This window comes from Taudactylus pleione, unplaced genomic scaffold, assembly GCF_031769625.1.
Source record: "Taudactylus pleione unplaced genomic scaffold, aTauple2 ptg000115l, whole genome shotgun sequence".
Classification (NCBI taxonomy): Eukaryota; Metazoa; Chordata; class Amphibia; order Anura; family Myobatrachidae; genus Taudactylus; species Taudactylus pleione.
Window position 1 is genome coordinate 785,274 of NW_028284517.1, and position 144,179 is coordinate 929,452.

Sequence of the window (144,179 nt, forward strand, 5' to 3'; positions counted from 1 at the left end):
CAGTACCAGGCTGCACCAACCTTTCTGGACAAACGTATATATTAGCTTTTCTAATACCGGTATAAAAGACAGTCTAGGACGCACATGTAACATAACATATAAAATTAGTTTATATAAAGCTGTTTAATTGTTTTCTGGCTTAAGATCATAGTGATCTGTGCAGTGATTCTCCCAAACTCACCTGCCTCAAGCAGGTCTATTGTCTGGTCGATATTTGGATGCTTCTCGGTCAAATTCAGAACCGACCGTTAGTAAATCTCCATCATCTATGTAAATTTGATGGTCATTCCGATGTTCTAAACTGCTCTATAGTTAAATTTTTGGCCGATTTGGCATCGATTTTGACTTCAATAAATCTCTGATTTTCAAACTAGCCACCAAATTGCACAAAAATGCTAAATTGCCCTTTAGAAAATTTACCCCACACAGTAATTTGCTGACAAAAGCCATAAACAGTAACCACAAGCCACCCTCAAACTTTAATCTCAGTTATCTGAAAGACAACAATATAAACACCTCTGATAGACTTTGATAGTATGTACCACCTTGAATCATTACACACTAAAAAAACAAAGAAGAACTCCCAATCTCACCAAAACAAAGGTACAGTAGAAGCACTTAAAGAATTTCAGAACAATAGAGAAATAACCGTCAAACAAATGGAGCAGGGAGTTGTGATTGTGGATACACAGAGACAGTGGTGGGCTGGGCCGGGGGGCAGGGTGCCAGCTGCCCCCCGGGCCGGTACATATTGTGTGGCACTAGGGCCGCTGGCCGTAAGCTCCTTCCCGGAGTCAGCTGCTTCACTCACTCACCCTCCCCGTCACCGCACCACCTGATGAGGAAGCAGCTGAGACAGGAGCCAGCAGCAACCAATACATGCCCTGTGAGCCGAGAAGGTCTCACCCAGACGCGATCCATCTCCGCACTGCACCGACACTGTGAGAGCCGCAAACCCCGGCCAATTAGCAGAGAAGATGGAGGCCAGGCTGTTTTTCTACAAACAACAGCCCAGGTGGAGATCCTGGAGACCTGGACTCCCGCTGCATCTCCTCCTGGACCGCAAGGTACAGTTAATAACTGGCTGCATGCAGTGACCCCTGGCTCCTCAGCTCTCATACTCCAAAGAGACCTGCTGCATAAGATATTGCAATAAAGCTGTCAATCATTCACCTTGAACATGCAGCAGAGTGACTGTAATGCATACAGATGAGCAAGCATCTAGTGGTTATGCAAATTTTGGTACCATAAAGAGCCCCAGAATCATGTATTTGGTGACTGGCAGGGCTTTCTGGGACTTGTAGTTCTCCCGCAGTATGGGAAATGTAGTTAGCTGAAGCTTTGTCTTATTTCTAATCCTTCTTGAAAATAGACTTCCTGCACTCTACCAGACTGCCCTGAAGTGTGTTCGGTGTATCTGATGTTACATGGCTGCACAGAGGGTGGTTGGTGTTGCATTAAGTGAATTGTTTCCTTGGTCTGTGAGGAAATGGTTTCGATGACATGTCTCGGTAGTGCCATCATTTGAAGAGTAGCATGTGTTTTATAGTTGTCTGGCACCCATACACAAACCACCTCTGGCAGAATGCTGAATTTAGGGCCTAATTCAGCATGGATCGCAACTGCAACAGCATATGCAGATGGCTGATTGTTGCGTACTGCGCATACACGATAGCAGCATTGCACTCTCATTGCGATCACACAGACTACAGAAAGCCATCCTAGAGTGAGTGATGTCAGGTCAGCATTTGGGGGTGGTGACGGGGGAGGTGGTCGGAGAAACGCAGGCGTGCCTGCCCGTTTGAACACTTACATAGGCGTGCATAAATGAGCCATTGCGACAGCATACGCAGCTTGAATACTTACTGTATGTGACGAGACTTGCCATATCTGAGTAAGATCAGACCTACCATAATTGTGCGTGAGGGGCCGATGTTAGCAGTGACAGCCGGGAAGGTTCCTCGACCTGCCTCCTGGCTGTCAGTGTCAGGCTGTGGCACAGTGCAGCTAGCATGAGAAGGGGCCGGCATACTAACACAGTTTCCCCCCTCAAGCTCCCCCACCAGAACAGCTTCCCTTCCTTGGCTCTGCAATAGCCCCACCCCCAGTTCTCTTCACTTCCTCACTTCTCTTTCCTCCCTGCTTCTACTGGCACCACACAAAAGAAGGCTGACCCTACTGTAACTGCAGTGTACACCACAGAGGTCTCTCCCACTGTCACCTTCTCCCCTGCAGTCTCTCCCACTGTCCCCTTCTCCCCTGGAGTCTCTCCCAAGGACCCCTTTCTCTGCAATCCCTCTGGCTGTCCCCTTAACCCCTGTAGTATCTCTCACTGTCCATTGTGCCCTGCAGTCTCTCCCACTGTCCCCTTTCCCCTGCAGTCTCTCCCACTGTCCCCTTTCCCCTGCAGTCTCTCCCACAGTCCCCTTATCCCATACACTGTAGTCTCCCTCACTTTCCATCTCTCCCACTATTTCCTTTTCTCCTGCAGTCTCTCCCACTATTTCCTTTTCTCCTGCAGTCTCTCCCACTATTTCCTTTTCTCCTGCAGTCTCCTCCACTGTCACTTTTCCACGGCAGTCTTTTTTACTGTCTGAAAAGTTTGAGCTTCATCCCCCTCTCCATATAAGGTATGCCCGTACTCCCTCCCCATCTGCACCTCTTCCCCCTTTCCACCTGCACCTCTTCCCCCTCCCCATCTGTGCCTATGTCCCCTCCCAGCATGTTTGCCTCTGCCCTATTACCGCATGGCTGGTGGCTGCAATCAGGTGGCTGGACAGAGGACCAATTGCATTTGTGCCATAAAACTGAACCTAAGGATGACAGGTAATCACAACTGTCGGTTACTAACGGGCTTATTTATCACAATCTGCAATTTAAATGTGGATGTGATAAATATTTTACGCCCAAATTTGCAATGTGTAAATTAATAATTTGATGCAAATTTACTAAAATCCTCTTGCCAGGAGACGGGCTCCGATAAGAGCCTGCCCTGGGGAAGAGCTACGCTATCACACTGCTTTCTGGTTCGGGTCCTCGGTGTACACTGCTCTCAGGGGATAACAGAGAAGAATTCGGAGCACCCCTCTCCGGAAGAATTTTCAAAATAGTAGCCCATAGGCTACTATTGGGTAACGCCATCTGGAGATGGCGTAACCCTATTGGGGCCAAGCTCCACAATGTGCTGGTAGAAAAGCCAGGGCCACTTACTTGTGTTTGCCCCCCAGGCTAAAAGTTGCCAGCCAGCCCCTGCACTAGAGGAGCCCTAACGTCAGATTCTCTCGCGAGAATCCGACATCAGGGAGCTGCGGCTCGGCCTCGATCGGGGATCCGAGTCAGGCGGGCAACACCCGAACAGCATTCGGGCGGACTCGGATCCCCAGTGTTCGGAGTGGTTCGGATTCCACAGAATCCAAACCGCTCATCTCTAAGCCAAAGTATGCAAATCCCGCGATCACACACCAAGGCATTAGCACGCCCACTATGTCTTGGTGTGCGATCACGGTGTGTATTTAGACGCCCACCAGCCTGACTTAAGACACCCACTTTCCCTTAGAGGTACACGTCATCTCCAGGAAGTGTATGCAACAATCGGTAACATAGAGTAACATCGGACCCATACGCAGCACTTGTGGCAGACCATACCCAACCGCCAACACTGCGAGTGCTTCCGTATATAATTCAGCCATGTGACGTGTACTATGACACTGCGTCTTAATTATGCACGCCTCTGAGATGGCGTTAAGACGCTCAGACACGCCTGCGTTAACACCACCACTCCCCCATTTCCATCGACCAACCCCTGTCACCACCCACAAACGGCTCATCCTGTCACTCAAGCTAGCGAGGCATCTGTATGCAAGGGGCGATTGCTTTGCGATCGCATGGACTGGTTCACACATTGCAATGCATACACATGCGCACATTGCAAACATCGGCAGGCTATGTGCGAACACAGCCTAGTGAACGGGTCTCAATCGGGCCCTCAGTATCATAGCAAGGCACTATTGCACCCTTTGACTCCCCCAATTATGATGTCACAGAGGAGGAGGATGAGACCAGGAAGCTGAGTGATGGTGCATATGAGGTGGCTCTCCAGGCTGCAGGTTACTATTCCAGCCAATCAGCTGCAGCTATTCCACATTACACACTCAAGGCACTGAAATTGCATTGGAATTCTTGAGAGAACCTCACACTGTAGAATAAGGCACAAGGCTCAGGAAGAGTTACCAGCAGTGTATGGTCTCATTCCCTCATCACACAAAATAATTTTCCTTATACACTCTAGGACAGTGATTCCTAACTTTGGTCATCAAGGCACACTAATACCCCTTTTACGCCGGAGCTAAAACACGGGTTTTTGAAGGGTTAACCCGGGCAGCTCCCTGGTGTAAAAGGGGAGAGAGTTGGATCGCCGGGTCGAGTGACCCGGCAATCCAACCCAGGTTACTAGCAGGGTTTAACACGGGCGTAGCCCGTGAAACCCTGCTATGAGAACAGCGCACTCCGGGCCACGTTGATCTGGAGTGCGCTGCTAGCCGGCCTATTGGTCCGACTTCAGTGGCGCTTGGGGATGACATCTGCAGTGTGAGCGGCGCTGACTCAGGAATATCCCGAGTCGGCGCCGGCAAAATTCCGGGTCTGATCCGGATAGGTACTTTGTTCCAACTCCGGGTCAGACCCGGAATTTAGGTGGAAAAGGGGTATTACAGTCATGGTTTTACTGATATCCATTCTTAAGCACAGATGGTTAAATCAAAATAACTAAGGTACTAATTAAGTTACCTGTGAACAACTATGGCTATCCTTAAAACCTGGACTGTTAGTGTGCCTTGAGGATCATGGTTGGGAACCCCTGCTCTAGGACAACAAGATTTGCTAAACCTATTTACTGAAAGGAACAGTATAAGAACCAAATGTACGGTATCAGTGTTATATCATTCCTTAATATCTATTTCCCATTCTAAATGACAAATGGGCATGTCAGCTTTTCCTATGTTTTAGGAAACCTGCGTAAAACCAGATGAGCAATATTCACACACTGGGTGGGATGCATGAAGCATCGCAGGCGGGATGCATCCTGCCGCCCTTCGCATGCATGCCGGCATTCATAACCCCGGTATGCATGATGACCACCACAAAGGACCGCTCTCTTGGTAAGAGTGGCTCTTTGTGATGGAGAGACTTTCGGGTCTATGATCCCTCACACCCCTGTGAAACATAACCACGCCCCTTTTGCGAGCGCTCACGTGCCTACAGCACAGGAGGAACTGCCGGGCTGATCTACAACCCCAGTTTGTCCCTGTAGAAGACTCTTACCCTCGCCGGTCACCACAAAGCAGGGATGGAGACTGGGCGGAGTTTAAAGATCCTGCAGGGACTTATGGGAAAATTTCCCTCTGTCCCTGCAGTTTTCGGGAAATGTAAGGATTTTCTGTGTATGACGCCATTCTGAGATGACGTTATATAAAGTAAATATTTTTCAAGCAATTTAACGCTTTTTGTTTTGCTGAATAGAAAAAAGCATTGAAGCACTGTAGAGATCAATGGCTGATCCGTACAGTGCGGTACTCTGGGAATTAATGGAGAAGATAATTGTGTTATCTTCTCCATTATCCCATTGCTGAATACTGGATTTAGATAAAAAATGCGGAAATGAAAGTTTCTGAATTTTTTCTGAAAAAAAATCATTGCTGAATAGACCCCTTAGTAAAAAAAGAGAGATTAACGCCCTATCGACAACTGACACTAGTACATTAACTTAATGCATATATTAAACTGGTCAGCCTTTTATTAATTATCAATCAATCAATAACTTAACTATGGTTATGGCCGAAAGAAACAGCAGCCATCAGAGGTCAGCAACTACCAAATCAGATGACTAGAAAAACTTGCAGGGCCAATTGCCCACTCAGAAAGTCCATAGGTCACACGAGACTGCCCCATACCTTCCAACGCACGGTTAGCCAACCAAGGCTGCTGACCCCAGCAGCGACAATCAGCCAAAAGGTATATCAAAGGGGAGTGACCTATTAATCAGCCCACTGACCTCCCGGCTGCAGTTCTTTCCCGCCCAACGCCAAAGAAAAAAAGCGACATCAAAAATAGGCAAAGAAAAATTAAAATAAAGAATAGGGAGAGAGGGGAAAAAGCTGAAAAGAGGCCGTCTCATATCTGCAGCTGCCCTAAGAAAACTGTAGCTCCTCCCACACCACGCCTTAATAACTATCATTGGCTACACACTGAAACAGATTAATCCTCTACTATCTATACAGCTATGATGTGCCACTGTCCTACATCTTAGGGGTTTAAAGCAGTGGCGTAAGTTCATCCCAGACGCCCGGGGGCAAGTTATAATTTGGCCACCCCTCCTAAAAAAGAGAAAATAAATATGGTATCTATCTATTTATCTATCATATAGTATATACAGCCACGCACCACAGTACGCTATGGCACGTCCGGGATCGCATCTCCATTAAGTTCTATGGAGACGCACTTGCAATTCCGCGGGAGTACGTCTCCATAGGATTGAATGGAGATGCTATTGCACGTCTCCGATTGCGTGAGGGCGTCTCACGCCATGCATGGCGTAAGACGCTGCAATACAACACCAAACCAGCTGGACAGATAAGATAGTGACCTGTATAGTGCAATTAGTATGAGGCTCAGAGTCCTCCTGGTGGAGGTGAAAGCCACCTGATACCACTGTTGGAGAGGAAAACCACGGACTGAGTTTGAGTCAAGATATTGTAAGACTGCCACTGTGGTGGGACTACAAATCACAAAATTCCCAGTCTACTGCCGCCTACTTCACATGCCGGGAAGATTGCTTTACCAAAGATCTGCCCCCATATTCAGTCGCTGGTGCCCCAGGCCCCCGCCTCCCATGCCCTCTTACTCGCAGCTCTATCTGGTGCATCCTTCTTGACATCCAGGTCAGGAAGATCTGCAGCCGTGTTTATGCTCAGGCCCTCCGCACAGGTCTGCGGCTAGAGCTGCCACCAGGGGGCAGTGGGACAAGGAGTTGTGGGTAGGGGCACAGGGACTGCTGCACAGGTCCGTGGCTAGGGCTGCTGCCAGGGGAAAGTGGGACAGGCAGTTGTGGGTGAGGGGGGGCACCGTATGTGTCACACTGGCATAAGAAGTTGCTGAGGGGCAGCGATACCAATGAGCGGAGACAGGCTATAGATAGACGGAAACGGCAGCTGATGGTCTGACACTGAGCTCTCCATTAGTACATGGTTATGGCAGCTTCTCAGGTGCCGGGAAGAGGTGCCATTTATTGGGCGGCCATGACAGTACACTCTATGGGCAACATCTCCACTTCTAAAAACCTGCACTTTAGTAAATATACCTCTTAGGGCGCATTCCGGTGCTTAGAACATTTGGGGAATGCAGTAAAACCCGCGAAAAATGCACTTTCAGGGGTTTTTCAGCATTTTCGCCTTTAGTACATCCCGGCCTATGGACCTCATTCAGAGTCGGTCGTAAGCGGCCACTCAGTCGTACGCATATGATGTTTCAAAACCACACATGCGTACGGTTAGTTGTGCGCATGTGCGTACGAGACCTTGCGATCCAAAATGCTGTCGATCGTACGGCTTACGAGCAGGAAGTGGCTTCCGAGAGTTGATTGACATGAAAGGCCGGTTGTGGGTGTTGACGGGGGTGGTGGTCTGAAAACGCAGGCGTTCCTCGCCGTTTTCAGGGCATTTTAGGGGCGTACATAAATTACCTGCTACGACCGACATAAAAGGCCGGAAGTAGTAAAACGTCACTCTGCGAGCAGGTTAGAGGCCTGGCTGATCGGACAGCTTAAGGTAGGGTAGGAGCTCCCGCAAGCCCCAGAGTACAATCGATACTATCGAATGTTATTGATGTTAGGATTGATGTTTCTATTTTGTGCCACACAATGCAAGCAACTAATAATTGTTTGTTGTAGCTAATAACACTGTTAATTAGCTTGTAATTGATTCAGCTGAGTTTGCATTAGCAAATAATAAGAATAAATAAATTTCATGAGGATGGTTTATTCTATATGGTTTTTTGTTAATTTTTGTGGGCATCAACACAACACAAGCGGCCGCAACCATCAGAAGAAAATTAACATACAGTGACTGACGACGACGACTGACTCAATCGCTAGCTACTATCAGAGGAGGTGTATTGTTCACGTATGGGCGTCACTTTGGTTGCGACCGACCGGCTGTGCGATTGCTTCCTTGTTCAGTTTCTCGGTTGTTAGGCGTACGACTGAGCGGCCGCTTATGACCGCCTCTGAATGAGGTCCTATGTCTCTTCTACCCATTACATATGTGATTTCAGTCACATTTGCATGCATGTACTGTATATTTTCTTAGAGATGTAAGCGATCAGGATTGCATGTAGAAACTCCTTGCATCTACTGTCCTTTTGTGTTTTTAACCATTACAGAAAATGTAAGGCACATCAACTTCTATAAAAAAAAAAAATTCTTTAAAAGTTACGTTTTGCTTTTCTTTTCTCTAAGAGTGCGGACTCGACTCCACCCCCAACCCCTTTTTTATATTATAGAACTATCACATTACATTTAAAGCCTTAAACCTTTTAACCACATAAGGATTTTTTTCTGGTTTAGGGGCCTATTCATCAACACTAAAATAACGTTTTTAAGGAAATTTTCCTTAAATAACGTTATTTTGGTATTCATGAACAGACTTAACACAGGAGATATCACAGATATCTCCTTGCTAAGTTCCCCTTTCTTAATAGAGCCGGAAGCTCACCACTGACATCACTCGTGATGTCACTCGTGATGTCAGTGGGGCCGCCTCCAAATGGCAGGCGTTCCTTGGGAACGCCTCCATTTGGCCAGCCACCCCCCCTGCCCGCCTCCAAAACGGGGCGAGCTGTCGATCAACATCGACAGCCGCATCCTTTTGGTGCGAGACCCGGAGCGACAGAGCAGGGCCGGATTTCCCATAAGGCAGTACAGGCGGCCGCCTAGGGCCCGGTGGTCCCAGGGGGCCCGCCTGTCAAACACCACCGGCAAGTGCAAATGAAAGAAAAAAAAACTATTCTAATATCCAGCAGCCGCGGGACTTGCAGTGACTGGGCGGGGAAAGACATACAAGTTATTGCCATAGAGAGAAGGCAATATGTGGCCACCGCACTTTCTGTGCCAGGGGGAAGTGTAACAGCTGCCCTCTGACCTCTCCTGCTGGCCGGGTGCACTGCTCACTTCCTGCCTGGACTAGAGGATGAAGGTACAGTGGCAATGAAAGTGCCTCCCAGGCATCAGCTGTCTGCTGATCACGCCCCTGGGAGTCCTGTGACATGCTGTGAGGATCCTGGCTGCTGTATGCCCTGCACTCACAGCACTTCCTGGACACTACTGCTCCCCCTCCTCCCTGTGCTGTCACAGTAACATTGTAAGTGTATGTATACCCCCTCTCCTAGTGTGTATGATCCTATCACCCCCTGACTCTGTCCACCCCTGTGTTCATAGGTATCTGTGTCTCTGTTGGTGTTCCTGTGCTGTGCCCTAAAATGCCCCTCTAATTCCCCATCTGTCTTTGTTACCCCCCCCCCCCTTTGTAATTGTATCCTGGGAGGTTAATGTGTGTGCTCTAGGACGTAATCTAATCTAGCTATCTATCATAGCATATGTATATATATGTATGTATGTATATATATATATAGTGTGTGTGTGTGTGTATGTATATATATATATATATATATATATATATAGTGTGTGAATGTATGTATATATATATAATGTGTGTGTCTATGTATATATATATAATGTGTGTGTATGTATGTGTGTATATATATATGTGTGTGTGTATGTGTATATATATATATATAATGTGTGTGTGTGTGTGTGTATATATATATATATGTATATATATATATATATATATATATATGCTAAATGATGGATGTCACTCGGATAAAAACCATGTTACCAAACAGGTGGATCCACCTCTGTTTGGTTACATGGTTTTTATCCGAGTGACATCCATCATTTAGCATATACGATACCTGGGTATTCTGGATGTGCACCGGGACTGTTGTCTCTCATGTCAGTGGAGTGCCGGACATTGTGCTTGTTTTGTTTTATTTATATATATATATATATATATATATATATATATACATATATATAATGTGTGTATATATATATATATATCGGTAGAAGAGTGGCACTCACGGCACAGCAAGGAGAAAAATGACACAAACACATGAGGTGTCTTCAACGTTTCATTCTATGAACAGAATTTCGTCAGGAAGCATATGATATATATATATATATATATATTATACTGTATGTGTGTGTGTGTGTGTATATATATATATATATATTAGGGATGTGCAGGCTCGGATAGGTTCGAGTTTGCACGTGGAGTTCGGATTTTTCCCTCCAAAAAAACGGAACTCAGAACGAGGCAAAACGTCATCTTACATGGACGAACATCATCATTCCTGGACAAAAGACCAGGAATGATGATGTTCGTCCATGTAAGATGACGTTTTGCCTCGTTGTGAGTTCCGTTTTTTTGGAGGGAAAAATCCGAACTCCACGTGCAAACTCGAACCTATCCGAGCCTGCACATCCCTAATTATATATATATATATTTTTTTTTTAAGATTAGGCACTAGGGGGGAGAATTTTTTTAGGCACCAGGAGGGGAGGGTTAGGGAGAGGGGGAGTATTCTAACCCTGTCAGGATGCCGGCGTCAGGCTTCTGACCGCCAGGTTTCCGAGCCCCGGCAACCTGTACCAAATCCGTGTGTGTGTGTATGTGTATATATATATATATATATATATATATATATATAAATCATCCACAGGCGGCACTCTGGACGACTTCCAAAATTATTCTCAGGACCATCTTGTTGATATCAACATTTCAGAACTAGTTTATTTGGTTCTTTCGTCAGGGTGCCGCCCGTGGATGATATGTTATTTTTTCCCTCGGAGGGTTAAAGTGGAGGGCACCAGGTTGCAATTATTGTTCAGAAGCAAAGGAGTGCCAGCTCATTGCAGATATATATATATATATTTATTTATTAAAATGTGTGTCTGTTTATATCTGTATATAATTTATATTTGCTAATTATATTATAATTTTTTACTACTTTTTTAACAATTTAGATTTTCATTTAATTATTTTTTGTAGAACCCGCTGGAAGCTGTAGTCAAGGCTTCCAGTGCATTCAGCAAGTGTGATCATCAGAGCCGGGCTTCACATGTGCAGAAGGTACTATATCTGGCGGCCAAGGCTATAGTGTAAGTGGCTTTTTACTGCTGCCAGTCTGTAGTGCCAGGGAGCTAAGCATCACTCAGCTGTCCTGGCTTTGTTTATATGTTAAATTGAGTTGATAGAAGATTTTCTATCTCTGCAATAAGCATTGGCAGAAAATCTTTAATACTGTCCCAAACAGTAGATATACCCCTAAGGTGGAGTGGGTGCGGTTGGAAAAGGGGGGAAGGGGCCCAAACTAGCACTGTGCCTAGGGCCCTTTGGGGCCTAAATCCGGCTCTGCGACGGAGCGCCCGTCGCTAGCCGGGTCTCGCGCATGCGCAGTGGCCAAACAACCCGCTCGCGAGCGCATAGCGCTTGCGAGCGGGTCTGAATCAGGCCCTCTGTGTATTATTTATGTATGTTTTGTGTGTATATATTAGGGGTGTGCACCGGCCACTTTTTGTGTTTTGGTTTTGGATCTGGATCTTTCTTCGTGTTTTGGATCTGGATTGGTTTTGCCAAAACCACCCTTCCGTGTTTTGGGTTCTGGGTTTTGTGTTTTGGATCTGGATTTTTTCTTAAAAAATTTTAAAAAACGCTAAAATCACATAAAATGGGCCTTTTTTTGTTCCTACGCTATTAATAACCCCAATAACATTAATTTCCACTCATTTCCACTCTATTCTGAACACATCACACCTCACAATATTGTTTTTAGGCCAAAAGGTTGCACCGAGGTAGCTGGATGACTATGCTAAGCGACACAAGTGGGCGGCACAAACACGTGGCCCATCTAGGAGTGGCACTGCAGTGGCAGACAGGAAGCCAATCAGCGTTATGGTGCCCATTTGCATGTAGCACGAACCCGGGAGATCCGTGCTACATGCATCTGTGTGATTGGCACAGAGCAATGACAGGTCCGTGAGACCCGTCTGTGCTGCTGTGGTAAAAAAAAAAAAAAAAAAACCTGTGTAAAAAAAGAAAAGAATGGCGTGCCCCCCCCCAAAAAAGAGCAACCAGCCCCGGGCATTAGTAACCCAGTGCTGGGTGTGCTTAAATACAGGGGACAAACAACGTAGGGGTCCCCTGTACTTAAGCACAACCAGCACCGGGCTAGTCAGAACCAGCACTGGTTGCCAAAATACGGGGGACAAACGACGTAGGGGTCCCCCGTATTCTGCGCAACCAGCTCTGGGCTCTGATCCGGTCCTGGTTCTGGAAATACAGGGGAAAAAAATTAGTAGGGTTCCCCTGTATGTTCCAGAACCAGCACTGGACTTTTTCTAGCGGGGGGCTGATGCCACAGCCAGGGGAGCCCTTTCACCGGGCCCCCCAGCCGCAGCATCAGCCCTGACCGCTATTCAGCCCAGGCCGGGGATCCCTGGAGAGCTGGGGACCCCCCATAAAGGGGTCACCCTCTCCAGGGCACCCCAGGCCCAGGCTGATAGCCCGGGGCTATCCCCGCCACCCCTGGTGGCGGTGGGTGGCGGGTTGATTGTGTGGTGTGGTGTAAATAAAGAATATCAAACATTGTCTTTACAAGTAGAACTGCAAGTCCCAGCTAGCCTGCCCCGCATGCTGGTACTTGGAGAACCACAAGTACCAGCATGCAGGTATTAAGGGCCCACTAGTACCTGTAGTTCACCTGTAAAAAATTTTTTAAAAAAAACACAGGACACACACACCGTGACAGTATAAGTTTATTAAACATACATACACACACACACACATGTACACATACTCACCTATGTAACCTGTAGCATCGGTCCACTTGTCCGGTAAAGTATCCATAGGGGACCTGTGAAAAAAAACATACTCACCATCTCTTATGCGAGGTTCTGTCCTCTTCGTTCCAAAGCAGGCATCCCCGGACTTGGCAAAAAAAAAAAACCGAAAACGCGATCCACGAACTTAGTACCGTTCTATAGAACGGTACTTCCCGAATGAGAGCTTAGCGGCGGGGTATCACCATGGAAACCCCGCTGCTAAGCGTTCATTGGCTGAGAGAGGTCATCTCCCGTCTCTCAGCCAATAAACGGCTCCCTCCATTGTAGTCAATGGTGGGAGCCGCAGGGTAAACTTTAATAACCTTGCGGCTCCCACCATTGACTACAATGGAGGGAGCCGTTCATTGGCTGAGAGACGGGAGATGACCTCTCTCAGCCAATGAACGCTTAGCAGCGGGGTTTCCATGGTGATACCCCGCCGCTAAGCTCTCATTCGGGAAGTACCGTTCTATAGAACGGTACTAAGTTCGTGGATCGCGTTTTCGGTTTTTTTTTTGCCAAGTCCGGGGATGCCTACTTTGGAATAAAGAGGACAGAACCTCGCATAGGAGATGGTGAGTATGTTTTTTTTCACAGGTCCCCTATGTATACTTTACCGGACAAGTGGACCGATGCTACAGGTTACATAGGTGAGTATGTGTACATGTGTGTGTGTGTGTGTGTGTATGTATGTTTAATAAACTTATACTGTCACGGTGTGTGTGTCCTGTGTTTTTTTTAAACATTTTTTTACAGGTGAACTACAGGTACTAGTGGGCCCTTAATGCCCTGCATGCTGGTACTTGTGGTTCTCCAAGTACCAGCATGCAGGGCAGGCTTGCTGGGACTTGCAGTTCTACTTGTAAAGACAATGTTTGATATTCTTTATTTACACCACACCACACAATCAACCCGCCACCCACCGCCACCAGGGGTGGCGGGGATAGCCCCGGGCTATCAGCCTGGGCCTGGGGTGCCCTGGAGAGGGTGACCCCTTTATTGGGGGGGTCCCCAGTTCTCCAGGGATCCCCGGCCTGGGCTGACTAGCGGTCAGGGCTGATGCTGCGGCTGGGGGGCCCGGTGAAAGGGCTCCCCTGGCTGTGGCATCAGCCCCCCGCTAGAAAAAGTCCAGTGCTGGTTCTGGAACATACAGGGGAACCCTACTAATTTTTTTCCCCTGTATTTCCAGAACCAGGACCGGATCAGAGCCCAGAGCTGGTTGCGCAGAATACGGGGGACCCCTACGTCGTTTGTCCCCCGTATTTTGGCAACCAGCGCTGGTTCTGACTAGCCCGGTGCTGGTTGTGCTTAAGTACAGGGGACCCCTACGTCGTTTGTCCCCTGTATTTAAGCACACCCAGCACTGGGTCACTAATGCCCGGGGCTGGTTGCTCTTTTTTGGGGGGGGGGCACGCCATTCTTTTCTTTTTTTACACAGGTTTTTTTTTTTTTTTTTACCACAGCAGCACAGACGGGTCTCACGGACCCGTCAGTGCTCTGTGTCAATGACACAGATGCATGTAGCACGGATCTCCTGGTCCGTGCGTGCATCTGTGTCATTGAAATACACAGCAGCACAGAAGGGTCTCACTGACCCATCTGTGCTCTGTGTCACTGTCAGTCACACAGATGCATGTAGCACGGATCTCACGAGTCCGTGCTACATGCAAATGAGCACCATAATGCTGATTGGCTGAGAGCCGTGACAGACGGCTCTGTCAGCCAATCAGCACTTTGCCCATTAAAGGCAATGGCATTTTTTTTTAAATGGCCGCTCGAGGCAAAACCTCGAGATCCGACAGCAGATCTTGAGGATTTGCCTCGGGAGAGGGATCCGGGGCAGACAGGGAGATCCGAGCTTGGGCTCGGATCGCCCCGGATCCCCGAAGTTCGGGTGGGTTCGGTTCTCAGGGAACCGAACCCACTCATCCCTAGTATATATATATATATATATATATGTATATACATACATATATATGTGTGTGTTAAATTAGGTGGATACATTAGTATATATTATATATATATATATATACATGAGTATATATTATATATATATATATATATATATATATATATATATATATATAGAAAAACAGATTGGTACAGCGCCAATCTTAGCAAATTTATGAGGCAAGAAATGAACAATCTAGATGTATCTGTTAAATGGCACCACAGCCCATAAATATTGTGGGCGTCAGCTCTGGGCAAATAGGACAATACTGGTGCAAGTATTAAGAGACAGATATACAAAATTAGAATTAACCCTTAAGCGACAGGTATGCTCATTGAAATAGATATTTTCTTATAGATAATACGTGAAGCAGCAAGCAAATATAAAGTGTCTTGTGCAATCACTGTAACTTCATAACGTGCAATAAATAATTAGTCTAGTGAACCACACGATAAATATAAATGAATAAGAAGAATGAAAAGTGCCAGTGCGATGTCAATAAATATAAATAAATAAAAATTTTTTTTAGACAATTAGCATTCTGTGAATAATATAATCCTATCAACTGAGGTCACTTGGAAACAAAAGTGCAAATGCAATGAAATAAAAACAAGAAATATTTATTTACTAAAATAAAAGATGCCCATAGTTAGGCAAAATATATATACCATCATAAAAATAAAAGTAAGACAAAGGTGCAATATAAATAATTAAAAGAGAAATGAGTTCTGGATAATAGCAGCTTATCTGAGTATGTAGAAAAGTTAATTTTCTCCAAAGTTCATGAGGCAAGTAACAGACACTCTCAACGCGTTTCGTCCTATGACTTCATCAAGGGGATAGTGTGTAGGTGTAATGGTCAGGTATTTATACCCCATTATGAGTTCAACCAAGGTCAGGCATCCGCATCACTTCCTGTCTGCAGAAGCGCACCTATAAACATCCTTATGAACAGTACAGCTATAGCCTTATAGCAATCCTTCTGCTTATATTCCGTTTATTGTAGCGATCTTTCTCAGATATTATGCTTAACGTTGTTAAAAAACCTTTTCTTAGAGTAGTTAATAGGGCTACTTCCGCCCATCTTATCGTTCCTTCCGCCCTCACTAAGGTGCATCATATCCGGTACTACATCTCCTCGTGGGTCCAGGTCGCGCGGGGGCTACGTCCACGTGACCTCCGTGTTCCATAGCGGTGTTCGTCATCTCCGTGCAGGCCTCTCAACTGGCCGCATTATAGGGCGTCACTTCCGCCCTTCCTCCATGTCCTCCTATGGTGTAATTCCGCCCTTCTACTTGTCTGATGAGGCAAAACTTCCGCCCTTCTCCCGTACACTTTGTAAATCCTGTCTGCCCACACTTAAGATGGGCTTATGTTCGTTATTTCTTAAATTTGTTCTAGACTTGAAAAAAAGGGACAATATTACGATATGGTCCTAACATGAATGTTTGAATAAAAGCATCCCTTTGTTAATATTATTTGTTAAAAACTTGACATAAATCACGATATAAATAATAAATCTTGAACCAAGCATATATAAATAACCTATACTAGGTGTAACTAGTTCATACTATATTAATGCAAAATTTCTAATTAGATGGGACATGTATATATAGATTATATATGACTGAACTGGAATTAAATAATTAAATATCTATTATTAAGTATTGGATCTCTGAAAAGAATTCCCAATGTCAGTTTTATGTAGTTTCCTTCTTGCTTCTGTAATGTAGAGGATTCTTAAAGTTCTCAATTTTTCTACATTTTTCTAGAGGGGCATAGCTGGAGGAAAATAACTTATATTCCTTGATGATATTCGTGTACGGGCATCACTGGGTTTTCTTTATTCTTTCTTCTTTGTATTTTGAGGAATTTTCAGGAAATTTTTCATGTTTACAACACCTGGAATTCCCAGGATGTCTCCATTCCTAGTACTAATCAGGCCCCACCATATTGAATTTTCAGTCTTATAACTGACCTTTCAATAGGGAGGTATGGTTGTAAACCTTGTCTTGTCTTCTTAATCACCAAGGTCCGCTTGTAGGTGCAAGTTGTATGTGTGTTATGGTTCCCTTCTTAGGCCATGACTTCATTGCATTTCCCGACTGTCATATCCCGGCAAGGGTGAAATGCCGGGCGTCTAGATGTAGACGCCCGGCATTTCCCTGACGCCGGGAGACCGGCGCCCGGCATTCCGATCGTAGTTATGCCGGGCGCCGCGAGCGGACAGCCATGGGGGGGAGGGTTAGGTTTAGGGCTCCCGGGGGGGAACTTAGGGTTAGGCACCCCCCCGGGAGGGTTAGGCTGGGGGGAGGGAGGGTTAGTGTTAGGCACCCCCCCAGGGGGATTTAGGTGTAGGCAGCGGGGAAGGGGGTGGTTAGGGTTAGGCACTTAGAGGGGGGATTAGGGTTAGGCACGGCGGTATTTCATACCAATTCCCCCCTCCTCTGCCCCACCCCAAGTTCATAGTGCCGTGGGTGACAGGGAAAGGTAGAGGGTGACAGGCAGTGGCTGATAAGGAGAGGGTGACAGGGAGAGGGTGACATGGACTGTGTGACAGGGAGAGGGTGACAGGGACTGGGTGACAGGGAGAGGGAGTGGGTGACAGGGAGAGGGTGACAAGGAGAGGGTGACAGGCAGGGGCTGGCTGGCAACTTTTAGCCTGGGGGGCAAATGCATGCAGGCGGCCCTGGCAGAGGAGTAGCGTGTAGCCACGGTGCCCGAAGAACGTGCGTGCTACGGCGCCGCCCCCCCTCAAGTGTTTCAGGGAGGAGGCGGGTCCATATGGGATTAATGTAAAGTAAAAATAAAGATTAAGGGCAGCCCCCTGTCGTAGTGCCCATATGCAGTGCCCCCGTGTGCCACAGGAGATAACACCCTTATGCAGGCCTCCAGTAGTGCCCCCAGTAGTGATCCCCCCCTATGCAGTGCCCCTTGTGCCCCCAGTAGTGGTCCCCCCTGTTCAGTGCCCCTTGTGCCCCCAGTAGTAGGCCCCATATATAGTGCCCTCAATAGTGGTACCCCCTATGCAGTGCCCCCAGTAGCAGTCCACCCCCCCATGCAGTGCCCCCAATAGTGGTAACCCTTATGCAATGTCCCTTAAATAGTGTCCCCAGGTGTAGTCTACCCCCTATGCAGTACCCCCAGTATTGCCCTTTATATAGAGCCCCCAGCAGTGGTCCCTCGCAGTGCCCCCAGTGGTAGTCCCCTCCCCCTATGTAGTGCCCCTAGTAGTAGTCCCCTCCTCTTGTAGTGCCCCCAGTAGTAGTAGTAGTCCCCCCTTGTAGTTCCCCCAGTAGTAGTAGTCCCCCCCTTGTAGTGCCCCCAGTAGTAGTAGTCCCCCCCTTGTAGTGCCCCCATAGTAATCCACCCCCCTGGTAGTGCCCCCAGTAGTAATACCCCCCTGGTAGTGCCCCCATAGTAATCCCCCCCTGGTAGTGCCCCCATAGTAATCCCCCCCCTTGGTAGTGCCCCCATAGTAATCCCCCCCTTGGTAGTGCCCCCATAGTAATCCCCCCCCTTGGTAGTGCCCCCATAGTAATCCCCCCCCTTGGTAGTGCCCCCATAGTAACCCCCCCTTGGTAGTGCCCCCATAGTAATCCCCCCCCCCTAGTAGAGAGAGACTTAATAAAAAAAATAAAAAAAAAACCACTTACCTGAAACTCCCGCTCCTGGTCCCGACGCTTCCACCGGCTCCTCTGGCCGCTTTGCATTATGGGAGAGATGTCGTCCCACTGCGGGAGCCGGAAGATGGCTCCTGCAGTGGGAGCAGCGGCAGCCGCTGAGAGTCTGACAGACTCTCAGCGGCTGCTGATTACAGCAAACACACAGCTGCCGGTTCCGGCGGCTGTGTGTTTGTGCTGTGTAGCGCTGACGGGACTCCGTCCGGTCAGCGCTAGACACGCGGTGCAGTCTGTGTCACAGTGACACAGACTGCACCGGCCCGCGGCCCGCTTGCCGCTGCGGCCCGGGGGGCACATGGCATCCTGCCCCCCGGCCCAGCCCGCCACTGGTGACAGGCAGTGTGTGACAGGCAGTGGGTGACGGAGAAAATGACAGGCACTGGGTGACAGGGAGAGGGTGACAGGGAGAGGTGACAGGCAGTGGATGACAAATATATTACTTATATTACTATTTACTTACGTGATCCCAGATCTGCAGCTCGTGGATCCTCCTCTCCTCCTTGGATTTTAACATCGGGGACAGTCACGAAATTGTGACATCAGATCCCAGGCACCAGTGGCAAGGACTACCTCAGAGAGGAAGAGCCAGGCCAGTCGGGGAAAAGCAGGGTGGGACCGGGAGGAGCAAGTAGGAGAGAGGATATAAGGGGAGGAGAGGGGGCCCAGCCAACTCCGGCCGGATCACATCCACGACCACAGGTAGCTCATCATTCCATAATGTTACCACTGGGACGGGTTGGCGTCACGTGGTGGTGTATAATCAGTCAATCTAACTCATTATAATGCAGCCAGCTGCAGGACCCTTTAATGCAGTGGGCCCCAGTGGAATGCACCAGCTGCACCGCCGGTAGTTCCGCCACCTGCACACCCCTATGTAAATCACACCTACACCACACTGGTCATGACCCCACATCACCAGTCACACTGCTGCAGCGCTGGTCACACCCCCTGCAGCAGCACACAATAGGACCTTCAGAAATTTCAACTCCAGGCCCATGTGGACATTAATCTGGCACTGTACTGTCCATCCAGGGGTGTGCTGCGCTGTCCATTCAGAGGTGTGCTGTACAGTCCATCCAGGGGCTGTGCTGTACGTCCCAGGGGCTGTAAAACAAAGTCAAGAAAAGTAAAAAAAAAAATAAAAAGTAAAAACAAAAAGTGTTAAAAAGTATATTTTTTTGTGCTGTACATATAGGCACTATTATGCTGCAGCCCAAATCCCCCCCGGTGTATCTATATAAGCACTGTGATGCTGCAGGCCGCATCCCCCAGTGTATCCGTATAAGCACTGTGACGCTGCAGGCCGCATCCCCCAGTGTATCCGTATAAGCACTGTGACGCTGCAGACCGTACCCCGGTGTATCTATATCATACTTGCCGACTATCTGGCTGCTCCTTCCGGGAGGGAGCAGCCAGATCGGCAGAACAGGGGGCGTGGCCAGCAAAAGGGGGCGTGGCCGGGCTGAAGGCAGTTTCCGAGTGTGACAGGGGGCGGGGCCACGCGATCGCCTCATTTTGGCTCCGCCCCCGCTACACAATGCCGAAATACAGGCATTGTGAAGCAGGGGGCGGGGCCAAAATGACGCGAATCGCGTCAGCGGCCCCCCGCTGAAGGGGGTTTATCAGGTACTGCCGGGGGGGAGACAGGGGATCGGCGGCATGCGGGAGGCTTGCCTGCCTTTCTGGGGGGGCGGGAGCTGCACCTGTTTATCGGGAGGCTCCCGCCCGAATCGGGAGGGTAGGCAACCCTGATCTATATAAGCACAGTGATGCTGCAGGCCGTACCCCAGTGTATCCATATAAGCACTGTGATGCTGCAGGCCGTACCCCAGTGTATCCATATAAGCACTGTGATGCTGCAGGCCGTATTCCCCAATGTATCCATATAAGCACTGTGACGCTGCAGACCGTACCCCGGTGTATCTATATAAGCACTGTGACGCTGCAGGCCGTACCCCAATGAATGTTTCTGTACCCCAGTGTATCCATATAAGCACTGTGACGCTGCAGGCCGTACCCCTGTGAATGTTTCCGTACCCCAGTGGATCCATATAACATACCTCCCAACATTTGCTGGGAGAGAGTCGGGACCTGATGCGCCCCCCAAAAGGGGGTGTGGCCTAGTCGTAAAGGGGGCGTGGTCAGATGACACGCCCCCATTTGCATCACTAATGGGGCGTGCCCAGCATCTCTGAGATGCTGGGCAGCCCCCGGGCTTCCCCCCTGTACTCTCAATAGATGCGATGCGCACAGCGTCTATTCTGCCTCTGCATACACGCATAGCAGAGCAACGTGTATGCTTCCCCCCCACCGCGGCACACTGCGGCCCGCGGGCGGGACAGTGGGACAATCCCAGAAAAACGGGACTGTCACGCTAAATGAGGGACAGTTGGGAGGTATGATATAAGCACTGTGAGTTTGTACTGCTGCTCTGACTCTTACTTTCAAAATGTATTTATTTCAACTAAAATCACAAATAGGTATACTTGCAAAATACTCTTATGCCATTTTTCAGCCTAGATTTGTAGATACCAACCTGGTAGGCTTGGCTTTCCTTGATCCAGGGCCGGACTGGGACTAAAGAGAGGCCCTGGCATTTCAAGAGCACACAGACCCACCTCACGTCAGCATCTGGCTCCAGGCAAAGCCTCCTCCCCTAACTATTCATGACCCCTCCTTCTTCTTAGTCTATGCTCATACAAATATAATTAATATTAGAACAACATACAAGCAGTGGCGTAACAAGGGTATTTAGAGCCCAGGACAAATTTAAAAATGGAGACACCCCCCCTATGTGCGCGTAAAAAAAATGGACGTGGTCACTTAAAAATGAGGTGTGTCAACATGACACACACCCCTTTCTTGTCGCTCTGAACATTCCTTTCCATATGCACCTTAACTAGTGTTCACTCTAGCTCCAGTGGCAGGCAGGGCGCTGGAGCTAGAGAGGGCAAAGTTGCGCGCGCCTGAAAAGGGGGCATGGCCATTGAAAAGGGGGCATGTCTATAAGAAGCGTCCCCTTTTCATCATTCTTGGGGGCGTGCCCGGCACTTACGGACACACCAGGCAGCCCCCTTATATAGTGCCCCACATGCGCCAAGGGTCTATTTTCCGGCGGTGACTGGGTCACCGCACATTTCCCCACCCGCAAGACACTGAAACCCGCGGGTAAAGATGGGATCCGCAGGCTGTGAGGGCAGGGTGCTTTTTGCCCTCCTTCTGGAGGGCAGGGTGCTTTTTGCCCTCCAGAAGGAGGGCAAGGCATCACGCCCTGCTAAAACAGCCTAGCGGGAACACTACTTAACCCCAGTAGTGCCCCTTATACAGTACCCCCAGTATGCAATGTCCCCAGTTGTGGTCCTTCTTATGCAGGCCCCTAGTAGTGAACCTTATACAGTACCCCAGTAGTGGTCCCCCTTATGCAGCCCCCATTAGTTTCTCTTATACTGTACATCCAGTATGCAATGCCCCCAGGAGTGGTCCCACAAATGCAGCCCCCCATTAGTTTCCCTTATACAGTGCCCCCAGTAGTGGTCCCCCTTATGCAGTGCCCCTTATATAGTGCCCCCAGTAGTAGTCCCCCCCAATGCAGTGCCCCCAGTAGTGGTACCCCCTATGCAGTGCCCTTTATATAGTGCCCCCAGTAGTAGTCCCCCCCATGCAGTGCCCCCAATAGTGGTCCCCCTTATGTAGGCCCCCAGTAGTGATCCCCCCTATCCAGTGCCCCTTATACAGTGCCCCCAGGTGTGGTCTACCCTATGCAGGACCCCCAGTAGTGGTCCCCCTTATGCAGGCCCCCAGTGGTGATCCCCCTATTCAGTGCCCCCCAGTAGTAGTCCCCAGTAGAGGTCCCCCCCCCTGATACAGTGCCCCTAGCAGTACCCCCACCCCAGTAGTAGTACCCCCCCAGTAGAGGGCCCCCCCGATGCAGTAGCCCCTCCAATAGTAGTCCCCAGTAGAAGTCCCCAACCCCAATAGTGATGCACCCAGAAGTGCCCCCCCCCGATGCAGTGCAGATACACACGTAAAAAAAAAAAAATACACTTACCTGAATCCACGCTCCAGCCACAGCTTCCGCCGCCCAGGATTTTTAGGGGAGGAGGGGGGTTTATATATACATATCTATATATATATATATATACACACATACACACACACACACACTTTAAATATATAAGTATACACATATATATATACACACACACACTAATATATATATATATATATATAAACACTGTGTGTATGTGAGAGAGGAGTACTGTGTGAAAGAGCGCTGTGCAGCCGGGTGTACTGACCTTCCTTCCTTATGTCTGTTCAACCATCTTCTAAGCGCGGGGGGTGGCGTGGTGCAACTGCTGCCTGTGAGGTTCTGAATTTGTTGTGGACCCGGGGTGGTGATAGGAGCAGACACAGATGTAGACTTAAATGAAAAAGTGGAGTTTTTAATAAGTGACAGAAGACATGGGAATGGCAAATGAAAAAGTCCAGGTATAGCACTAAAGTGCACATGATAACTGTAGTGGGGGTTAATGAGAAAACGTCCAGATAGTGACAGGCAGGAATAGTCCAGTATACAAGTATGGTGAGATGAAAACAGAATGCAGGTATGATGAGCTGTAACTGATGCAGGCAGAGGTAGTGAAGTTCAGCTGGGAGTGAAATGAAGCAAGGTGCAGGGAAACAGCAGGTTCAGGTACTCAGGCAGGTAAGAAGGTATATGGAGGGTGCAGGGTAAGTCCAGCAGGTTGGAGCAGGCAAGGTTCAGGCTAGTCGCGTAACTGACAGGCAGGCAGGTAAGGCACAGGTGCTCTCTCTCAGCCGCAGCTGAGAAACACGTTGCACTGGCAAAGGAAGGAAGGCTCTGGACCTTCCTAAATACTCAGTGCCGCGCTGTGACTGGCTGGAATGAGCACATGACCTACCAGATTGGACAGCCGGAATCACATGGCCGCAGGCAAGATGGCAGCGCCCATACCCACGGAACGGAACCACCGCCTGACCTCACCAGGCCTAGTGACAATGTGCCCGCACAGAACCACGTGCAGCCAATGCCCCTCGCCAAACACCAGCACCGCTTCCAGAGACCCCCCGCCATAACGACCTCACAGGTAATACCCGGCGGGTATCATGCCAAGAAACCCTGGCCGTGACACTGCCATTGTATTGTGTGAGCCAGACTCCCTGTGATCACCTTGCTGTGCTCCACTTCCGGATCTCAAGTTGCGTGGCTGCGTGAGGATGTCACTCCGAGTCCAGTCTGGGAGCGGGGGAAGACTGTGTGCGTCCCTCGCTGCTGCTGCTGCTCCTGGCAGTGGGTGGGGCCTGGCAATCCCAGGAGGAGGGCGTGGGCCAGCCAGTGTCTGTGTGGCTGGACGGAGCTACCTGCTGGCTGAGGAGACAGTGCGGTGGGGACTGGTTGAGATGGCACCGGTGATTGGCTGTTGCGGCGCTCTGCATGTAGCACAGTCATACACTACATAACCCGCTCAAATTTTGCGATCGCTGGGTTCGTCAGGGGGGTTTCTGGGTACACAGAAACCCCCCCTGCGTGCGCTAATGCCGCCGCACTTCAGTCCTCCCGGGCTGGCGCGCTCTGCATTGTGGGAGAGACATCATCTCTCCCATTACCCACTGCAAGAGCCAGAAGGCGGAGCTCATGAGTGTGTGCAGCAGCCATCCTCAAACCCGGCCGCCGCGTCATGACATCATCACGCAATGATGTGGACGCAGCTGAATACAACCTGGACAGGTCACGGTTCAACCAAATCCCCAAGTATTTAAGCTTTGGGGGATGCCAGGAGAAGGGAAAAGAGGCCTTTAAACCTTCCGCCACTGTGGGGGGAGTGAAAGGTTAACTGCTATAGATTTAGAGTAGTTTATTTTGAAATTAGAGAGAGCACCAAAGTCCCGGAACTCATAAACTAAGGTACAGAAATAGAGGGGTTGGTAAGGACGGCCAGAAGGTTGTTGGCAAACAAGGCCAGCTTATATTCACGCCCATCTACAAACAACCCAGACATTAATCTAATAGCTCTAGCCGACGCCTCCATACACAAAACAAAAATAATGGGGGATAGGGGGCATACCTGTCTAGTGCCATTAAAAATCCACACTGGGTTAGAAAGGGCACCATTTATCTTAATACGTGCCATAGGTGTGGAATATAAAGCCAGGATCCTATGCAAGGAGGCAGGACCAAACCCCATGTGTGCCAACAAACCCCTCATAAAATGCCACTTTATTCTGTCAAAGGCCTTCTCTGCATCAGTGGATAACAGAAGAGCTGGGGACTTTTCCGTTACAGCAAGATGCATCAAGTCAGTTACCTTGGTAGTGTTGTCTCGTGCCTCCCGGCCCGGGACAAAACCAACCTGGTCTGAAAGAACTAAAGCAGGAAGAAGAATCTTCAGTCTGTTCGCAATAAGCTGGGCAAATAGTTTAATATCTGTATTCAGTAGGGAGATAGGCCTATAGCTGGAGCACAGGGCTGGGTCCTTACCGTACTTATGGATAACTGCAACATGGGCTTCAAAAGACTGGGATAAAAAAACTATCTTATCAGATACAGGGGCCTTTTCATCCACACTAAAATAAAGTTTTTAAAGACATTTTCCTTAAATAACGTTATTTTAGAATTCATGAAGATACTTAGCACAGGAGATAACACTGATATCTCCTTGCTAAGTCCCTCTGCGTTCATTTCCACACTCCCCATACATTAGTACATTAGTATGGGGATATGGAAATTATGGTATTGATCAAATTCCGAAAATTATGTATTTTCGGAATTTGATGGAGTTACTATTCGCCACTGTGAGGTGGCGAATAGCAGGTAACACTTACCTGTGTCAGCGTGTGCAGGTCCCCCGGAATCTCCCTCCGGCGCTCTGGTCTCTCCTCTGGCTCCGTCTGCTATGCTGTCATGTGTTCTCCCCAGCAGAGCACAATAAAGTTTAGAAATGAAAAAAACTTTTTTTTTTCTAAACAGTACTGTGTGCTGCTGGGAGACCACATGACAGCATAGCAGATGGAGCCGGAGGCTGCTGCGCGGGCAGGTAAGTGCTGAACGGGGGGGGAGGTGAGCGGAGGGCAGGGGGGGCAGGTGAGCGGAGGGGGACACACAAACTTACTGTATCTGTAGACAGTGCTGCGCATGCGCTGGTTTTACAGATGTAACAGCACATGTGCAGCACTGCTTCCAGCTGTGATATTTCCTGAAAAGCTGTCATCACAAAAATGACAGCTTTTCGGAATAGATAGTTATAGGGTGGAGGAATGATGAATTCCTCCGGTAATTAGGTAGAACTCCATGCGAGTTCTAAACCTAATTACCTCCTGGGAAACTTTAGTTATGATGAATAGGCCCCACAGAGTTAAAAGCTGACAACATCTTGGGTAAAAGAGTGGTCTTAAAAATGTTATAATACGAAACCGTATAGCCATCAAGGCCTGGGCTTTTACCAGTAGTGGTGTTTTTTAGAGCTTCTTCCAATTCCTCCAATGTGAATGGGCTGTCTAACCAGTCTCTATCCCCGTCGGAGACAGAGGGGAAACTAACCTTCCGGAGATAATTAGATACAGTCTCCTGAAAAGCGCCAACCGCTGCGGAAGAGCCCAAGGACGAAAGCTTATACAGCTGCGAATAGTAAGATTGAAATGCTGAGGCAATAGCGAGGGTCAATCTACAATCTCTACCAGTCCCATCCTTGACCACCTCTATAAAAGATACCGATCTCTGAGCCCGCAAGGCCCGTGCCAATAATTTACCTGGTTTATTGCCCCATTGAAAATAATGATTTTAGTTTATTGAGTTCAGATTATTACCAGGTATTTATATATTTATATATATTTATTCAGATCGGGCCAAGGATAAAGCTTTCTGATCTGCAGCTGTCAAAAAGGCTTTTAGGGGTATTCAATATGGAGCGAAAACTCAGTTTCTGCGATGTTTTCGCACCGATGACGTCATTTTTGCTGGTTTTGGTTTTACACCGTATTCAATTTCAAAGACTTTTCGCAGGTTCGAAAAGTCTTTGAAAAAAAACGGGGATAACTTTTCACCATTGAATAGGTGGCGAAAAAAAGTGCAGAATTGGGGTTTAGGGGTGCAGGCTTAAAAAAATTAGCCTGCACCCCTGGGATTGACATTTTAAAAATAACTGTCAAAAAAAGTTTTTAAAAAAAATAGGGATACCCCAAAAAATTAATTTAAAAATTGGGGTGAAAAAAAAAAAAGGAAAAAAGTGTTTAACAATAGGGAAATAGGTTCAGGGCTATTCTGCAAGTATGCAGCAGGTGTTTTCTACAATAGGCTATTAGCGGCAGGTGCATAATTGCAGAATTTTTTAAAACTTACTTTAGGGACATAAAAATATGCTAGTACCCATTTTCATGTACCCCAAATTTGATGGGACCACTTAAAAAAACAAAAAAAATAACCTAAGTGCTCTTCTGCAACACTTCTTCAATGTCGGGAAAAAAACACCTGCTGCGGCTATTTAAATCGCCGACTTTCATTTGCAGGCTAAAACGGGGGTACCCATAGTGATCCCCCATGTTTTTACAGCTTTAGGGGGGTCCTACAATTTATTCCAGGTAAATTTCATATTTTTTCGCAGATCCCACTTCGCAGGTTCCCGTTTTCGTAGGTTTTATATTGAATACGGGGATAAAGCGGGCGCGTGCCCGATACTTTATCCCAGGAAAATCTCCGATGTGGAGCGAAAAGTCCAGCACGGACTTTTCGCTCCCATATTGAATACCCCTTTTTGTGTTTCAATTCAAACAATCTAATTTGCTGGAGCAATTGTGGCTTACGACCAATCAATTTACCCTTCAATACACATTTGAGAGGGTATATGTTCAGGAAGCCAGCCTTTGCAATGCCGACAGCCGGCTTCCCAACTACTTAATCCCGGCGAGGATTAAATGACAGGTGTCCAAATCTAGATGCCTGTCATTTTACCGACGCTGGGAGACCGGCGCCCGGGATCCTGATCAAAGTGATGCCGGGCGCTGGGTGTGGACAGCCGCTCGGGGGGAGGGGGGGTAAGTTAGGGGCTCCCAGGGGGGACTTAGGGTTAGGCACCCCCTCCGGGAGGTTAGGGTTAGGCTAGGGGGAGGGTTAGGGTTAGGCACCCCCGGGGGGTGGTTAGGGTTAGGCACCCCCCCGAGGGACTTAGGTTTAGGTGGCGGGGAAGGGGGGGTTAGGCTTAGGCACTTAGGGGATTAGGGTTAGGCAGAGGAGGGGTTAGGGTTAGGCACCCTAAAGGAGGGTTAGGGGGTAGAATTAGATTAGTTTATACTTACCTTTATGACGATCGGGATTTCCTCCTCTGTCGGGCTGCCGTTGCGGCCAGCGGTATATCATACTGAATGCACTTGTGAGCCTCCCAAACAGTGAGGCTGGAAACCTCAGGAGTGTGATTTAGTTCAAAATAGTCAGTGAGAGTCTGGTCCAACTGAAGTCTACAATAAGCATCCGAAAGAAGACTTTCATTTAAGCGCCAAGTGCAAGGTTTAGGGGAAAGAAGACTGGTAGAGATTGTAAGAGTGACCGGGGCATGGTCAGACCAAGTCAATGGTTCAATAGAGGTATGTTGTAAGAGATGTAAGAACCTATGGGGCAAAAAAAAATTGTCCAAAAATGAAAAATGTATAGTCTCGGTCAGTAGGGTTATTGTGCGCTTTTTTAAAATGATGTGAGACACTATGTTCATCGAATTCTTGCAGTATATTTTTTTGTTGCTCATGTATCCTTTGTTTTAAAGATCTTGTTGTTTTACCTACAAATTGTTTCATACATGGGCATGTTAGCAGATACATTACTCCGCTGGTATCACAGGTGATTTGATCTTCAATTTTATACTTGTCCTTTGTTGTATTGGATTCGAATGAAGTCACAGGTTTGCTAGTTCTGTATTTGGAGGTTGTGCAAGTTTTTGCATCTTCCACAATAGAAAAATCCTTTGTAAAAGACAAAGATATCATAATAAAAACTGATGATACTCTAGGCAGGCCTGTGGCTCTCCAGCTATTGTGAAAATATAAGTCCCAGCATACCCTCCCACTGATCAGCTGATAAAGCATGCTAGGACATGTAGTTTCACAACAGCTGAAGAGCCACAGGTTGGCCAGAACTGCTTTAGGGCACCATGATTCAAAAAAGTTTGGGAACCACTGACATACTGTATATCGTTTGGGCTTGGATCTGCACCTGGGTCTACTGTGGGGTGTAGGTGGTGGATATGGACCGGACACCAAACAGCTAAGATTTCAACTGCCAGGAAGCAATGGTCCCTCCCCCGTAAACCCCGTCCCTGAGCCTGAGGCAAATCAGTTTGTTAACAAGCCGAAGGCAGGAGGAGGAGAGGAGAGAAGGAAGACTGGTACACAGAAGAATCACACTCTCACATCAAAGAGACTGGAAACCTGGTGACCAGGAAACCCAACCCAGAGAAGCCAGGGGCATCAGGGCAGGTGCCTTGTGGACCCTATGGACTTCAAAGAAAGAGAGTTAACAAAGGTAAGTTTTACCATAACTCTCATTTTCTTCTTCAGGGTCCATAAGGATCCACAGTGGATGTCCCATAGCAGTATTCAAGGGTGGGGATGCTCCTGAACTGAGAGGAGTATCCTGCGTCCAAATGAAGCATCCTGAGAGGCAAAGGTATCGAAGGCATAAAACATAAGAAAGGTGTGGACAGAAGACCACGTGGCCACCTTACAAAGCTATTCAGCTGAGGCACCACAGCGAGCTGCCCACGAGAGTCCCACGGAGCGAGTAGAATGAGCAGAGATGGTAGCCGGCACAGGAAGGCTCATCTGTGTGTAAACCTGTGAGATAGTCATGCGAAGCCATCTGGCCAGAGTCTGTTTGTTAGCTGGCCAGCCCTTCTTGTGGAATCCATAGAGGACAAATAGGGAATCTGTTTTCCGAAGAGAACTTGTACGGTCCACGTAGATCCTGAGAGCACGGACCACATTCAAGTAGGCCTCACCTGCCGAGAGGTCTGGTGATTGGAAGCCCAGGTCTACGATTTCCTCATTCATATGGAAATGAGAAACAACCTTGGAAAGGAAGTCAGGACAAGTTCGAAGAACAGCCTTGTCCTGATGAAAGATCAGAAATGGGGAGTGACAGGAAAGTGCGACTAAATCTGACACCCTATGGGAGGACGCAAGAGCCAGGAGAAAGAAAGTCTTCGCTGTGAGCCACTTGAGTTTCACAGATTCCAGGGGTTCAAATGGAGGGCTCTGAAGGGCCTGGAGAACCACTTACAAATCCCACATTGACACCGGAGGAACGAAGGGAGGTTGAATTCGGAGGACATCCTGAAGGAAGGTGTGAACATCCAGCAGTGGAGCAATTATGCGCTGGAACCAAATGGACAGAGCAGAAACATGCACTTTCAGCGAGGCCAGGCGGAGACCAAGGTCCAGTCCTGCTTGAAGGAGGGCCAGGACTCTAGAGACTCTAAAAACTTGAGGGTCAAAACTTCTGGTAGCACACCACTGGAAGTATGTTTGTCTACTGTGACCGTCTACAACCTTTCACACTTTAATTGCATTTATTTCCAGGTCATAAAATTTTCTGCACCTTTTAGCTTGATAAACCCATTTATGGCTGTATGCATGTTGCATAATCATTGCATAATGATACAGCTTGTGTGCTCTATGCTTCGCTGCTACTACGCTGCACTGGAAACACTCTGGGCCTGATTCTGATCCGGTCGCAAGTGCTGTGCACTCGTAACTGGGTCGATGGTGGGCCTGTGTGCATGTGCACGATGGAGCCGGCTCCATCGTGCACATGCGCGAGACCCGGATAGCGACGGGCAATCTGTCGCTCCGGGTTTTGTACCAAAGGGGGCGTGCTGTCGATGTTGAGTGACAGCACGCCCCCTTTGGTGGGCAGGCTGGGGGAGTGGCTGCCCAAACGGAGGCATTCCCATGTGAACGCCTCCGTTTGGGGCCGGCCCCACTGACATCAAGAGTGATGTCAGTGGGAGAGATTTCGGCTCTGTTACACAAGGGTCTCGTTGCAAGCCCGATGGTCGCGATGGTCATGACCATTGCGACCATCTTCCTGGCCGCTTGCTATAGCTGTCGGTGGTCACCCACAGCTATGTGAGCGGCCAGGCCGTTCTAAAAAAAAAATAGCCCTGCCCTGATTCAGAGCGAGCTCTCTGTCAGAGCGTCCGGCTCTGAATCAGGGACCCTGGGTCTAATTCAGGCCCACTCGCGAGCGCTCGCAAGCAGGTCGATGTTGGGCCAGTGCGCATGCGCACGACGGACCCGGCTCCGTCGTGCGCATGCGCGAGACCCGGATAGCGATGGGCAAGCCGTCGCTATGGGTCTCGCTACAAAGGGGGCATGCTGTCGATGGTGAGTGACAGCACGCCCCCGTTGGTGGGTATGCAGGGGCGTGGCTGGCCAGATGGAGGCGTTCCCATGGGAATGACTACCATCTGGGGCCGGCCCCACTGACATCACAAGTGATGTCAGTGGGAGTGCTTTCGGCTCTGATAGAGCCAAAAGCACTCCAGGGCTTGCGGCAGATGAGACCCTACCACAAGGGTCTCGTCGCAAGCCCGATGGTCTTGACCATCGCGACCATCTTTTTGGCCGCTTGCTATAGCTGTGGGTGGTCACCCACAGCTATGCGAGCAGCCAGGAGGCCACTCTAAAATCAGGAAGGGCGGCCCTGATTCAGAGCGAGCGCTCTGTCAGAGCGTCCGGCTCTGAATCAGGGCCTCTGTGCTGTCTTCACTATGTGTTCTATGGCAGTGTGCACTGTACATTTGTTGTGGCCAGTATAGTGGTTTATTGAAGAAGTGATGGGTACAGCAGTACTCAGATACACACTAGTTGGATGCAGTGGAGCTTGAGCGGGAGTCACACAGCGCACCAGCCAGTGAGTATATGCAGGATGTGGGTAGTGATGCAGGATCACTCTGAAAATGCTTCTGGAGTAGGTAAATCACAGATCTCACTGGAGCCGTGTACCACTGTGTCGCTCTTACATAGTGACAAGATGGCACAGTGCATGCACAGTGCTAGGTTCAGCAGCCATCTTGGATAGGGAATGAAGCCTCCCCATAGGAACTATCATGGAGTCTGAGCAGTAGCGTGTACTCCATTTTCAACAGTGCTGACCAGCAGGGCCCATTAAATAAGTGATGTACAGTAAGGCAATAATACTTTCTGGCCCTACATTTTATCCCTGCTGTTCTGCCCGGTTCTGAAGAAGCCAGAGGAGTTCCTGAAAGCAGTTGTGCACAGGAACAGAACGCTTAAGAATAATGCAGAAATCCAATCCAACACTGGCACTATTTGTGGTGTCTAGGTAATGTGGATCAGGACTGCGCTCTCCCTATGGAGTCAGTAATTGGTCAGGAAAGTGCAGAACTTGGCATCTGCAGGATGTTTTTTGGTGGCCAGGGCAAAATGTGCAGCAAAGGGACTGAGCTAATAGTTTGTATCTTGACATAGGCGTTACTTGGTATGAACTGGATTCCAGTAACATGATATCTTGCTTCTTTGTAAAGACCCTACTGTGGGTCTGATTCAGCTTGGATCGCAGTTGCTAATATGCACGCAATCGGCCAATTGTTGCGTTCTGTGCATACGAATGCATCACAGTGTGCGTGCGCGAACCGGCCACTCCAATCCGGACTGCCATCGCAGTGACTACGCAGACCCATTGCATAGTGATTGACAGAAAGTATCGTTCGTGGGTGGTTACGGGGGGGGGGGGGAGAAACCCAGGCGCGCCAGGGCGTTTGAACGCCATTGCAGGGGCATGCTTTAAGTATCCACTGAGATGCCCTACGCAGCCTGAGGCCTCATAGTGTGCGAAAAAGTTAGCAATTTCTGAGTAAGGTCAGACCATGTGCAAGTGTGCGTGAGGCTGCGATGGTACTTGATTATACCGATGGTTTCACACTCTTTCTAACATTTCAGATGTGTGTAAGGTAAAGTGGGCGTCCTTATGTAGTGCTGCAGCGGCATAGCGATCAGAATTAGCATACTATCGCAGTGGAACTGCGTGCGTATTAGCAATTTCATTAGCAGTTGCATTCCTTACTGAATCAGGCCCTGTGTTATTTAACTTGACATCCTGATAACCTGATTGTTACTCAGATGTCAAATGGTCATGCAGTTGATTCGATGCCGCGTCCTCAGACGCAGCAGCGGAATACAGAAGCCGGCAGTGGGAATCTTATAACTGAAAGCACCTTCCTGTGGCTTTTGCATACTTTAGCAGAGCCTCGGAGAAAGAAAGAGACAGAGGCGGAGATATTTACATCTATCTCTGTATTAGGCCCATTGCTGTCAGCTCTCATATCCCAAAGCAGGTTTAGGCTGTTTTTCTTTTTGCAGATAATAGGAAACTGTTTTTGTTCAGGGCAGCTGCTTTCAGCTTTAATATCTTTAACCTTCAGTGTGCACAAATATGTTCTCCAATTTATTCTAGGGCGGCCCACTTGTAGAACCTTACTGAGACATGGTGACGTCCGCAATAACAAACAAACACAAAAAGGTGTAATAACATGAAAACACAGGAAATGTGTCTTACTTTCCGAGGTGAAAGTTGTGTGTCCCTATGCCAGAAAGTAATGAATATCTGAGCCATGTAACCAAGTAGTAGCTCCCCAAGGTGCAATCAGGGTGCAAACACTCCAATTGGGAAAACAACAGAGACACAATAGCAATCATATGGCCTGATTCATTCGCAACTGCAAATACACACGCAATCGGCCGATTGTTCCGTTCTGCATATGCATAACAGTGTGTGAACCAGCCACTGCTATGGGGACTGCGCAGACCAATCGTAGAGGGATTGACAGGAAGTGCCGTTTGTGGGGAGGTGAGGGTGGGGGATCGGAGAAACACAGATGTGCTAGTGCGTTTGAACGCTGTTGCATGGGCGTGCATAACTTATTCACAACAAAGCCTTAGGCAGTTTGAGAACTCATAGCGTATGATGAGGTTATCAATTCCTGAGTAAGGTCAGAGCTTGTGCAAGTGTGCGTGAGGCTGCGATGATACTCGGTGTTACCGATGGCTTTGCAGTCTTGCTATGGATTACGGATGTGTGTAAGGTAAAGTGGGCATCCTTATGTAGCGCTGTGACGGCATAGTGATCGCAATGGATTAGCATACTATCGCAGTGAGACTGTGGGCCTGATTCAGAGCCGGACGCTCTGACCAGAGCGCTCGCTCTGAATCAGGACCCTCCTACCTAAAAATGGAGAGGCCTCCTGGCCGCTCGCATAGCTGTGGGTGACCACCCACAGCTTATGCGAGCGGCCAAAAAGATGGGGCCATCGGGCTTGCGACGAGACCCTGCGGTAGGGTCCAGGAGTGCTTTTGGCTCTATCCGTCTGGGCAGCAACGCCCCCCAAAGGGGGCGTGCTGTCAGTCACCATCGACAGCACGCCCCCTTTGGTGCGAGACCCATAGTGACAGCTTGGCTGTCGCTATGCGGGTCTCGCGCATGCGCACGATGGAACTCCCTCTGTCGTGTGCATGCGCATTAGGGCACCATTGACCCGCTTGCAAGCATCCTGCGCTCGCGAGCGGATCTGAATGAGACCCTGTGTGCGTAATCACTATTGCAATAACAATTGCGTTCCGTAATGAATCAGGACCATAAGTGTAGTATCTTTATACACCAAATCATTATAACCAAAGGGGGTAATTAACACACATATAATTAAGAGAGTTTAAAGCCATGTATTTGAATCATAAATGTTTCAAGCATTTATCTCAGTCCACTCCAGCTAGGGAAAGAAATTCCAAACACCAATTTCTGAGTACGATGTTTAAGTGGACCTCAGGGTTCATGGCTCTTTGGTTGATAGTGGGAGCCCAATGATGGTGGTGGGGCATGCCACCCTAGGGGTGTGGGGGTTGTGCATCTTTGTTGGTGGTGGGGGCACATGCCATTCAGGGTGGTGGTGGGAGCACATGTCTCTCTTCATGGCTCCTGAATGTCAGGGCTGTGGTCTTGTTTGGGGTTCTTGTTATTGTAATGATAGTGTGACACAATTGCAACACAAAATATCAGCGCCTGTACAAGAATAAGTATGCACAAGATCACCACCCAAAACTGCAGATAATTTGAAGGAGGTTGGTATTGTTCAGGGGGCATTGAGGCACTGGCCTCTCCGTTGGTCATGTGGGACCTGGCCACTCCAATGTCCCTGGCTTTTCCAGTTATTTTAGCGGCAATTGTGATCATTTTGAGGGTGCTAGCTTCTCTAATGTTTAAGGGGGCACTGGCCTCACCCATGGCTGCCTCAGGGACACTGGCCTCCACTGTGGCAATCTCAGGGGCACTGGCCTCTCCCATAGTGGCCTCAGGGGTGCTGACCTCTCCTGAGGTGATCTCAGAGGCACTGGCCTCTCCGGTGGCAGTCTTGGGGGCACTTGCCTCATCCATGGTGATGTCGGGGTCACTGGACTTGACAGATGTGATCTCAGGGGCACTGGGCTCTTCAATGGCTGACTCAGGTGCACTGGCCTCTCCTTTGTTCTTGCGGGTTCTGGCCACTCCAATGACCCTGGCTTTTTCAATTATTTTAGCAGCAATTGTGATCATTTTGAGGGTGCTAGCTTCTCTAATGTGTATGGGGGCACTGGCCTCACCCATGGCAGCCTCAGGGACACTGGCCTCTACTGTGGCAATTTCAGGGGCACTGGCCTCATCCATAGTAGCCTCAGAGGCGCTGGCCTCTCCTGAGGTGTTCTCAGAGGCACTGTCCTCTCCGGTGGTCTTGGGGGCACTGGCCTTACCAATGGTGATGTCAGAGTCTTTGGACTCTACAAAGGCAATCTCAGGGGCACTGGCCTCATTGGTGGTAGTCTCAGGGGCACTGGCCTCTTCTGTGGTGGTCTTGGAATTGCTGGCCTCTCCCATGGTGTCCTTGGGGGCACTAACCTCTCCTTCAGGGTGTGTAAGGGTAGACTATATAAATAAAAGATAAAAATATAAAACAGTGATACAACTATAAAGATAAATGTTTTGTCAAGTTAAAAACTGCTGCTGTATATATAACATACAATGGGACATTTATGAAAATTGGTCCACAGGTAACTTCTAAGAGTATGTGGCACTGTCATCAGTAGCCAGACTGTGAATATTTTAGCCTCACACCTACCCTACTCCAACATATACTACTCTCACTGGTACACCATCACATCCACTCCAACCTATACTACTTACACTGGTATACCCTCACACCTACCCTGCTCCCACCTATACTACTCACATTGGTATGCCCTCACACCTACCCTACTCCCAACTATACTACTCTCACTAGTACACCATCACATCTACTCCAACCTATACTACTCACATTGGTATGCCCTCACACCTACCCTACTCCCAGCTATACTACTCTCACTAGTACACCATCACATCTACTCCAACCTATACTACTCACATTGGTATGCCCTCACACCTACCCTACTCCCACTGGTACAGCCTCACACCTGCCCTACTCCCACATATACTACTCTCACTGGTACACCATCACATCTACTACAACCTATACTACTCACATTGGTATGCCCTCACACCTACCCAACTCTCACTGGTACAGCCTCACACCTACCCTACTCCCAACTATATAACTCACACAGGTACACCATCACATCTACTCCCACCTATACTACTCACACTGGTACAGCCTCACACCTACCCTACTCCCACATATATTACTCACACTGGTACACCCTCACACCTACCCTACTCGTCCTATACTACTCACCCTGGTATACTTTCACACCTACCCTACTCCCACCTATACTATTCACACTGGTATATGATCACACCGACCCTACTTCACCTATACTACTCACGTTGGTATACCCTCACACCTACCCTACTCCCACATATACTACTCACACTGGTACCCCCTCACTCCTACCCTACTCCTCCTATACTACTCACACTGGTATACCCTCACACCTACCCTACTCCTCCTATACTACTCACACTGGTATACCCTCACACCTACCCTACTCCACATACAGTATACTACTCACACTGGTACCCCCTCACACCTACCCTACTCTCAACTATACTACTCACACTGTTATACCCTCACACGTACCCTACTCCCAACTAAACTACTCACACTGGTACATCCTCACACCTACCCTACTCCCAATTATACTACTCACATTGGTACAGCCTCACACCTACCCTATTTCTACCTATAACAAAATCCACCAGTAATCCCATTTTTGGAACTGTCTTAATCCTCTTTCTGAGTCAGTCTCACTCTTTCCATCTAAAATGTGACATTTTCTCCTTAGACTGTAATCTAACCCATGAGCAGGGCCCTCCCAAACCATTTTATTTTTTTTGTCTACCATTTATGTCCCTGTTTTAATTATCATGTGTTTTCCTTTCTGTCTATTGCTGCCCAGTGTAATGTTTTACAAATCAGATACAACAATAATAATAGCAATATTAATAATAACATTTATTCATAGTATTTGAGCTCTAATGACTAAAGTAGTTTCTACGCAACTTGTTACATGATAACCATACTTGCCTACTTTTGAAAAAGCATTTCAGGGAGATTGTGAAAGTAACACCTATGAGCGCGGTGGTAAAGTGGGTGTGTACTGCTATATCTGAGAGGCGAGCTATAAAACTGACTTCCATCCACATGTAAACAAGCCCCAAAGAAATGAGTAAAATCTACTTGTTAATGAAATCACACTGATACTTTTCAGGGCTTGCTCTTGTATTGTGTTTTACAAGGGGTTCCATATAAGAGGCCGAAAGAAACCTTATATGAAAATTAGCGATGTTTGCTGACCCCCGTGTTTTGGTTTTGGAGCTGGATTCATCATTGTATTTTTTGGGGTTTTGGATTTGCAAAACCACCCTTAAGTGTGTTGGTTTTGATTTTGGATGTGAATTTAAAAAACAAAATAGATTAAAAAATAAATAAAAACAGCTAAAATCATGTAATTTATGCAATCCAAAACCCAAAATTCGGATTTAAAATCCGAATTCCGAACCACGAAAACATTAGAACCGCGACTCAGGAGATCAGAACCGTGACTTGGATTTACCCGGATTCATGAAATTCAGATGGATTCGTATTTCTGGAAGACCGAGCCACACATCTCAATGCAGGGAAATGACACTGATGAGCCCATTTGAATGTATATGTCTCTGAATTTTATTTTCCCAAGTATATAACAGCTTCCTAATGGAGTAAGGTGCAATCAGGGAGATTGCTGGACTCTTCAGGGAGTCAGGGAGATATCTGCTATTACTTCAGGTAGTCTCCCTGACAATCAGGGAGAGTTGGCAAGTATGATTCATAACTCAATGACATTTTGATGCACGTGTCACAAAATATTTAAATATTATTGAATATGAATAAACAAAATGATACTCACAATATCTCCATCATATTCATAATCTTCCAATTGGCACTGTATGCCAGGGAGAAATGCAAGGACTGTAAGTACAAAGACAACATGTTACAGCCTTTAAAACTAACAACAAGTATAATCTCACACCAAAAAATAAATATATCAGTATATTAGTTACGAAGAAATAGTACTTTTTTATAATCTTTCAAGACCCATCCACTTCATCTATTTCATTTGAGAAATGATTTGTATATATGAAGGTGCTACCTAGTAATCTTATGGTTACCACTATTGAAAAAACACAAGAAAAGATAAGATTTTATCTGGTGCACTAATGGGATCCAAATATCCTTTCGTAGCTTTGGGTTCATATATTTAAAATATAACTTTTATTCTTATTAATTAAAATAGTAGCTAGATCCAAAAATAAAGGCGAAATATGATTGACAAAAAGAGTATAAAGAAAGTGTGTATACATATGTAAGAATGATGTTACAGCCTTTACCTGTGTATATATGACTATGCAATAGTGTGTTATGTTCATGTGCTGCTATGTACGTTTTCTAATAAATACACATGAATAAACATTGGAAACCACACACACCCCCCTTTTAGTGTGAGCCCCACATGCACAGCTTGCTCCGCTTTCTGGCTGGGCAATCTTGGCAAATATCAGGGTTGGACTGCCCATCTGGAAGTTCTGGCAAATGCTAGAAGGGCCAATGCCCAGATGGGCTGGACCGGCCCGACCAATGTCGGTCTTTGGATTTGTTGGCGCACGCCCTGCCGCCTGCAGCAGCCCTTGAGAATGACAGCCCTATTTTTGGGTGCGTGCTCACAAGTGTCCCTCTTCCCCATCTTCAAAAGTTGGGAGTTATGCCAATGTAGTGCCAGCGTTACCTAACAGAACCAACCAAATACCAAATGTTTAACTATAGCACATGTATGAATCCCCTGCAGGATGAGCTCTGTAGTGTGTGTATTTTAATACAGAGAATAATGTACACTTCTATGTCCTAATATTATATATAGTTGTAAGAGCATAGACTAAGAAGTGGGAGGAGTCAGGAATAGTAAGGGGAGGAGTTTATGCCAGGAGTCAGATGCTGATACGAGGTGGGCCTGTGTGCTTTAAATGCCAGGGCCTATTTTTGGTCCCAGTCCGCCCCTGGCAAATATGATATATAAAAGCCTAACTGTGGCTTGTATGTCCCAGGGATAAGTGGCGTCTATGTAAAGGAACCCGAGAAATGTGCCTGCCTCTCTTTGGTTACATTTATAAAATAAAGATAAAATAATGTTACATGCATGCAAGCTAAATGTTGGAATACTCACAGCATAGGATCCAAAGCATCTTGCTCTGTGTACACCTCATTGCAAATCAGGGGCCTTTGTCTGGGAGGGGAGGTTATATGGCAGTAGTGACATCACACACTGTGATGTCATAGTAGTCTGCTTTACAGGGAAACTGCACCTCAATAATAAGTGACCTGTATAAGTATCAGTAGTTATACAGGTAGAATGACCGGTAATGCTGCCTCTCAGTACACTAGGAACTACTGACGTACACTTTGTGCCTCTGATGTCACTAGTTCTCAGTGAGGTGGTAGGAGGAATATTGGTTCAGCCCTCAGAGCACCTGCTTGCCCTGTGTCTAGGTGACAGATAAAGGGAAGATATTGTTGTTATGTGTGCGCTATTTGGCGGTGATAATAGTGACACTAGTGGGATTGCTGATACACCAACTGCTCTTTATACAGATAAAAAATATGCATTTATTGTGCTTAAAATGCAGAAGCAATTGCGCCCGATTTTGCATCCACCTCTCCACTGGCCACAATATGTGTATTTTATTATCAATATATCTGAGTACTAAGTGATGCAATATATAGGAGGTTACATCCAGTGCAAGATTAATGTCCACATGGGCCTGGAGCTGACATTTATGAAGGTCCTATTGTGTGCCGCTGCAGGGGGTGTGACCAGCGCTGCAGCAGTGTGACTGGTGATTTGGGGTCATGACCAGTGTGGTGTAGGTGTGATTTACATAGGGGTGTGCAGGTGGCGGAACTACCGGCGGTGCAGCTGGTGCATTCCACTGGGGCCCACTGCAATAAAGGGTCCTGCAACTGGCTGCATTATAATGAGTCAGATTGACTGGTTATACACCACCACGTGACGCCAACCAGTCCCAGTGGTAACATTATGGAATGATGAGCTGCCTGTGGTCGTGGATGTGATCCGGCTGGAGTTGGCTGGGCCCCCTCTCCTCCCCTTATATCCTCTCTCCTACTTGTTCCTCCCGGTCCCACCCTGCTTTTCCCCGACTGGCCTGGCTCTTCCTCTCTGAGGTAGTCCTTGCCACTGGTGCCTGGGATCTGATTTCACAATTTCGTGACCGTCCCCGTTGTTAAAATCCAAGGAGGAGAGGAGGATCCACGAGCTGCAGTTCTGGGATCACGTAAGTAAATAGTAATCTAAGTAATATATTTGTCACCCTCTCCCTGTCACCACTCCCTGTCACCCACTGCGTCACACACTGCCTCTCACCCTCTTCATCACCCTCTCCCTGTCACACACTCCATGTCACCCTCTCCCTATCACCCTCTTCCTGTCACCCAGTCCCTGTCATCCTCTCCCTGTCACACACTCCATGTCACCCTCTCCTTATCAGCCACTGCCTGTCACCATCTCTCTGTCACCCTCTACCTTTCCCTGTCACCCACGGCACTGTGAACTTGGGGTGGGGCAGAGGAGGGGGGCCCAAAACATATTTCTGCACATGGGCCCACCAGTCACGAGTTCCGCCACTAGGGGTGTGGCCTGTGTTGTGGGTGTGTTTTGACTGTATACAATGCCATAACTACAGGTATGCGACCGGTGATGCTGCGCTGCTCTGTTTGCAGCACTGTCGCTACCCCATGGCCCTTGTTACTGGCTTGCAGGGTGCTTGCACCATGCAGCCAGTATCACTCCTGCAGTGCTGCCCAGTCAGACACCCTGCAGTCTTTGCACCGTCTTCAGGATGCTCCGGGCAGTGTTGCAATTCCAGGCCCCTCTACGGGACATCATGCACTTGGGGGGCAGTGCCAGACACAGGGCGGTCTGGAGTAAGCTGATTGTATGTGTGTGTGTGTTGTGCTCTGGAGCCAGCTGATTGTATGTGTGTGTGTGTGTATGGGTGTGACATGTGTGGATGGCTTGTATAAAACACACTGACCCGTTTACATAATCAATGTTTCAGAACTTGTATTTGTCCTTTTGGTAATCCTGAGAAAGGAATGAATACAAGTTCTGAGATTGATTACTTAAATGGATTTTGGTGTGTTTTATACAAACCGACAGTCATGTTGACATGAAAATTAATGATAAAATTTCGGTGTATTTGTGTATGAGGGGGGGTTAGGCCCTAGGGCAGGTGTGGGGAACTTTATGATATATATAACATTATTCACGGGCCCGGTCCAGGCTACTCTCCCTTGATGTGATGTCGCCGGTGATTACAGTAATTCCCGGAGCATCCTGAGGATTCTCTAGGGAGCTGTAAGGGCAGCGATGTGACCGTCTGAGGCGTCCTAAGCTCCTGGTGGCACTGCTGCATAGATTCTGGCTGCAGAGTGCCATTCTAGGCCCCCTGCTAGCCAGATGAGGCTAGCAGAGAAAAGTTCAGAGGGCCAGACCAAATGACTCTGCGGGCCTTATATGGCCCGAGACCTGAGGTTCTCCACCCCTGCACGATGTGGGGGAGGAGGATAGGTTTAGACACTGCACGGAGGGTTAGGCACTAGGGGAGGATACAGTTAGATTGTGGAGGGTGGCTAAGGTTAGGCACTATAGGGTGGGTTAGAGGTAGGGATTAGGGTTAGGTTGTGCAGGGAGGTTAGGCACAGGGCCAGCTCCAGGGGTAGCACCCCCTGTGCCGCCCAGGTGGTAGTCTCCCCCTAATTACTATAGGCCATGCCCCCTAAATGACATTATTTGGGGCATGCCCGCATGGCACTCCTCCCGTGTAACTTCAGGCTGGGGGGAGCCCAGCACTTTGTCACTAGCTGGGTATCCCCCAGGCCTCTCCCAGCACTGAATGGATGCCGCACACATGCGCACAGCATCCATTCAGACTCCGGGGTCCAGCACAGCCGCGTCAGTGGGGGTACCCGACATCCCAACCAGACCACCCACGGGCCACTTCGGCCCATGGGTGGAACAGTGTTGTCCCGCTGAAATCGGGATGTTGGGGAGGGCACCCCATTTCGGCTGCACTGGTCGAACATCCCAAGAGCTGGCCCTGGTTAGGCACTAGGGGAAGGTTAGGGTCAGGCTGCAGGGGGAGAAGTGGGTTAGGCACTGCAGGGAGGGGTAGGGATTAGGTTTAGGGATAGGGGGGAATACTCACCGGAAGGCAGGAGCAGCAGAGGTCAGGTCATAAATGCTGGGACCCGGAAGCTGCGCTGGAGCTGCCACAGCCGTCAGGAGCATGTAAGTGGGCCAACAGGGATGATATGTCGCTATTCCATCACAGTCTACATGATGAATGTCGACATATCATACCACACCCGCTTTAGTCGCCATAAGTGTGTCTCAAGCTCCTGTACCCTCCCTATTTACCACTGTGTGTGTGATCTCTCTCTCTCTCTCTCTCTCTCTATATACACACACACATATGATATGTGTGTATATATATATATATATATATATATATACACACATATTATAAATAATATATATGTATAATATATGCTCCTGTATCCACCTAATTTCACACACACATATATATATATATATGTAAATAAATATATAGATACATACATATACACAAAACATACATAAATAATACACAGAGGCCAAACTTTACACTGACCTGTTAACCTGAAGTGACATGCTGGGCTGCAGTGCCTTCCATCCTGAACTAGGCGATTGGTCTGGTGAGTCACAGGACACAGCTTTGCAGTAGGAGAGCTCAGGAGGCGGAGCTTAAGGCACGTAGGGGCGGAGCTTCAATGGCCAGTGATGGGCGGGGTTTAGGTCAACCAGCTGAGAGGGGGGGTGTGGGGTTACGATGGGCTCAGCTTTGTGCGGCCAGGAGGTGAGTGAGCTGGGCAGTGAGCTCGGCTGTCGGTGGTGACAGGAAAAAAAACTTTTTTCCTGTCTGTACTGCAGTCAGTGTATCCTGTGTGACTAGTTTCAATGGTAGGCCTGGAGCTGTAGCTCCACCCGCCCCACTGTTAATCCGGCCCTGATAGGGGCCCCCAAATGTTCTGATTCAGAGCCACTCCTAAGCGGCAGCTCGTTCGCTCCGAGTGATGTTTGGCCAACTGCGCATGCGTACGGATCGTTATACGCATGCGCGAACCAGTCAGTGCGGTCGAAATTCATGTGCTCACAAAATAGCGAATGCCTGCTAATTTGAGTGACAGAATGAGGCGTTTGTGGGTGGTAACAGGGGAAGGTGCTTGAAAACGGGGAGTGGAAATCAGAACGCAGGCGTGCTTAAAGGTCAAAACGGGCGTTTTATGGGTGTGCATAATTAAAACAGCAGCGTCATTAACCACGTCACTGGGTTATTTTATAGCCAGAACTGCTCGCAAAATTGTGGTAGCAAAAACCGACCACAAGAATAGCGAGCAGTTCATACCCTGTTCGATGTAGTCGATTAATCTAATAAATAGCGGACATTACGTAGGATGCGAGCGGCCAGGGGGCGTAGTTTCCCAAAAAACGACCGCAAGTTTTGTTCGCTCGTTCAGACCTAGAGGCGTGAACAGAACGCAACAGCGAACGGTTCATTTGAATAGCCACCCCTATTTTCAGGACGAGCGAGCACTAATTGCGTCCAGCTCTGAATCAGGCCCAAAGAACGTTGCAATGTCAGTTAAACACATATTCACTCCATTGTATTTGAAATCTTTCTAACGTAAATATGTTTATTATATCTGAACATTCATAGTTATATTACACACGATACAGATGAAAATAACTGCTTTGCTATAAGAATCCACATTGCTCAGTCTACCTATGGCTGTCACTTGCTGCTGTCCATGAAGAGGATCAGTCAACGACTAGTAACCCTCTACAGATAACAAAATAATAAAGAGTAGCGATATAGGTTTCTCTAATGAAATAACAACTAATAATATATGTTTATAGTCATCTCTAATGAGTTGCCCAAGAGCTAGGCAGGGGCTTATCGCCTCTTTTGGGATTGCCGCTGAGGGTCTCGACTTCTTTCATGAGACGCAGGCAGAGCTCATCCTGGTGGGTAAGCGCCACACACTGAACAGACAGCGGTAGACCCACCCCTCCTTCCACAGCCTGCAGAGATAGTGATAGAGAAGCAGTTACACAGAGTAAACAGTAGGGGGAGGAAGAGAGACAGAGCACATAACCACTGAGCCCCAGCAATGTTTAGACACCTGTCCAGGCTTTGTACTCATATATATATAAATAAACACAATCCTGGAGATTAAACACTTTATAGCAATAGTATTATGGGCTCTATTTAATAGAATCCGCATTTTGAATGCAGATTGTAGTGTGATATTACCGACTGAATTCGTATTGCGAATTCAGGCAATGGGCTCTATTTATTAACATTATTTTTACTAAAATAAAGTAAAAAAGGGTGTTTTCACACCCTTTTCACATTATTTTAGTTTCACTTGTAGTTATTACAGGGCAATTGGAGTAGAATTAGTAAAATTCTACTACAACCCCTAATTATCACTTATTTTTAGTAAAGCAGATCGCATTTCCCATAATTGTAATGGGAAATGTGATCCGACCATAGTTACTAAAAATAAATTGTAAAAAAATACCGGGGGAAGCCCTGTGATAATAACGCCACCTGGAGGTGGCGTTATCCAGGGTCTCCCCCGGTTACCGGCCTCCTGCTCTGCTCTAACGGGGAGAGCAGAGGCGGGAGCCGGTACCAGTAATCAGCTATGTGGTCTAAATAGACCGCAAGCTGATTGCTGTAAAAAAAAATCAAAAAAAAATGAAACTTTTTTTTTTACTTACCTGAATCCAGGGACCGGTGATCGGGCCTCCGGTGATGGCTCCTCTCCGGTCAGCTGGTCTCCCACAGTGCACTGCTGCCCGGTCATCAGGTGATCGGGCCCCAGTGCAGTATGGGAGATCACCTGATCGGGAAGCCCGGAGAAGATCACCAGAGGCCAGGAGGATGTAGGTAAGTGTAATGAAGGGAGGGGTGGAGTCGCGGTGGGGGAGGGGTGGTCGCGGGGGTCCGCGATCATGGGGGGCGGGGCTTAGCGTTGGTGGGGGGTAGCAGCGACGGTGGGTCGGCGCATGCGCGGGCTCTTAGTCACTGTATTTTTTCCGAAAATACCGCGACTAGAGTGCGGATGGGATCCGCAGGTACAGAGCTTTATCACAAGCTCTGTCCCTGCAAGGGATTTATAGTAGTACGAATTCACTCGGTAATATCACACTACAATCCGCATTTAATATGCGGATTGTAGTAAATAGAGCCCAATCTCACAGGGAATTTTACTAATTCTACTCCAATTGCCATTTAGTAACTTTAGGTGAAACTAAAATAATGTGAAAAGGGTGTGAAAACACCCTTTTTCACTCTATTTTAGTAAAAATAATGATAATAAATAGAGCCCTATGAGAGATAGCACAAATAAACCTCACCTATATCTTAAAAACCACTATAATAATTACCTTCTTATACAGTTTGTCCCAGGGATCATTACAGTAACCTTTGTAATTTTTTAGCTCTTCCTCATCCTCCGCAGTGACGGAACCGACAGGAACGACTCCAGCCGGATAATTTAATACATTGTACAGCATTGTGCAGGCAATGGGAGCTGAGAGACATAAGAGAGATTGGTGACTTATGTAAGCTTCTAAGTGGCGCCCTCTTATCGCTTTGTTTGTCTAATACCCAAACCCAAACTTATAGCTGTATTGCTTCATAATTGAACAGCGCTGTGGACTATGCTGGTGCTATTTACATACATGTTAATAATAGGGGTGTGCACCGGCCACTTTTTGTGTTTTGGTTTTGGATCTGGATCTTTCTTCGTGTTTTGGATCTGGATTGGTTTTGCCAAAACCACCCTTCCGTGTTTTGGGTTCTGGGTTTTGTGTTTTGGATCTGTATTTTTTTTTAAAAAAGCATAAAAACAGCTAAAATCACAGAATTTGTAGGTTTTTCTGCTCCTATGCTATTATTAACCTCAATAACCTTAATTTCCACTCATTTCCAGTCTATTCTGAACACCTCACACCTCACAATAGTGTTTTTATGTCCAAAACGTTGCACCGAGGTAGCTGGATGACTATGCTAAGCGACACGAGTGGGCGGCACAAACACGTGACCCATCTAGGCGTGAAACTGCAGTGGCAGACAGGATGGCAGTTTGAAAAACTAGGCCCCAAACTGTACATAATGCAAAGAAAAAAAAGAGGTGCAAGATGGAATTGTCCTTGGGCCCTCCCACCCACCCTTATGTTGTATAAACAGGACATGCACACTTTAACAAACCAATCATTTCAGCGCCAGGGTCTGCCACACAACTGTGGCTGAAATGATTGGTTCGTTTGGGCCCCCACAAAACAAGCTGGCAATTAATGTGTCCCTGCACAAACTGGCTCTATGGAGGCAAGATGTCATCCTCATCCTCCTCATCCACCGATTCCTCACCCTCTTCAGTGTGTACATCCTCATCCTCACAAAGTATTAACTCGTCCCCACTTGAATCCACCACCACAGGTCCCTCTGTACCTTCTGGAGGCTGGTCTCCCTGGAAGAGCTGATAATTCATTTTGATGAACATCATCTTCTCCACATTCTGTGGAAGCAACCTCCTACGCCTTTCGCTGACAAGGTTCCCGGCTGCACTAAACACTCTTTCGGAGTACACACTGGAGGGGGGGCAACTCAGGTAAAATAGAGCCAGTTTGTACAGGGGCCTCCAAATTGCCTTTTTCCTGCCAGTACAGGTATGGACTGTCTGCCATGCCTACTTGGATGCTGTCACCGATGTAATCCTCCACCATTCTGTCAATGGTGACAGTATCATATGCAGTGACAGTAGACATGTCAGAAATTGTTGCCAGGTCCTTCAGTCCGGACCAGATGTCCAAACTTGGTCCTGCCTGCCCTGCATCACCGCCAGCGGGTTGCTTAGGATACCTAAGTTTTTTCCTGGCAGCCCCAGTTGCAGGAGAAAATGAAGAAGGAGCCGTTGACGTGTCACGTTCCGCTTCAGCTGACAGTGTGTTCACCAGCAGGTCTTTGCACCTCTGCAGGCTTGTGTCGGCCGGAAAGAGAGACACCACATAGGCTTTAAACCTAGGATCGAGCACGGTGGCCAAAATGTAGTGGTCTGATTTCAACAGATTGACCACCCTGGAATCCTGGCAAAGCGAATGAAGGGCTTCATCCACAAGTCCCACATGCCGAGCGGAATCGCTCCGTCTTAGCTCCTCCTTCACTTTCTCCAGCTGCTTCTGCAAAAGCCTGATGAGGGGAATGACCTGACTCAAGCTGGCAGTGTCTGAACTGACTTCACGTGTGGCAAGTTCGAAGGGCTGGAGAACCTTGCACAACACGGAAATCATTCTCCACTGCGCTTGAGTCAGGTGCATACCCCCTCCTTTGCCTATGTCATAGGTGGATGTATAGGCTTGTATGGCCTTTTGCTGCTCCTCCATCCTCTGAAGCATATAGAGGGTTGAGTTCCACCGCGTCACAACCTCTTGCTTCAGGTGATGGCGGGGCAGGTTCAAGAGTGTTTGCTGGCGCTCCAGTCTTCGGCACGCAGTCGCTGAATGGCGAAAGTGGCCAGAAATTTTTCGGGCCACCCAAAGCGTCTCCTGCACGCCCCTGTCGCTTTTCAGAAAATTCTGCACCACCAAGTTTATTGTGTGAGCAAAACATGGGACGTGCTGGAATTTGCCCAGATGTAATGCCCGCACAATATTGGTGGCGTTGTCAGATATCACAAATCCCCAGGAGAGTCTAAGTGGGGTAAGCCACTGGGCGATGATTTCCCTCAGTTTCTCTAAGAGGTTGTCGGCGGTGTGCCTCTTACTGAAACCGGTGATACACAGCGTAGCCTGCCTTGTAACGAGCTGGCATTTCTGAGATGCTGCTACTGGTGACGCTGCTGCTGTTGCTGCGTAAGGTGATACATCTACCCAGTGGGCTGTCACAGTCATATAGTCCTTAGTCTGCCCTGTTCCACTTGTCCACATGTCCGTGGTTAAGTGGACATTGTGTACAACGGCATTTTTCAGGACACTGAGGACACTTTTTCTGACGTTTCTGTACAGTCTCGGTATCGCCTGCCTAGTGAAGTGGAATCTAGACGGGATTTGGAACCGGGGACACACTACCTCCATCAATTGTCTAAATCCCACTGCACTAATGGCGGATACCGGACGCACGTCTAACACCAACATAGCAGTCAAGGCCTCAGTTATACGTTTTGCTTCAGGATGACTGCTGTCGTACTTCATCCTCCTCGCTAAGGACTGTTGGAGGGTCAATTGTTTAGTAAAAGTAGTGGTGTTCCTACTTCCTCTCTGGGATGATGAACGACTCCCAGCAGCAGCAACAGCAGCAGCGGCAGCAGTAGGCGTAGCAATGCAGGATCCTCCAGAGGAATCCCGGATAGGAGAGTCAGTCATGCCAGTGACATGGCCTGCAGGACTACTTCCGATCCTGACTAAGGAGGAAATTGACGAGGAGGGAGTTGACGGTGTGGTTTGCAGGCGCTTGGATACAACAGGACAACGGGATTTAGGCGTCCCTGGACTGCTTACGGTCTTAGCCAAAGTTTCTGAACTTGACAGTAACTTTTTATGAACGCGCTGCAGGTGCCGTATAAGGGAGGATGTTCCTAGGTGGTTGACGTCCCTACCCCTACTTATTTCACCTTTACATATGGTACATATGGCAAGACAGTTGTTGTCCGGATTTGGATAGAAATATTGCCAGACCAAAGAGGTGGAATGTTTGGTCTTCTGCCCAGGCATGACCGTGATGGGCTTTTTCATCCCACGGACAACAACTGTCTCCCCCGGAGCCTGATTTAAACAAACCACATCACCATCAGAATCCTCCTCGCCAACTTCCTCCTCAGCGCCAGCTACACCAGTATCATCATCCTGTTGTACTTCAACAGTGACATCTTCAATTTGCATATCAGCAAGTGGACTGTGGGTGCTCCTTTCAGCACTTGCAGGGGGCGTGCAAATGGTGGAAAGAGCCACCTCTTCCCGTCCAGTGCTGGGAAGGTCAGGCATCGCAACCACCACCACACTTGGACTCTCCTTGGGGATTTGTGATATCTTCTTAGAAAGCACAGTTCTTCGCTGTGCTTTTGCCAGCTTAACTCTTTTGATTTTTTTAGTGGGAGGAGGGCTTCCATCGTCATGTGAAGCTGAACCACTAGTCATGAACATACTAGGGATCGACCTTAGCCGTTCCTTGCCACTCCGTGTCGTAAATGGCATATTGGCAAGTTTACGTTTCTCTTCAGCTGATTTAAATGTCTTTTTCAAGGTCATTTTCCTGAACTTTGCCATTTGGGATTGTATGTGCCCTCTACTATGACATTGGGCATCGGCCTTGGCAGACGACGTTGATGGCATGTTATCGTCTATGTCATGACTAGTGGCAGCAGCTTCAGCACTAGGAGGAAGTGGTTCTTGATCTTTCTCTATTTTATTTTTATCGGAGAAAGTTTGGTCCTCCATTTATGTTATATCGATTTGATATATACGTGCGGCTAAACACAGAAAATAATTTTTTTTTTGGTTTGGACTGGAGTGTACTTTGTGGGTTACAGCACCCTTTAACGGTCAAGCCAGCCGGCCCTTTACTTATGACACAGGCGCACGCTTGGCACTACTTTGTTGATGCACGTGCGGCTACTGCGCACACAATTCACAAACACAGAAAATAATTTTTTTTTGGTTTGGACTGGAGTGTACTTTCGGGGGTTACAGCACCCTTTAACGGTCAAGCCAGCCAGCCCTTTACTTATGACACAGGCGCACGCTTGGCACTACTTTGTTGATGCACGTGCGGCTACTGCGCACACAATTCACAAACACAGAAAATAATTTTTTTTTGGTTTGGACTGGAGTGTACTTTCGGGGGTTACAGCACCCTTTAACGGTCAAGCCAGCCGGCCCTTTACTTATGACACAGGCGCACGCTTGGCACTACTTTGTTGATGCACGTGCGGCTACTGCGCACACAATTCACAAACACAGAAAATAATTTTTTTTTTGGTTTGGACTGGAGTGTACTTTCGGGGGTTACAGCACCCTTAACGGTCAAGCCAGCCGGCCCTTTACTTATGACACAGGTGCACGCTTGGCACTACTTTGTTGATGCACGTGCGGCTACTGCGCACACAATTCACAAACACAGAAAATAATTTTTTTTTGGTTTGGACTGGAGTGTACTTTCGGGGGTTACAGCACCCTTTAACGGTCAAGCCAGCCGGCCCTTTACTTATGACACAGGCGCACGCTTGGCACTACTTTGTTGATGCACGTGCGGCTACTGCGCACACAATTCACAAACACAGAAAATAATTTTTTTTTGGGTTTGGACTGGAGTGTACTTTGGGGGTTACAGCTCCCTTTAACGGTCAAGCCAGCCGGCCCTTTACTTATGACACAGGCGCACGCTTGGCACTACTTTGTTGATGCACGTGCGGCTACTGCGCACACAATTCACAAACACAGAAAATATTTTTTTTTTGGTTTGGACTGGAGTGTACTTTCGGGGGTTACAGCACCCTTAACGGTCAAGCCAGCCGGCCCTTTACTTATGACACAGGTGCACGCTTGGCACTACTTTGTTGATGCACGTGCGGCTACTGCGCACACAATTCACAAACACAGAAAATAATTTTTTTTTTGGTTTGGACTGGAGTGTACTTTCGGGGGTTACAGCACCCTTTAACGGTCAAGCCAGCCGGCCCTTTACTTATGACACAGGCGCACGCTTGGCACTACTTTGTTGATGCACGTGCGGCTACTGCGCACACAATTCACAAACACAGAAAATAATATTTTTTTTGGTTTGGACTGGAGTGTACTTTCGGGGGTTACAGCACCCTTAACGGTCAAGCCAGCCGGCCCTTTACTTATGACACAGGCGCACGCTTGGCACTACTTTGTTGATGCACGTGCGGCTACTGCGCACACAATTCACAAACACAGAAAATAATTTTTTTTGGGTTTGGACTGGAGTGTACTTTCGGGGGTTACAGCACCCTTTAACGGTCAAGCCAGCCGGCCCTTTACTTATGACACAGGCGCACGCTTGGCACTACTTTGTTGATGCACGTGCGGCTACTGCGCACACAATTCACAAACACAGAAAATAATTTTTTTTGGGTTTGGACTGGAGTGTACTTTCGGGGGTTACAGCACCCTTTAACGGTCAAGCCAGCCGGCCCTTTACTTATGACACAGGCGCACGCTTGGCACTACTTTGTTGATGCACGTGCGGCTACTGCGCACACAATTCACAAACACAGAAAATAATTTTTTTTTGGTTTGGACTGGAGTGTACTTTCGGGGGTTACAGCACCCTTAACGGTCAAGCCAGCCGGCCCTTTACTTATGACACAGGCGCACGCTTGGCACTACTTTGTTGATGCACGTGCGGCTACTGCGCACACAATTCACAAACACAGAAAATAATTTTTTTTTGGTTTGGACTGGAGTGTACTTTCGGGGGTTACAGCACCCTTTAACGGTCAAGCCAGCCGGCCCTTTACTTATGACACAGGCGCACGCTTGGCACTACTTTGTTGATGCACGTGCGGCTACTGCGCACACAATTCACAAACACAGAAAATAATTTTTTTTTTGGTTTGGACTGGAGTGTACTTTGGGGGTTACAGCACCCTTTAACGGTCAAGCCAGCCGGCCCTTTACTTATGACACAGGCGCACGCTTGGCACTACTTTGTTGATGCACGTGCGGCTACTGCGCACACAATTCACAAACACAGAAAATAATTTTTTTTTTGGTTTGGACTGGAGTGTACTTTCGGGGGTTACAGCACCCTTAACGGTCAAGCCAGCCGGCCCTTTACTTATGACACAGGTGCACGCTTGGCACTACTTTGTTGATGCACGTGCGGCTACTGCGCACACAATTCACAAACACAGAAAATAATTTTTTTTTGGTTTGGACTGGAGTGTACTTTCGGGGGTTACAGCACCCTTTAACGGTCAAGCCAGCCGGCCCTTTACTTATGACACAGGCGCACGCTTGGCACTACTTTGTTGATGCACGTGCGGCTACTGCGCACACAATTCACAAACACAGAAAATAATTTTTTTTTTGGTTTGGACTGGAGTGTACTTTGGGGGTTACAGCACCCTTTAACGTTCAAGCCAGCCGGCCCTTTACTTATGACACAGGCGCACGCTTGGCACTACTTTGTTGATGCACGTGCGGCTACTGCGCACACAATTCACAAACACAGAAAATAATATTTTTTTTGGTTTGGACTGGAGTGTACTTTCGGGGGTTACAGCACCCTTAACGGTCAAGCCAGCCGGCCCTTTACTTATGACACAGGTGCACGCTTGGCACTACTTTGTTGATGCACGTGCGGCTACTGCGCACACAATTCACAAACACAGAAAATAATTTTTTTTTTGGTTTGGACTGGAGTGTACTTTCGGGGGTTACAGCACCCTTAACGGTCAAGCCAGCCGGCCCTTTACTTATGACACAGGCGCACGCTTGGCACTACTTTGTTGATGCACGTGCGGCTACTGCGCACACAATTCACAAACACAGAAAATAATTTTTTTTTTGGTTTGGACTGGAGTGTACTTTCGGGGGTTACAGCACCCTTTAACGGTCAAGCCAGCCGGCCCTTTACTTATGACACAGGCGCACGCTTGGCACTACTTTGTTGATGCACGTGCGGCTACTGCGCACACAATTCACAAACACAGAAAATATATTATTTTTTTAGCACTTGGGGGGAGCACCCCTGATGGACAGAGCACCCCCTGGACAACACTACAGCACTCCTTTAGGACTGGGACACTGCACAGGACTTTGGAGTGGACACAGCCCCTATGGAGAACTGACTGCACAACACAGTCCAGCCAGCCCCTATGGACTTTGAAGTAGTGGACACAGCCCCTATTAACAACAGCAGCACAGCACAACACAGCCAGCCCCTATGGACTTTGAAGTAGTGGACAACAGCAGCACTACACTACACTACACTACACTACACAGCCCTAACTCCCACCCTCCCTCTTCACTGTCCACAGCCGAGTGAGAAAATGGCGCCGACGCGGGTACCTTATATAGGATCCAAAACCCGCGAGACTCGGAAGGCGGGATGATGACGTTTTGCCTCGATTTCAGATCCGAGTCAGGCGGGAAAAGTCGAGCCTGACTCGGATCGGACTCGGAACGGGGGGGCTCGGGGGGGTTCGGATTTCAGAAATCCGAACCCGCTCACCCCTAGTTAATAATAATAATAAATAATTTAGGAAGGGTTTTGTGACATCATGTGCCTAACCCTAATCCTCCCCCAAGTGCCTAACTTTAACCCCTAACCCTCCCCCTAACCCCGCTACTCACCTTCGGAATGCTGGTGGTCGGGATTCCAGCGCCAGGACCTTGACCGGTGTCGGCATGCCGGCACCGGTATTTTAAGCACTGGCATCCCCTTTGCTAGGATATTAACTGTATCCCCTGTGAGCTTCACATCATACGTCTTATTTTGTCACTGTTGCACACTAATTGCCATTGTGTACAAAATGAGGTTACAATATTACTGAGCATTTCTCCTTTGTATAAGACCAATGCTCTGTATATGTACTGTCCCCAAACACCTGCTCATTACAGACCAATCACTCAGTGCCAGAGCCGTAACTAGACTTTTTGGTGCCCTGTGCCAGAAAGAGCATTGGCGCCCCCTCATTTTTCAAATAGGGACATAATGCACCCAAAAAAGGGCCATGGCTTCATGGGGAAGGGCCAGGGAAGTGATAGAAGAGGCCAGGAGATGCTGGGGATGAAATAAGAGGAAGCTACAAGCAAGAATGATAATAAACAGAAATTTGACAGGCCCAAACAGCGCCCCCTGACCTGTGGTGCCCTGTGCCATGGCACAAGCCACACTACCTTAGTTACAGCCCTGCTCAGTGTACTTTGATGTGTGCTTCTATACGTAACATTTTGTAGTATAAATCATAAATGAGGATGGATCTTTGATCAGTGTCTGTGGCTTGTGGTATACTGTATTTGTGTCTTGGATTTGATCCCCATAATTACAGTGCTTAAAACTATTCCATATACCAAAGTTTCACAAACTCCGCCATTTACAGTCCAGGTTTTATGGATAGCCATACTGAAATCCAGATGGTTAAATCAAATTGACTGAGGTACTAATTAAGTCATCTGTGCTCAAGTATGGATATTCTTTAAAACCTGGACTGTAATGGCAGAGTTTGGGAACCACTGCCATATACTTTTGGTATACGAAGCTCTATGAGTATGACTATATGAGGCATGTTTGGTTGGTTGCCTATGGGTATACTGACCATACGGGGCACATTAGATTGATGGAATACAATGCTCTATGGGTATATTGGCGATAAGAGGCACATTAGGTTGGTGGCATACAAAGCTCTATGGGTATACTGGCCATAAGGGGCACATTAGGTTGGTGGCATACAAAGATATATATCGGTATAGTGGCCATACAGGGCACATTAGGTTGATGGAATACAAAGCTCTATGGGTATACTGGCCATTAGAGGCACATTAGGTTGGTGGCATACAAAGCTCTATGGGTATACTGGCCATACGGGACACATTAGGTTGGTGGCATACAAAGATATATATCGGTATAGTGGCCATACAGGGCACATTAGGTTGATGGATTACAAAGCTCTATGGGTATACTGGCCATATGGGGCACATTAGATTGATGGAATACAATGCTCTATGGGTATATTGGCCATTAGAGGCACATTAGGTTGGTAACATACAAAGATCTATATCGGTATAGTGGCTATACAGGGCACATTATGTTGGTGCATACAAAGCTCTATGGGTATACTGGCCATAAGGGGCACATTAGGTTGGTGGCATACAAAGCTCTATGGGTATACTGGCCATAAGGGGCACATTAGGTTGGTGGCATACAAAGATATATATCGGTATAGTGGCCATACAGGGCACATTAGGTTGATGGAATACAAAGCTCTATGGGTATACTGGCCATATGGGGCACATTAGATTGATGGAATACAATGCTCTATGGGTATATTGGCCATTAGAGGCACATTAGGTTGGTAACATACAAAGATCTATATCGGTATAGTGGCTATACAGGGCACATTATGTTGGTGCATACAAAGCTCTATGGGTATACTGGCCATAAGGGGCACATTAGGTTGGTGGCATACAAAGCTCTATAGGTATACTGGCCATACGGGGCACATTAGGTTGGTGGCATACAAAGATCTATATCGGTATAGTGGCCACACAGGGCACATTAGGTTGATGCAATACAAAGCTCTATGGGTATACTGGCCATAAGGGGCACATTAGGTTGGTGACATACAAAGCTCTATGGGTATACTGGCCATATGGGGCACATTAGGTTGGTGGCATACAAAGATCTATGAGTATACTGGCCATATGGGGCACATTAGGTTGGTGGCATACAAAGCTCTATGGGTATACTGGCCATATGGGGCACATTAGGTTGGTGACATACAAAGCTCTATGGGTATACTGGCCATAAGGGGCACATTAGGTTGGTGGCATACAAAGCTCTATGGGTATACTGGCCATATGGGGCACATTAGGTTGGTGACATACAAAGCTCTATGGGTATACTGGCCATATGGGGGACATTAGGTTGGTGACATACAAAGCTCTATGGGTATACTGGCCATATTGGGCACATTAGGTTGGTGACATACAAAGCTATATGGGTATACTGGCCATACGGGGCACATTAGGTTGGTGACATACAAAGCTCTATAAGTATACTGGCCATAAGGGGCGCATTTGGGTTGGTGGCATACAAAGCTCTATGGGTATACTGGCCATATGGGGCACATTAGGTTGGTGACATACAAAGCTCTATGGGTATACTGGCCATATTGGGCTCATTAGGTTGGTGACATACAAAGCTCTTTGGGTCTACTGGCCATACGGGGCACATTAGGTTGGTGACATACAAAGCTCTATGAGTATACTGGCCATAAGGGGCACATTTGGGTTGGTGGCATACAAAGCTCTATGAGTATACTGGCCATAAGGGGCACATTTGAGTTGGTGGCATACAAAGCTCTATGGGTATACTGGCCATATGGGGCACATTAGATTGGTGGCATACAAAGCTCTATGAGTATACTGGCCATATGGGGCACATTAGATTGGTAGCATAGAAAGCTCTATGGGTATACTGGCCATATGGAATTAAGTTAGACAATCGAGTCTGATAATTCTTTTGTCATGAACATTGAATATATATTTTTTCTCTGTACTGAAATAAATATATCCTTATGTACCATAGCGCACATGCTGAGATCTCCCTTTTATTCTGCAATAAGAACTTCTTATATCTTATATGAAGTAAACCAGTTATATCATTATCATTACATTATGCACATTCTATATCTCATGTTGCTGTATTGGCTGCTAATAATTAGTGAGTGTTGCATGTGCCACTGTCATTATACACTGCAGGACACCCATCGGAGGACCTAAGGTGGTCCTACTGTAGTGAGAGGGGGTGCAGCTACAAGGACCCCACAGCTGAGAATGGTTTTCTATTAAACCTAAGCCACACCATTTCCAGCGGACAAAATGTACAAAGGGGCTTGTAATAAATGTTGCTGTGGGGCCCATAAATCTCCAGTTACACCCTGTATAATAATATAAATAAATTAGTGACGAAGCACAGTGACTTATAGAAATACCATAAAGTCTCCCCGGATAACCGATGTTGAAGGCCGGGCCCAACATGGGACATAGGACCACATCTAGATTCAGCTTTCTCCACTCAGTGAGGAATTCTGTCTGGTATTCCTAAAAGAAAAGACTTATCACAAGAGCTGACAATCACAGACAGACCTCAGAGAACAGACTGGGGTACATGAATTATAGGTATTTAATATGTGAATAAAATTTAACAGTGTCATTAAAGACATTACTGAGAAATAATTTGAAATTAGAATTACATATATTAATTAAATATGAACACACTTTCCATATATACCTTGTTTACCAGATATATATCCAATCCTCTCCTATTTACATCTCTGACCTTATCTCCCTGCACACTCCTGCCCGGGTTGGGTACGGGATGCCGGTGGTCAGAGTCCCGACACTTTCCTCCCGACAGGGTTAGGATACCAACACCTGTCAGTCGGTATCCTAATGCTTCCCCTAACCCTCCCTCCCCTATGCCTAAACTTAACCTCCCTCCTAGTGCCTAAACCTAACCTCCCTCTCCCTGCACCCTAAACCTCCCCCTAGTGTCTATCCCTAACCCCTAACTCTCCTCCTAACAGGATTCTGACAGGTGTCTGGATTACGGCGCCGGTATTCTAATTGCCAGCATCCCCTTTGCCGGGATATTGACTGTATCCCCTCCCGCCCATCCACTTCGCTCCACAAATTAATGCTCACCAACTAATTACTTCATCCACTCCCTCCTGCAAGATTTTGCCTGTGCTGCTCCCTACCACTGGAACTCTCTTGCTCTCCCTTTCCTTATCAGACTCCACATCTATACAAAGTTTAAAACAGGCTCTCAAGACCCACTCCTTTATCAAAGCTTTCCAGCTCTTATCCTATCCTACCTTCCATGCTCCTTACTCACTGTCTCTCCCCTCTGTGTCACCCCCATCTGTCTCCCACTCCCCTTTAGATTGTAAGCTCTAACGAGCAGGACCCTCTTCCCTCATGTGCTTCTCCTTTCCTCACTTATACAATCATCTCTTCCCCATGCCCAACAATGGCACCAAAAGTTCTGTACTGTAATTATTTTTTTCTTGTTTTGTTCATCCAGTTTCTGTTTGTGTACTCTGTAAGGCCCTAATGAACCCTTGTGGGCGTCCTGTGGATCCTATGGACTTTGAAGAAATAGGTATACTTCTGAAGAAGCTGGATATCGATTTACCAGCGAAACGCGTTAAGCCTCTCCACCATCGCTACAACCCTTGGGGTACATCTATATCCATTCATCTTGGACACTTTGACACATTTTCCTGCTTTTGGGACATTTGCATCAACTCCACAGGATAACAGCTACAAGTGGATCCCATCCAGTCTATACTCTGTGATAATACCAACAGGATTTGGACACATGATAATTTCTTTGGACTGAGATTAAGAATACGCCACCTGGTAAATATTTGCTGTACCTAGTTACACAGAACCAACAATTTGTCCCACAGCTAGTGTCTTTATCGAATATGGATTAACCAGCCTCCCCTAGTAGCGATTACATATGACTGCAACTATTTTTAATACAGCACTTATTTTGTGGATTTTATTATTTTCCATATAACAAATTTTATTATATTGTAATGTATTAAATGTGATATTAATTGACTACACATCCGTATCTGAGTTTTTATATACAAAAACTATATATAGCGCTGGTATCAACTATTTGTATATTTGAAGAAATAGAGTTAACAAAGATAAGTCTACCATAACTCAATTTCTTCTTCATGGTCCATAGGTGATCCACAGGGATACCATGGGGATGTCCCATAGCAGTTTCCCCTAAGGCCAGGGATGCTCCTGAACAGAAAGAAGGTGTAGAACCTGAGAAAGGTGTGGACGGAAGACCACGTGGCTGCCTTGCACAATTGTTCAGCAGAAGCGCCACATCGAACTGCCCACGAGGGTCCCACATACCGAGTAGAATGTGCTGTAACCCTGTTTGGAACAGGAAGATTAGCTTGTGTGTAGGCCTTAGAGAGTGTCATTCGGAGCTATCCAGCCAGAGTCTGTTTGTTAGCTGGCCACCTCACTTATGAAAGCCATACAATACAAATTTGCCATACAATACAGAATCTGATTACCTAAAGGAAATAGTAGATCCGAAAAGCACGAACCACATCCAAGGAGGCTTCACCTGCAGAAAAATCCGAGGACTGGAAGGTCGAAACCACAATCTATTAATTCAAATGGAACCGGGATACCACTTTAGGGTTATAACCAGCCCTGGTACAGAAGACAGCTCTGTCCGGATGAAAGATCAAGAATGGGGAGTGACAGGAGAGCGTTGTCAAATTATATACCCTGCTCACAGAGGAGATAGCGAAGAGAAAGAGCATCTTCACTGTCAGCCACTTGAGGTCTACTGAGTCCAGAGGTTCAAATGGAGGAGCCTGTACAGCCCGGAGAATCAAGGACAAATCCCACGGAGCCACCGGAGGGACAAAAAGGAGGTTGAAGGCGGAGAACACCTTGAAAGAATGTTCTAACATTAGACAGGGGAGTGATCCTTCACTGGAACCAGATTGACAGAGCAGAAACTTGAACTCTAAGGAAGGCCAGATGGAGGTCGAGGTCTAACCCAGCCTGCAGAAAGGCAAGCACCCGGGAGACCCTAAAAACTGTATGGTCCCCCTGGGCTCTTAAAGGGGTCTCTCAAGAGCTATGCCGTGAAAGACAGATGAGGTAGGTATGGGTACAGGCAAGGACTCTGTGCTAGTAGATCCTGCCATAGAGGCAGTGGGAATGGAGTGTCTATGGAGAGACTTCGTAGGTCGATGAACCAATGTCGCCTGGGCAAGGCTGGGGCTATTAGTATCACCATTCCGACTTCTTGCTTGAACTTTTGGAGAACTCTCGGGAGGAGGGAGATTGGAGGAAAGAGGTATGCAAGATTTAAGTTCCACCTCACTGCCAGAGCATCCACGAAGGCAGCTGAGGGATCTCTGGTCCTGGACCCATACCTGAGGACCTTGTGGTTGTGATGTGAAGCCATCAGGTCTATGTCTGGCAGGCGCCATTGTCCACCAGGAGTTGAAAGCCATCCAGATGTAGAGCCCACTCCCCGGCGTGTATGTCCTGATGGCAGTCCGCTTCCCAGTTGAGCACTCTGGGGATGAACACTGCCGAGATTGCCGGGAGATGACATTCGGCCCAGACCAGAATGTGTGCTTCTTCCCGCATGGCTGCCCAACTTCGCATGCTTTCCTGATGGTTGAGGTAGGCTACCACAGTCGGGTTTTATACTGAATTTAGACTGGCTTGTCCCGGAGCAGATCTTGTGCCAGAGAGAGCGCTTTGTACACTGTTTGCCCCTCCAGAATGTTTATGGGCAGGCGACTTTCCTCGGTTGTCCATCGTCCCTGAAAGGTATGATGACCGATTACCACATCCCATCCGCGAAGGCTGGCATCTGTAGTGAGAAGTCCCCAATTTGGAATCTAGAAGGGGCGACTCTTGTCCGGATTGGACGTCTGTAGCCACCATGAGAGGGAAAACCGAACCTCCGGAGAGATAAGGATCATCTGGGAGCAGATCAGATGATACTGCCCGTTCCACCGGGAGAGAATCAGTTGTTGAAGGGGCCTGGAGTGGAACTGGGCATATTCTACCATATCAAAGGAGATACCATGGACCCCAGGACCTGCATTGCTAAGTAAATGGATACCCCCTGATTGTGGAGCAAGTTGCGCAAGTGTAGTATAAAAATTTTGTCCGCTGGCAGAACGATCCTCTGTATTCGAGAATCCAGGAATGCCCAAAGATGTACAATCCGTTACGTCGGAGATAGGTAGGACTTTATCCAATTGATGAGCCAGCCGTGTGTTTGCAGGCAGTCAACGGTCAGCTGGAGATGTCGTTGTAACACAACTGGTGAATGTGCCAAGATTAAGTGGTCATCTAGGTATGGCAGGATTCTGATTCCATGGCACCTGAGGTGGGCCACCATAACTTCCATTATTATGGTAAATAACTGAGGGGCTGTTGACAGACCAAAGGGCAGCACCCGAAACTGGTAATGTTGCTGCAGAACATCAAACTGTAGGAACTGCTGGTGGGTTGGAGTAATAGGTACATGCAGATATGCATCCTGAATGTCGAGAGAAACCATGAAATCCCCAGGCTCCAATGCCAGGACAATTTATCACACATTTTCCATGTGGAACTTGGGTACTCGGATAAATCTGTTGAGGGGTTTGAGATTCTGAATAGGCTGGTGAGACGCATTCGGCTTCTGAATCAAACAGAGAGTGGAATAAAAACCCAGTTCCTCGCTGAGCCGAAGGAACCGGTATTTTCACACATGAACGCAGCATGGAGTGATTAGCTTCCTGGAGGGCCAGGGCCTCGATAGCTGGGGAGGACACCTGAGGAAGGTGAGGGCGTACTCCTGAGAGATCACTTCTCGGACCCAAGCATCTGTTGTTGCTTGATGCCAAGATCAGGCGGAGAGTTTGTCGTCAAACTTGGAAGCTGGACATCTAGCCAACCAAGACTGCTTGGATCGCGGCTTAGTGGTCTTGTGAGAACTAGACTGCCTGGGAAAGGACTGCTCACTTGCCTTACCCTGAGGGCTAAAGAACAGAGAAGAGGACAGCCTAGGCTTAGGGACAGCTTCTTCCTAAATATGGAAGATGTAGGTCAGTTTTACCTTGGTAGGGTCTGATGGCAGGCTCTCTTCCAGTGCCTCTGCCCATCCTTCGATAGCCTTAGCCACACAGGCCACGGCCATACTGTAGCTGGCCTGCTGATAGCGCCAGAAAGCGAGCAGACTGACTTGAGACAAGTAAAAGCAGAGTAGAACTTCTGACAAAGCGTACCACATGCGAATCAACAGTAGGAGGGATTTCTGACTTAGCACACTCACTATTAGGAAGAGGGTAAAAAGACACTAGTCTTTTTGGGACCTGGAACCGTTGCCAGGAGTACTCCAAGCTTCCCCCATGAGCTCAGTGAGCTGTTCTGATTGAGGGAATTCAGCCTTAACCACCTTTTGACGTTTAAACATCTGGGTTTTTGGCTTAGGGGCCGGCTCATCATCCTCTACATTCAGGATCGATATAACCGCCCTCACTAAAGGAGGGACATCCACTGTTGAATGACGGTTCTCCTCGCCCGAGTGCGACCCGGAGAGAGAACCCTGTGCATCATTTGCCTCCACAGATGATGCATTAGAATCCGAAAGCGGGGTGGACTGAGAGGATGATACAGTCCGCCTAAGTGTTTTAGTGGCTGTCTGTCCGCCTTTTGCTGATAGGCGGCAGATGATTGAGCCATATTCTGCACTGAGTGGACATAAACATCCATCCAAGGAGGATGCATAGGGGGTACTGACATAGTAGGCTGTAATAGCTGTGGGTACCCCATGGTGGAAGGCAGCATGAGGGCTGATAAGAGGTCCACTAGCTGCGTCATAACCTATGATAAGGAGCACACCAAAGGTGGCTCCTGGACAGGGGCTGGTATGGTGGACTGAGGAGGTGGTACATAACAAATAACTCACAGACCATTCTGCATGAAATCCTAAGGGGACAAGCCCGCTGAATAGGATCTGCAAGTAACCAGCACAGGGGCCTCAGGCTCCTGTTTACCCTTAGAAGACATAGTAATAACCAGCTAGCAGCACATACTCAGTGTATGACTAGTAATGCAGAGTGACACCTATCACAAATACAAGTAAATGTGAAGTAATAATGAACCCCTACACGCCTGGTAGTTGAGGGTTTAAATAAGAGCAGCAGGGATAGATATAACTGACGGAACGTTTTAAGACAGTATAATGCACATAAATAAATCTACTTATAATGGGCACTAAATCAACTACTCAAGCCTCAAAGGGCTGGCAGAGTTATACAGGAAGACTGGACCCAAATCTCCTGAGACCTGTAGCTTCAGAATTAATGGCTGCTGAGTGTCTCCTATAGGCAGGGCCGGATTAAAGGGGGGGCGACAGGGGCGATCATCCCTGGGCCCCCACACCCAGCCATCGGGGTTAAAGTGAACCAGAGGAGACGGAACCAGTTCCGCCTCCTCTGGACACCTAACCCCAGTGCCGCACGGAGACACCAGACGCCCGCTTAGATTGTAACCAGCGGGCGCCCGGCTCCCTCCCCGCAGCGGCAGCCAGAGCCGGTGACTAGAGCTCACTCGTGAGCTCCGGCTTCCGGCTCAGGCAGTGAACTATGGGAGAGACGTCATGCGTCTCTCCCATAGTGCAGAGGAGCAGCGCCAGCTGAGCGGATCAGAAGGCAGCAGGAGCGGGGCTTAAGGGAAGTAAGATTTTATTTTTTTCTCTTTTTAGCGCAAGCGGCTTTTCCACTGCTGTGGGGGACATTACTCGGGGGGGACTACTGGGGGCATTACTACAGGGGACATTACTCGGGGGGGACATTGCTACTGGGTGCATTACTCGGGGGGCATTTCTACTGGGGGCATTACTCGAGGGGGACATTACTACAGGGGACATTACTCGGGGGGGACATTACTACATGGGACAGTACTTGGGGGGGGCATTACTACTGGTGCTACTACCACAGGGGGCACTACAGGGTTATTATTACTGGGGGCATTACTATTGGGCACACACAGGGGGCATGACTACTGGGGGCACAACTACAGGGGTATTACTACTGGGGGTATTTATACAGGGGGCATTACTATTGGGAACACTACTACTGGGGGTATAACTACAGGGGGCATTGCATAGGGGGCACTGCATAAGGGGCAACACTCCTGGGGGCACTACTACTGGGTGCACTGCATAAAGGGCACGTAATAGGGGCCCCCACATGTTTGTTGCCCTGGGGCCCCCACAGACCTTAATCCGGCCCTGCCTATAGGGAAGAGGGTGAGGAGGAGGAACAGCTCAGAAGCGGGAAATCTCAAAGTGAGGGATTGTGCTCTGGGCTGGGGGAGAGGATGCCGGGGGAGAGCCTACCTCCCCGCTGCTACACCAACCGCCGGGTGCCGCTGACCTCTTCATGGTCCCCGATGCCAGCTTTTAACTGCCCCTTTGGTCTAGTGGGGGAGCGGATGAAGCAGTCACCCCACTGCAGCGTCCTCTGGCAGATCTCCACCGCCGGAGGTAAGGACTGCACAACATGCCTTACCTGTTCTTCCTCATCTGTCTGGCTGCAGTCCTGGGTCCCCAGTGGAGCTGCAATCAGAGCCCCGCTGGCGCCCACCGTGATCACCGGACCACTCACCGGTGTTGCAGTGCTGGCGGAGGTAGCTGGAGCAGCAGTACAGGCACCCATTAGGACGCCTTGCTGCTTGCTCAGATAAACAACAAAAAAACCTCATAAAAAATCTTGGGGCTGCCTAAGCAGTCCTCCTGTCTAAAGGTGCGACCGGTCCTGCTGGCACCAAATGAAAAACTGTCTGCCTGTGGCTGGGGGCGAGGTATAAGTGGAGGAAGACCGGGGCATCCTGGGAGCTAAAGCTTTAACTGTTTGGTGCGTGGATCTCTCCAACCACACCCCCCCCATGGTATCCCTGTGGATCCCTATGGACCCTGAAGAAGACATTATTATTAATATATACGCAATGTATACTACCTGCAAGGCTATCTGCTCCTCCCAGAGATGCTTCACAGATCTAGATGGAGGAATGAGAGAGATCAATACAGACAATAACAGCAAAACATAACAGAGAAAACACAAAATCACAGAAACTTTGATGGAAGAAAACCTACAGATCCACCGAGTCTGCTCTCTCTGTGAGCCCGATTCATTAAGGATCGCAACTGCTAAAGCGTACATAGACGGCCGATTGTTGCGTACTGCGCATGAATCGCAGTGTGCAAAGACACCACTGTGATCGCAATGCGATCACCCAGAGCACGGAGAGCGATCACGGAGTGACTGACAGGCAGTGAGCGTTTGGGGGTGGTGATGAGAGGTGGTCAGAAAAAAAATGCTGGCGTGCCTGACCATTTGAACGCCGTTGCATGGGCGTGCATAAATTAGCCAGTGTGATGGCATAAGCAGCTTGAGTACTTACTGCGTGCAATGAGGTTAGCAATATCTAAGTAGAGTCAGGGCTGCTGTAATTCTGCATGAGTGGCCGATGGTACTCGATATTACCGATTTTTATGGAGGTTTGCAAGGTATTACGGATGTGAGTTAGCAGTAATAGGAGGCAGTGGACGTCTCTATGCAGGCAGCGTGAAGGCATTGTGACTGCAATCATTAGTTTATTTTCACAGCAGACCTGCGCGCGATTATGAGGCTGGAATCGCAATAGCGATCCTTAATGAATCAGGCTCTATGTTTTTATTGTATATTTTAGACAGAATCGGTATGAGTTCAAATCCCGATACCTGAAGACCGGCACTAGAAGATCCCTAGGAGGGTAAGTATTTGTACTATAGAAAGGGCACTAGAAGAGTAAGTATTTGTACTATTTCTAACCCTCTCCCCCCCCTAAGCCTTCTTTATGGGTGCCTAACCCCCCCTAATGCCTAACCTCCCCCTGTATAATTATCACAAAATTGAAAAAAAGGTATAACTCCGGCGCACGGTAACTGTCAGCTCAATCTCAATCCTATACCTGCCCAGACAAGTAAAACATACAGAATTAAAAAGCAATGGGAAAAAAAGATCTAAGGCGATACAGATAAAATTATACTTAAATCGTGAAGGTCGTTGATATGGAGGTTTTTCCTTTTCTAGAGATGATCCACTCCGTGGAATACAATATGAAATTTAAACACAAACATAAAAGACCATATGTGAAGTAATATCAAAACGTAAAACCACAACAAAATGAAATAGTCCTTTTGTGTTTCTGAAGAAAAAAAGGGTAATATCCGTTTTTTTCCAAAAGTAAATGTCAATCAAACAGATCAGGATAGATCCTCACCACCACAAATCATAGAGATGGGTGTACCATAAACTCACTTAATACGTGAATGGGAAATATACATAAAGGTATCTTTCAAAATACTTCACCGTGTGTCAAATGAAAGATTGAAGGATAAGCGTACCTCAACTCACGTAATAAGAAGTTGGGATCAGCATATAAAGGTATCTTTTCCACAAAAAATTAAAAAACCATAGGTAAAGAAGACTTTTGATTTAAAATAGAGGATGAGGTATCACTTCAAAAAAGGTTTATTAAAAATACAAATATTAAAAACATGTAAAATAAAATAAAAAATCCTTGAACAAGTAAAGATGAAAATTAGAAGTATTAACAGTAGTATCTCCTCTTACAGGTAAAAGGTCCGGCCTGAACCCGTAATGGATCTACTATATACCTCAAAAATATAAGTCCAAGTCTCTCTTGTAATCCATAGAATGCCCACAAATCTTTCCACCAACGCCGTTTCGATCCTCCTTGGATCTCCACCAACGCCGTTTCGATCCTCCTTGGATCTTTATATTTTTCATCAAAAGTCTTCTTTACCTATGGTTTTTTCATTTTTTGTGGAAAAGATACCTTTCTATGCTGATCCCAACTTCTTATTACGTGAGTTGGGGTACGCTTATCCTTCAATCTTTCGTTTGACACACGGTGAAGTATTTTGAAAGATACCTTTATGTATATTTTCCATTCACGTATTAAGTGAGTTTATGGTACGCCCATCTCTATGATTTGTGGTGGTGAGGATCTATCCTGATTTGTTTGATTGACATTAACTTTTGGAAAAAAACGGATATCACCCTTTTCCTCTTCAGAAACACAAAAGGACTATTTCATTTTGTTGTGGTTTTACGTTTTGACATTACTTCACATATGATCTTTTATGTTTGTGTTTAAATTTCATATTGTATTCCATGGAGTGGATCATCTCTAGAAAAGGAAAAACCTCCATATCAACGAACTCCACGATTTAAATATAATTTTATCTGTATCGCCTTAGATCTTTTTTCCCATTGCTTTTTAATTCTCCCCCTGTAAGTGCCTAAACCTACCCCCCCTCCCCGCTCCCTAAACCTAACCCTCCCGGTGGGGTGACTAACCCTAACCTACCCCCGGGGTTGCCTAACCCTAAACCACCCTTCCCCTAGCCTGACCCTAACCCTCCCAGGGGGGTGTCTAATCCTAAATCCCCCCCAGGAGCCCCTAACATAACCCCCTCCCTGCGGCTGTCCGCAACCGCCGCCCGGCTTACCTTCATTCGGTGTGCCGGGCGTCAGGATCCCGACGTAGGGATAATGATAGGCGGCAGAATTTTGACGTCTATCATTAGTCCCTCGGCGGGATATGACAGTCGGGAAGCCGGCGGTCGGCATTTTGCCTGCCGGCTTCCTGACTACATGCATTTTAGACTGGTCTTAAAAATATCCGCATGTTTACACCATGTATTCCCCAATTCTTTTACTGTGTGAGCCCCAACCACAATGGTCAGTAGACAATTCCTCATACCTCCCAACATTTGGGAGGGTCGCACGTAAATTTGGGGGCCTTGTCATACGTCACGCCCCCAATCTTAATCATACTGGGGGCCTCCTTCCACCGCTGCTCTGCTATTTCTTCCATAGCTGTATCCGTAGATTTATCACTCCCTCTGTATCATACATGCCTACTCTCCCGGAAGTCATGGGAGGCTCACGATTTTTCGGGTAACTCCCTGCACACCCCGTAGAGTAGGCACTTCTCCTGCATTCCTGCCCACTTCCTAGTGAAGTAGGCAGAATGGGGGAGAATTTCTAGGGCAAACGTGGATTCCCGTGTAGGGGGCGGGGCTTAATGATGCTATTCTGCAATAATCAAGTCATTTGGTCCCGCCCCTATTTAAATTTGCACCAATCGTGGCAATTTACCGCATGGGGAGGGGCTTAATGATGCTGACAATCAGCCACCCACCGGCTTCTTCTCCCCGGGCTTCTACTGGGGAGGGAAAGCAAAAGGCGGCAAGTATGCTCTGTATAAAAGTTCTTCCTATTTCCTCTCAGGTTTCCCTCCTTCTATTCCACAGTTGTTGTCACAGTGTCACCTTGTTCTAGAAACCCTCTTATTTATGTAAATGCTGCCGTCCTGATCACCTATTATTACTTATCTATCATATCCCCTATGTTATGTCTCTACTTGGAGCTGGACAGCTCCTTTCATCATGGTCACAGCCCTCCATCTTGTCAGTTACCTATAACAGTCTTCCACCTCAGGACGCAGAGTGTGAGCGGGTGGGAATTTATGTGGAATAATCCACCAGGGTAATATATCTATGTAGAGAAAAGTGATTGGACACTGACAGGACATAGATAAACAATATTTTATTGACGTCAGTACTTTGTAGGTCCACCACGTGCAGTGATTACTGCAGACACCCTTCTTGGCAAACTGTCTGTCCACAAGTTACTGGATAACAGCAGGGGGTATGTTTTGCCATTCCGCCTTACGTACAGTGACCAACTGTGACACTGAAGAAGGTCGAGTCAGCCTAGAACGCACCCATCGTTCCAATTCATCCCAGAGGTTCTCACTGGGGTTAAGATCTGGAGTCAGAGGTGGCCAGTACATCCAGGTTACCACATTTTCTGTATACTAGTCCAGCGTCACCCTGGAAACATGGCAGGTGGCATTGTCATCCTGATAAAAACATTCATTGCTTCTGTAGAACTGCCACAATGAACATCTTTATACTTCTCAGAGTTAATGTGACCATGCACGGACCCATGCTAAACCAGCTGCAATGCAGAGGTGTCCAATCACTTTTGTCTACATAGTGTACATTGTATATGAGAGATAATCTGGAAGAGCACACAGGGTCTTACCTTGCACCAACACTGGAATTTAGAAACCTGGAAATCCTCGGATACTGGAAATATTTAAAATAAGATTTACGTACAGGGAAAAAATATCAGCATCACTATAAATTTTAAAATATTTTATCTTCAAGTTATTATTAGATGCCGCATTGCAACACTAAGTTCTATGTACTATACAGATGGTTCAGGATCTGCTCTGAATGCTGAAGTCTTATAATCAGTGGCTATGTAGCTAACCAACAGCGGCCAAATATCTGGAGACGGAACCAGTTACGCCTCCTCCGGCCCACCTCAGCCCAGCGCCGCAGGGAGGCTCCATTTGCTGGGCGCCCACTGATATTTTGTTACCAGCGGGCGCCCAGCTCCTTCCCCACAATGGCACTGGCAGGTGGAGGCTGGCGCTCACTCCAGAGCTCCGGCTTCCAGCTCCTGAAGTGTGCACTATGGGAGAGATGTCATGAGGTCTCTCCCATAGTTCCGAGGAGCAGCCTGTTGGACGGCCGGGGATTCAGGTGCGGTTCTTATGGTAAGTATTGTGTTGGGGTTTTTTTGTGTGTAAGTGGCATTACTACTGGGGGCATTACTATTGGTATCACTACTACAGGGAGCATTACTATTGTGGGCACTACTACAGGGGGCATTATTATTGATGGCATTACTATTGGGGGCATAACTATTGTAGGCATTAATATTGGGGGCACTACTACAGGGGGCATTACAGCTAGGGGCATTATTATTTGGGCATTACTATTGGGGGTACTACTACAGAGAACATTACTACTGGGAGGCATTACTACTGGGGGCATTACTACTGGGGGCACTACTACATGGGGCACTGCATATGGGGACACTACTACTGGGGGCACTGTATAAGGGGCACTACCACTATGGACATTGCATAAGGGCCACTGCCACTACTGGGGGCACTGCATAAGGGGCACCACTACTGCGGGCACTGCATAAGGGGCACTACTACTGTCGGCATTATGTGTATTAGGGGCACTACTACTGTGGGTATTGTGTATACGGGGCATTACTTTGGGTTAAAAAGTTAAAATGCCCATTGGTCACAACTTAATGTACCTGCTGCTTACACACCGCTAATTTCTTCTCATGGACTCAAGGTCTAAGGATTACTATTGGGGCTAGGAAACCCATGTCAGGGGCATTATCAAAGTGTCACTTAGGATTTTAGCGAGTATTAAGTGAAGCAATAAAACATAACATCACTTATGTAACCATTGTGTCTGCCAGAGCAATGATAGATTTTCGGAATTATGCTGTAGAGTGAGAAAGTTACTAATCAGTGTTAGGGCACCTGGGCGCACTTACCAAACACAGGGACAGGGGTTGGGGGACAGGAGCAGTCTGTTTCTTTACGGTAGTATTCAGGTTATGGGCTATTGCTAGATATGTTATATATTCTCATATAGAAAAATCATTTATTAATTAGTGGGATAAAAGTATAGCTACAATATGGGGCCTGTTTATTTATTATCAGGTTTTAGACCCGATAATTAGAAAATGATTATTGCCAATAAGGAATGATGTACCGCATGCATGTATTTAAATGCACTCGCAGGAATCTGTCCTTGCTGATTGTAAAAGTAAAGTGACCACTAATGTGACCACTTTGCTTTCAGTTTTCGGGACGTTAGCTACCAGGGCCAAGCTCTGGAATGAATTGCTCGTTTCCGCATTATTTAAGGAGAAATTTGATTGATGAATAGAGTTCTAAGGAACCTATTCATCATCACTTAATTTTTACAAAAGTTGTAAAAATTAAGTTATTGGGCCATTCATTAAGGAGGTAAAGCAGCGGAATGGCCCGCTGTCCCCATACACTAGTATCACAGATATCTCCTACTTACCTTCCTCTGGCGGAATGGCCCGCTGTCCCCATACACTAGTATCACAGATATCTCCTACTTACCTTCTTTTGGCGGAATGGCCCGCTGTCCCCATATACTAGTATCACATATATCTCCTGCTTGCCGTCCTCTGCCGGAATGGCCCGCTGTCCCCATACACTAGTATCACAGATATCTCCTACTTACCTTCCTCTGGCGGAATGGCCCGCTGTCCCCATACACTAGTATCACAGATATCTCCTACTTACCTTCCTTTGGCGGAATGGCCCGCTGTCTCCATATACTAGTATCACATATATCTCCTGCTTGCCGTCCTCTGCTGGAATGGCCCGCTGTCCCTATACACTAGTATCACAGATATTTCCTACTTACCCTCCTCTGACGGAATGGCCCGCTGTCCCCATACACTAGTATCACAGATATCTCCTGCTTACCTTCCTTTGGCGGAATGGCCCGCTGTCCCCATATAATAGTATCACATATATCTCCTGCTTGCCGTCCTCTGCCGGAATGGCCCGCTGTCCCCATACACTAGTATCACAGATATCTCCTGCTTACCTTCCTTTGGCGGAATGGCCCGCTGTCCCCATACACTAGTATCACAGATATCTCCTGCTTACCTTCCTTTGGCGGAATGGCCCGCTGTCCCATACACTAGTATCACAGATATCTCCTGCTTAAATTCCTTTGGCGGAGTGGCCCGCTATCCCCATACACTAGTATCACAGATATTTCCTGCTTACCTTCCTCTGGTGGAATAGCCCGCTGTCCTCATACACTAGTATCACAGATATCTCCTGCTTACCTTCCTCTGGCGGAATGGCCCGCTGTCCCCATACACTAGTATGGGGACAGAATTCATCAAGCACCATAAATACAATATTTTCAGAGCTTGTTTGCTGGAGCATTTGCCATCTTCAGATGGCGAGTGCTGCCGCTACCCACTCCTTCCGTATGGGAAGGAGTCCTGGGTCATGAAAAGGGATCCTTTCGGACGTCGGAGCTCTTGTGTGCATGCGTGACCTGCTCCGAGAGGAGCAATGAAAGTGTTCGGGAAGACAGCTGATTTGATGAATTCCTCCGGCGCTCTCGTCGAGAAGAAACATTAACTATCGAAGTCCGTTCGGACAATGATAATTAACATATTGAATAGACCAATTAGTGTTTATAATTATGTTGTGTTTTTTTCATTTTTGTTTATAATGAAATTGTCCGTGTTAAATTTAATTACAGTAAGAATTGGTTTTTTTTTGTTTTTCGTATCTACTTACTATCGGCCGGAAAATGAAGCCCAGGATCCTCTTCACCACGTCGGGCATTTTACAGAGTTGTGCGCATTCCCCCAGGTTGGGGTCTATGAAGTTGTTCTTACTAATAGGAATAAAATACAAGGTAGTTATATAAAGTGGTCCCATTTATTCACTACCCCTGAAATGCATGAGTATTCCGAACATTCCAGGAGAGTGGGCAACGTACGGACAAAGGTTTTTAGTTTCCCCTGCCTATACATACTATGCCAGGTTATCAGCCCCCGCCATCTTTATTAGCCCCCCTGCATTTCCTGATCACAGAGGTCATGGCATCAGAGACTGCCCCACAAACGCTGGCCAGGATTTTATTATGGATCCGTTAGAGTGCTGCCTCTTGTGCACAGCACTCTAGAGCTTCAGCAGTCCCACAGCTGAACATTTAGGTCCCTGTTGACTATAGGCCGCATAGGGGAGCAAGGCCAGTAAGCATCACAGGTGGCCACGTGGTGCCTGCAGACTGTTGAGGCCCCCAGTTGATAGTTACGCCGATTGTCATAAGATATTCTTATAACAGCTCTGCTAGGGGGGAGATGCTGAGCAAGGATCCTTATGTACATCAACTCATCGTAACATAAAGGGATTCTCTCCCGCTTTCCTACATGCCCTCCAGTCTGCTTACTGCAATGTTATCTATATATAACTAGAGAATTATCCTCATCCCTGTGCTCTGATCCATTGGAGATTCCATTCCACAGTTGGCAACATTCTCATATTATTGGCTCTCTCTGAGGTAAAAAAAAACCCAAATAAATAAAAAATACTTAATTTCTATATATACTGTATATTGTTAGAGGTGTCCAGCATGGAATCTGGTATCCAGAACATTAGGGAAATCCAGAAAAAGTTCCTGTGACTGAGGACAAATTATGTGATAATTAGGGATGCAATCGGGAAGCCAGCTGACATTAAACTGACAGCTGGCTCCCCGACTGTCATATCCCGGCGAGGGTGAAATGCCCGGCGTCTAGATGTATACGCCGCTCATTTCCCCGATGCCGGGAGACCTTCGATCGGGATGCCGGGCGCCACGAGCGGACAGCCGTGGGGGGGAAGGGTTAGGTTTAGTGCACCCGGGAGGGACTTAGGGTTAGGCACTCCCCCGTGAGGGTTAGGGTCAGGCTAGGGGGAGGGAGGGTTAGGCACCCCCCCAGGGGACTTAAGTTTAGGCAGCGGGGAAGGGGGGGTTAGGGTTAGGCACTTACGGGGGGGATTAGGGTTAGGCACTTGGGGGGAGGTTAGGGTTAGGCACCCCTAAGGAGAGTTAGGGTTAGGGGGGTTAGGTTAGTCTATACGTACCTTACAACGATCAGGATTTCCAGCGCTGTCGGGCTCACGCTGCCGGGATGTGTTCCAGTGTCGTGCTGCCGCTGCCGGGAATCGAACCACCGGCCATGCGGGGGCGGTATTTCATACCGATTCCGATAATTATATGTACTGAATAACTTTTCCCTCATTCACTTGGGTCACATAGCTCCTCTCAGTGATTACAGATGGTGGAGGCCAATGGCCATGTCTCCATGTATGGCTCCCCTTAGAGATTGTTTGTCATGGCTGTTTTTTGTGACTTTCCCTTCTTGCACTTGTGTAGCAGTGCTCCTCTCAGTGACTGAAGGAGGGTCACTGGCGGGCGTATCTATAATGGGTGCAGGCTATGCAGGGCACATGGGCCTCTGGCTCCCTTTATTCCGTTGTGTCGCAGTGCTCCTCACAGTGACTGTAGGAGGATGCGATCATTAGTCCTGTCTGGGTGTACAACATTCCCTTGTATAGCAGTGCTCCTCACAGTGACTGTAGGAGGATGTGATCATTAGTCCTGTCTGGGTGTACAACATTCCCTTGTATAGCAGTGCTCCTCACAATGACTGTAGGTGGATGTGATCATTAGTCATGTCTGGGTGTATAACTTCCCCTTATTCCCTTGTGTAGCAGTGCTCCTCACAGTGACTGTAGGAAGATGTGATCATTGGTCATGGCTGTGTTTATGACTTTCCCTTTATTCCCTTGTGTATCACTGCTCCTCACAGTGACTGTAGGTGGATGTGATCATTAGTCATGTCTGGGTGTATAACTTCCCCTTATTCCCTTGTGTAGCAGTGCTCCTCACAGTGACTGTAGGAAGATGTGATCATTGGTCATGGCTGTGTTTATGACTTTCCCTTTATTCCCTTGTGTAGCAGTGCTCCTCACAGTGACTGTAGGTGGATGTGATCATTAGTGATGTCTGGGTGTACAACTTCCTCTTATTCCCTTGTATAGCAGTGCTCCTCGCAGTGACTGTAGGAAGATGTGATAATTGATCCTGTCAAGGTGTATAACTTCCCCTTATTTCCTTGTGTAGCAGTGCTCCTCACAGTGACTGTAGGAGGATGTGATCATTAATCATGTCTGGGTGTACAACTTCCCCTTATTCCCTTGTGTAGCAGTGCTCCTCACAGCGACTGTAGGAAGATGTGATAATTAATCCTGTCAAGATGTATAACTTCCCCTTATTCCCTTGTGTAGCAGTGCTCCTCACAGTGACTGTAGGAAGATGTGATAATTAATCCTGTCAAGGTGTATAACTTCCTCTCATTCCCTTGTAGAGCAGTGCTCCTCACAGTGAGTGTAGGAAGATGTGATCATTAGTACTGTCTGGGTGTACAACTTCCCCTCATTCCCTTGTAGAGCAGTGCTCCTCATAGTGACTGTAGGAGGATGTGATAATTGATCCTGTCAAGGTGTATGACTTCCCCTTATTCCCTTGTAGAGCAGTGCTCCTCACAGTGACTGTAGGAAGATGTGATAATTAATCCTGTCAAGGTGTATAACTTCCCATTATTCCCTTGTGTAGTAGTGCTCCTCACAGTGATTGTAGGAAGATGTGATCATTGGTCATGGCTGTTTTATGACATTCCTCTCATATTTTTATGTTTTCTCTTGGTTTTTCCATACTTTTGTCATATTATAATTATAAATATGACAAAACCCTTTTTATTTTTTCTGTTCTTTTTCACTTCAATATGAAAAGGGGGTCTATTTACTAAGCTTTGTTAGGAGATAAAGTGAACGGTACCTTATCATCGTTCACTTTGACCCGTATTCAATGTGAGCCGAGCTGCGGCCCGGACTTAACGCTGCCTTCGCCTGTTTTGTAGGCATTAAAGTATCGCGCGCGTGCCCGCGTATCCCCGTATTCAATTTGAAAGTAGGCAAAAACGGGACCCGGCGATACTTGGATCAGCGTTAAAAAAACGGGAATTTTCGGGAAATAATCCTAGGACCCCCCTAAAAGATGTCCAGACATGGGGGATCACTATGGGTACACCCGTTTTTGGTTGCAAAAGAAAAATCGGGTTTTAAATAGCCGCTGCAGGTGTTTTCTTTCCTGACTTTGAAGAAGTGATGCAGAAGAGCACTTAGCTAATTTTTTTCATTTTTAAAAATGGTCCCATCAAATTTGGGGTACATTAAAATGGGTACTAGCATATTTTTAAGTCCCAAAACGCATTTTTTTAAATTCTGCAAAAATGCACCTGCCACGGCTATTTGAAACCCCGACTTCCTTCAGGAGTTAAAAATGGGGGTACCCATAGTGATCCCCCATGTCTACACATGTTTGGGCGATTCACGCCACGTGGGAACTGTCAGTAGCCGGAGCCAATCAGCGGCCGCTCTACAGTCAGTGCGGCCGCTGTTTGGCTCTCGGGAAGTGCCAGCTCCATGCATGTTCTGTCAGCAGGCATCCGTCAGCTGGCATTCGGGAGCTATCAGTATGTGTGGCAACACACATACTGATAGCTGTTGCGTGGGTCGTGTAAACTCGTTTTTTTGTCTTGCTAAGTTCCTGGATTACTGCGGAGACCGGCGCCAGGATATAGATGAGTATGAATTTTTCTTTGCAGACCCATTCATTGAAGACAATCTACTGGACAAGGGGACAGACACATCTGGTATAGGTAAGTATGTGTGAATGGGTAGGTGTGTGTAATAAAGTTATACTGTCACGGTGTGTGTTTTGTCTTTTTTTAACTATTTATTTTACAGCGAAGTTACAGGTGCCGCATGTCTGCTGGCACTTGTTGTTCCACAAGTGCAAAATGGCAGGCATGCTGTCACTTCTAGTTCCACTGTAAAACACAATAGTTTTACATTATTTGGCCCCCCCATTACCTCCATACCCACCAAACCAGGGGTATGGGGAAGAGCCCCAGGCTTCAGCATAAGCCTGTGGTGCTCGGGAAGGGGGGACCCTTCTTTGGGGGGCCCCCGACTCCCCAGAGATCACCGGCTTGCGCTGACCGATTTGGGATGCCAATGCTTTGGACCTGGAGCCCCGGTGATTGGGTCTCCTGGCTGTGGCATTACAGTCAGTTGGGTCTGGTGCTGGTCTTAAATATAGGGGGATTCTCACGTATTTTTTCCATCTATATTTAAAACCAGAACTGGTCCCTGCAGCCTTGGGTTGGTTTCTAAAATACGGTGGAACCATACACAATTTGTTCCCCATATTTTTAGAAACCACCACTGGCTGGCAAGACTGGGGCTGGTTTGGCTTTTGGGGGGGGACCTTATGTAATTTTTTTTGTAAATTTTTACCCCGTTTTTTTACAGGTTAAACAAAAGGGGAATTTTTGGGAAATATTCTAGGGAACCCCCTAAAGATGTGCAGATATGGGGGATCACTATGGGTACCCCCATTTTTAACTCCTGAAGGAAGTCGGGGTTTCTAATAGCCGCTGCAGGTGCATAAATGCGGCTTTGAATAAGGTGATGCAGTAGAGCATTTAGAAGTTTTTTTAAGGCAAAACAACTATGCCCATCAAATTTGGGGTACTTGAAAATGGGGTTCAGCATATTTTAAATTTCCTAAAGTGACTTAAACAAATCATGAAAAATCCACCTGGCGCAAACACCTGCAATCAAAAAAACACATGGGGCATACTTGGGGACCCCCCCAGAGTCAAGTTTGCTAGTTTTTAAGTTTGTACCCCAACTTTTTTTTTTTGCCCCCTTTTTCAAAGTAAATTTTTGGGGTGTCCTTAAGTTTTTTTTGTTTTTTTTTACACAGATTACCTTTGGGGAACTAACTGAAGGCTGCACTGGGTTTCCCGAAATATTGAACCCCACTTCTGCACTTTTTACCGCCTGTCATTCATAGGCGATACTTTACCGTCTATTACATTGCATTGACTTTCCGCCTAGGCGGAAAGTCTTTGAAATTGAATACGGGGTAAAACCAAAACAGGCAATAATGACGTCATCGGCGGTAAATTACCGCGGATCCGGACTTAACGCCTCAAATTGAATACGGCCCTTTATCTCCTAACAAAGCTTAGTAAATAAACCCCTATATAACACAGAGCAGCATTTTCATGTACCATACCCTGACAGTGATTGTTACCAGCCAATTGTGCAGACACCACATAAATGTACTTCATACACAGTCTAACACATGGTCCCAGAATTAATGTTCGCATTTCACTTTTTCAAATAATTGCTGACTACAATACTTAAATACCTGGACATGGCTTAACTGTGTATAGTGTGCATGTTCTCTTCATGTTTGCAATGGTTTTCTCCCACACGCCACAAACATCCTTCAAAATTAACACTAGTCTCCATGTGTGTATGTTAGGGAATTTAGGGGGAGATGTTTCAAGCCGCAGAGTGGGATAAAGTTACGCAACACAACCGGTCAGCTCCTGTCATTTATCTAGTGCAGCATTTGAAATGTTAGATGCTGATTGGTTGCATTGGGCAATTACACCACATTATCTACAGTGGTGCTTGGAAGTTTGTGAACCCTTCAGAATTTTCTATATTTCTACTGAAATTTGGCCTAAAGCTACCTCAGATTTTCACACAAGTCCTAAAACTAGACAAAGACTAAAGCAAATGAGGCAAATAAATTAAACATGCTAATTGTTTAATTTTTTTGAGGACAATGATCCAATATCACAGTTGCAAAAGTATGTGAACCTTTAGGCTTAGCAGACAGGGCCGCCTTCAGAGATCATGGGGCCTGGGACGGGCCAAATAGGCAGAGCCCCCCCAGCCCCCATTATACAGAACCTCACCCTTCCCCGAGTAATCTCCCTCCCTCCGCACAACGAGGCCCCGGGGCCTTCCCACCCACTAATTTTTCCCTGTTAAATTTACATTTACTGACAGGCGCCACCTGCGCCCAGTACTATATCCTCTCCCTACCTCTCCAACCGCCCGCTGCTGTTGCGGTGTTTATGGATGCTCCCGTCTGCTCGATTGTGTTATTGGTTAGCAGCACAGAGTAGGCTGGGAGCATCCACTCTGCCTGCCTCCAACAGCCAGCCACATACATAGCAGCAGCGACGGGCGTTTGGAGAGATAGTGAGAGGGTATATTGTAGTAGTGGGCGCGGGCGGCCGCGGACCACCAGCCGAGCCTGTCAGTGAACGTAAGTTTAGCAGGGTGGAAATAGCGGACAGGCGGTAGGAGGAGCGGTCGGGCCCCCAGAGTATCCGGGCCCGGGACTCGAGGCCCGGCCTTCCCCCTTGATAGCGGCCCTGTTAGCAGATACTGTATTTTGAAGGTGAAATTAGAGTCAGGTATTTTCAATCTATTGGATGGCAATCAGGTGTGAGTGGACAACTTGTCTTTTTAAAAGAACAGGGATCTATCAAAATCTGATGATCACAACACATGTTTGTGGAAGTGTATCAGGCCATGAACATAGGAGATTTCTGAGGACCTCAGAAGAAGAGTTGTTGATGTTCATCAGGCTGGAAAATGTTACAAAACTATCTCTAAAGATTTTGGACTCCATCAATCAACAGTCAGACAGATTGTGTACAAATGGAGAAAATTCCAGATCATTATTACCCTCCCCAGGAGTGGTCGGCCAAAAAAGATCACGCCAAGAGCAAAGCCTCAAATAGTTTGCAAGATCACAAAGGAACCCATTGTAACCTCTAAACAACTGAGGCCTTTCTCACTATGGGCTAATGTCAATGTTCATGAGTCCACCATCAGGACGACACTGAACAACAATGGTATGCAAGGCTGAAAAAGCATGAAAAAGCCAAAAAAATGAACATTACTGCCCACCTGCAATTTGCTAAAGATCACCTGGACAAGCCTGAAAACTATAGGAACAATGTTTTGTGGACAGATGAGTCCAAAATAGAGCTTTTTGGTTTAAATGAGAAGCATTATGTTTGGAGAAAGGAGAACACTGCATTCCAGCATAAAAACCTCATACCATCTGTGAAACACGGTGGTGGTATCATGGTTTGGGCCTGTTTTGCTGCATCTGGCCCAGTACGACTTGTCATCATTGATGAGACAATGTATTCTGAATTATACCAGAATATTCTAAGGAAAATGTCAGGACATCTGTCCATGAGCTGCATCTCAAGAGAACGTGGGTCATGCAGCAAGACAACGACCCAAAGAACACGTCATTTCACCAAACAATGGTTAAAGAAGAATACATTTTAAGTTTTGGAATGGTCAAGTCAAAATCCTGACCTTAATCCAATCGAAACGTTGTGGAAAGACCTGAAGCGAACAGTTCATGGGAGCAAACCCACCAACATAACACAGTTGAAGCTGTTTTGTACGGGGAAATGGGGTAAAATTCCTCCAAACCGATGTTCAGGACTAATCAACTAGTATCGGAAACATTTAGAAGCAGTTATTGCTGCACAAGGGGGGTCACACCAGATACTGAAAGCAAAGGTTCACATACTGTTGGCACTCACAGATATGTGATATTGGATAATGTTCCTCAATAAACAAATGAGCACGTCTATTTTTTTGTCTCATTTGTTTGATTTAGTTCTCCTTCTTTACTTTTAGGACTCGTGTGAAAATCTGAGGTAGTTTTAGGCCAAATTTCAGCAGAAATATAGAAAATTCTGAAGGGTTCACAAACTTTCAAACACCACTGTATCTCCAAAGCTTGGTACAGCCCCCTTTAGACTGTAAGCTACAACAGGGCAGGGACTGATATGAAACCCAAATAATCTCTGTACAGTGCTGAGTAAATTGTGGTGTTATATAAATAAATTATTATTCTTCCAGGGTGCTATGCTTAAATGTATTTACCCCTTACCCTAATATCCAGCTTTCATTGCTTGTACTCAGCACATGCCACTTACAACTTATCTGCTACGGTTTTCCCTTTGTCTCCAAGAAACGCCTTCCAGAGCAGCTCATATGCATAACCCACTCGTGGAGGCCTGAACAAGATGAGCTGAAAAGAAAAATTTAAATTTTAATAATTTTATATAATCTAAAATTGGTGAAATATAAGTAATGTAAGCAGTAAATGTAGAAGTGAAGAGGAAATTGTTGTTGGAATACTACAACAATTCTAGTCTTAACATTGCTTAAGTAGTTACACTGGAGGTACTGCAGGTGGTGCTGTTACCAACATGTTACTAGATGGTCTTTCAGTCTAGTGCAAATCGACTCCATGTTAGTTACTAGTTATGCTGTGTCTGTATGGTGATAAACCGGCACTGTTCATACTACAGTTTTGCTTCATAAACCTTCTATGTTTGTTTGATGACTGATCAAAGAAGCAAGGTTATAGGACCAGGCACCATGCATCCCAGTCACCATACCTGGCACAAGAATACTGCAAAGGGCATGTGGGATGCACTACAGAAGCTGCATGAATGATCCAGTTTAAACAGAAAATTATTCCTAAGAAAACTTTACCAAATGAGACTTGGCAAAGCAAAGGACACTCAGAAGCATATAAATGCAATACAGGAGACAGTCTATAGGTGAGGATAGAAAGTGCAATAATGTAGTACAGGTTGAGTCTCCCATATCCAAATATTCTGAAATACGGAATATTACGAAATATGGAATTTGTTTCACATTACTGAGATATTGAAACCTATACTTTTTGATGGTTCAATGTACACAAAGTATGTTTAAGGCACAAAATTATTAAAAATATTGTATAAAATGACCTTCAGGCTTTGAGTATAAGGTATATATAAAACAAATTAATTTTACATATGTACACAAACTTTATTTGAGCCACAAAATTATTGAAAATATTGTATTAAATTACCTGCAGGCTGTGTGTATAAGGTGTATATAAAACATAAATGCAGTCTGTTTAGATTTGGGTCCCATTCCCAAGATATTTCATTATGGTATGCAATTATTCCAAAATACAGAATATTCTAGTAAGGACATTTATGTGCTTACCTGATAAATCCTTTTCTTCAATTCCATAGGACACAGGCTTTTTGCGCTTGGTATAGGTTGGTGAGTAGGAGTCTAGGTACCAAATAGTTAAAACTCTTTACCCATGAGCCCCTGCTCCCTCACCCCCATGACCCTCTCCCAGCCACAGGCAACTCAGTTAAGTTAACATGCCTAAAGCAAGAAGTAGGAGAATGAAGAACGAGTCACATACAGGTCCAAAAACAAAGCAGATGCGGACAGGAGAACCTGAAGCAGAGCAAAGTCCCACATAAATCTCCTTTTCTTCTTTCTCCATAGGGGACACAGGCTTTACCCTGGGATGTCCCAAAGCTAATCTCCTAAGGGAGGGAATGTTCCTGAGCTGCGCTGAGAACTCTTCTCACAAAAGTCCCAACAGAAGAGGCGAAGGTATCAAAGGAATAGAACTTCACAAAGGTATGGGCAGAGGACCACTTGACAGCTTTACAAAGTTGCTTCGCAGAGGCGCCATGTCGAACTACCCAAAAATATATTTTATATATATATATATATATATATATATATATACAGTCAGGTGCATAAATATTGGGACATTGACAGAATTTTCATATTTTGGCCTCTATTCACCACCACAATGGCTTTGGAATGAAACAAACAAGATGTGCTTTAACTGCAGACTTTCAGATTTAATTTGAGGGTAATTACATCCAAATCATGTGAACGGTGTAGGAATTACAACGGTTTCTATATGTGCCTCCCACTTTTTAAGGGGCCAAAAGTAATGGCACTATCAACTCAAAAGCTATTTCATGGACAGGTGTGGGCTATTCCCTTGTTATTTCATTATCAATTAAGCAGGTAAAAGGTCTGGAGTTGATTCTAGGTGTGACATTTGCACTTGGAATCAGTTGCTGTCGACTCTCAATATGAGATCCAAAGAGCCGTCACTATCAGTGAAGCAAGCCATCATTAGGCTTAAAAATCAAAACAAACCCATCAGAGAGATACCAAAAACATTAGGTGTTGCCAAATCAACTGTTTGGAACATTCTTAAAAAGAAATAACGCATCGGAGAGCTCAGCAACACCAAAAGACCCGGAAGACCACGGAAAACGACTGTGGTGGATGACAGAAGAATTATTTCCCTGGTGAAGAAAAACAACTTCACAATAGTTGGCCAAATCAAGAACACTCTCCAGGAGGTAGGTATATATGTGTCAAAGTCAACAATCAAGAGAAGACTTCACAAGAGTGAATATAGAGGGTTCACCATAAGATGTAAACCATTGGTGAGCCTCAAAAACAGGAAGACCAGATTAGAGTATGCCAAACAACATCTAAAAAAGCCATTACAGTTCTGGAACAACATCCTATTGGCAGATGAGACAAAGATCAACTTGTACCAGAGTAATGGGAAGAGAAGAGTATGGAGAAGGAAAGGAACTGCATAACACCTCATCAGTGAAGCATGGTGGTGGTAGTGTCATGGCTGCTAATGGAACTGGTTCCCTGGTATTTATTGATGATGTGACAGCTGACAAAAGCAGCAGAATGAATTCTGAAGTGTTTCGGGCAATATTATATGCTCATATTCAGCCAAATGCTTCAGAACTCATTGGACAGCGCTTCACAGTGCAGATGGACAATGACCCGAAGCATACTGCAAAAGCAACCAAAGAGTTTTTTAAGGCTAAAAAGTGGAATGTTATGCAATGGTCAAGTCAATCCCCTGACCTGAATCCGATTGAGCATGCATGTCACTTGATAAAGACAAAACTGAAGGGAAAATGCCCCAAGAACAAGCAGGAACTTAAGACATTTGCAGTAGAGGCCTGGCAGAGCATCACCAGGGATGAAAACCAGCATCTGGTGATGTCTATGTGTTCCAGACTTCAGGCTGTAATTGTCTGCAAAGGAGTTGCAACAAAGTATTAAAGAGTGAAAGTTAGATTTAGGATTGTTTAGTTTGTCCCATTACTTTTGGTCCCTTAAAAAGTGGGAGGCACATATAGAAACCGTTGTAATTCCTACACCGTTCACATGATTTGGATGTAATTACCCTCAAATGAAATCTGAAAGTCTGCAGTTAAAGCACATCTTGTTTGTTTCATTCCAAAGCCATTGTGGTGGTGAATAGAGGCCAAAATATGAAAATTCTGTCAATGTCCCAATATTTATGCACCTGACTTTATATATATATATATATATATATATATATATATATATATATATATATATATAGTAAATACTGCTAGAGCATGCATGATAATGTACCAGATTAAGAACAGCTATTAATTATAGAAAATACATCATAGTCCTGTGAATTACAACATATGTATAATGTATAATTCAAGTGCACAGCTTGGAACCTGATCCCTAGAGGAGAGATTGGCCCCCAGGCAGTAGGGCCCACCAGGGGTTTTCTCTGTACCTCTGTGGGCCAGTCTGAACCTTGACATGTACCAGAAAGGGCCCCATCTGCGTGCTCCTCTCACCTTGTGTCCAGCATCCTCTAGAAGATGTTTGGTTTCTAGAAGAACTCGTCTCATACCGGGGTTCGCCTGGAAATATCCGTCCTCTTCATAATATCCAATTCGGAGAGGTTTGGTAGAGGAGTAAATCTATAGAACAAAGATCAGTGAGATGAGGGTGTGTCGTAGTGCTGGTCACTAAGTGAATTATAAGTTCTGTACTAAGCTCCCAAAACATATACGCCGTTTTCTGCTGTAAACATGATATTATTATGGTTTTCTGTGGAAATCAGTATAAATCTCACTCCTCCCATGGGAACATCAGAGTTAGGGAGTCCTTCCCCTATCCCCATACACTCCTCACCTATTATATATGTGTGTGTGTCTCATTACCTCCTCATTGAAATGAAGGGGTGGCAAATTTGGGTCCAGGCAAAAAAACTCATCACACCATAGAGCCCTCATGGAAAGTACCAGAGCGTCCACATCTCTCGCCATAGGTCCTGTGCATAGTGACACTGAAATAACAGATACATAATAAATGTTCAACCTTCTTACACTCCATCGCAGTCTGGGCAATAGGAGATACCCAAAAAAAATGTCCAACCCCAATATAATGTATTACTATCTGTGCAACAGACATGCAACAAATGCGTACCTCTTATATCCTATTAGTATCATAGAAATAACATACATGCAACACATGTATACAGTACCTGTTATATCCTATTACTGTCATAGATATAACACACACATTGTACAAATATGCACCCTCTCTTACACGTTTTTAATGTCACCATTGACTCCCATTAAAAGTGTACCCCTCTTGTACCCTATTACCCTCACTGAAGTAACAGACATATAATACTCTGTGCTGTGTACCGGTATCTCAGTTTACAGCACTAAGGAGCAGCTGACTGGGGTCACAGAGCATGAGCCCAGCGATCAGCTGACAGGAGTCCCGAAGGAGCTCACTGATCACCAGCCCCTGGTGCAGGTGAGTGTTATTTATTTATTTTATTCTGATTATTTTTCTATGTAATCAGCCTGTGGTCTATCAGACACACATGGCTGATTACAGAAGCCTGCTCCGGGCCCTGCTTTTCCTGTCAGCAGGCAGGGAAGGCTGAGCTGGAGATGGGGAAACAGGGAAAAAGCCTGCATAACGCCATCTCTAAATAGCGTTATTATAGCAGGACTCCATCCCCTGCATCTTTTCACAATTTCTTTTAGTAATCTGAAACAGATCACATTTTCCCTTCCAGGTATGGGAAAGGCGATATGCCTACTAAAACAGTGCAAATTTAAGGGCTGTGGAGTAGTTTTTATGAAAACTGCTCCAAAAGCTCTTTAATACATTTAAGTTATACTAAAATAATGTAAAAAGGGTGTGAAAAAAACAGTTTTCACATTATTTTAGTAAAAAATAATATGGATAAATATGCCAGTTAATAACAGAATCAACCAACCCCTAAACCCCAAAGTGGAGTGTAATGCTGGGCATACACCGTCAGATAAAATGTCTGTCAGTGTATGGCTCACAATATCTGCTTTCCTCTCCTGGGGAGGAAATATTTCCCCGTTCCTCCGCTGAGAAGGAACGGGAAATATTGAGTGGTCGGCCGCGGCCAGGGCCGGTGCAAGGTTTCAGGGCGCCCTAGGCAAAGGTTCACAATGCAGCCCCTGTTTTCCCCCAAACCTAATAATATTCACATGACCCGAATTAAAGGGATGATTCCCCCTGCAGTGCCCCCAGTAGAAAGTGCCCCTGTAGTTCCCCCAGTTGTAAAGCCCTTGTAGTGCCCCCAGTAGTAATGCTCCCTGCAGTGCCCCCAGTAGTAATGCCCTTGTAGTGCCCCCAGTAGTAATGCTCCCTGCAGTGCCACCAGTAGTAATGCCCCTTGAAGTGCCCCCAGTAGTAAGGGCCCCTGTAGTGCTCCCAATAGTGCCCCCATATGATGCCCCCAGTAGTAAGGCCCCTGTAGTACCCCCAATAGTAAGGCCCCTGTAGTGCCCCCATATGATGCCCCCAGTAGTAAGCCCGCTGTAGTGCCCCCATATGATGCCCCCAGTAGTGCCCCCTGTAGTAAGACAGCACACCTCCCCCCCTTACCTTAAACTCCATACCGGTGCCTGCTGCCGTCCGTCCCCGGTGCCCGCTCTTCGGAAGTATGTGAGTAACGTCATCATGATGTCACTCCCATATTGCACTGCGGGACCCGGAAGCCAGACCTCAGGAGTGAGCTCCGTCCTCCGGCTGGCGCCAGGGGGGGGGGTGAAGAGAGGAGCCAGGTGCCCGCTGGTAAAACAATCTCAGCAGGCGCCCAGCAAATGGAGGGTGCAAGGCGGACTCAGAAGCGCCCTCCAGTGGACGGCGCCCCTAGGCAGCTGCCTAAGCTTGCCTAGTGGAAGAGCCGGCCCTGGCCGCAGCAGTGCATGTTGGAAGATTTATTGGTCACAATACTCTATGCAATTATCGGCCTATTCCACCGATAATCTACATATTGGGCTCATAATTGCATAATTTATGCCCGCCATAACATACAATATTAAATTAAACCAACCAGATACAATTTCTAACATCTATTCATCCACAAATAATATCCAAATTTTACCTGCAGTCATTCCATCAATGCACGCACGGACTCCACGAAGGCTGCAAAATGAAATATTATATATTATATAGGGCTAACAATTATTATTTAACTTTAAATCCTGACTACATGTCTTTAGTGCATATTGATGGTATTTCATCTACCATGATTGAATATTGTGCTAGAAATTAATATAATCCCATCCATCTTGACCAAATATTGTTCTAGAAACTGATATTACCGTACCTACAATTCTCTGACCATGCATTCTGCTAGAAATTCATATTCTCATATACTGTACGAATCGGTCCAGTTGTAAATAGTTTATGCACCATTATTTGTGCTGGGTTACCTGGGGAATTGGGTCTAACGGGAACCTTGGAATTCACTAGGAATCCCCTGCAAAAGAAGTGATGGACATTAGCCCAGGGAACTCTGCTCATGGCAGCTACTGATGAAGAGGAGGAGGATCAGAAACTGGTGAGGGGCTGGCAGCACTTTGTCATAGTCCATATAGATTCGCCCATTTCTACCCACTGTACATTCTTGGGAATTGCTCCAGGATCTGCTCAACGATTTCAGTTTGTGGATTGTGTACTTAAAAAAAAAAGTTGCTACCTACAGCATAAAATTAAATGTTTTGTTTTGGAATATATTGGTCAAGAATGATTCACTACAGTTTGTGGGCCGCACCATAAGACCATTGCACACCCGTTTTATGCTACATAGAAGAATTTTAAATAAATATCCAGACAAATTATATTATATCAGAATGGTTCTCTAAAAAATGCTTCCATCAAAGGAATTGAGGGCATGATTCACTACCTTAAGCAATTACATATGCAATAGCAATTACGCACGCAGTTCAACTACGATAGTATGCTAATACATTGCGATCGCCATGCCCTCGCAGCACTTCCCAAGGAGGCCCACTATACTCAGCACACATCCATAATGTTTAGCAAGCCTGCAAAACCATCGGTACAATCGACTACCATCGCAGCCTCGCGCACATCAGAAATTGCTAACAATGCACACTATGAGATCTCAGACTGCGTAGGCCATCGCAGTGGATAATTTATGCACGCCCCAGCAACGGCGTTCAAATGCACTGGCACACCACCGTTCGCCTCCCCACAGTCCCGATAATAATTGGCCGATTGGGTGCATAATCGCAGTTGCGTAAGGTAGTGAATCAGCCCCCGGGAACATTAAAGTGACCAATAGGGGAGGAGATCGCTGTAGCCTTTTCTGTAAGAGAGAAGCCTATTGGATTTTTTGGCTACAGATCCTCACCCGTTTGGGACTGAATGACACTATAGAATTAAACAATCTCTAGGAATTTTAATTACTAGGATATTGCTTGATGTCTGGAATTAATTTTATGTTTTTGTTGAATTTTCTTCTCTCGACTACTAATTATATATATATCGCTGAACATCAAAACAAATTATATTTTCATTGAACACTAAAACATATCTTCTCCACTATTTTATTAATGACCAGCCCCATGGAATGGGCAGGTTCTCCATCTGAATATGAGTATGCGAGCGGTCAGGGGCGTTTCTAGAGAGGAGGGGGCCCGTGTGCAGTCTCCGACACGGGCCCTCTCCTCTCTCTCCGGTGAGTTGTGCGCGGCCAGCGCCGAAGTTATAGACTCTGGGCACTAGAGTGTGCCCAGAGTCTATAGAGTTTGCACAGGTCACCGGGAAAATGGGTGTGCAGTGCGGGGCCCCCCTGGACCCAGGGGCCCGTGTACCCCGCACACCCTGCACCCATTGTAGATACGCCCCTGCGAGCGGTTCAGCGTCTTTGCACTTAACCCCATGCAGCGGCACTCCCAGACAGGCCCGGCATGGATGGTGGACTCGAGTTCATTCCGGAGTGGGTGGTGAGCAGTATTGCAGATGGAAATTTTGCATGGAATCATGTGATAACCAGCCTACACTGTCCTATACTTGGTACCAGTACACCTGTAACTGAGGGTCCTTTTAATGTTTTTATGCAATTAAAACATTTATGCACTATGGAGCGCCCCCTATCTTTCTTTTTAATTTAGTGATATATATTTATATATTAACAAGTATATTGGCCCCGGCATATGCTATCACCTCCCCAGCTTTACTCCACCCTGCCCCAGCAGTGTTGCAGCTGCTCATACTGTTCTCACCCGCCTCCCTCTGATACTAGGCAGGGGAATAGCGAGGGTGGTTCCAGTGGAGCATGAGCTCTTGGCGGCAGAATGGACAGAGGGCGCCATTCAGGTTTCCCGGAATTCATGGGGCGCTGCACAGTATGACCGCCGCCTGTTAGTTTTATCTCGGTTTGTTTGCTCTATATCCTAAATATACGGATTGGAGATCCGTTTCTACATTGCATGCTCCCTCAAGCTGCCCAGATTGCCTGCCCTCCGGCCCCCCCCTCCTCTGTGATCATCTTCTGTCACCTCCCCTTTACTGTTAGATTGATAACATTCACTTCTCACCTCTTTAATTTCCTCCCCTATCTACCATGGGATCGGCTCTTTGCCCCTCCCCTCTCCGTTCTTATTGGCTTCTGTCACCACCCCTCTCCTTTTCTTATTGGCAGGTATGAGTTTAAAAAAAAGTCACTGCTTTGCTATTTAATTAAGTAATCAGGTGCTCCTAGGCAGGGCCGTAGCCAGGGTAGTGCGGCCGGTGCCATCGCACAGGGCACCACAGGGCCTGTCACATTTCTGTTTATTATAATTCTTGCATGTAGCTTCCTCTTATTTCATCCCCAGCATCTCCTGGCCTCTCCTATCTCTTCCCTGGCCCTTCCCCATGAGGCCATGGCCCTTTTTTGGCTGCATTATGTCCCTTTGAAAAATGAGGGGGGCACCAATGCTCTTCTGGCACAGGGCACCAAAAAGCCTAGTTACGGCTCTGCTCCTAGGCATGACCACAAAATGTTATTTGAAAGATCTTTTAAAAGATACTGTATTAGGAGACCTGGAATAATAGTGGTAGACAGAACATGGTTAGTTGTACTCACATTAATATAGGTGCAATGTATATTTGTGAAGTAGGAGCATAGCTGAGAATGGAGCTTCCCATAGGTGTTCCCACTACAGTGAAAGCTGCTTGGGGCAGTAAGTGCAGTAATTAGCTGTGCACCCTGTGGAATCTCACTCTAGCACATGTACTCTGTCAATTTAAGTTAAATGATCAGAATATATCTCCTCTATTGACTAATAACAATGATTCAAATGAGATAAAAGTCAGATTCTAGGTGCTATACATAAATAAAGCAGTGCCAAAGCAGCTACCCCTTAATGTCAGACAGTGCATTACCAAAGCATTTTATTCCCCCAATGGGACCTCAACGCCCAATGTGATACTGCCACTGTTTGCTGTTTTTATATTCACTTCAGTATTCCCCCGCAGGCTGGCCATACCCCACTGGCACAGTTGAGTACAGGGAGGGGGCGCTATGACGTGCACTTTCTCCGGGCGCCATGGTTCCACGCTACTCCTCTGATACTAGGTACCCCGTTCCCGGCGTCTGGTCCTCCTTTGCTAGGTCTGTTCCTCCGCCCTAGCAATGGGAGCGGTCAGGGCTCACACATCGGCATACACTCCGTGTGCATTGAGGAGACGGGACAGACAGTAGGAAATTATTATAGCAATATATACAGGAGGAATAGGGCTCACCTCTGTCTGCTTGAAGTTGGCTTAAATCCAGCAATTCCACAAACACTGGACGGGAGGCGAATGCTGCCAGCAAGGTCACTTCCAATACCAAGAATTGAACCTCCACCACCAATCAATGCCCCCTCCCCACCGGAAGATCCTGATACCCCCTTGGCTCTGTTATGGGGGTTTAGTGTGTGTCCGTATATTGGGTTACTGGTTTCACAACTACAGTAGGAGAAAGCGGTAGAGAGTATTATGTAATAGTACATAGCATTGGAATAAATTCCTAATACAGAAAATGTATATAATGGATGCGTGATTAGAATATTTAGCAAAGGGTGGAAATTATATATTATGTGCATATAAGAGTTTCATATAACAAGAGTAGATTTTACAGTCCAGTGTTCTCCATGTACAGACTGTTGGTAAAGAGTTGTGTATTCATTACCTTACCCATGATCCTCTGCCAGTAGTGGATGGACATGTGTAAATCCTGTTTAAATCCCCTTTAACCGTGTACACACTAGATCGGTTATGGCAAACTCGGGCCTTCCAGCTGCTGTGGGACTACATATCCCAGCATGCCCTGCCACAGTTTTAGCATGCCCTAATAGCAAAACAGTGGCAGTGCATGCTGGGATGTGTAGTTCCACTGCAGCTGGAGGGGCCCGAGTTTCACACCACTGCACTAGATGATATTGTGGATCGGACTACATATCGTCCACATCGAGCAGTGTGCATCCACTATGTCACTGACAAGTCACTCCTGAGCATCGTCAGCGTAGTCTCCCATCGGACCTGCATGCAGGTCCAACAGGCAATATCGTCCACGGGGGGCCGTACTGCCGAATGGCCTCCGCCGTCACTCCCGGCATACACACTTGCCGATGTCGGAACCGCCACTGGGATCCGCCTCACTTGACATTGGCTGGGTACTCATCATTAAGTGTGTACCCTGCATAAGACTGTGCACTGCTTAGTGGACTGTGGGCCTGATTCAGACCCGCTCGCGAGCACTGAGCGCTCGCAAGTGGGTCGATGGTGGCCCAGTGCGCAAGCGCACGACGGAGCCGGCTCCGTCGTTCGCATGCGCGAGACCCAGATAGCGACGGACAAACCGTCGCTCCGGCTCTCGTACCAAAGGGGGCGTGCTGTCGATGTTGAGTGACAGCACACCCCCTTTGGTGGGCGTGCCGGGGGCATGGCTGCCCAGACGGAGACGTTCCCATGGGACTAATAGTACAGATACAGGACCCGATTCTAAGTCACACTCAGGTCCGAATGTGGCCACATTCAGAATATTGACTGTGTATGGGCAGTCAGCTACATATCATGAGAATCAGGCTTATAGAGAGAGAGCAGCAGATACGAGATACAATAAGCAGAGTTTCAAGTGGGAGATGAGCTGAGCTAGACACATGTGGAACTACAGCAGTGTTTCCCATCCTCAGTCCTCAGAGTTCCCTAACAGTACGTTGTACAGACTAGAAGATCTGGAAAACATGCACTGTTGATGGTCCCTGAGGACTGAAGTTGGGAAACTTGAACTATAGAGATACTGGGGCTGATGTAGATTTGGACACATTTTGTGCAGTTTGCATGGGATGAGTCTGAGCCACGTGGAACACTGAATAGGCAGCTAGGTACACTGCCATCGAGCACCCACATCACATAGACCTGTGGATAGGAACTACCAGCAGAAACAGCAGAGACTTCTTGAATTTACCATAAAAGAGTCTGAGGAACATTTGTCTTGGCAAACACAATGGCTCCTTGTTTCTTAAAAACCTTTACCAGGACGCTGTCCTCTTCCTCCACATCATCGAGGTACTGCACAAGGCCGCAAGTGGAAGGATGGCCCTGAAAATCCAACAAAGGTGCTGTTAAAAGGACGTCCGTGCTTCACAGGTGAGACAGTTTGAGCCTTTTATTAAGGGTTCTATTCATTATCACTTATTTCTACAAAAGCAGGTGAAAATTGACATTTTCACCTGCTTTTGTAGAAATTAAGTTTTCAGACCATCCATCAAAAAGGTAATGCAGGAGACAGGGCCAAAACTAGGATATATGTCACCCAGTGCAAGGCAGCAATTTTGCGCCCCCTCCCTTCCCGTACCTGGATTTTGTCCTTGCTCCTCCATAAGGCAGTGCACTAGTCAGATGTCCCTGGTATAGTGACTTACATTATTCCACACACCAGAATGCCCATTACACATTATGCCATACAGGGTAATGTCTATTACCAAAGTGCCACTTACATATTTGCACGACACCATTTTATGCGCCACAGTAATGCGTCTAATTACTTTAAAATTACCTGCTCGTTGTCAGGGGTTCCATGCTCGTTGCCAGGAGGTTTCACGCTCGTTGCCATGGCGTTTATGCTCGTTGCCATGGCAGGGGGTTTCACGAGAGAAGATGCAGTTTTCAGCATCTTCTCCCAACACTTGCGCTGGCCTAACAGACACTAGAGGTCCAGTAGGACCTCTAGTGTCTGTCTCCTCCTTGGCGGCGGCCATTTTTGGATGGCCGTTTTCAGCAGTCAATGCAGACGGCTTGTCCGCATGGAATCTGCTGAAAATGGCCATCCAAAAATGGCCACCACCAAGGAGGAGACAGACACTAGAGGTCCAGTAAGGACCTCTAGCATCTGTCTCCTCCTAGGCGGCGGCCATTTTTGGTTGGCCATTATCTGAATCTGCAGCCAAGCCACCGTGAGTCAACCTTTTTTCACCCCCTGCATTCCGGCACCCGGTGCACGTGCACCTCTAGCCCCCCCCCCTAGTTGCGGCCCTGCAGGAGATATCACAGATATCTCCTGCTTACCCTCCTCTTGGGGAATGGCCCGCGGTCCCTATACACTAGTATCACATCTATCTCCTACTTACCTTCCTTTCTTCCTCTCGCGGAATGGCCCGCTTTTCCCCATATACTATTATCACAGATATCTCCTGCTTATCCCCTCTCGGGGAATGGTCCATTGTCTCCATACACTAGTAAGGAGGAGACAAATTCATAGAGCGCCGGAGATACTATATTTTTGGAGCTTGACTGCGGGAGCATTCGCCATCTTCAGATGATATTTGCTCCTGCTCGCAGCGCACACCTCGCTCCTCCATATTGGAAGGAGTTCCGGGTTGCAAAGAGTGATCCGAAACCCCTGTTTGACTGCTTCCGCCAGACGCCGGGGCTTTTGTGCGCGAGTGTGACACTAGTTCACATAGGCGCACTAGTTTCACTCCTCCTAAAGACTCGGAGAGACAGGAGATTTTTGTATCAGCTGTTTCCGCGTCGGAGCAATGATGATTTGCTCCGGCACTTGCGTCAAGTTGGATTGTTAAATATCGGGGTATCTGATGGTATAGTAGTGAGTGTGTACCAAATTATAATTTACAATTTGTACATTATTTAAGCACTAAGATCCTGATTCAGAATTGCAGTCAAGGCTGCCGAAGCCGCTGCCACATTGCGTGGTCTAAAATAAATGCAAATCTTCTCCTGTATTCAAATTTGGCAGAACCACCCCTATCCGTCTGTTGGTGACAGCAGTCGTCTTCACTATCAGCACGCATTTACACCAGCCCAGTACCTGCAGGTTCATTTGTGAATAGCCCACAATACAGCCTACATGCTTAAGGTTAGACACTTTCCGGATGGTTAGGGATAGGCACTTGAAGGGACCGTTCGGGTTACGCACTTACCTCGATGGTTACGGTTAGGCACCATGGGGGACAGTTAGGTACCAAGAGGAGGGTCACGGATAGGGTGAAGAAAAAAAATGTCTACTATTTTTGTGTTAACCATTTGGCCCTGTCAACATTTTGTACCTGTTGACCTCCATCCATGTTGACCTTTCCTGTGTTGACCTTTTCTCCCTGTCAACCTATTGTCTGTCTAACATCTGTTGTCTATCTTATTCTTGACTATCTTTTATACCAAGCCCAGGTGACAGTCAGAGGAAGAGCAGAGAAGGTGAGAGGGAGTGTGTTCTGAGATGGGGTCGGAGATGTAGCATCGGGAGGAGTGATGCCCTGTGACATAATATATAATATAATAGTTACCTGATAACCTACGTGTTCCTTTATAGAGATGGGGATTCCGTACAGTGGACCCTTTTCCTCTTTCTCTAGAAGTCCTTTGAGCTGAGCCTCTATGTCCGGCATAAATAGGGTCACGCAGTTCAGACTGTCATTTACTTCCAGCGCCTGTGTGAGAAGACATTAATCAGAGTCTAATGCGATCACTTTACTTATACATATCACAGGGACGGGATCCCATCGGAGCCCCCTGTCCCTGTCTGTGAAGATTGATACTTCTGGATGGTACTTCATTCTTATTGGCGCGAATAGCGGAGATAAGAAATTATAATTATTGGGTCATAAGCCCAATAATGAATAAATGGGCCCCTTAGTGAAGCAAAGAATGCTCATGTATCATTGCTTCCCTTGTCTGCATAGTTACAGGTATTAGGCAGGCTTATGCTGTGTCCATGCAATAGATCAGTGCTGAATCCAATGCAACAAATGTATCTATAACTGTATTAGTGTATCATACGGATCCCAAAAATGGAGACTAAAAGCGATTGAAGGGACCTCCTGTCTGGTCCATATAGTCACTTGGAGGTTTGGGGTGGGGGGGGGGGGGGGGGGTCAGTCCTTCAGAGACTATTCCATTCCTATTAGGTGAGTTCTGGGGAATGGATGAACAGAGATGTAATTACCTTGCCTGCTGTTGAAATCTCGGCGGAATATCGACAGCCGGCATTCCAAACATAAGTATAGAGGGGCCTGGTTAGGTGTTAGCCGTGGGGGAAGGGTTAGGTTTAGACACCACGGGGGGATAGGGTTAGGCTCCGGGACACACACACACACAACCTCAGCTAGCTAAATATAGTTGTATTCTATAGCACTCAATAGAAAGCAATCAGTCTATGTGCAATTGGGTTGGGTACAGGATGCCAGTGGTCAGGATACAGACAGCGACATCCCGACAGACTCCTGACGCGTGCAGCCAGAGCCGGCCCTAACCAGTTTGATGCCCTAGGCAAGATTTTGGGTGATGCCCCTAGCACCATCGCTAGTTCCGCCTCTGACCCAGCACCCCTCTCCAAGCACAGCACCAATCAACCAGCAGCACAGATCACAGCAGCAGCCAGCAACATCCATCACCCCATACCCATACCCATTGCAATTCTCATCCACAGAACTGTAACTAGACATTTTAGTGCCCTGTGCCAGCAAGAGCATTGGCGCCCCCACTCCTTTGTTTGTCTCAGGTTACTGGACTCTGCAAAGGTCCATTGTAGGAGGAGCTGCTGTGGCTGGGCATGCCCAGCAGCCCTCCTCCAGTGGCAATTTTTTTTACTGCCCGCTGTCTCTGCTCCCCAGTCCCGCTGCTGCCAGCTGTATGAGCTGCCGCCCAATCAGAGCTGAGCTGAGAGCTCCGATCGCGTTAGGACAGCAAGAGCAGAGGTGCGTCCACCTGTCCCAGTCCCTTCATTTCCTGCTGTGAAGCTGAATTGGCCCTAGGCTTGGAATGCATGCCCCTAGGTATTTATTTAATTTGTCTATGCCTAGGGCCGGCTCTGCGTGCAGCTAAGTACCCTAACCCACCGTTCCCGCAGCCTAACCCTCCCCTCCCACAGCCTAACCTTAACCCTCTCCTAGTACCTAACCCTAAACCTAGCCCTTTCCCTAACCCTAATACTCAGCATCGGGATGTCAGCGGTTAGGATTCTGGAACCGGGATTCCCACTGCTGTCTGGATTCCGGTGCCAGGATTCTGACCGCCAGCATGCCGACTGCCCTGACGCAGGCAACTTCCCATTCAATCTACTGTGAGTATCATTTCATTATTGTTGCTGATCAATACTATAACACAAGGTTGCCAACATTTAGCTCCCTCCTTCCGGGAGGGAGCTGTCAGGCTTCCACACGGAGGGCGTAATGCGGGGAAAGGGGGCGTGGCCCAGCAAATGATTAATCATTGTGGCCCCGCCCCCTCTTCACAATGCCAAGATTAATGGCATTGCGAAGCAGGGGGGCGGGGCCACAAAGACACGATTCAGCGCGGATCTCGTCACTTCCCCCCTCCCCCCGCTGCCGAGGTTTATACAGACGGGTCGCTGGGGCCGATTAATGTGGACCAGTCTCACAAACTGCTATACCATGTTGAATTAATACTTTGCCTGCTTAAGCTGCACAGACTGTGCGCTAAACTGCAATCTCCATATATGCACTCTCCTGTCACAAACTTCTGATAATACTTATGGAATATTTATTACTTATGCATACAGTATGTCTGCTTAATGTTAGGCCTGATTTACTAATAAATGGGTTGTCAAAACTACCAGTCATCGGCGCCTTTGACTGATTTAAAACAGCTATAGTCTGGTTTAGCATTTATTTCTATTGCTATTGTGGGTTTCCAACTTAAAAAAGTTCATCCAAGCGAAACGCGCGTTTATAATAGAGCATGAAGCTCATGAGTGATGTCAGTAGGGCCGCCCACAAATGGCAGGCGTTCCCTCAGGAACGCCTCCGTTTGTCCGGCCACCCCCCCCTCCCCGCCTACAAAACGGGGTGCGCTGTCGATCAACATCGACAGCCGCCCCGTTTGTAGCGAGCCCCGGAGCGCAGTGCGCAGTGCCCCACCATCGACCCACTTGCAAGCGCATAGTGCTTGCGAGCGGGTCTGCATCAGGCCCTGTAAACAATTTTTAAACCACTCAAATATCACATGTGATGTGCATGTGAACATGCACTATGGTATATAATTAAAATCATTGGATTAAGTGAGCTATATAGTGACCAAGCTGTATTCAGCAACTATTTGTAAGAGAACATAAGCTAATAGCTTTGCATTAAGTGCTATAGCATACAATTATACCTAACTTGCTGAGATGATGCTCCTTTATAGGCAAATGTTTTACTGCATACCATCTACCAGTGTAAAGGCTCGGTGAATAATTCATAAAAGGATTTCTGTACTATAGAAGTAGAACAATGGTGCACAAACCGCAGACCGTGGAAAGCGTACAGCCTGTGGCCTATGGCCACCGCTGGAAGCCCGCCATCCTCTGTTCAGATCTACCCTGATTATATTAATAAGAGTAGGCCTGTCAGGCAGTCACTAGTTGGGCGCATTCCATCAGTAACTTGTCTGTAACAGGCAGCCTTTGCAGCAAATTAGATCAGTTGCCAGGTTGCAGAACTCAGTCTCACATTTGGTGATATCACCAGACTGAGGGGTCTATTTACTAAGCAGTGTGAAAAGTGATAAGAAAGTGATAAGGTACCAGCCAATCAGCTCCCAACTGTCATTTTTCAAACACAGCCTGTGAGATGACAGTTGGGAGCTGATTGGCTGGCACCTTATCACTTTATTATCACTTTTCAATCTGTCTCCTAACACTGCTTAGTAAAAAGACCCCTAAGGCTCTGTTCCTGCACACGTGTGCATGGCATGCAGGATCATGCTAAAGAGCAGAGTCCAACCCGGGATAGACACATCCCGATGGACAGTGCCAGGCTGCACCAACCTTTCTGGACAAACGTATATATTAGCTTTTCTAATACCGGTATAAAAGACAGTCTAGGACGCACATGTAACATATAACATATAAAAGTAGTTTTTATAAAGCTGTTTAATTGTTTTTAGGCTTAAGATCATAGTGATCTGTGCAGTGATTCTCCCAAACTCACCTGCCTCAAGCAGGTCTATTGTCTGGTCGATATTTGGATGCTTCTCGGTCAAATTCAGAACCGACCGTTAGTAAATCTCCATCATCTATGTAAAGTTTTGATGGTCATTCCGATGTTCTAAACTGCTCTATAGTTAAATTTTTGGCCGATTTGGCATCGATTTTGACTTCAATAAATCTCTGATTTTCAAACTAGCTACCAAATTGCACAAAAATGCTAAATTGCCCTTTAGAAAATTTACCCCACACAGTGATTTGCTGACAAAAGCCATAAACAGTAACCACAAGCCACCCTCAAACTTTAATCTCAGTTATCTGAAAGACAACAATATAAACACCTCTGATAGACTTTGATAGTATGTACCACCTCGAATCATTACACACTAAAAAAACAAAGAACTCCCAATCTCACCAAAACAAAGGTACAGTAGAAGCACTTAAAGAATTTCAGAACAATAGAAAAATAACTGTCAAACAAAAGGAGCAGGGAGTTGTGATTCTGGATACACAGGGTGGGATATATACAAGACTCCTTGAGAAATGTAAACACCTAAAACTAATTGAACACAGGCCCCACAAGTCACTTCAAAGATCAACTGAACTTTACTCACAAAAGGTCTGATAAGGAGACCCAAAGCTTTGGGTAGAGGATTTAATTTATATCACAAACAAGTTCATTCCAGTCAATGTGTGTAAAAAATACACAGCACCTCCCCAACCCACCTGGAAGGCTGATAATATCAGGCATAAATAATTTCATCCAACATTTCTGAATATATAGAACATTTACTTCAGAAATATGTTAATCAACAACAATCATATTTGAAAAAATACCACATACACCACAAATTCTTGCCAACATTGATTGGAGGCTCTTGCCATTATTATATACTATTTTAGGCTATTATAATTTTATAGGTTTAAAGACAGGTGCTCATAATATTAATAAGAGTAGGCCTGTCAGGCAGTCACTAGTTGGGGGCATCCCATTGGTAACTTGTCTGTAACAGGCAGCCTTTGCAGCAAATTAGATCAGTTGCCAATTTGCAGATCTCAGTCTCACATTTGGCGATCTCACCAGACTGAGGCTCTGTTCCTGCACACGTGTGCAATGCATGCGGGATCATGCTATAGAGCAGAGTCCAACCCGGGACAGACACATCCCGATGGACAGTGCCAGGCTGCACCAACCTTTCTGGACAAACGTAACTATATATTAGCTACTAATATTTATACTAGTAATTATTTGCCATTTCGCTCTCTTGACAAGTTACATATCTCCTTTTACTGGTTTCCAGCTCATATTGTGTTTGTTCCAGTTTCTCTGCAGTTTCTTCATAAACCTCCATATTCTCTGGTGCATGTTCCTCCCCATATGAGACTTCTTGAGGATATTAATATTATTATTCATGAGTCATAAATTTATTTTGATTTTCTTTGCTATACTATATGTACCGTAGATAATTATCTATTATAATTATCATTATAATGGATGAATAGATTATAACATTGTATGGGATTCTCTATGTAACCACTAGAGGTAGTATTTTCCCACCAATATGGATCAGAAGAGTAGTACATTATAGAAAAACTATTTCAATGATAAGGAGATAATGCCGTAATACAATATGTGACAACTATTATTATAAATATAGTGGATTAATGTACAGTGTACAATTGTTTTTAATCACTTTCTATCATTTTGCACAACTGCTTCTTTTTTTTTAGATTTTGTTTCGTTTAGGGGATCTCATGAAAGTAACGGGTGCATTATGTAATACCGCCAGCCGGTTCAAATCCCGACAGCAGAAGCCCGGCATGGGTGAAGATCCCAATCGCTAATAAGGTAAGTATAACTAACCCTATTCTCCCCCCTAAGCCTAACCTACCTCCCTAGCGCCTAACCCTAACCCCCCTCTAAGTACCTAAACCTAACCCCCCCGTTCCCGAAGCCTAAACCTAAGTCTCCTGGGGGGTGCCTAACCCTTACCATACCCCTGGGGGCGCCTAACCCTAACCCCTCCTTCCCCTAGCCTAACTCTAACCCTCCCGGGGGGCTGCTGAACCCTTAGTCCCCCCGGGAGCCCTAAAACCTAAAGCGCGGCTGTCCGCGCTCGGCGCCCAGCTTACCCTCGTTCAGTATGCCGGGCATCGCTCTCCCGGCGTAGGTCTAATGACAGGCGTCGGGTTTTCGACGCCTGTCATTAGTACCTTGCCGGAATTTGACAGTCGGGAGGTCGTTGGTCGGTATTTAGACCGTCGGCTTCCTGACTACATCCCATAGTAACCTAAAAATATAATATTATATATTATATTATTATATTGAAACAGATTAATACATTTTAAAATTATTTGCTTTATTCCCAAGTAGTTACTAAGAAAACAGGCTGCACTAATAGTAATAAGCAAGAATAATAACTGGCAGCTGCTGTAAGGAAACAGGTCAACTTCAAACCTAGGGCCTGATTCAGAGCCGGACGCTCTGACCACAGCGCTCGCTCTGAATCAGGGCCCTCCTACCTAACATTGGAGCGGCCTCTTGGACGCTCGCATAGCTGTGGGTTACCACCCACAGCTTATGCGAGCGTCCATAATGATGGTCGCGATAGTCAAGACCATCGCAACCATCGGGCTTGCGACGAGACCCTTGCGGTAGGGTCTCGTGGCCGCAAGCCCTGGAGTGATTTTGGCTCTATCAGAGCCAAAATCACTCCCACTGACATCACTAGTGATGTCAGTGGGGCTGGACCCAGACGGTAGGCGTTCCCATGGGAACACCTCCGTCTGGCAGCCACGCCCCCGGCACACCCACCAAAGGGAGCGTGCTGTCAATCACCATCGACAGCACGCCCCCTTTGGTGCGAGACCTCGAGTGACGGCTTCCCCGTCGCTCGCCGGGTCTCGCGCATGCGCACGACGGAGCTCCCTCCGTCGTGCATATGCGTAGTAGGGCACCATCGACCCGCTTGCGAGCGTCCTGCGCTCGCAAGCGGGTCTTAATGAGACCCCTAATTAGATAATAATAGTAGTAATAGCACAACAAAACTTCCAAGCGCTTACCATATGAAGCTAAAAAATGTACATATACTGTAGTAGTAAAAAAAATACCTCTCATTTGTTATAAAATACAATATGACAAATAATTGTGATAGTAAACAATATACAAAAATTCTATATTTTCTAATACCGGTATATAAAAGACAGTCTAGGGCGCACAGGTAACATATAACATATAAAAGTAGTTTATAAAAAGCTGTTTAATTGTTTTTAGGCTTAAGATCATAGTGATCTGTGCAGTGATTCTCCCAAACTCACTTGCCACAAGCAGGTCTATTGTCTGGCGATATTTCAATGCTTCTCGGTCAATTTCAGAACCGACCGTTAGTAAATCTCCATCATCTATGTAAAGTTTTGATGGTCATTCCGATGTTCTAAACTGCTCTATAGTTACATATTTGGCCGATTTGGCATCGATTTTGACTTCAATAAATTGAATTTTCTCTGATTTTCAAACTAGCCACCAAATTGCACAAAAATGCTAAATTGCCCTTTAGAAAATTTACCCCACACAGTGATTTGCTGACAAAAGCCATAAACAGTAACCACAAGCCACCCTCAAACTTTATTCTCAGTTATCTGAAAGACAACAATATAAACACCTCTGATAGACTTTGATAGTATGTACCACCTCGAATCATTACACACTAAAAAAACAAAGAAGAACTCCCAATCTCACCAAAACAAAGGTAGAAGCACTTAGGGAATTTCAGTAAAATAACCTTCAAACAAAAGGAGCAGGGAGTTGTGATTCTGGATACAAGGGATATATACAAGACTCCTTGAGAAATGTAAACACCTAAAACTAATTGAACACAGGCCGCACAAGTCACTTCAAAGATCAACTGAACTTACTCACAAAAGGTCTGATAAGGAGACCCAAAGCTGAGTAGGAGATTTAATTAATATCACAGACAAGTTAATTCCAGTCAATGTATGTAAAAAATACACAGCACCTCCCCAACCCACCTGGAAGGCTGATAATATCAGGCATAAATTATTTCATCCAACATTTATGAATATATAGAACATTTACTTCAGAACTATGTTAATCAACAACAATCCTATTTGAAAAAATATCACATACACCACAAATTCTTGCCAACATTGATTGGAGGCTCTTGTTATTATTATATACTATTTTCGGCTATTATCAATTTATAGGTTTAAAGATAGGTGCTCATAATGGTGGGATTTATCTAGACAAGGACAAAAATATTCCCACAGCACAATGTAATAACCCAAGGAAAAGGCTAGCACTCTATGGGGCATATTCAATTGACCGCATAATTTTAGCTGCAAAAGTTAACGTTGAGTATCATGACCTATTTTCAATTACCACGACTATTCCCGCACCCAAATGTCGCTGTATTCGATTGTAAAGAAAGAACGTTGCCAAAATTTTTGCACCCAAAACCTGCGGGAGACAGGCTATTATTTAAATTTTATATAATTTGCTTTGTTCCTTTGGCTTGGAATCTAGTCTTAACTATGAATATAACTGGCAACGTGACTTGGCGCCTCTCCGGGCGAAGAATCTTTGAGTATTTTTTTGTCAAAATGATGCCAAGTCATCCATCTCCTCTTTGATTAAAGCAACCTCACAAACACTTTCCCCCCACCCTCCTCTGTTGTGAGTATGTTGAAGATTACTTTTAAATTCCATGATGAAGTGTACAGGTCTGATTAGATCTGGGATTGGTGGTTTTAGGCTTCAGGGCTTACCCCCTAGCTCCTAAAGACTCTGGACCTCATTCAGAGTCGGTCGTTGCGGCCGCACGGTCGTACGCCACCGATGTTCGCTAAACTGCGCATGCGTAAAGTTCGCATTGCGCGTGTGCAAACTAGCTGCTACGATCAGAAATTTCTCTCTCCTTGAACACAGCCAGGTCGGTAGTTTGAGTGACAGAATGAGGCGTTTGTGGGTGGTAACAGGGGAAGGTGCTTGAAAACGGGGGAGTGGAGATCCGAACGCAGGCGTAATTAACAAAGTAGCATCATGACACACGTGACATGGGTGGTTTGTACACTGACCTGATCGTAGTGCTTAAGAGAGGGTATGGTCAACCTTAAGCTCTACGACCAGTTCTGATGGTTACCGATGGTCTCGATTAATCCTTATATGGCCACAGATGATGTGTAATGCGTACGAGAAGGGGGCGTATTTTTTGTCTTACGGCTGCATCCTCCCCTTGGTCGGCCAGCTAATGATACCATCTTAAGGACGCAACTTACGAGTGCATCATTTGCATATCCGGCCCCTTTTCCCTTACGACCGTGCGGCCGCAACGACCGACTGAATGAGGTCCTCTATTTCCAGAGTTCAAATTTATTGTTATTTTTAGAGTTATTTTTAATATTTTACTTACATTGTATTAATTGACCCTTCCACGATTACTAAAGATCTAATCTATGATTTAGCCAGGAGGGATATGATAGCTCCTTGTCTATGTTCATAAATGTCCCTGATATGTTTGGTGTTCAATCATTCACTGGCCAGTTAGTTACTTATCCCTTGATTTATGCTGGGAACACACTGGCCGATATATTGGCCGACCAATTGATCGGCCAATATATCTGCTGCCCGTCGGCCAGTGTGTACAGACGATATATCTGTGAACGACAATGTTCACAGACATATCGCATTGCTGTGCTGCACAGCCGATGGAGAGATATATCTGCAGACATATCTGTCCATCGGCAAGTGTGCTCGGGTGATCATCCGTTCACCCGTACAGATGCAGCGGCAGCCTAGGGGTGGGGGAGGACCCCGGCCAGCAGGACCCACGACTGCTGGATAGATGATGGTCGTTCAGTGTGTATGAATGACCATCATCTACAGATATATCTGCAGATCACTCGATCTGCAGATATAACTGTCTGGTGTGTACCAACCTCTGAATTCCCCTCCCAGTGATTGGCTTCTCATTCACTTTTTTTCATATTTCCTTTATCTTTTTCTTCCCCCATTCTCTTTTTTCCTTTCATTTGTAGTGTTTACATTTGTACATTTTTAGAATACATTTCTGTTCTCATTATTGTCCTACTGTTACCAGGACCTTGTTACTACTGAGTATTGTATTTGGCTGCTCATAGTATGTTTGTATTCTTGATCTTACAATAAAACTATTGTTTAGCTCTCCCCTCTTATAACAAAACCTTGGGGAGACATAGAAAGCATATGTGTAGCCCCTTTTCCTTGCATGATCTTTCTTGGATTAATCCCCCCCAATTCTCTCAAATAGTGTATCCGATTCCCTGCTCATTTGTGATACATTGGCCAAAATTTATGGTGACATTTCACTCTCGTCTTCTAATACCTCCTCGTTGGCAGTTTTCAAATAGATCCCAAACCCGAACTTAAGTAACTGGCATAACCAGGTAGTTACAACGATTCGGGACCTTTACGACAACCAACATCTTAAATCGTTCCTACAGATTCAGGAACAATTTTCCATTCGCACAAATGAGCTTTAGAAATATCTGCAAACGCACCGGCTTCAACAAATGTATGGTAAACACCGCATAAAGGCTCTTCTGCTAAGAATGGTAGACAATGAATGACACTATATTATTGTTCATAGATTCATACATTTTTAAATTTAGAGCTAACTTACCCGAAGGCATACTTGCCTGCCTACCCCCCCCCCCCTTCTCTCGCGCGATCCCAATAGAAACCCCCTGCAGCAGGAGGGACGATAATCTGGGCAGTGTGTAGCGGGGGCAAATGATACAATTGCGTGGCCCTCACTGTGCCCACAATTTTCAGGTAAGATGCCCAGCCGTACCCCCCTATGCCGGCCACGTCCCCCTGCTATGCCGATGTGGCTGCTCCCTCCCAGAAGGGGCAGCCAGAATGTCGGTAAGCATGCCAGGAAGTACCCCAAAACTCTCCAATGTCACACTGCAAAGACCAGAACTCCCTGTCAGTTACTGATCCCATATACTGTATGCCTCTCTTAGGGCTCTATTTACTACAATCCGCATATTGAATGCAGATTGTAGTGTTATATTGCCGAGTGAATTCGCATTGCGAATTCAGGCAATATCACAGGGATTTACTACAAATCCCTTACAGGGACAGAGCTTGCGATAAAGCTCTGTCCCTGCAAATCCCCTTCGGAGCCTTATCACGGTAGTTTTGCCAAAAAAGACTCCTGGCTCTGCTCTCCCCGTTAGAGCAGGGCAGGAGTCCGGTAACCGGGGGAGACCCTGGAAAACGCCACCCCCAAGTGGCGTTATTATCACAGGGCTTTCCCCGGTATTTTTTCACATTTTATTTTTAGTAACTCTGGTCGGATCACATTTCCCATTACAATTATGGGAAATGCGATCTGCTTTACTAAAAATAAGTGATACTTAGGGGTTGGAGTAGAATTTTACGAATTCTACTCCAATGCCCTGTAATAACTATAGGTGATACTAAAATAATGTGAAAAGGGTGTGAAAACACCCTTTTTCACTTTATTTTAGTCAAAATAATGTTAATAAATAGAGCCCTCAATGAGCTGATGGGTGGATGACTACACCTGGACCCAGCATTTCCCAATTAACAACACACCTGAGACCAGTACATTTTGAAAAAAATATTTACATTTACATCTTTGCAACCAGTGGTCACCATCCAGACTGGCTACATAACATACCATTTGGTTAGATAAATGATTGAAATGGAACTGCTCAAAGTTGGAACATTGCGTAACACAAGGAACAGAACTGAAACTACAGTTCATAGAGAAACATACAGTGTAGGACTACTAAACAAGGCATTCAAGGAGACACTGGAGTTGGACAGGAATGTCTCCTTATATACTATCTAAATAGCCCAAATTAGATACTGACAAGCACTGAACTACCAGCTGTGCACCAGGGCCCGAAGACAGGGCGGCCATGGACTCGCTGTGAGTACATGGGCGACCGGCTGCAGAGCCCTTCATCACCCCGACCTGCCGACACAGCGCTGACAGATGTGCTGGCAACTCGCCAGTCTAAGTAGTGGAGGTAGGGATAGTTTAGCCAGGTGCAGCTGGATCGAATCCCCTTCTTCTGCTGGTACTGGGGAAAGAAACGTCACTCGTCCCCGGCACAAAGAAGAGGACAGGAGCTACCTTGCTAGTGCCAGCCCACAATGCGCGACGGTAACATATGACAACAAGTAATACATCTAAATAATAATAGATATAATAAATAGCTGATTTCAAAATCCAGGTGATCCTTTTCATATAATGCCGCTGTTAAGAACAGATATTTATATTGATATGTGTATACTCTTTGTAGTGGAACACAGGTTATAAAAAGCAGAAATTATCAGAATCCAGATACAGCAAACAGCTCAGCTCCAAAGTTTGGTTTATTGTTGTGTAGCAGTATTTTGTATAGCCGTATTCAATTACATACACACAGTATCCTGGACTGGGTAGAACTTGAGCGGAACATACAGAGGACCAGCCAATCATGTATGAGGGTAGCGGTGCGGTGATACAGCGATATATGCAGGATATATTGCAGGGTCACCGAAGCAAAGTGGAACACATCCATGTCCCACTGTGGCACTTTAAATTTGCCCCTGGGCCCTTCACTCGCTGTTTCCATTACTGTACTGACAAGATATACTATACTTCCTCATATAATGTAACAACTCTGCAAAACAAGTTAAGAACATCCTACGTAAACACTGGAATATTTTGATGAAAGATGACGGTCTAGCCATAAATCTTGCTGAACAAGCAGAGCTAGATTAAGAGGTGGGCATAGGGGGCAAGTACCAAAGGGGCCCCTCTCTCAGAGCATCCCCATCCCCCCCGACCAGTAGCTGCTCTGACCCAGCTCTAGCTGTTGACCAGTTCGGTTTCCTGATTTTGCCCGGGCCCAAGGCCTGCTCTGCTGGAATTATTTAATTAAAGCAATTATTTCAACAAAAAAAGAATTGCTTTATATGTTTGTTTGTTTTTTTATTGGCCTAAACTTTCCCCAAAATCACCTTGTTACTAGTGTTTTTGCATTTTTCATTTGACTTGTGTTGACTCTATCATGTTTCACTTAAATAATGCACAAATCATATATTTGCTCCATTCTTAAAGAACAATTTATTTTTCTTTAGGACAGTAATAACCATATGTTGCCCAATGTTTTTGGTGGGCACAGGCTGTTCCCCATTTTTTTTTAAATTTCCCATGGGGTTGTGCCCGAACAAAAATTTGCGACTGATTTTTGTTCTACCAAGGGTATCGAAAATTGGTCGCGATGCACCCGAGGACGCAGCAGCAGGTCAATTGCATGAACATCAGCCATCTGAGTGTCCCTCAAGTTACTTATACCTCTTTTCCCCCAAAAACCTGGATCAAGCCTGGGTTTTTGGACATGGTTCCAACCCAGGTCAGACCCCATTTACACTGCACCTTCGATCTGGGTTACTCTTAGGTCAACCCTTTTCACACTGAACCCAGGTCTGCCCTGCTAAACCTGTGAGGTCATAAAAAGTGGGAGGTGGCTGCTCCACAAACCACCAATCAGCTCATTTTAGGCATAACCCAGGTCGGATAACTGGGTTGCGCCGTTTACACTGCACCACTTCCCGGGTCCATCTTGGGTCCAACCCTAGTAGCAACCTGGGTTGGATTGCCGGGTCATTTGACCCAGATTATTTTTCAGGGACCTTTTACACTGAGCTGCGACCCGGGTAGACCCAGCAAAAACCCAGGTTTTTGCTCTGGTGTAAAATGGGTATAAGGATGGCCATAAAACTCATGCTGCAGGGGCCAGTAAAGCTGCGTTGGAGGACGCAGCTTCTGGCCTCGGCATGCCCTAAAACTGGGGCTGACACGCCTTTATTTTCTGGGACGCTGCCCCTTCCTCGCCCCCAAATGGCCACAGCATGTCAATCATGCTGTGGTTTAGGGGGCACTATGACCGTCATCGCAGTCACCGATCGATACATGCGCCGATCGGCCACCATTGGAGTTGTGCGCAAATGATCAGCTTGCGTGCGACTCTGAATCAGGTCCAAATTGTGCCAATTTAAATGCATGCCCATAGAGCAGGGGTCCCCAACCACAGCCCTCAAGGCACACTAACAGTCCAGGTTTTAAGGATAGCCATGCTTAAGCACTGGTGTCTTTATTAGTACCTCAGTTATTTTGATTTAATCATCTTTGCTCAAAAATGGTTATTATCTTCTAGTCCCCTGCTATGACAGCTGAGAAGTCCGTCCAGACTCTGCTTATCAAGCCTGGTGTAGCCTAGTGACCATTGGACAACATAATTATCGGGCGCCACCAGGTTAGTTGGTGCGGGTGATGATTATTGTACACAATTGGTCCAGCAGGTATTTAGCTCTATGGGCCCCATTTACAAACAAAGGGAAATACCAGCTGGAATTTTCGTTTAGTATCACTGATACAAACGAAATTCCATTGGTATTTAGTAATACTTACCCCTCCGGCGAGGTCCCGAGAAGTCCAGCGGAATCCTTGTCCTCGACGAGGTCCTCTGCTGGGCTGCTGGCAGCCTAACGCTGCCAGCGACGGTGCTCCAGGGTCATGCGCATGCGCGACGGTCCGTCTGCGCATGTGCATGACAGGGAGACCCGGCAGTGCCTGGAAGGCTTCGTTGAAGCCGGAAAGGCACCGCCGGGTCTCCATTGCCGGCAATGGGGCCCGCATCGCTCTCGCCATCTTTTAGATGGTGAGAGCGATGCTGTACAAACAGCGGTAATCTTAGATTACCGCTGTTTACTAAATACAGCAATGTGTTTGATGTTTTGTATGTGTGCATTTATCCCAAAGGTGCAGCAGGCACCAAAATGACTGAGGTCAGATCATTCCATCATGGCACAGATGAATAGCTCTGATGTTTTAAAGCTCCATTGTTGTATGTGATATACTTACACATACATACTGTATATATATATATATATATACACACACACAAACAGTATATATATATATATATATATATATATATATATAAAAAATATATACACTAGCTGTCGCCCACGATGAAATCGCTTCTGCCAACATTTATTTTCTGTGAGGTGCTCTAGTTGTATTGCTTTGCCTACCGTGGGATTGGCCCCACGTGACCAGGAGCACTTTACAGACTGGTGGCAGCAGCGTCTTCACCCACCACTCACACCTATGTCACTGTGTGCCCTGTGCACAGACTGCTATGTAGCCTATCCTATCCAAGTGACTGCGGGCGCAACGCAATCTTACCCCTTACCGGCTGAGTGCATGATGTCACACCTATCTCTTGCATTAATGATGTCAATAAATTTTGTTTTTGTTTCTGCTAAGCTTTAACTTGACGGATGGAGATGAAACAAAGTGCAGGTTATTTCTAGCTGTTTCCACTACAACATGATGCAGTTTTCATGGAAATCGGTAGTTTCTGCGCCAACATGGAACAAACAGACACAACGTTCTTATTATATTAGTATAGATTATATTAATATATATATATATATATATATATATATATATACATATATATGCACAAGCAAACTTAAATAATTGTCTCAAAAATGTTAAATAAAAAATATATTTATCTTTTTTTATTTGTGCTTATTTTTTGTTTTGTGCATCTTTTCGGTGACAATTATGTAAGTTGTTTGGTTTTGCATATTATACACTACTAGATATACACCAAAATGCGGGCATGCTACACAAACAAACTGGGATTACCACTAACATACTGTATACACCACCATACTTTGGGGTAGCAAGAGCTGGCTCCAGGGGTCGGAGCACCTTGTGCTGGCCCTCTCCAGTTCGCCCTATATTCGCACGCGCGACTGAAAATGGGTGTGTGGCCTAATTACCATAGGTCACGTACCAAAAAATGGGTGTGTGGCCTAATTACCATAGGTCACGCCCCAGAAATGGGGGCGTGGCCTAATTACCAGAGATCACGCCCTGCTTCCAAATAACATCAGGCTCCGGGGAGCCTCACTAGCTGGGCTTCCTCCAGCCCCTCTCCCATCACTGAATGGATATTGCGGGCATGCGCACAGCATCCATTTAGAGTCTCCAGGGTCCGCCACCACCTCACAGCTGTGGCGGTGGAGGTCCCCATCCTCCCGATTTGACCACCCAAGTGCCACTTCGGCCCACGGGTAGAACAGCGGGATAGTACTGCCCCGCTGAAATCGGGATGTTGGGGAGGGGTGCGCCCTCTATGGGTGGCGCCCCTGTGCGACCGCACAGGTCAAACACCCCTAGAGCCGGCCCTGGGGGTAGCCCTGGAGCTGGAGAGCCAGTGTGCCAATAGCCCCCCATATATTTCTGCTGGCCTCTGTATGATCGGAACATTCCAAAATTCTGGGCCTGGGGTGAGTATATAGCATTTGTGGGTAATAATACATAAAAAAATAGAAAAAAATCTGAGCTAAATAAAAATATATGGATTCTGCTTTCACAATCTAAACAAACACATAAACGTAACGCTCACAAGGACAAAGCATACATTATCAGCACCTGAAATACATCAATTTGAGATGCTGTGACTTAATTTAAATTATAATGTAAAAAGATGCTATGTAAATCTCATCTACTCTCCAGGAACCTGCAGGCTTCCCTGGGAGAGGAGATTAGAAAAGTAAGCAGGTATGTAAGGGTAATAAGGCCTTGATATAAGGGTAATAAGGCCTTGATATAAGTTTATTAAATGTTCTAGTGTATGTTGCCGTAAGAAAAAAATAAGAAATTGCTTAAGGCTGAAATTAAGAAAAACAAGAACACCTGATGTAGAGATGATAAGCGCTATCAGGAGTGGAGACCTTAGACAGTCTGAGATGACTAAGCAAAAGAAGATTACCAGAAGGCAGACCAGAAGAACATTCTAAGAAGTCAAAAGAACATGTGTCAATCATGATGCCCATATCCTTATCTTATCTCTATGTCCAGTTGGTGTTTTTCTGCACGCTAAAGTTGCTGTGTCATGTTTGAGCTTGGTATAAATAAAGGCTCACTGAGATAGATCTTTAGAACAGTCTACTCAGACCTGCATTGAACTTCACTGCTGTGTCTGGGTCCAGGGGCACCGAGAGGAGGGGGGCGGGTACAAATGACCAGCACAGCAGTCCAGTACACGCTGCTGTGTGCTGGGCTGCACTGGGAGACTGCTCGTGGCTGCTAAAGCAGCAGCCAGAGCAGTCTCCTATGCCTATGGGGGAAGCGATCATGCGGCGCTGAAATATTTTTTTAAAATTTTTTTCTAAGGGGGCGTGGCTACACCTCCCGCCATTAGAGCACGCCCCTTGTCACCTGGGCCCGGCGAGGCTCTCGTTGGCCCTGTCTGGGTCTTTTTTCCTCCGATCGATTGTATGTCTGCTATGCTAAGTGTAGTAAGCTTCTGCTGATCCTGAACACATTGAAGGTCGAGGTACTGTGGGCCACAGTACCCTGACAATATATATGGAGTCTTACATCCCCATTATTATTCGTTCTCCAACTGTCTGCAATAGCATCAATAGATCTGCCCCCCCCCCCCCCCATGCATTCCAGATATATGAGAAACAATGTTGGTCAAGTGATTATCAGAAGTTGCATAGTCAGAATACAATGTCCCAAATTTCTAGTTAATTTCAGGACCTGCAATTTGTTGTATTTTTGAGATCTGGGGAAATATGACACACACACCCCACACACAACTCAACCCAACCACCACACACACATGCCTTAACCCATAGCCACCACACACATCTCCCAACACACACACAACTCAACCCCAGCCACTACACACACCTCCCACCACACACACACACAAAACTCACCCCAACCACTACACACAACACACTCCCCCACACAAACACAACTCACCCGCACACACAAAATTCACCCCAACAACCGCACACACACAACACACTCCCCCACACAAACACAACTCACCCACACACACAAAATTCACCCCAACAACCGCACACACACAACACACTCCCAACACACACAACTCACCCCCAACCACACACACACAACACACCCTCAGCCACCACACACAACACACCCCAACAAACACACACACAACTCACCCCCAACCACACACAACACATCTCCCACCACACACACACAACACACCCCCTCCACACACAAACAAACACATCCCCACCACACACAACACTCAACCCCAACCACCACGCACACAACTCACCCCCACTACACACACAACACACCCCACCACCAAACACACAACATCCCCCCTTCGTCCCCCACAAACGCACAACACACAACTCACCATACACTACCACATATCCCCAACCACCACAGAAACAGCAGACCCTTAACCAACCACACAGTTGCTAAACTTATATAATTAATATCAATAACTAGTAAAATGAGCTCAGAATATGCAGTGTCACTTCAGCCCGTCCCAGCCCCTTCCATGCAATCCACACTGCATATGTTGGAGACGGCACAGACCACCCTCAATTATTATACAGACTAGTAAACTGGATAAGTAGGTAACATCAGCCCAGCAATGCTTTTGCTCCTTGCTTGTTATACTTACAGGTCCTGCTGTCCTCTCCTGCAGGATGGCTGAGCTGTCTCTGTCGCTGGCAGTGGGAGCAGTGCTCTCTCCATCTCCCACTGCACATGCTGGAGACATGACAGACATCCTGCATTATTACAGTATATAGATAAGTTCAGAACACATTGCACAGGAGGACAATCAGAACCAGCCACTGGTCTATAACTACTTTCTAACCTTCTCAGCATAGGAGTACAGGACAGTCTCTGGAGAAAGGGATCCATCCTGCAGCTTCTCTGTGAGTTCCAGGAATGACAGGCTCAGGATTGTACCACTGTCCACTCTAGGATTCTGGAAGAATGATAAATCTCAGAGCAGGTGAGAGACAAAACAGGTGACATGTAGGAATGGCCCATGGGATATTGGGGAGCTGCTGGGTGTGCCTCTTTGGCTGTGGGCCTTACAGTGGTGATTTATTCATTTTCGTAATGCAAAATCTGTGCACATCACTGTGATGTGCGAATTACATTTGGGAGATATTAGTCTCTTTGTACAGCTTCCAGTAATCTGATCTGTGAAACAAAACCACAGGACTCTCTTCACGTTTATTATGTAAAACAATTAGGGGTCCATTTACTAAGCAGTGTTAGGAGACAGAGTGAAAAGTGATAAGAAAGTGATAAGGTGCCAGCCAATCAGCTCCCAACTGTCATTTTTCAAACACAGCCTGTGAGATGGCAGTTGGGAGCTGATTGGCTGGCACCTTATCACTTTCTTATCACTTTTCAGACTGTCTCCTAACACTGCTTAGTAAATAGACCCCTTAGATTTATATGGAAGAGTTTCCTGGCGACAGAATATTTTTGGATTGTGGACATCCTGCCAACACGTAGTGTTGTGTGTATAATCATGTTTTATGGGCACTACGATATCTGTTTGTGAAACTTCTCCACCGCCTGCTTCATGAACTGCACACTGGCCTCTCTCCTCTTCCTCTCCTCTTCCATTCTCCTTCGGATACATCGTTTCTTCCTCCACTTCAGCCCGTAGATTGACGCAACCAGGAGGCAGCCCACGGTGGCCAAGAGCTTGCACTCCAGCAAGTGCTCTGAGAGGATCCGAGTCATCTTCTCCAGCATAGTGCTCACAGTATCTGTGTCTGAGCTGGCAAACAACTGCTGGTTTTTATGCTGCACAGGTGTGGCCACATTCCAGGTCACACTTTCTGTACAGGATTCTTGAAGGCAGAGCAGGGAATGAAGTGGGAGAACTGGCACATCCGTAACTATATAATGTGAGTTTGGGATAATCTCCTTAAACACCCTAGCGGCTGATAACAGCTACTGCTCCAAGGGGCATATGTATGAAAGCATGATGTGAGATAAAATTGTAAGATATAGATCACCAACCAATCAGGCTGTGTTTGGATAGTTTGGAGCTGATTGGTTAGTGATCTATATCACTATATCACTATACCACTATATCACAATATTTCACAATTTTATCTCACATCAAGCTTTGATACATATGCCCCCAAATGCGTATTGGATTAACCATTAGGCCCGTATTCAATTGCCGGCAAAAAGTCCCGGACTTTTCGCCTGCCGGACTTTCCGCCGTCATCAGGGCCAGATTAACAATGGGGCGGATGGAGCTACAGCTCCAGGCCTCCAAATAAAAATAGGCCCATCATCATGACAGCATGATGTTGACTGACCATCTGCTGTCCACATGGTCAGCCATAAATCATAAGTAGTAAAATTGTATTTCTAGTTACCTCACAAAATAGAATTTTTATTCTTTTACATATTTACGGAGACATTGGTGTTGAGATTATAGCGGGTGTATATGCCCATGTGGCTCTGGCCACACCACACAGCACTGGTCACACCTCATCTGCTTTTCAAAATAGGCCCTTAATCATTTTCAGCTCCAGGCCCATGTGGCCCTCAATCCGGCCCTGGCCGTCATCGGTAGTTTTCCCTCCGGAAAGGGATCGCGCTTACCCCTGCTATTCGCCCTATTTGATTGCAAAGAACGCGAGAGCGCGTCCCGGCGAAACTCAAATAGGCGAAAAGTCCTGTCAGATTTGGGGAAACCTGCCTGACACCCCCCAAAAGATGCACTGACATGGGTGACCACTATGGATACCCCTGAATAGCCCTGCTGAAGGTATTTGGGGTACTTACGTGGTCTCAGTAGGTGCTATTTAGCATATTTGCATATGGGGTGAAGAATAGCATTTAGCAATATTTTTACTTCAAAATAACTAGTCCCAGCAAATTTAGGGTACCTGAAAATGGGGGCTAGCATATTTAAAAGTTGCTAAAGTGAAGTATTATAAATCATAAAGAATCCACCTGCCGCAAGCACCTGCAAATTTAAAAACACCTGGGGCATACTTGGGGACCCCGCTAGAGTCTATTTAGCTAGTGTTTATGTTTGTCCCCCAACTTTTTCACCCCAAAACAAAAGTATTTTTTTAGGGTGTTGTAATGGTTTTTTTTTACTTTTTTTATGCAGTTTTCCTTTGGGGGACTGACCTATCACTGCACGGGGGTTCCCGCAACTTTGTACCCCTAAACCCCAAAACGGCACTTTTTTCCACCTCCTTTCAGAGGCGAATCTCTTCTGCCTATCTGAATGCATTGACTTTCCGCTTTGGCAAAAAGCCATTGCAATTAAATTGGGCGGAAAATTTCAAACAGGTGAAATGACGTCATCAGCGAGAACCTTTCGCCGAGAACCTTTTCGCCGGCAATTGAATACGGCCCTAAGACCTAAACATTAAATAAATACAAAATATACATAAAAACAACCACACAAGACCTGAGTGGTATAAAAATTGGATGCACACTCTAAGCACTAAGAACACTTAATATCACAAAATATATAATAAACTGAACTACAGATCTCAGCAAGGTAGCACCTCATATTGTGTTTAAATTAGGATGTGCAGCCCAACCCCCCTTTCCTTTTATTCTGTGTATGCGTGTATTTAAGGTACACTTGTTGGTGCTAGCACCCTTCCTACCTGCCCTAGGTGATTTTAATTAGTATGGGTCCTGGGCATTGCAGTACACACATGTAATGGGCGCTATTACAGGTAAGTCCTAGATAAATTTATACAATGTGTCAGTATTAGGGTTGTTAGGGACCCACCTGATGAGGTTCACCTTGATGCGGTGGTGGGCAAACATCTTTGGCCAAATATGTACTAAGAACCTCAATTTAAAACCATGTTTATTGACAGTTTATTATATATTTTGTGATATTAAGTGTTCTAAAGCTGCATACACACATAACGACTTAAATGAACGATTTTAGTAAATGATTTTCGTTCATTTTTTCAAGGGAAAAATGAACGAAAATCGTTTACTAAAATCGTTCATTTACTAAATGTAATGAACGATTTTTTTGAACTACAAACGATTTTTGCATATTCCTTACTGAAAATCGTTGAGTTGGTCAGTCTGACTGAACTACAAACTACAAACGTGAACGCACATGAACGATACTGGTGCCACTTGACTTTATGCAATTTCACTGTGAACAACATCTGAATAGGCCAATTGCACTAACAACAATGGCAGAGGTCTCCGACTCCCATACCAGTAACACACGTGGGATGAAGCTGCTGACCCCCTACTGGCATCTTGATAAAGCCAGAATGGTGAAACGCGCGTTGGTGTGTGTCGCTGCACCAGGGTGTCACAGTGTCAAATACTATAATATTGTAAAATTGAGACAAAGAGATATTTTGGCAGACTCACCTAAGAAATACCAGTCTAATATGGCAAAACCTATGGGGGTATTTATCAAACCTGGGAGAGAGATAAAATTGTGAGAGATAAAGTACTAACCAATCAGCTTCCAGTTTACTTTTTGCAGGCTGTGTTTAAAAAATGATAGGAGCTGATTGTCTGGTAATTTATTTATTACAATTTTATCTCTCTCCCAGCTTTGATAAATATCCCCCACAGTCCCATGTAGGACATAATATTGCTCTGACCAGTCTGAGAGCACATACCCAGGAAGGGGGCTGAGACACTGCAGTGGATAGTTAGGAGCAATCACAGGGGGTGTGGTATAACAGTAATTAGATAGACAATGCTAGATAGACCCCAGATGTTAGACAGTCAATAGTTAGGTAGGGTACACACCTGAACGATTTGTAATCGTTCCGATTTCATATCCAATTTCCCTTGAAGGCAGAACTTCCTAAATTGAGCGTACACACTGTCCAATTTCGCATATGATTTATTGAATCGTCAAATCGAATGCGATTTATCGTTACTACCATACACACTAGAACAACCGTCCATAGGATCCCCTGGAAATTAGAATAATGGGCTGTACAGTGTACAGTGGGTTGTGCTGTAAAAAAGGAAATAGGAAAAACGCCATTTTAGCTGTGCAGTATTGCTCTGTATTTGCTGAGGTTAGGTTATCCTGCTGAAAGCTCTTCATAGCTTACTGCTCTACTTTGCTCTACAAAGTGGTTATTTGGTTCAGAAAGTATGGATAGTTATCGCTATCAAGCTGTGGCTGCCTATGCTGTTATTGTGGCATCACTCCCTGATATCCAGAAGGCTCTCAAGAGGAGGAGAGTGGAGAGGGCCTGCTGGACCAATGAGTGGCTGCTGCAGAGAGACTCCATGTCTCATATGCCCTTGCTCTCCCGAGATTCGGGAGAACAATCCCGATGACTTCAGGAATTTTATAAGGACGGATGATGACACCTTTGACGAGCTGCTTGCTATGGTGACTCCATATATTGAGAAGCAAAACACCAACTTCCGCAAGGCCATCACTGCTGAGGAGAGACTGATATCCCTTCGTTTCCTGGCTACAGGCAGGTCCCTGGCAGATCTAAAGTTTGGATCTCTATTATCTCTGCAAGCTTTAGCGATTATCATCCCAGAGACGTGTAAAGCCATCATACATGTGTTGAAACAGCAATACTTCAAGGTTAGTAAAAATAAGGACCAATTTTTTTTTATTTTCATACATTTATTTCAAACTCTGCAATCTGTGTAACAATGCAGCATATATTAACCATTGCACTACCAGTACCACCCGCGCACGCAGGGGGGGTTTCTGAGTACCTAGAAACCCCCCCTGCCAGCTGCTCCATCGCTGCGCAGCTAAACTATTTTTTTTTTTAAAGAGAAGCTCAGGCAACTGTGCCTGCTGTCATACTGTGCTGGCTGTAGGGGGAGCTGCAGCGGCAGCGCACAGTCCCTCCTTGGCAGCACCAGCATTGTGAGAGGCTGAGAGGGAGCTGCTGCCGGGTGACAGAGGGCCTGATTCAGAGCTGAACGCTCTGACCAGAGCGCTCGCTCTGAATCAGGGCCATCCTATTTAAATGTGGAGCGGCCTTTTGGATGCTCGCATAGCTGTGGGTTACCACCCACAGCTTATGCGAGCGTCCATGATGATGGTCGCGATGGTCAAAGACCATCGCGACCATCGGGCTTGCGACGAGACCCTGCGGTAGGGTCTCGCTGCCGCAAGCCCAGGAGTGATTTTGGCTCTATCAGAGTCAAAGTTACTCCCACTGACATCATTACTGATGTCAGTGGGGCCGGACTCAGACGGTAGGCGTTCCCATGGGAACGCCTCCGTCTGGCAGCCACGCCCACTAAAGGGGGCGTGCTGTCAGTCACCATCGACAGCACGCACCCTTTGGTGCGAGACCCCGAGCGACGTATTTCTCGTCGCTCGCCGGGTCTCTCGCATGTGCATGACGGAGCTCCCTCCGTCGTGCGCATGCGCATTCGCACAACATCGACCCGCTTGCGAGCGAACTTCCCTCGCGAGCGCGTCTGAATGACCCCCAGAGATCTGATCGTACTGCCGGCAATCTCTCCTGGACTCGAGCTGCACTGCAGGTCTGTGTATAACGTGGGGTGCAATGATGCCAGAGCTGTATTTATTTGTGTTTTTAAGTGAGAGGTGTGTGTCAGTGTAGTCTGTGTCAGTGTGTCTGTGTGTGTCTGTGTCAGTGTGTGTGTCTGTAGTCTGTGTCAGTGTGTTTGTCTGTAGTCAGTGTGTGTGTGTGTCTGTAGTCTGTGTCAGTGTGTGTGTCTGTAGTCAGTGTGTGTGTATGTCTGTAGTCTGTGTCTGTGTCATTGTGTGAGTGTGTGTGTGTCTGCAGTCTTTTAGATTTAATTTGTCATTGATTGTGTAAACTAGTATTTGGAAACCCCCCTTTCCAAATCCTGCGTTTGCCACTGAGTACTCCACATTGTTTTTTTGTCTAATTCAAATAAAATACATTATGTCCCACATAGTATATAAACATACATATATTTCCAAATAAATGCGTTAACAATACGCAAAGTCCTTAAATATTAAAGCACTATAAAAAACTTGACTGCCTGTGCACAACAATTGGGAAGGCAAAAATGTACTGAACCAGCATTTGCCCCTGCATTGTATAAATAGAACCGTTTATCTGGAAAAACAGCATGGGGCTATAAAGATGAAAGAAAATCACATATGCTGAATATTGGACTGACCATGATTGTCATCCTGTGACCCATATAGCATACCGCTATAAATAGCGGAACGTATGGGAGTAGAGGCACGATGTGTACTGCTGCTCTCTCCACCATAATTGTAGTGTGGCTGGAAGATGTGTTTGGGGTGGGATGTGATTGTGGCTGAGGCGACCATAGGCAAATGCAGGGGGGGTTTCCATCTGCCTGGAAACCCCCCTCCCCAGCCCACACCATGACCACAATAGAAATAGTAATGTAATAGAAGTTTACTAGTGCTGCATGTTCTTCATAGTATCACAAATGAAATAATTAGCACCAACTGTGGATCTTTTAACATGTGTCATTCTGTAATAAATAACCTGTGCACTTCCCATGAGGGCCCCATACAAATTTTATATATTGTTCCTATGTACTAATAGCACAATGCAGCAGATTTCACAGAAATCTCTGGCAAAGTGCTAATTAGCACTTCAGATCGCAGTCCCTATTATTATCAATGGGGACAATGATCTTAACCCTAGGTACTAAACTTCAAAAAACAAATCTTTTCAGAGTTTAGCCCCGGTAATTTGCCCCTTCTTCAAATGGTGTAAACCAGGGCTCGACAAATTTTTGTAAAATCTAGGAGCCATCTTAAAAGTTTAGGAGCCAGACCATCGTCAATTACCAAAATATATGAAAACTTGTATAGACCACCACACATGCCCTTTCAGTGCACCTCAACCTAGTAGTAAGCCCCCTGTAATAGTGTCCCCAGTAGTAAGCCCCTTGTATTAGTGCCCCCAGTAGTAAGCCCCCTGTATTAGTGCCCCCAGTAGTAAGACCCCGGTAATAGTACCCCCAGTAGCAAGCCTCTTGTAATAGATCCCCCAGTAGTAAGCCCCTTGTAATAGTGCCCCCAGTAGTAAGCCTCTTATAATAGATCCCCCAGTAGTAAGCCCCCTGTAATAGTACCCCCAGTAGCAAGCCTCTTGTAATAGTGCCCCCAGTAGCAAGCCTCTTGTAATAGATCCCCCAGTAGTAAGCCCCTCGTAATAGTGCCCCCAGTAGTAAGCCCCTTGTAATAGTGCCCCCAGTAGTAAGCCACGTCTAATAGTGCCCCCAGTAGTAAGCCCATTGAAATATTGCCCCCAGTACTATGCCCCCCTGTAATAGTGCTCCCTGTAGTAAGCCCCCAGTAGTAAGTCTTTTGCAATAGTGCCCCCAGTAGTAAGCCCAGTCTAATAGTGCCCCCAGTAGTAAGCCACCTCTAATAGTGCCCCCAGTAGTAAGCCCTTTGAAATAGTGCCCCCAGTAGTAAGCCCCGTGTAATAGTGCCCCCTGTAGTAAGCCCCCTGTAATAATGCCCCCAGCAGTAAGTCCCTTGTAATAGTGCCCCCAATACTAAGCCCAGTCTAATAGTGCCTCCAATACTAAGCCCCCTCTAAGTGTGCCGCGCACACACACATGCAAAAAAAATCCCAGAATACTTACCTTAGACCACGATCCTGCGTCCGCTGCCGTCTGCCGCTCTTCGGAACTATGGGAGAGACATGATGACATCTCTCTCCAAAAGTGCCCATGGGGGGAGCCGGACGTTGGAGCTCTGGAGTGAGCTCCGGCTGCCGTGCAGGGAGTCGGGCGCCCACTGGTAAAATTTCAGTGGACGCCCGGCAAATGGAGCTTCCCTGCGGCCGCGAGGAGTGTGGGGGGGCACTTGGAAATCCCGATCGCCAGGACTAAAATCTTAGTCGCCATGGCGACCTAGCGCCCGGGATTTGTCGAGCCCTGGTGTAAACTGCTGTAAGCTTATGGAGGCTCCAGGTACAGTAGAGAGATATTTTGATCTCTCTCTCTTGCAGCTCTGACCGGCTCCAGAAGCTGACACTTTGCGCATGCGCAGTGTCAGCTTTCCCCGAAGATGTCTGTGACTTCTCTGAAAGGCTTTCCCAATTTGCCAGGGATATAACTCGCAGGGAGTTTTTTCTTGCCAAAAATACTTCTAAGTCACAATGCATTGCGAATAGGGTGCAGCAGCAGACTGTGCTGATTAATTTGATATACACTATCTGTGTGCACTTGAGTCTGTATATGCAGCAAAACGGAACTTGGAATGAAAATAAACTGTGGCCACTACACTGGGGATGTAGTCAGCATCCCGGCGTGTGGGATGCCGATGGTAAAAATAATGGCGCCAAAATCCCGACAGCGTCGGGATCCCAGGTCCTGTATCCTGACCACCGGCATCCCGAAGGTAAGTATCAGGAGTTAGGGGAGGTTTAGGGTTATATGTAATGGTTAGGCACTAGGGGGAGGGTTAGGTTCAGGACAAGGAAAGGGGAGGTTAGATTTAGGCACTAGGGGGGGAGGTTAGGTTTAGGCACCGGGGAGGGAGGGGTAAGGGTCAGGGTTAATTTTTGCTTACCTTCTACGGTAGGGATTCTGACTGTCAGGATGCCGCTGTCAGTATTCTAACCGGTGGCATCCCGACCGCCTGGAATCCCATACCCAACCCACTACACTGCATATACAGATTCAGCGGGGTATATTTACTAAAGTGCGGGTTTTTAGAAGTAGAGTTATTGCCCATAGCAACAAATCAGATTTTACTTAATATTTATCTTGGACCTTCTAGAAAATAAAAGCTAGAATCTGATTGGTTGCTATTGGCAACATCTCCACTTATAAAAACCCGAACTTTAGTAATTATACCTCAGAGACTCAAATTGCACACAGATATACAAGTGTCACATAACAAATTAATCAGCATTGTCTGCTGAAGCCTCCTAGTTGCATCAAATTGCAACTTAAGCTGTATACACACATAAAGATTTTCTGTCCAACCATCCAACTAGTTGATTGGATGGAATGAAAATCTGGTAACGTATGGGAGTAAATGATGATCGGCAATTTGCTCCTAAATGTCAGAATACAGATGAAAATGGTCGTCAGACAAGTTTGTTAAATGTTTGATCTAAACAATTTGTTCATACAACAGTTTTTGTCCATTTTCCGGCGTTTGGGAGCAAATTGCTGATTGTCATTTGCTTTCATAATTTACCAGATTTCATTCCAACCAATCAACTAGTTGGATGGTTGGACAGAAAATCTTTACGTGTGTATGCAGCGTTAGATGCATTTTTGGCAAAAAAAAAGATGCCCAGTGCTAGCAGAGTCTTGCGGGACTTGGGATGCTGAGAGTGGCTTTTTAGCATGACTGCAGCAAAGATGTGTAAGGACACATCTGTATATATACACTGTGTATATACAACCTCAGTTTGTGTAATATATATATATATAGTATATATACCCTAATTTAAATAAATACCCTATGATGTCACAAGTCTGGAGGTACCATAAGTGCGGAAAATAGTCGCACTTACTCGTACCATGAGCGTTCTTGCAAATAATTGAATTGACACCTAAGGGGAAGGGAAGACCAATCAAATCTTGTAGATAGATAATGTGGAGTGAGATAAAGTACCAACCAATCAACTCCTATCTGCCATTTTTCTAGCACAGCTTGTAAAATGACAGAAGTCAATTGGTTGGAACTTTATATCTCTTCACTTTATTTGTCTTCAAGATTTGATATATCTCCCCCTAAATGTCTTAGAAAGAGTAGCCAACAGTTACTTTGTAATTTTTTTGGGGGGGTGGGATGGGCTCTCCTGCTAGGTGGCAATCCTATTCCCCAGTTTGTTCTTCAGGAGATTGCCACCTAGCAACAACTAGTGACTACCACACATGTTGTGGTTGCTCTGGGAAACATGACCTTTTCTTGATCATAAGTCATTATTATTATTATTATTATTATTATTATTATTATTATTTTTATCCTTTATTTATATGGTCCCACTTTCATCTGATGCACTTGCTTGGCTGACCACTGCATCTACAGTCCGCAACATTGCCCATTTCTTTGTGCTTTTTCAAAAGAATTTGAACAGCACATATAAAAACCCCAGTCTGCTTTGAAATCTTTGCCTGGGAGAGACCTTGCTAACTACCTTGTGTTTTGGTGCTGTGCTCAGTCTTGCCATGGTGTGTGACCTGTGACATGTAAGGCTGGGTACACACGTAAAGATTTTCTGTCCAACCATCCAACTAGTTGATTGGTTGGAATGAAAATCTGGTAAGGTATGGGAGTAACTGATGGTCAGCAATTTGCTCCTAAATGTCAGAAAACAGATGAAAATGGTCGTCAGACAAGTTTGTTAAATGTTTGATCTAAACAATTTGTTCAAACAACAGTTTTTGTCCATTTTCCGGCGTTTGGGAGCAAATTGCTGATTGTCATTTGCTTTCATACCTTACCAGATTTCATTCCAAACAAATCAACTAGTTGGATGGTTGGACAGAAAATCTTTACGTGTTTATGCAGCTTAACTGTCTTACACAACTTCACCTTTGTAAACAGTATGGCTGTTCCTCCTACACAGCTGCTTCTGTTTCAGTTAATGACTGTGTTTCAACCTACATATGAAAATGATGATCATTATCACCTGTTTGGTATGATTGGTTAATCATACACCTGACTATAATCCTACAAAATCCCTGACTTTGTGCAAGTGTACCTAGAAGAATTGATGCTGTTTTGAAGGCAAAGGGCAGTCACACCAAATATTGATTTGATTTAGATTTCTCTTCTGTTCATTCAGAGAAATGAGTCAGATGGCCCGGCTCATCCATTACCTGTTTGCTTAACCTGGTGCTCGCATGATACAAATGCTTACTATAGTCCAACAATGCGGCACTCAGGTCTAGATATGAAACAGTTTATTGTAGCAGCGTTAATTCACAGCAACGTTTCAGTGCTCAATCAGCACCGTGATCAGGCTAAACACAATAACAAACCGTGTCCCACCTTAAACATATTCAGAACAGCACCACGTGGATGCCATCTCCCGGGGCGCGTCCACTCACCCGACCCGGCAGCACTTGAATGATGTCATCACATAGCGTGATGATACATCCGTGCGACCCCATCAACATGGCAATAGTAAACAACTATAAGACACAATACATAAACTGGATATTATTTATGCTGAATGGAGGAAATCATAAAGGAATCTTTATGGAATCCCCCGGAGATGGCATCCACATGGTGCTGTTCTGAACAGGTATAAGGTTGGACACGGATTGTGAAGCTGGCCACACACATAGCGGTATTTTACCCGCTCTGGCCGATTCCGACACATTGGAATAACAGATCGTGTAAAATATGGCCAAATTGAGAGCAAATCGTGAGTCCCCACTGGTTGCACATCGTATCGTCAGATCTGCCGTGCAGTAGGGCAGATCTGACAATCTAGGACCCGATGCACTGTGAAAGTCTGACTGCAGGAGAGATCGTATGAAGATTGGACACCAAATTGTGTGTGTTATGTTCTGGGTTGTTTGTGGACCCGGGGTGGTAGCAGGAGCGATCACAGAAGCAGGTTTGAAAATAAAACTAGGATTTTTAATAAGTGCTTGAGTAGACATATAATGTGGCAGTAAATAAAAGTCCAGGAATATATAAATGTGCACAAGAGTTCTGTGGTGGGAGCAAAAGGGTTAATGTCCAAGTAGAAACAATTAGAGCTGTCCAGGTGTGCAGGTAGTAAAACTGAAAATAATCAAGCCAGGTTTGCAGGTAGTGAACTGAAGCGCAGGATGTCAGCAGGCTCAGGCACTCAGGTATGGGCAAGGGTGATGGAGGAAGCAGGGTAGTCCAGTGGGAGCTAGGAGCTGACAGGCAGACTGGCAGACAGCGAATTCACAGGAACAGGAAAGCACAGAGAACTCCCTCTCAGCTAGGCTGAGATACACGTTGTACTGGCAAAGAAGGAAGGCACTGACCCTTCCTAAATACCCCATGCCGTGCTGTTACTGGCCGGAGAGAACATGTGACTCACCAGGATTGGCCAGCCGCATCACATGGCCAGAAGGCAAGATGGCGGCGCCCATGCCAAACGGAACGGAGACGCCGCCAGGCCTCACCAGCGCAGAGTGACAACAGGGCCGCACAACAACGCGCGCAGCCAAAGCCCCCCGCCAGACACCAGCTCCGCCACCAGACAGCCCACGCCACAACGACCTCACAGGTAACACCCGCCTAGCGCCATGCTGAAATACCCTGGCCGTGACAGTACCCCCCCTTTTGGGGTGGCCTCAGGACACTCACCAGGCTTCTCCGGATGGGCAGAATGGAATCTCCTGATGAGCGTGGGAGCGTGGACATCAGGAGCATCGGTCCAGCAACGTTCCTCTGGACCGTAACCTTTCCAGTCCAACAAATACTGAAGATGACCTCTGCGCAGACTAGAGTCCAAGATCTGGGCGACTTCAAACTCAACTCCTCTCTCCGTCTGGACTCGAGGAGAAGCAGGTAGAGCATTATGGAACTTATTCAGGACTAGGGGCTTTAATAAGGAAACATGGAAGGAATTGGGAATTTTTAGGTATGGGGGTAACTGTAAACGGTAGGCCACTGGATTAATGACTTCCGTTATGGTGAAGGGACCGATGAAGTGGGGTGCGAATTTCATAGACGGAACTCTTAGACGAAGGTTCCGAGTAGACAACCAGACCTGGTTTCCTACTTGCATGCGTGGAACTATTCTACGCTTTCTATCGGCCTGGGTCTTATAGCGAGAGGATGCCTTCAACAAATCAGACCGTACTTGAGTCCAGATGGCAGCAAAATTCTGCACCGTGTCCTCTACGGCCAGAACATCGAAAACAGGCAGGCTACGAAATTCGGGAACACGAGGATGAAGGCCATATACAACCTGAAATGGCGTTTGGTTAGTTGACGAGTGTAGGAAGCATTATGTGCAAACTCAGGCCCACATTCAGAGCCGCTCGTTAACAGCAGTACGCTCGTTGCGTTCCGATGTTGAGAAACCGCGCATGCGTCGGTGTAACACTGCGCATGTGCGTACGGCATATTGCGAGCTTTTTTTGTCTCGTTCGTCAAATTGCGAACAGGAAGTGACATGTCAAATGTGATTGACAGAACAGGCCGTTTTTGGGCGGTGACGGGGGTGGAGATGGAAAAACGCAGGCGTGGCGAGGCGTTTTTGGGGCGTACATACATTATCTGATGCGAACGTCAAATGTGTTCGTACCAAGTCATACGTCACTGGATGATCCTCTTTCCGTTCAAACTGCTCGCACAGCTTGGGGTCTGGATTACTCGACCACATTGGCGATGGCCTTGTCCTCCGTCCCGGACCTCCACGATGTTTCATCGATTAATCACGGCTTGTCAGAAAAACAATCAATTTAGAATTGAAACCCAGCTTGTAATGTGTTTTGAAACAAGTTTTTTTGGTTAGCACAAAACCGTACGCAGGTGGAAATCATAGCTGCTAATTTCTGGATTACACAATCAATTAGCGTACATTTGTAGGTATGTTTTTTTGGTTTGAATTTTGTTTTTGTGCTATTGTAACAATAATGTCATCATGTTTGTGTGTATTTTACCATTTTGCTTTGGTCAGGAGAATTTGCATCCTTATGTAATTTTTAAAGTGTTCCTTAAAGAGCCCTTTTTTTTTAACATTTTTTTTTCTTTTGGAGGTCGTTTTTGCCTTGTGGGCCAGGATTAACTCTAAACCATTTATAAAATAATGTCAGAATACAATGTCGAACACTTATAAAAAATTTATTTGAAACCAAAAACATATTCCTGCCCATTTTTGGCCCAAACTTTTTGGGCAGTGTTATTCCCAAAAAAAAATTAATTTGGCAAAACATAAAAGGTATGGAAACTTAAAACAAAAAATTAAAAACAATTCACAAGAAAGGAGAGGGAAGTTTTGTCCAGAAAGGAATATGGAGCAAGCACAGAAGGAGTGTGGGAAAAGTAGCCAGTGCTGTCAACGTTTTTTCCCCCGTTTGGCTGGGGGCGGGTGGGCGCCAGACCTGGTCCGGGATGTCATCGGGCTGGCCTGTCCAGAGGCAGATGTTTTGGCCTCTGGACTAGGCACAGGGCTAGGCACATTTGGAGGATTGGCTGATGTGCCAGAGGTGGAGGATCCTGATGTTCCGGCAGGAAGGGAGGTCGGCTCCACCATGTGCTGGCGAACGAGCTGCTCCAGGGCATTGGCGATGCGGATGTTGGCCCTGGCATTTTCCGCCAGGGCCTGAACAATGGTCACGTTGGCCGCAGCATTTTGCTCCAGGGCCTCAGCCACCCGTAGCAGACTGGCGTCCATCCTCTGCAGAATCTCCGTATGGAAATCCGATTTAAAATTGAGTTCTGTGAGGAGGGACACTGCCTGCGAGGGGGATTGCCCTGGACTGGCTTCTACAGGGTCCTCAGCCGGATGTACTGGTTCCTCCCCTGCAGAGCCAGCAGAAATTCTGCGGCCAAGGCTCCCCTCTGGAGCAGACTCATCCACCTGTGTCTCTGTGAGAAAAAAGAGTCACATTAGAATCTACATATTAGCACAATAACATTTCAGAGTTGGTTACATCACAATATTTACCTGGGACAACATGAGGAGCCGCAAAGTCTGGCTTGTCCGTATCCATGTTGGACACGCCAAACACCTCCACAGCCTGCACACACCCCTGTGCCAGCTCTTCCAAATCATACAACTCCAATGACACAGGGGTGGGACCCCCACCTGTCCCCCTTGCATGCCTAGCCCTGTCCGCCATTTTTTGTTTCAGGCGATATTTGAAGTCTTGCCATCTGTGGGTGAAAAAGTAACCATTATTCCTGGGTTTTTTTTGGTTTTAGGAGGGTCAAGTTTTTACTTACCGCCGTTTGACATCCCGGGCTAGACGGACATAATCACCCACCCTATTGACAGCACTGGCTATCTCCTCCCACATTCTCCACTTCTGGCTTGCACCCATATTCCTGTCTGCCTGTGGCAGGATGTCCACACACTTCTGAACCAAAACCTCCATCTGCTTTCTTGTGAATTGTGGCTGCCTTTTCTTTTTCCCTGCTTTGCCAGGAATACTGGGCCCGGCAGCCTCTTCCATGTCATCCTCCTCACCTATTTTTTTAAACGTTGAGAAATTTAAGCTTGCAAACTTTCACTATATTATGTTTCAAAATAATCCTTGCTTGTAAATGCCTGAAAAACTTACCGGCCGACTCTTGGCCATTGTTTCCCTGGTCTGTAGCCATTTCTTACCTCCAAACAAGAAATACACCAGAACGTTTTTTTTGGGTTGTGACGTATTTATACATGCGTCCTTATTTTTCGTCCGCATCATTGATTGTGCATTCCTATGATCCCTCCTTAATTTGTGCGGGAAAATAAACACTATTTATGGCTTTGGGAGTCTCGAGTCGAGGTGGCGGGTGTTGGTTGTTGGAAGTTACGTTGGTCGGAGTGGATTGTTGGCGGGAATTGTATTTGGCGGTGTTTGGCGTTTTTTTCGGTGTGTTTTTTTGGAGTTTTTCTTTCCGTTCGCTTTTTTTGGTGTGGTTGTTGTATTTGTTGTGTCATTTTTTGGTAAGTTTTTGGCCGTCTTCCTTTTGTTCACTTTGTGTATCCTTCTTTTTGATAAATTTTGGTCGCTAATTTTTTAACAATTCTCCTTTTGTAGGTTTCTTTTGGCTCTGCCCCAACGACCTTTTTATCCGGTGACTTATATATCCTCTATTGGTAAGTTTTTTTTTTCACTTGTTTATTAAATGTTCATGTTTTGTTTAACGCAACTTTGTTTGACCTTACAGTTTTAACCTTTGGTTTTGTGATTCCTAAATCTATGAACTAATTAGCGCATTTTTATCTGGTTATTTTCTGTATTGTAATTGCGAACTAATTAGCGCATTTTTATCTGGTTATTTTCTGTATTGTAATTGCGAACTAATTAGCGCATTTTTATCTGGTTCTTTTCTGTATTGTAATTGCGAACTAATTAGCGCATTTTTGGCTGGTTATTTTCTGTAGTTAAATTGGTTGTGATTTACCCTTATAAATTTAATAAGAATTTGGGGCCCAAATTGTGGTAGTCTGCACACTGTCGTTTTGCTTTTTGGCGAAATGTGTGTTTATCCCCTTTTATGTTTTGGATTGTACCCAATTTAGATTCATAAATGGCCACCCTAAATTTTTCCATTGTTTGTTTTTAATTTTAGGCTTGGAAAATCATGACAATTCCCCGGCATGTAAGCATCATTGGATTGTATCGTAAAGATAAGTGATTTTTCTAATTTTTTGGGGAAATAAAAACAGACATTTAATTCTTGCCATTTCAGGTTGATCTTGGTCGGATTGTTGTGGCCATGCTCCCGGAAGCCGACCAACCTCAATCTCGTCCCAGGCATAGGCATCGTAGGCGTGCAAGGCCCCATATATATCGAACACGTGTCACCCTTTTTGGAATGCCCGATGATGAGGTGTTAAGACGCTACCGTCTTCCGCCCCAAATCATCATAGACACTCTCTCATTAATAGAGAGTGATCTTGAGCGGCAAATTGACAGTCCTACAGCAATACCAACACTTACGCAATTTATGGCGGTGTTACATTTCTGTGCCTCAGGATCGTTTCAAACAACGGTGGGAATAGTTGCGAGAATATCCCAATCCTCCTTCTCCAGGATCCTGAGGGCAGTGATGGAGGCCCTTTTCAAGCACCTCCATCATTTTATTCAAATGCCTTTGGATATGGGTGCCCTTAGTGTGGCCAAGGCCAATTTTTACCAAATAGCTGGCTTCCCACACATCATAGGGGTTGTGGATGGTACTCACATACCACTTCAGCCTCCAGCACGGCTGGAGGCCATTTTTCGCAACCGCAAACACTATCACTCCCTGAATGTAATGGTGGTATGTGATACCTCCCTCCAGATCCTGTCCCTGAATGCAAAATTACCCGGAAGTGCACATGACTCATTCGTCATCCGGCAATCAGGGATATGGCAAAAATTAAACAACCTACAAGCTGGTGATGCGTGGCTTCTGGGTAAGTGGAGACCTTTAGTACATAACAATGTTAAGCTTGATACACAGTGATCCTGATGTTGTCACTTCTTTTTCACAGGAGACAGTGGCTACCCTTGCACGCCCTGGCTGCTCACTCCTTATTTGGCTCCCACACCAGGGCCACAAAGTAATTTTAATTCCGCACTTACAGCCACCAGGCAAGTGGTGGAGCGCTGTATCGGCCTTTTAAAAGGCCGATTCAGATGCCTCCACCGCTCTGGTGGCGAGCTCATGTATTTGCCGGATATGGTTTCGAAAATTTCGGTCCTGTGTGGGATATTTCACAACATCGCCATAAGGAGTGGTGTCCCAATGCAGCCAGAGGATGCCTTGCCTGAGGATGGCCCCCCCGAGGTTGGTCGGAGGTCAGTATGTGGGGGGGCCATACGCGATGATGTGGTGGCCAGTTATTTTAGGTAATTATTGGCACAAAAGAAGTTCTTTGACACAATGTGGTAAGGATTTTGGGAGACCATCTAATTAATTTGTTTATTATTTGCCATCTTCTGTTTGATTTCATAATCTTTGGGACTGAAACAATGACTACTTCCTGCTACACAAAACAAACCTTCATGGGGACACATTGGATATATATTCTGGACCCAATATTGCAACGCAACATTTGTGGAATCATGTTGGCATACTCATTCGTCAACCAGTTCTTGATTTTTCTGTACTTTTTTCATATGGTGTTTGATGGGTTGTACATTTTGTTATCACTGTGTGTATTGTTTGTGAGCCAACACTTTGGTTTTTTTGTCATGTGTTTAATAAATTTTTTGAGAGTGTAATTTTGCAAATTTTCTGGAACATTGCAAGCAAGTGTAACCAGGTTCACCCACGTTAAAATTGCTTAAGGGTTAATCCTGTAATGTCGCAATTTGCTCAAAATTTAAATATGCTTTCTGGGTCAAAACCAACACCAAAAGGTATTATGTAGAATCAGTATGCTTTGGAATCTCGGGCTAAGCAGGTTGCCCCCAAAATTGGAACATGTAAAATGTACTAATTTAAAAAATGTCACACAAACAAAAACCCTAATCCAATTGTTACTGTTAGCTGTTTCATGTGCCTGTTTTCTAAAAGTCTACAACACACAATCTTAGTGACATTAGCTGCAAATACTTGCTGCAAGAGTCTACTTATGTAAGTGTAAACAATCTAAGATTTGGAGACAAGGAATGAGACTGAACTCTAACTTTAACTTTTTTATTAGTAAAAATAATTAGGGTTTAAAATAAAAAATTATGGACGCAGGATCCCAGCCATACGGTCAAGGACCACCAGCAGGCCGATCACGTGGGCCCGCATCACTTGGACGCACCCGGCTAGGTCCGCCAAACGCCTCTGGTCCTCTGTGGGTTAGAAAAGTGTGGGGCTTAATACATAATTTAAGAAACACCCAGAAAAAACAAGCAAAACAGAGCGATACAAAAATGACAATAGTGTGACCAAAAGCACATTTAACCAAAAAAACCAAAGGACACAAAAATGGACACCCAAAAAAAAAAAAAAAAAAGTTTTGCCATGTGGGATATGTGTATGGGGAAATCAGCAGTAAAAGCTAAAGACAAACAGAGATATACCCAAACTTTTGAAAAACCAAATAAAGGAAAAGGCTAAAAGGGAACATATCGTTCAAAATGACAGCTGGCCCAGAACCAACTCCCTCGTCCTCCTCGGAGGTGGCCACATTCCCCAACGAGGTGGGAGGGGTGATGACGGATTCCGCCGAGGGGGTAGTCACGAGAGGGGTGGTTGGAGGGGAGGGGGAATTGGGATGGAGGGGAAGTAGCACAAAGGGATGTGCGACAGGGTCTGGGCAAGCTGGGGAGGAGGGGGAATTTAGGGTATTTTGGGGTGAGGATGTTTGGCTGGGGGTTGGGGAGAGGGGCCGAGAGCGCCGTCTTTGACGGATGATGACGCCGTAGTCTTCGCTCTGCCCCTAATTGATGGGAAAAAAATTGAGGTTAGTTTAGAACATCACCTTGTTAAACGCTAATTGTTGAACCCCAAAAAATGAAAACATGCACATGCAGATATGACTACAAAGAAAAAACAGCCCATACATGAAAACATGCACATGCAGATATGAGTACAAATAATAAATAGGCCATACATGAAAACATGCACATGCAGATATGAGTACAAATAATAAATAGGCCATACATGAAAACATGCACATGCAGATATGAGTACAAATAATAAATAGGCCATACATGAAAACTTGCACATGCAGATATGAGTACAAATAATAAATAGGCCATACATGAAAACATGCACATGCAGATATGAGTACAAATAATAAATAGGCCATACATGAAAACATGCACATGCAGTTAGGGCCACAAAGATAAACATGAAAACCAAAGTCAAATAAACTTACTTTCCGCTATCTGCATGCGAAAGCATGCCAGCAAGCGGGGCGTCCGCCGTTGCAGGTCGGACCACCTGCGCTCCAGCTGGCCGATCTGGCGGCGTGAGCTGAAGGAACGCAGGCGGCCACGTACCTCCGCATATGTGGAACGCTTTTCCCGATTGGTGATGGGGGGAGGCTGGCTGGTGATCCGCCTGTCCATCACCTCGCGCCTGGTGAATGCCGAGGCTCTCATGATGGCAATGGTGTATTTTTAATAAAACAATTTTAATAAAGACCAGAAAATAATTTTGATTGGCTAATGTATTTGGGTAATTAACAGGACCAATTCTATTGGTTAGTGAATGAGTCATGTGTTCGACAGGGCCACAAATCTATTGAGAGTTATGATAGGCTTGATGCAGTGACATGCGTAAGCTAATTTAAATAAAGAAATGAACCCAGTAAAATATGCGTGGGTAAAAACACAGAAAACAAATGGATAATTGCCTCAAACATGTATTTTGACAAAAGCGAATGTTTAAGCCGTACGTATCCTGCGGGTAAACACAAAGTAAAGTAAAGTTTATTGCATGTCAAAAAAAAAAAAAAATTGACGAGCAATTAAGCTAATTGATATATTGATTGGCATGATACGATTGAGGGAGGTAGGCAGAATAAACGAGCAGGTAATCGGAATCTGACAGGCCCACTTCCAGTTTGTACTTGTGCGTGCGTTCCCTGCATGCCACAATGGGGATGTACGTTCGCTATTTGGCACGCTCGTTAGCTAGAGGAGGGGTCGGTAGACTTTGGGGAGGAAGTTTAGCTGCGTTCGAAATAACGAGCGAGCGCTTAAATTAACATATTTCGGTACGTACGCCGAACGTACGAACGGCCACTTGCATCCGGCTCTGAATGAGGGCCTCAGCCCACGGCAGCAAGGCAGCCCAATTGTCCTTGGAAGATGACATAAAAATTTCTTAAGAAAGTCTCTAGATCTTGATTAACTCTCTCGGTGGAGCCGTTGCTTTGCGGATGGTAGGCCGTGGAAAAGTTTAACTTCACTTGAAGAACAGAACACAAAGCCCTCCAGAATTTTGCAGTAAATTGCACACCACGGTCAGAGACAATTTCAGCAGGAAGGCCATGTAGACGAAATATGTGTTGGACAAACAACTGTGCCAGGTCAGGGGCAGAAGGTAACTTCTTCATCGGTATATAGTGGACCATCTTAGAAAATCGGTCTATTACAACCCAGATAGTGTTGAAACCATGAGAGACTGACAGGTCTGTGACGAAATCCATGGAGAGATGCGTCCATGATGTGATGGAGTAGGTAATGGAAGCAATTCCCCAGCTGGAGCTTGTCGTGATGATTTATGCTGGGCACAGGAGGAGCAGGAAGAGATGAACTCCATTATATCTGCCTTCATAGAAGGCCACCAATAGTGTCTTTTCAGGAACTCCAAGGTCTTCCGAGTGCCTGAGTGCCCTGCGAAGCGAGAGGAATGTGCCCAAGTGAGAAGCTGCTTCCTTAATTCCGGGGCCACAAATGATTTTCCCGTAGGAGGCTGAACTTGTAATGCGGCGAAAACTCTTGATTCCAAGACAGGGGTATTACTTTGATTTTCAGATTGATCATCACAGAGGAGAGATCTCGATAGGGCATCAGCCTTCTGATTAAGTGCTCCAGACCGGACGGTCAGGGTGAACTGAAATCTGGCAAAGAATATTGCCCAGCGGGCCAAACGAGGACTCACACATTGGAGGTTTTTGAGAAATAGGAGATTTCTATGGTCCGTAAATACAGTAAATGGAAACTTGGCGCCTTCTAGCAAATATCTCCATTCCTTCAACGCCAACTTTACAGCTAGTAGTTCTTGCTCACCTATGGTGTAGTTCCTTTTGGCAGGTGAGAATTTTTTAGAAAATAACCCACACAGATGGACTCGGTTGTCCTCATAACATTGAGACAAGACTGCTCCCACAGCTTCAGATGATGCGTCCACTTCCAACAAAAAAGGCCTGTCCAGATCTGGTTGTCGAAGAACTGGTGCTGAGATAAAGGCCTGTTTTAGAAGATGAAAGGCAGACTCTGCCTCAGGTGACCATTGGGCAGGATTAGCACCTTTGCGGGTCAAGGCTGTAATGGGAGCCAGCAGTGTAGAAAATCCCTTAATGAAGCGCCTATAATAATTGGCGAAGCCCAACAATCTCTGGATGGCCTTCAGTGTCTGAGGTCGGGTCCAATCCAGAATTGCTTGTACCTTCTTGGGGTCCATTTCTAAACTGGAGCCAGATATTACATAGCCGAGAAAAGGTACACTGGGCACTCCAAAGACGCACTTCTCCAGTTTGCAGTAAAGGTGGTTTTCTTTCAAACGGGTCAGAACTTCTTTAACATGTTCTTGATGTTTAGCCACAGAGGGTGAAAAAATCAGTATGTCATCCAGATAGACAACAACCGAAACATATAACAGATCCCGGAAAATCTCATTAACGAAACTTTGAAAGACAGCAGGGGCGCTACACAATCCAAAAGGCATTACTAAATACTCGAAATGTCCATCTCTGGTATTAAAAGCGGTCTTCCATTCATCGCCAGCTCGGATACGAATGAGGTTGTAAGCCCCTCTCAGATCTAATTTAGAAAAAATGACAGAGCCCTTGACCCTAGCAAACAACGCAGTAATCAGGGGGAGAGGGTATCGATTCTTTACAGTAATGTCATTAAGGCTACGATAATCGATACATGGTCTTAGACCACCGTCCTTCTTGCCAACGAAGAAAAACCCAGCTCCGGCAGGTGAAGTAGAGGGGCGAATGAACCCCTTTGCCAGGTTGTCCCAGATGTACTCGGTCATGGCTTGAGTCTCAGGCAAGGACAGCGGATAGGTACGACCACGAGGTGGTATCTTATCAGGTATCAATTCAATTGGATAGTCCCATTCCCTATGAGGGGGTAAGATATTTGCTTGTTGGTCAGAGAACACGTCGGCGAACATCTGATATTCCTTGGGAATTGCAGAAGAAACTAATGGAACTGTCTTTCTCACAGGTCGAATTTTTGGAAGACAGGATTTCTGACAGTCCATACCCCATGACAGAATCTGCATAGAACTCCAATCAATCCTGTGATTATGTTAACGTAACCAGGGTAGACCAAGAACCACTTCTTGAGAGGCCTCTGATATCACCAGGAATTTTAAGGACTCAGAATGAAGTGCTCCAATTCGGACCAATACTGGTTGAGTCTCTTTGGTGACTATCCCGTTAGTTAGAGGGCGTCCGTCTATAGAGGTCAGAGAGATGGCATGGTTGAGAGACAAACAAGGAATCTGAAATTTATCTATGAAACTAGACGTTATGAAATTTCCGGCTGCTCCCGAGTCAAGTAGAGCAGTAGCAAAGACAGGTTTGGGTTTAAGATCAAAGGCTAGGGTAATCGTGAAATCTTTAATTTTTGGAGACGGGTTCATAACTCCTAACTTGATGTCTCCAGGATCAGTTAGGATTTGGCATTTCCCGTTTTACGGGGGCAGGAGATCAGCAGGTGACCGGACTCTCCACAGTACAGACAGAGGTTCTTTTGCATTCTTCTCTGACGTTCTTTTTTGGAGAGGTGTGTATGATTCACCTGCATAGGCTCCTCTTCAGTAGAAGAAGGAATGTGTCGGGTAGAAATGGAGGGGGTAAATGACCTTTGCCAGTCAGTTCTGTTTTTTTCAGCCTGACGTTCCCTGAAGCGTAGGTCAACTTTGATACACAACGAAATCATGTCGTTCAGATTAGTAGGAAGCTCTCGAGTGACTAGATCATCCTTTAGTCGGTCTGACAACCCATGCCAGACGGCCGAGGTGAGGGCTTCCTCATTCCATTTGAGCTCTGATGCTAAAATTTGAAATTGCACGGCATATTGACTGACAGGACGGACCCCTTGTCTCAGTGTCATGATGTTTGATGATGCTGATACAGTACGCCCATGTTCATCGAAAATCCTCCTGAAGGATGACACAAAGCCTGCGTATTTATCCAGCAGCGGATCTGAGCGCTCCCAGAGTGGGGAAGCCCATTCCAAGGCCTGGCCGGATAACAGAGAGACTATATAAGCCACTTTAGTTCTTGCAGTTAGAAAGTTGTCAGGCTGCAGGGTAAAATGTATGTCACACTGATTTAGAAATCCTCGGCAGAGTTTAGGATTGCCGTCAAATTTACTTGGTAAAGGAAGATGTAAGCGGGGAGATGATCTGCCTCCTGTATTCCCAGACGCTGATGCGGATGTAGATGCTGGTATTTCAGGGGTAGAAAAGGATGTTTGCAAACTATCCTGTCGCTTGGATATCTCTTGCAGAAATTGAGCCATCTGATGCTGCATGTTTTCCAGATTTTCTAAATGACCAGAAATGCTCCGGAACAAATCCACTCCTGACTCCTGACCCATGGCCGGCTCCATTTGGCCAGTGCAAACTGTTACGTTCTGGGTTGTTTGTGGACCCGGGGTGGTAGCAGGTGCGATCACAGAAGCAGGTTTGAAAATAAAACTAGGGGCCTGATTCAGACCCACTCGCAAGCGGCTGTCCGCTCGCAAGTGGGTCGATGTGCACTGCGCATGCGCACGACGGCGGGAGCTCCGTCGTGCGCATGCGCCAGACGCGACGAGCGAAGGAAAGTCCTTCGCTCGTTGTGTCTGATCAAAGGGGGCGTGCTGTCGATGTTGATTGACAGCACGCCCCCTTTGGTGGGCGTGCCGGGGGCGTGCCTCCCTGACGGGGGCGTTCCCAAGGGAACGCCTACCGTCAGAAGCCGGCCCACTGACATCACTAGTGATGTCAGTGGGAGTGATTTTGGCTCTGATAGAGCCAAAATCACTCCGGGCCTTGCGGTTGAAAACCTCAACCGCCGGCTCCGGCTCGCAGTTTCGATGGTCTCGATGGTCACGACCATCGCGGCCACCAAACTGCACGCTCGTATAGGCTGTGGGTGGTGACCCACAGCTATACGAGCGTCCAGGAGGATGCTCCAGAATTATGGAGGGCGGCCCTCATTCAGAGCGTGCGCTCTGCTCAGAGCGTACGGCTCTGAATGAGGGCCTAGGATTTTTAATAAGTGCTTGAGTAGACATATAATGTGGCAGTAAATAAAAGTCCAGGAATATATAAATGTGCACAAGAGTTCTGTGGTGGGAGTAAAGGGTTAATGTCCAAGTAGAAACAATCAGAGCTGTCCAGGTGTGCAGGTAGTGAAACTGAAAATAATCAAACCAGGTATGCAGGTAGTGAACTGAAAATAAACAAGCCAGGTATACAGGTAGTGAACTGAAGCACAGGATGTCAGCAGGCTCAGGCACTCAGGTATGGGCAAGGGTGATGGAGGAAGCGGGGTAGTCCAGTGGGAGCTAGGAGCTGACAGGCAGACTGGCAGACAGCGAATTCACAGGAACAGGAAAGCACAGAGAACTCCCTCTCAGCTAGGCTGAGATACACGTTGCACTGGCAAAGAAGGAAGGCACTGACCCTTCCTAAATACCCCATGCCGTGCTGTTACTGGCCAGAGGGAACATGTGACTTACCAGGATTGGCCAGCCGCATCACATGGCCAGAAGGCAAGATGGCGGCGGCCATGCCAAATGGAACGGAGACGCCGCCAGGCCTCACCAGCGCAGAGTGACAACAGGGCCGCACAACAACGCGCACAGTCAAAGCCCCCCGCCAGACACCAGCTCCACCACCAGACAGCCCACGCCACAACGACCTCACAGGTAACACCCGCCTAGCGCCATGCTGAAATACCCTGGCCGTGACAGTGTGCAGATCATGTGCAGAGCTGCCAGGGAGAGTTTCAAGGGAAATCGTACACATCGGCTCATCGTGTGCAGATCGCTATGTCTGAGGCCAGCTTTAGTGTTTAGCCCGATGACGTTGCTGGTTGAGTACTGAAACGTTGCTGTGAATTAATGCTGCTACAATAAACTTTTTCATATCTAGACCTGAGTGCTGCATCATTGGACTATTCTATATATATTAGAAATGAGCGGATACAGTTCTCAAAGAACCGGACCCACCCGAACTTCCTGATCCGAAGCGAGAACCGAGCTTGGCTCGAGTTTTCCCACCTATCTCGGATCTCAAAATGAGGCAAAACATCATCCTCGCGCATGTTGGATTCTCGCGGGTTTTGGATTCTATAAAGGTACCGGTGATCGGCACCATTTTCTCTCCGGCTGTGGATGGAGAACTGAACAGACGTGTTGCTGTCACTGTCTGTGTCAGTGTGTTGTCCAACTTGTCCTGTCGGGGTCTGGGGATGAAGGTTGCTGCTGTGTTGTCCATAAAGGGGCTGGGGCTGCTGTATATAAAGGGGGGCTTCAGTGGGTGCTGCAACTGCTGTGTCACTTGTCCTGTCAAACAAGGGGCTGTTGCTGTGCTATTATACATAAGGGCTGCTATTGTTGTCCTGTCCATCAAGGGGTGCTCTGTTGTCCAGGGGGTTGCTTTGTCAATCAGGGGTGCTCTTCCCCAGAAAATAAAAGTGTTTTTGTTTTGTGCATTATCAACTTAGCTGCGCTATTATTGTTTGGTGACACTGCCGGCCAGACCGCAGTTTATCGTCCACGTATTTGTGACTCTGCAGGTGGCCTGTCTGCACTCGGCAGGGGTGCTTTGTTGTCCATAGAGAAGGAGTGCTGTCTGTGTTGTTCATCAAGGGGCTGCTGCCTCATTCAGGGGTGCTCTTCAACAGTGTGCGTTAGCAGCTTAGCTGCACTATCATTTTTTGGTGACACTGTCGGCCAGACCGCAGTTTTTTGTCCACATATTTGTGACTCTGGGGAGATCGTTTGATCCTCCTTCTTATTTACTGGACACCCTAAGGACTGCAGGGACCTGCTCAGGAAGTTTGTGGATACATCACCTGGTTACTGCGTTAACACATCTATGGTGGACTCGTTAATACACCTGTGTTGGAGCCACTCACATGCAGTTTTTCTTCTCAGGATTATTGGAGAAGCAACGGCTATCCCGACGGCTCTGTGCGGCTGATGTGCACCGCTCTGGGCTAGATAGAGACGCCGGTCTCATTGAGCTTTTGAGAGGAGCTTCCAGCACAGACCAGCGATTTCTACACTGAATACCCCTGGATAACTTCAGTGCTATCATTACACCTATTTCAAGTGGTAAGCAATCCACTGATATCACCATTCGTGACATTTATTAGTATTTAGCACGGATAAAAGACGTTGCCGGCTGTTTACCTTCTTTTAACCTATTTATACGATTTATACACTGCAGTGTCAACAACTTATTTATTCTGTGAATAAAAGTGGCTCCCCTTTATGGAACATTTGTGATCACCACAAAACTACATTTTGATGGAGACATTGTTTCACTTGTTTAAACCCACACTCCGGAGCAGATATAATTGTATCAATTGAATATATATATATATATATATATATATATATATATATATATATATATGTTACTCCCTGCAATACGTATTGAATATTTTTTTCTTGGAGGATTGATTCTTTTTTATATTTATTAGCATTAATATCTTTCCTATTAGGAAGAATTTGCTCACACATTGTATTGCAATCATTCTGTTTCATTAATGCTTTCTATTATTGTGTGTACTATGTTATTAATTAAATTTGTTTACAATAAACTATATACAGTAAAATGTTATTGCTGTGATTGATATAGCGCAGTCCCTTTATATTTTCTATTTGCGACTCTGCAGGTGGTTTGTTCTATTGATACCGTTTGAACAGCATCGATATTAGAGAGATTTGATTGCACAGACCAGATTGCCCATACCTCCCATTTCAATATAAAATAACTTTGTCACACAGAAACAGTTTGCTGTTCCAACACACACAAAGGTACTATATTGTAAAAAAGGGTATAATCAGCCTTAATCTATACAATGCAGCTATATACAGGATAAAGACAAAGATACAATTACCAATATTTCGCCATGCGGTCTGGATCCTAGACTAACAGCTGTCCATCAGGATTGCTGTGTGTTTCTTTAGGGTCAGGCAGGGAGAAAGGTAGCAAAGGAAAAGGGAATGGGATCCAGACTGCATGGCAATTTATAGGTGTACAATTACCTTTGAACATAAGCTGAATACTCAGAGGGGTTCCCTATTGGCCCTTTATTACTGAGTCACAATGGTTGTTGCTATTCATTTGTTAGTAAATGGTTGACGTCACTGGAGGTTGAACTGTTAAAAAAATCCCTTTGTACTAACATTTGGCATGCAAATCTACAGGGGAGGTATACAGTGATTTATACATTATAGAGTATAATTCTTGGCAGGTCTTCATAACTCGATAGTGATCCCTTCCATATTCATTCTGTTGGTTTCATATTTCTGTTGAGACAGAGGGAAATCGGTAGATACTACTCATGACCCATTTATCTTATTCCTAATCCCAGATATCATATAACTGCTATTTAACATGTAACATTCACTGTATACCTTTAAAACACATAGCATTGTGCGTATCTCAGTCAGTTTAGGGTTAAATGGGATATAAATTTATTGTAAGGAAAGGCTGCTGTCCGTCGGGGTAAGGTTTCCGACAATAATACTTAAAAGCTGGCTATGCGATTGAAACGCAAAACAGTATTTAAACAGTATTGCTGTACTAACTTTATGTGTTTATGTACTCCCACGTTCTGATTATATATCACATGCTATGTTCCCTGCCTGCCCCAGGTGGCCATTACATGGGGTCACAGAGAATCACAGAACATAAGTCAAAACATGTAAAAATGGCGCTTAACTGTTGTGAGCACAGAAGCATGGCTCGCCATTCACAATATGGCGAGTTGCGGGGGCATGGGATGCGTGTGCATGTATAGCGAGCATGTGCAATTGCGCGTGCGCAAGTGCGTGCGCAAATGCGGCGGGAGCCTGTGTTCGCATAAAATGGCCGTGGACGATCAAATCGTCCAATGGATGTCGTGTTGCGATTCGTGCGCAATTAAAGATCGCAACCAATTTATACGGTTTCGACAGTTCCCACTCGGCAGGGGTGCTTTGTTGTCCATAGAGGAGGGGTGCTGTCTGTGTTGTTCATAAAAGCGCTGCTGCCTCATTCAGGGGTGCTCTTCCCCAGTGTAAAAAAAATAAAAGTGCGTTTTGTGTGTGTGTGCGTTAGCATCATAGCTACGCTATTATTGTTTGGTGACACTGCCGGCCAGACCGCAGTTTATCATTCACGTATTGTGACACTATAAGTCGTATTGCAGTGTGTTATTCTTATTCATAAAAAATCTTGTGTCACTAGGTGGTAGCGCAGTGTGTTATTCTTATTCATACATAATGAATCTTGTGACACTGTAATTGGTAGCGCAGTGTGTTATTCTTATTAATAAATAATTAATCTTGTGACACTGTAATTGGTAGCGCAGTGTTATTCTTATTCATAAATAATGAATCTTGTGACACTGTAATTGGTAGCGCAGTGTGTTATTCTTATTAATAAATAATTAATCTTGTGACACTGTAATTGGTTGCGCAGTGTGTTATTCTTATTCATAAATAATTAATCTTGTGACACTGTAATTGGTAGCGCAGTGTGTTATTCTTATTCATAAATAATTAATCTTGTGACACTGTAATTGGTAGCGCAGTGTGTTATTCTTATTCATAAATAATTAATCTTGTGACACTGTAATTGGTAGCGCAGTGTTTTACTCATAAAAAATCTTGTGACACTGTAAGTAGTAGTGCAGTCTAATATTCAACTTTTGACTTCTTTCCTCAATTGTGAATAAATGATTAGTCTACACGCCGACTACAAGACCACAACAAAGTGCTAAATAACATGCGTTATATATAAAACATAATGACATCAATGTAAGTAGCAGCGCAGTCAGTGGCAAACGCAGGATTTCTAGAGGGGGGTTTCCAAATGCTTGATATTAGAGTGAGTGTGGCCTTTCCATGAAGAGAGTATAATTAGCACTTATCCAGCTTTTAATATGCTACATACAAACAATATTGTGTTGCATAATTCCAGCATATACAAGACCAGTGATCCAGTGGCGTCACAAGGCAGGTGCGGGGGGTGCGGCCCCCTTCCCTTCTGCTCCACGGGAGGTTTCTGTCCTCCCTGAGCTCGCCTTAGGACACCTGCGTTACGGTTTGACAGGTGTACAGCCCCAGTCAAACTCCCCACCTGCCACTGTCGAGGGGTGACACCAAGGTGCAGGTTCCCCCTCAGTGACAGGAGCCGGGTGCTGCACTATAGCATTAAGTGCAGCACTCGGCTCCTGTCAGTGAGGGAGCCGGCACTGCCCATGCCCGCACCTCCTGCACCCCCCGCCGGCACCACCCCATTGATACCTAATGTATCATTTTGTTAACCACGGCCACGGGCCGGGTTCGCGCCATGAGGCCACGCCCCTCCCGAAGGCCCGATATGCGAGGCCACGCCACGACACACCCCTCCGAAGACCACGCCCCCATTTCGGCAGGTGCCTCGCGCATGGCGTCCCTCCCCGCACCGGGTGTCACCGTGGGGAGGGACGCCACTGCAGTGATCACAGTAAGCCATTAGATGCGGCAGTAGGTCCATCCTGTCTGAGCAGAATGTTTTTTTCAGATGTGGGCACCATTCCTGAGCATTGGAACAAGTCCGGGAGTCTGAGGGAGCAGCAGCAGAACCTAGCACTGCCCTGGACATATATGCACATATCGGTCTCCTTATGTACTAGATAGTGTATTATTATACAGTATTGATTATTAACCCTATTGATGGTCTATAGCAGTGCACCCCTAACAGTGCATGTTTTCCACATCTCCTAGTTGGTGCACAGGTGTATTTATTACTGGCTGACACATTGTAAAAGATCCACACTTGGTGCTAATCATTTCATTTGTGATACTGAGCAGAATATGCAGCACTAATAACATTCTATTATATTACTATTTCTATTGTGGTCATGGTGTGTGCTGGGGAGGGGGGTTTCCAGGTAGATGAAAAAAACCCCTGCGTTTGCTTATGAGCGCAGTGTGTTATTCTTATTCATAAATAATTAATATTGTGATGACATTGTAAGTGGTAGCGCAGTGTGTTATTCTGCAGGCCCCCATACACAGGGCGATTTTCACACAATACATTTTCGACTGATCGTGACAACCAATCGTGTGAAAAGTAATGTTTTCATACACGATTACGATGCAATGCACATCCCCGGCGTCGTGTATTGGCATCGTAGATCAGATAGTTTTGCAGAAAGATTCGACTGATGGAGTACGATGTGACACATTTTAATACATCGGATCGTATGGTTGTTTGTACAATCGTACCTTTTCTAAATACGTATCATACAGAATGTCAAGGGAAGAATTTTCAAGGTAATCATATGCGAGGTTGGATATGATACAAATCGCTTAGCTTAGTCAGCCAACTAGTTTGTTGCAAATTTTGTGCCTAAACTGGATGAAAACAATATTGTGAGCTGTGAGGTGGTCAAAATTGTCTGTAAACGAGTGGAAATTAATGTTATTGAGGTTAATAATACTGTAGGAATAAAAAAAAAAAAAAATGATGTGATTTTAGCAGATTGTAATTTAAAAAAAAAAATACAGATCCAAAACCAAAGCACGCAAGGGGCGGCAAATCCAGATCCAAAACACAAGGAGGTACAGAACCAAAACACGGGGGTTGGCGCACATCCCTAATGTGTGTGTATATATAATATATAAATATATGTACACACATGTACATATATGTATAATCAATAGTGTGGTCGTGGTACAGATTATTTTTCCACATACTTGTCTAGGCATTTGTTACAATGGTAAACCAAGCCATCTATCCATCTAGCATAGAAGAAATCAGTGTCAAATGCCTGAAGGCAGGACATGACGGCTTGTTGATCTTCACCGTTGGTTGCGCATTGCCATCCACCCAGGTGCTTTAATTGTCCAAAGAGATGGAATTCAATTGGTGCCAGGTCAGGGCTGTAGGGAGGATGGTTCAGTACCTTCAATTGGTAGCACTGTAACAACTCACGTGCACATTTAGCTGAGTGTGGCCTGGAGTTATTGTGCAGCAATATGACGCCTATTCACCCCAGGTCATTTTTGACGAATTGGCAATGAATTTCAGCTGCTGATGTGCACTTCAGATGCAGGAATCTGATCACACTATGCACCTCAATGTGTGACCATGTTTCTGCCAGCTCCGCCATCTTAAAGCTGATGTTGGGAGAGTGTAACTGGCATGAGGTGCAATCTAATGGGCGTGAGGAGAAGCAGTGGTCTAGCTGCTCTGGCCTGGTGGGACATTAGAAGGAAATAGAGAACATTACACACACGA

General features: G+C 46.2%; 1 protein-coding gene and 1 long non-coding RNA gene across 2 annotated transcripts; one reads left to right on the top strand and one right to left on the bottom strand.

Annotated features, from left to right (window-relative positions):
• Positions 1 to 9,244: 9,244 nt before the first annotated feature.
• Positions 9,245 to 58,635, top strand: LOC148524861 (uncharacterized). Its single transcript, XR_015878337.1, has 3 exons — positions 9,245 to 9,410; positions 11,163 to 11,272; positions 58,110 to 58,635. It is a non-coding gene; the product is annotated as an uncharacterized LOC148524861 (long non-coding RNA).
• Positions 43,928 to 113,191, bottom strand: LOC148524862 (vitamin D3 hydroxylase-associated protein-like). Its single transcript, XM_088471601.1, has 15 exons — positions 112,988 to 113,191; positions 112,290 to 112,406; positions 93,892 to 94,035; positions 91,557 to 91,690; positions 89,849 to 90,055; positions 86,196 to 86,236; positions 83,974 to 84,098; positions 83,605 to 83,730; positions 80,062 to 80,156; positions 71,906 to 72,005; positions 68,770 to 68,813; positions 64,606 to 64,645; positions 57,016 to 57,124; positions 45,722 to 45,867; positions 43,928 to 44,347 (listed from the first exon to the last, which is right to left on the bottom strand). The coding sequence occupies exons 1-15, from the start codon at positions 113,189 to 113,191 to the stop codon at positions 44,189 to 44,191; spliced, it is 1,791 nt and encodes a 596-aa protein (XP_088327727.1). The 3' UTR covers positions 43,928 to 44,188.
• Positions 113,192 to 144,179: the final 30,988 nt, after the last annotated feature.

Bases quoted from the DNA above. Each gene is read 5' to 3' on its own strand.
- LOC148524862 (XM_088471601.1), bottom strand. From the start codon at position 113,191: ATGCTGGAGAAGATGACTCGGATCCTCTCAGAGCACTTGCTGGAGTGC. The intron at 91,691-93,891 runs GTAACTATTATA...TTGGATTTTCAG, and splicing joins AGGAACACGTAGGTTATCAG to GGCCATCCTTCCACTTGCGG. The intron at 72,006-80,061 runs GTAAGTGGCATG...TATTCCTATTAG, and splicing joins AAAACCGTAGCAGATAAGTT to TAAGAACAACTTCATAGACC.